At 37.4% G+C, this 144,179-nt stretch overlaps 1 protein-coding gene and 2 pseudogenes across 1 annotated transcript; 1 reads left to right on the plus strand and 2 right to left on the minus strand.

Moving 5' to 3' along the window:
• Window positions 1–6,838: 6,838 nt before the first annotated feature.
• Window positions 6,839–29,282, minus strand: LOC149839761 (cation/H(+) antiporter 20-like; annotated as a pseudogene).
• A 1,492-nt stretch (window positions 29,283–30,774) lies between these two features.
• On the minus strand, window positions 30,775–102,651 carry LOC149839762 (zinc finger C3H1 domain protein). Its single transcript, XM_090002809.1, has 11 exons — window positions 102,514–102,651; window positions 102,233–102,377; window positions 85,559–86,478; window positions 85,287–85,463; window positions 70,771–70,869; window positions 69,922–70,645; window positions 67,832–68,392; window positions 67,418–67,737; window positions 66,446–66,544; window positions 66,208–66,333; window positions 30,775–32,976 (listed from the first exon to the last, which is right to left on the minus strand). Exons 1-11 carry the CDS (start codon window positions 102,607–102,609, stop codon window positions 31,189–31,191), a joined length of 5,055 nt encoding a protein of 1,684 aa, XP_089858935.1. The 5' UTR covers window positions 102,610–102,651; the 3' UTR covers window positions 30,775–31,188.
• Window positions 102,652–141,312: 38,661 nt separating this feature from the next.
• LOC149839763 (protein SENSITIVE TO PROTON RHIZOTOXICITY 2 pseudogene) lies at window positions 141,313–142,296 on the plus strand (annotated as a pseudogene).
• Window positions 142,297–144,179: the final 1,883 nt, after the last annotated feature.

A 144,179-nucleotide genomic window follows, 5' to 3' on the forward strand; every position in this document is an offset into this window, starting at 1 on the left:
AAAGTCTAAATAAATTTGTAAATGACATGAGTACCATTAGGGGTGGCAAAACCTGACACCACCCGCCAACCTGCCTCTTAGGCGGGTTCGGGTTTGGCTTAAACTAACCTGTTTAATAAATGGGTCGACCCACCTAACCCGTTTATTAAAAGGGTTGGGTTCGTGTTAGGGGTATGCCAACCCGGCTGACCCGTTTAATAAACGGGTTAGGCGGGCGGGTCAACCCGTTTACCCGAACTCGCCCGCCAACCCGTCAACCCGTTTACCCGACCCAACTTGTTTATTAAACGGGTTGGCGGGTCGTGTCCGGTTACCCGTTTAATAAACGGGTCGGGTTCGTGTTTGCTACAGCCAACCCGTTTATTAAACGGGTCGGTCGGGCTGAGGTATGCTGACCCACCAACCCATCGGGTCGACCCGCCAACCCATCGGGTCGACCCGCCAACCCGACCCGATTGCCACCCCTACGTACCATGACACCTTTAAAAAAAGACGTCAATATTTTTGCACAATAATGTCTTTCTTCTATCTTTAAGAAGTATTAAGATGTGTGACATTTTAAAACTAAATTGTGTTACTTTGAAAACAGATAGCATTTGCTATGCTCCTGGGTAAAGAGGTTGTTTCGGTTAAATGACGCCTAAATTGCAGGCTATTGATTTTTCAACCCTCATAAGATCTGAAATATACATCAGAAAAATATAATTCAAAAGTCAGTTTCTACTAAACTTAAGATATAGATAACATCGATGTGCAAAAAAAATTAAAATAAATAAAAATATTACATTTTTCCACTAAAGGATTCCTTATCCACGGGTAGCAAACATGACCCCTTTTGAAACTACAACATATTTTCAAAAGAAATCATGCCTCTTTGAAACATTTGATGGAATAGAACTCTTTTTTATCAGTTTAATGCGTTTTATTTTTTCTTATGCGTTTTATTTTTTCTTATAATCATATGCATAGTTTTCTTTTTAAATAAGCAAGATGGGGAATAACCCCAATGAGATTCGAGCCCAAGACCTCTTGCCTCTTGGTTATGACACTGCCAGCTTCCTATGTAGCTGTTTCATGCGGCATCCGGCAGTTATACATAGTGTAGCTAAAAGGTATTTTAGACTTGAAGACTTTAAAAGCTTGCTTTAGAAACATGAAACTACATACTTTTTCATGCTTCCTAACCAGCTTGGATAGCTTTCTTTCTTTCTTTTTACTCAGAGAAACCGCCCCAGACGCAGAGACTTAGCCGTGCTCGCTCAGCCAGACGTATACTTACGGTCACTGTCTTGTCAGCGTAAAACTCCGAGGGCTTACCACTAGACCCCAAGGAGTCCCCAAGCTTCGGCTTACGCAGTAGGGTGACTCCCATGGGGTTTGAACCTAGGTTGCCCGTCAATAGGTCTAGGCCTCATCCCACTAGGCCAAACCCTTTGTGTCAGCTTGGTCAGCTTTCTTTGCCTAATGAGCTTCCTTTACTTTTTTAATGTTACAATTGTACCTTTAGGCTAAGCTTTATTGTATGGTTTACATAAATAATGAAAAGGAGTCACTAGAATATGAGAACTAGAAAAATGGGCATTTCTAACTTTTGTATCCAATCCAATCATGTGGGTGTACTGCTTGTCCTGATGAATTTGCTAGGAATCAACCATTATTGGATCATCTAATTTGGATGGAAAAATGTGTTTTTTGGATGCTTGAATATTTACCAAGATTATGAGCTACTGATTTTAAAGCCTTAAAAAATTTTGTTTATGCATCAAAATAGGATTATTCAAGAGCGGGTTCTTATAAAACCAAGTAAGATTCAAGAGAAAAGAAAAAAAAATCATAAAAATAGTGGTTCACACATTAGTTCTCATCTTTTAGGTTTTCATATTCTAGTGACTAATGAAAAGTTTTGAAAAAAATAAGAATTCACATTATATGCAGCTTCACTACATGCCCACCCATGCAGCGATCTGCACAACAACCATCCATCTTGTCATTTCTTGAAATGGGCGCATTGTCCATCTGAAGAGATGTTGAGATGGATGGCCAACAATAGTGGAGCTGCATGCTAAGCGCTGCTGCATAAAAAATGACATCTTTAAGCAAAATAAACAAGTTTTAACAGTCATGCTTCAAGTGTCCAAGCGTTTTTTAAACACTTAGCTTATCCTTTGACAATTCGTGCATAATTTCTGACACCATTTTCTCATTTTGTAAAAATGTCAAAATTTTCTCAAAAATATATAAAAAAACCCAAAATTTTTATATTTATCATGAGATTTTCCCCGTGACATTTTTTTAACACGCTAAAAAAAGGCGAGGCGAGGCAAGAAAAGGAATCAATGGGCCAACCAATTCTTCGAAGTCCAAAAGCCCCAAGAGGATCCGAATTTCCATTTCTGGATCCATTTGCTTGCCCTCAAACCACCCTCGTATTTATGGATCCATTCAACCCCATATTGCAGAAAGAGGAGTGAGAGAGAGCAGCGTCGTTTTTTTTCTCGCTTCCTCTCTCTCCGATCCCACCGACGGATCTCACCACCCACGGAAAACCCTAAAAAATCCGATCCCTCTCTTACCCTAACTTGTCCAGAAAAATCCCATTTCCCCCCCCCCCCCCCACAAATCGAAGGTTTTTCGTTCCTTTTTCCTGATTTCTTTGCTTCCCGATCTTTACCGATCGGGATCTCGTTTTTTCCTGAAATTTTGATCCAATTCGACCTCCCCCATTCTCTATTTATCCAAAAAAATGTTAGGTTTCTTTCGCTTTTTTTGATTCGTTGAGTCCTCCTTCGAGGGTGGAGATCTTGGAGAGGGTGGTGTATGCTCGCCTCCGATGATTCACTGAATCCCACGTCTGTGTTCGGGGCTTTGAATGAGCACCACGTATACAAGCACATGGGGCTCGTATTCCCGTGTATGTTGACATAACTTTGCATCGGACTCTGGTGTTGTTGCAAAGACTTAAGTACCCTTTCTTGCTATTCTTCCCATAAAGTGATGGTTTGAGAAAATGACAAAAATGCCTTTTATTCAAAAAAGAAAAAACAAACAGTTCAAAAAAAGGACAAACATGTCCTCCATCCAGAAAGTCGAGGATGATGTTGACTCTTCAAAGTCTTCTTCTTTTTCTGTTCAAAAAAAGGACAAACATGTCTTCTTCTTCTTTCTCCGTAAAACACTGTAAAACCCTCTCTCTCTTTCTAGAGAAGAAATCAAGGGAAACAAAGAGTTCTTTCTGGAGAAGGCCATGAACATCAACCCTCTCACTCTCTCTCCCTTCTCTCTCTACTTTTGTGCACATCCAACAGACGATCCTACATTGCTCCATCGTCATCTTCTTCTTCTTCCTTCTTCGTAAAACACTGTAAAACCCTCTCTCTCTCTAGAGAAGAAATCAAGGGAGGTAAAGGGTTCCTCCTGGAGAAGGCCATGAACACCAACCCTCTCACTCTCTCTCCCTTCTCTCTCTACTTATGTGCCTGATTTAGAGTTTTTGCCCTTATAGGAGGGGGGTCCGGGGGTTCATCCCAACGTGGGTAGCATCATTCAACTAAATGAGTTGTAGATCCTGATTCAGAGTTTTTACCCTTATAGGAGAGGGGTTTGGGGGCTCCTCCCAACGTGGGTAGCATCATTCAACTTGAAGAGTTGTGGAGTCTGATTCAAAGTTTTTACCCTTACAGAAAAGGGGGGTCTGAGGGCTCCTCCCAGCGTGGGTAGCATCATTCAACTTGATGAGTTGTGGAGTCTGATTCAAAGTTTTTACTCATTCATATTTTAAGGCATTAGATCTCATTTTTGAACATCCACGCATGTGCAGTTTGCTTTCATCATGTTCAGTTGCTTTATAGATTATACTTTGAATTCTGGTGTATTTTAGATCTATCAATTTGTATGTAACCAGAGCTCATTTTAATCTAAATTTTTTACTGCAACTTCATGCATATGTCTTCATGCTCTCCATCAAAAATCAAATCATTCTGAGTTTGTTTGACCTACTTTAAAAATCGAGATTCAAAACCTGTTATTTTGCACCGTCAGGATTTTAGCAGAATCAGGACCAACTTGCGGAAGTGATTTCTCCCTAACCAGAGATGATCTTTCCGATCCGTAAAAAGGTTTGTTTTCTAAATTGAATCTAGTTTGTTCATATCAAATTTCAGCGATTTCTATGGTGTTTTCATACCAGTTTCGGGTCAAAAACCATAACCCTGTCACCCTGTGTCATTTTAACAGTTCAGATTTTGATCCATATTGTTTGAATTTTATTTTTCTAATGGGAGATCATTTTTCAATTCTGTAAAACGGTTTCTCTTTGTTTATGTGTCTAGTTCATCCCTGTAAATTTTCAGATTTTTTCATGGTCAATTACTATTTTATTTTGATTAAATACCAAAACCTTGTATCCAGATTTTATAAATGTTCTGATTTTGGCCCCCATATCATGACTGTTGTAGCACTTCTTCAACAAATTGATATTTGATTAGCAATATTCTTCAGCAAATTGTTGTTATGATTTTTTTGAGTCTCTAATGAGTTTCTACTATGATTTGTAGTATTTTTGGGTCTCCAACGAGCCCTACAATGATTTATAGTATTGTCTGGTCTTTTAACTACGATTTATAGTGCTTTGGGGTCTCCAAGGAGCCCCACAACGATTTGTAGTGTTTTTCGGTCTTTTAACTATGATTTATAGTGTTTTCAGGTCTCTAACGAGACCCACAATGATTTATAGTGTTGCTCGACCTAGCTATAACGATTTGTAGTGTTTCTCGCTAAACACTACAGCGATTTGTGATACAAATCGTTATCCGAATTAGGACCAACTTGTCAGGGTCATATCTCCCTAACCAGAGATCGGATTTCAAATCCGTAAAAAATGGTGTCTTCGTTATGAAGTCTAGTTTATTCTTGTAAATTTTCAACGATTTCTATGGTCATTTGATACCCCATTTAGATCTAAAACCATACCTCTATCAGTCTGCCTTATTTGAGTGACATAGGTTTTTATTTCATTTTGTAAGAGTCATATCTCCCCAACGAAAGATCATTTTCCAAATCCGTAAAAAGGGTTTTCTTCCTCTATATGTCTAGTTTATATCTGGAAAGTTTTATAACTTTTTATGCTCATTTGATATTTCAAACCTGTTAAAAATCGAGACACATAGAGGAAGTTTCAAACTTTTTAAGTTTTATAACATTTTATAACATGTCTCGGTTTTTAACAGGTTTGAAATATCAAATGTGCATAAAAAGTTATAAAACTTTCCAGATATAAACTAAACACATAGAGAAAGGTGGACTGCCAAATTTTGTCTTTGGTCGGCATCTCCCCAAATCTTCTGCAAAAGTGTGTGATTGATCTATTATGGCTTGAAGCTATTTTTCCAAACAATTTCTCTACGCTGCTTTTGAGGATGACTCAGTCATCTACCCATAACCTAATTAATAAGATAATCCTTGTGCAGGATTTCAAGTATGTTTTTATTAAAGTATGCTTAACCGAAATGATCCTTTGTCTATCTTAGAGAGTGTAAGCGGTATGAACTCTCTGAGTCCTACTTTATGCTTTGAGGGGCAATGCCCGCATAGGGTATACATTTTCTATGTTCCACTGTAGCATATTATCTAATTAAAAACCATAGGTGCAAGCTTTATTTAGATGCATTCAGCATAGTTTGTTTGTTAGGCATCTTGGATTTGACAATTTGAATGCATTGTGAGGGCCAAGAGCAACCCCCTCTAGTAAAAGCTTCTACAACCATTGACCAAAATGAGGATCCCAAATAGTATAATCCATGAGTGTTACATGTAAGGGGTCATGTATCCATCCATGACTCAAAATTTCCTTGGCAAGCCATATGAAACGGATTGCCCAAAGTCCACAAAAAGATTATTGCTAACTGCTCGAAGTGAGAAGCAAAAATATGAGTTGTTCATTTTTTTAAGCCCTTGCAAATCCTACCTACACACTTGCAATGATCTAAAATATGTTTTTCACTAATCAAACCATGTAAATCACATTTGTAAGGTTAGGTTAGAAAAACCAAATAGTTGAAAACCATGATTTTTTGCACTAAAGACCAGCTCTTGGTCACCGAGTCTTCGTATGGGTATGCTGTTACATCTAGGCCCTAGCACTAATGACATATCAAAGATCTTTTCAAAAAGAATAGAATTCTCATAAAAGTTATTATTCTTGCAATCCAAACACGTTCAAATTATGCTAAAGAGAAATGAATCATTTCTATTCTCTTTAAAAAAAGAAACGAATACGTTATTATTCATTTAAAGAGTAGTATTCAGTTTACTCTTTTAACATGATTCCTAATATGAAGCTACCAATAAGGTGCCATCACATGCACAGAGTAAAAGATACCAATTTTCTTATACAAATGAAAGAGTAGTGATTGATTTTACACATGCCAAATACATTCTTATTAGCAACACTGAGTTAATAATATGAATGAGACCTATGTCAAATAGGTGCGGGTAAGGGTGCAGATGCAGTGATGCGAAAACTTGGGTGCAAGCGAGTATACAACAACTACGCCTTCAGCAGGCGGGTATATATGTATAATTTTTAACAGTTTTAAGTTAACACTACGTGTATGTGTATGCATTTATGTATTTATATATATATATATATAATATAGATAAAAAAAATGAACTTGATTAGGGTTAAGTGAATCTATTTTTGGATAGAAATGAACCTCAGTGTGATTGACTTCACCTGACACAAAGGAAGTTGTGTCGGGTGCTGTACCTGTTATAAGAGTCCATGTTACATAAAATGAGACTATTGCTACTGTTACAACCCCAAGTGAAATACTTTTTTTCTTTATTCAGCTATACCATCTTCAGCACTAGGAATTGCAGTGTCATACTGCTGAACAACTAACACAGAAGCTCTAATGCCAAGGCTTGATGCTGCTAGTATGTCTCCAATTGGCACCAACTCCCAACACTCCATTGCTCTGTCAGTTAATCCCAGCACTTGCAACAATGGAACCTGCTCTTTGCCAATCACTATCAGTCCATATTTTCCACTCTTTCCAATGGCAACCACACTCCCCACAATGTCCTCCACCACCCTCTCTTTATAAACCAATGACTCACTCTGTGCCCAGAGCTCATTGAGAGCTCATTGAGTACTGATTGGTCCAATTTCGCTTCTTCATGAGTGATCGTCGGACTTTTGAGCATCGGGTTGTGATCCATTAGTGTGCCACTGTGGCTTCTTTGGAAGATGATATGAATTACAGTGAGTTTGAGCCCAGGGTGCTTTGCCATCTGAGCGGCGAGCGCTAGCGCCTTGCGATCATCGAGGCCACCAAATAAGAGCATGCACACATTGTGGTCATTGCACTCAGGGGTTAGCTGGGATGCAAGACTAAGGCCACGGTCGACCACCGTGGCCTTGGTCTTGCAACTGAGCATGGAGCTTCTTGAAGAACTCTCTGGTTCACAGCTCTCCAGTCTGTGTGTATGCATAGTAATCATAAAAATGCACACACAAAGTATGTTAGAAAATTGTGGTCTATTTATTTTGAGTTTTGATCTGTTTATTTTTTATGTAAAATAGTTGTTTTAGTTGTTTTTCACAATAATCTATTGACACATCACAAAGTCACCAATACAAACCATATTAGGAATCTTGTTCTCAGGAAAATATTGGCAAGGAAAAAACTCGCAATACTACGAAAAAACTAGTATCGGTGTATAACAATTTAAATAAAACATGAACACTATAAAAAAACTCTAAAAGAGTGTTTTTATTGTGTTAATATCATCATAAAAAGATGAGATTTTCAAAATAAGTGATATTTTTTAAAGTATCATTTTTTTCGTGTAAGATCAGCCTTTGTAAATATTGGGATGGCACCTGTCACGGGCTTGGAAGCGAAGGCCCCCGCGACGTATCTTCGAGCAATCACAAACACCGAAGGCAGACCTTTTAAGTGCACAAGCAATGCACAACACACGCGCACGAGCGAAAGCAAGAGTATGTGTATGCACAAACACAAAGAGAGAGAGAGAGAAGGATGTAAAAAGCTTCTTTATAGATACTTGAAAGCAAAGTACATCAAGAGGGGAAGAGAAGGTCTGAATACACGGGGTTCTTAGGCCGTAAGGCCTTGTGGGGCACTCTAGAGTGCCAAAGAGGTATATACATCATAGCAAAAAGGTGAAAAACATGGTGGTCCGGAACATGCTCCCCCGCCTAAGTTGGCGCCGTCCTCGACGCCAATTGTTCATGGTAGCCTTCTACAAGTTGTCGATGCTGAAACATATTGCTGGCCTTTAACCAGGTAGCTTCACATTCTGGCAATCCCTTCCACTGCACTAAGTACTTTTTGACTTCCCCTAGATAATTGTTGGAATGGTTCAGGATGACATCTGGCTCTCTGCCTGGTACACTGATTGTTGAAGGAGCTCGTTGCGGGATCAGAGTACGTTGAGGCATGCTCCATTGAGGATCTCCTTCATCTTCGTGGAACAGCTTCAGGTTGCATATATGGAATACCGGATGCACTTGAAAGTTTGCTAGCAAGTCCAGCCGGTACGCCAAGTTCCCCACACGTTTGATAATTGTGAAGGGACCATCATACTTGTGAATAAGGCCTCGGTGGTGGCCCCGAAAGATAGCTGTGTGGTCAGGAAAGAGCTTGGCCAACACTTTATCTCCAACACAAAATTCTGCTGGACGACGCTTTTCATCTGTCTATTTCTTCATGCGCTTGGTTGCCTTGTTTAGATATGCCTTCACCAACTCTGTCTGATCTTGCCAGTTTCTGACAAACTGGTATGCATAAGGTGCTTTGCCACATCCTCGCACAACAAGGGAGTGTGTAGTCTGTGGCTGTTGTCCGGTTGTGACTTCAAATGGACTATGGCCGGATGACTCGCTCTTTTAAAGGTTGTATCAGAATTGAGCCGCATCAAGTAAATCAACCCAATCCCTTTGATTGGCACTGATAAAGTGCCGCAGGTATTCCTCCAGCATGCCATTTATTTTCTTTATCTGTCTGTCGATTTGGGGGTGGAAACTTGTGCTGAAATGCAAGTTTGTCCCCATTAAGCGAAACACTTCTCGCCAAAACTTGTCAGTGAAGCGTGCATCATGATCACTGACGATGCTTTCTGGAATTCCCTAATGCTTGATTACGTTTCGCACGGATAACTTTGCAATATCTGCAGCTGAGCAGGTGGCTGGGGCAGGCACGAAGAAAACATACTTCGAGAACCTATCCACAACCACATAAATTGAACTGCATCCTTGTGCTTTCGGCAAGCTCACAATGAAGTCCATGGTTATGCATTCCCACGGACGACTTGGCATAGGTAGGGGCTCCAGCAATCCACCAGGTCTCTGATTGAAGGGCTTGTCTTGTTGGCAAATCAAGCAAGTACGCACATAAGCATCTACGTCATCGCGCATCTGTGGCCAGTAGAATGCACGTTCAAACAATGCCAGGGTCCTATGTTGCCCTGGGTGACCCGCCCAAGTAGTATTGTGACACTCGTGCATCAAGCGCCTCCTCAAGGTATCTTGTCGCAGAACATATAGATGATCACCCACAGCACGAAGCAAACCATCCTCTAGCCAGAATCTCCGCGTCTTTCCTTTATTCACTAATGTGATCAATTGTTGCGCCATTGGGTCATTTTTTGAAGCTTCTCGCAGTTGTTTAAGAAGATCGCTCGTCGATTGGCTCACACTGCCCTCCCAAGCGAGCAAAGCTGCAAGTTTCGCCTTTCGACTCAAGGTGTCGGCCACAACATTGGTCCTGCCTGACTTATACTCTAGGACCATATCAAATTCTGCCAAGAAATCTTGCCAACACGCTTGCCTTGGACTCAACTTCTTCTAAGTTTGGAAGTAGCTTGTCGTAATGTTGTCGGTGCGCACAACAAACTGCGACCCCAAAAGATAGTGTCTCCAGGTGCGGAGACAATGCACAACCGCCAACATCTCGCGTTCGTGCACAGTGTATCAACGTTCAGCGTCGTTCATCTTTCGGCTTTCAAATGCGATAGGATATCCTTTTTGGAGCAACACCCCACCAATAGCAAAGTCAGACGCATCGGTTTGTACTTCAAACGATTGTCGACAGCCAGACAACTTTAGCACTGGCTCCTCGGTCAAGGCATGCTTTAACCCATCAAAAGCCTTCTGACAGGCATCAGACCATAGCCATAGTTTGTCTTTCTTCAACAGATTTGTGAGCACAACCGCAATCTGGGAGTATCCCTTTATGAAACGCCGATAATAATTTGCAAGCCTCAAGAAGGAGTGCAACTCAGGAACCTTAAAGGGTGGCTCCCATGCTTAAATAGCTTCAATCTTTTTATGGTCCATTTTGAGAGTGCATCCTCCCACAATATGCCCCAGAAAATGGACTTCCTTCTGGCCGAATAGGCACTTCTCTCGCTTGACATACAACTCGTGGTCCTTCAGAGTCTAAAACACAATCTGAAGGTGCTGAACATGCTACTCCATCGAGTCACTATACACCACTATGTCATCCAAATACACGACGACAAACTTGTCAAGGTACGGGTAGAAGATCTTATTCATTAGGGTCGAAAAGGTAGCGGGCGCGTTCGTCTAGCCAAAAGGCATGACAAGGAATTTGAACGCCCCATATCGCGTTATACAGGTAGTTTTTTGCTCATCCTCTTCTGCAACTCTGACTTTCCAGTAGTCAGATCTCAAATCCAACTTAGAGAAGACATTTGCCTTTCCAAGTTGATCAAACAAATCTGTGATCAAAGGAAGCGGGTACTTGTTCTTCACCGTCATTTTGTTCAGTGCCCTATAGTCGACGCACAACCACTTCGACCCATCATGCTTTGCTTGAACTAGCACGAGCACTCCAAAATGGAGCTTTGGAAGGTTGGATGATCCTCGCTTCGAGCATATCATCCAGTTGTTTGCGTAATTCTTGCAGCTCAGGAATTGTCATATGATAAGGAGCCATTGCGGGTGGCCATGCACCCGGTACTAATTCAATCTGATGATCTATCTCCCGCCTCGAAGGTAGATTCTTCGGCATCTCGACAGGCATAACATCACCAAACTCCTTCAATACTGGCGCTAAGGCTTCTAGGACATCTGTGACTTCTCTTGCCTCATCTGTAGCGCAGATTGTGACAAGAAAAGTCTCGTCATTGCTTTTAATGCCTCTCTTCAACTGAAGCGCAGACACCAAGCGCTCACAAGGCTTCCCTGTCATTGCAGTAACCATGCAGGGCTGACTCTCACTCTCAAAGCTAACAACGTTGAGGTGGGGCATCGGCACTGCCTTGTTGCTTCTCAAGAATTTCATCCCGAGGATGACTTTAAAATCATCCATAGGTGCGACTGATAACGCGATCCTTCCTGACCAGTTATGGATCCGCACTAGTACATCCCGAGCGACGCCATAGATGGCCTTAGCCTTTGAATTAACCGCTTTTATGCGGCTCTCTTTTTGTTCCCACTGTAATCTCAACTGTTCTGCTTCTTCATGCGATATGAAGTTGTGTGTGGCACCAGTGTCTACCAATGCCTTGGTAAGTCTTCCGTTGAGCAGAAGTTCCAAATACATCAATTCTTTGCATATTGTCAATTCCACAATGGTTGTGACCTTTACTATATTCATCATCTGCATTGCGCCAACTGTTGGCGCCTTTGCAGGTTGATCATCTTCCTCACCCTGAACAACATTCGCAACTCGGGGTGCGCGGTTATCTCCATTCCCTTGACCACGGTTTCTATTGGAACATGTATCCTGCCAATGATCCCCATGGCAGATACGACAGTCACGGCGACGATAATTGTCGCCCTAAAAGTTTTTCTAATTTTGATTATTGTTTTGGCCATCTTGTCGGCCATGATTCTGCTGGTTTTCCCGACCAGTATTTTGTCCATGGTCGTTTCTTCGGTTGTCCCTTCGATTGTTGCGATCATTTCTCTGTTGTCTGCCTTGAAATGCAGGGTCATTTCTATCAAGCTTTGCAAGTTTCTCTACAACCACAAGCGCCTCAGCTAGCGTTGTAGGGTCATGCCGAATAAGTTCTTGGTTTGCCCATCCTTGCAGCTCATTGCTAAAGTAAAACAACTGATCCTGATCATCCATTCTCTCCACTTCCAGCATTATCGAAGAGAATGCCTTGACATAGTCATGCACTGACCCTGTCTGTTTCAATGCCAACAACCTTTTTCGGGTCATTTTCTCTTGATTTTTAGGTAGAAAGTAGTCTCGCATTTTCTTCTGGAGGTCCTCCCATGAGACTATATCAACCAATCCCCGTCAAACATCACCCAAGCGACGTCTCCACCAGAGGGTTGCTTCATCCGCAAAGTACATTGTTGCGGTCCGCAGCCTATCTGTGTCATCTATCATCGCAACTTCTAAAAACTGGTCTATCTCATAGATAAAATTCTCGAGATCCTTTCAGTCCCGCGTGCCTTTATATTTTGCGGGCTAAGGTAGCCTGTAACATGGCCTATCCACGCATGTCGCAACACCGCCAGCCGGGGCAGTTCTCAACTGCCTCTCCAACTGTTCATTCTTTCGTCGAACAACATCCAATTCAGCAACCATGATGTTGAATTGACCCAACAAATCATCAAATCTAGTGGAAAAGTCCTCCACCGAGTAGTTAAGTTTAGTGGCAAGACTTTCCACCAAGTCTTCCACTCCCTCTACTGTTGTCTTGATCTCTGCATTGAGATCATTAAAAGCGACACACGTTCCATTAACCAACTTCTCCATGTTGGTCACTGACCCAGTCGGCTCTGCAACATCGCGTGAGATGGCTGACACCCGATCATCAGCCATGAAGTCCTCTTCAGCAGGAACCATACTACTTGAAGGGGTCATGGCAATCTTCTTTGGTGCCATTGTCACACCCAATGTCGACAAGGCTCTGGTACCAACTTGTCACGGTCTTGGAAGCGAAGGCTTTCGTGGCGTAACTTCAGGCAATCACAAACACCGAAGGCAGGCCTTTTAAGCGCACAAGCAACGCACAAGCAACACACACGCACGAGCGGAAGCAAGAGTACGCATATGCACAAACACAAAGAGAGAGAGAGAGAGAAGAATGCAAAAAGCTTCTTTATAGATACTTGAAAGCAAAGTACATCAAGAGGGGAAGAGAGGGTCCGAATACACGGGGTTCTTAGGCCGTAAAGCCTTATGGAGCACTCTAGAGTGCCAAAGTGGTATATACATCATAGCAAAAAAGTGAAAAACATGGCGGTCCAAAACAACACCAATGCTTAAGCATAATTCCAAAAGTTGCAGCTGGGTTAGGACGAATACGGATCCCATCATTTGAAATAGGATGGGTTCCATCATACATTTAATCTTCCATCATACATTGAACCTAGGGAAGGTAGCAAGCATCTCACGCTAGATAGAAATGGGTTTGTGAACCTGGACATGCTCCACTATAGGCAAAACCATGGCTTATGAGTAGGGATGGCAGTGGACCATGGGGAAACAGAGCCTGGCCCCGCCTCGCCCGTTTGGACCGAGAATGGAGAACATGAAACGGGGATGAAGGCGGGGATGAAGATTAAAATCAAAACCCGTGCGGGGATGGAAGCTTCCCGTCCAGTCCCCGCCTTGCCCCGCCCCATCCTCAATCCTTCTAAGGATTACAATGGACCGAGGGAAAACAGGGCCCCGCCCTGCCTCGCCCCGTTTGAACCGGGGATGGAGGTTAAAATCCAAACCCGTGCAAGGATGGAGGTCCTTATTTTGAGTCGGAAAGGGGGTGTAGACCTTGTCCCCCGCCCCGGTTCACTGCCATCCCTACCTATGAGGACACATCATACAAGTTCACAGTTTAGTTTAGCACTAAACAACTTTAATCCACTTAGCTTCTTTGTAAAGCTAAAAATGGGGTTTATATACAGATAGGCACCTAAAGTGTGGTGGATTTATGTTTAGCCACCTCGGGTTTCAAATATTTAAAGAAAATGCCTCAATTCCTCAAAATTTGCTGGATTGGACCACCTGTGTTACGTTTACTTCTGAATTACTGATCTGCCCTTAGCTGTAGCTACAAAATTGGGGAGATATAAAAGTGACATGCAATAATTCAAAGCGAGGAATCGATAAAATGGTTAAAACTGTCATTTTCGATCAAGGTGAAGGGCCATCATGAATTTGCAACCCATGTATTCGATAGGGGTGTAATTGGGTCGGGTTCCGTTCGGGGTTTGGGTCAGGTCTTGTCAGACCTCTTTTTGAATCGGGTCTAAACATTAGACCCAATCCCAACCCAATTTGATTCAGGTTTCGGTTCAGGTTTGGGCAAGACTAAAATTGAAGACCCATATGGGTTAACAGTTCAAGCGAAAAGCTGTTTGGGTCTTAAGTTGACCCATTTTTTAATCAGATCTAACAAATAGACCCAAACCTGACTCGGTTTGATTCAGGTCTGGGTTTGGATTCGGGTATGGCTGAAAATTATACACCTATATGGATTAACATGTTTGATTAAAAATGGGTTGGGTCTTAATTTGATTCGTGTTTGGGTTGGATCTAGATATTACTAATATGGGCGACTTGTAAGGGTTAATCAGTTCAGTTATAAATTAGGTCGAATATAAGCTGGTTTCTATTAGGATTTTTAACCTTTTAGAGTTGAAAAAGTTGTTACCATAAAGCAACCCTATTGGATTAACAATAGTTATATTTTATTAATGATAATTATATTTACATTTCTCATAATTAATAGGATCATTATTATATTCAGGTTAAGAATTGTCTCTGTGTAGGGTCTAAGATGAGTTCAGACTCAGGTCGAGTATGACATGGTTTTGAATACATACTGGGTTTGGGTTCGGGTCCGTTTAGGTATAAATTACATGGAACCATTAGGGTCGTGTATAAAAAACCAGGTTAGATCTAATCGGTTTTGGGTCTACATTTTTCATACCCAGAACTGACCCATTTTATAAATGGTTCTAGATTTGAGACCTGATCCAGACCCATGGGTCTATCAAAATCAGGTAGGTTTGGGTCTAATTGGTTCAGGACATCAGTCCGGTTCAGGTATACCTGACCCAGTTATGATCCTAGATTTGCATCCCTTGCAATGAGGCTGAGCTGGCCCTGGTGGGCAAGCAAGACCTGTTCACTAATGAGCTTGCAAGTGAGTGAGTCTCAGGTTATCCAAAAAAGAAGAACTATCATTTTTAAGAGAAGTATAAAAAAAAGCCCAGGCAATTGCCTGAGAAATTTCTTAAAAAGTAAGCAGCTTATCTTAAATATTTTAAACTTGAGGAAGCTAAACATAAATTTGTTAAAAATTAAGCACCTATATGTAAGATACCCTACAAATAGGGGTGTCAATGAGTCGGGTTTGACCCGGACCCCAACCCGTACCAAACCCTATAAGGTTAGGTTGGTGATAAATAAGAAGGCCCAATTACAATCCGAGTAAGATTAATATATGGAGCCAGGTATGGTTTGTGAAATTTCATACCAGATCTGGGCCCGACCCGAGTTCCGATCAAGATCCGCAAATTTTCAATATAAAAATGATAAAAAGATATTATTTTACAGGTTATAGCCTATGTTTAATTCATGTAATCATTATAAGATCTGGGTTATGGTTTCTCTTATGGTGGGTCCAATTAAACTCAGGTCTGGACTTTGGCACCATAATCTCAAATGAGGTTTGGGTCTGGTTCCACTTGAGTCCTAACCAAACTTGACCGGTTGACACCCCAACCTACCAAGAACACGGATCCCATCATTTGAAATAGGATGGGTGTAATGAAATGGTGGCCTTCCACACAAACACTTGAATCCACCACAAGGATGTCTAAAAAGACACTTCGAGTAAAACCCATAACAGGGCATAAACGAAAAACACAACAATGAAATAAAAATATCTTTTATTAATAACAAGAATGCTTAAGAAGCATTTTAGGTGATTTACATGGAAGGGGTTCACCCCTATTTATACAAAGCAGAACAAGTGGGGAGAGCCCATTTGGAGCTCTCCCAAGAAAGAGACGTTGGACCCTAGTCCAACGGCTCTTATTATAACTGTTGGACTAGAGTTCGACAACTATATCTCAGTCAAGTTTCAGGAACTTGACTAAAAAAGGGTACCTAGTTCCTATTGAACTAGATAAAACAAATATAAATAAAAGAAAAAGTAAAAATAAAAAAATAAATATATATAATAATAAATATAATAATATTATTATTTTATATAATTATATATTATATTTTAACACTCTCCCTCAAACTTAGGGTACAATGAGCGAAATTTTGTCTAATAGAAAGTAAAATCTGAGAGCAGCAAGAGGCTTGGTAAAGAAATCTGCTAATTGGTATTTTGATGTAACATATGGCAGATCAATGGTTCTATATAGATATTCCTCTTTGACGTAGTGACAGTTCATTTCAATTTGTTTGATGCATTCATGAATATTTGGTTGCTTGCAATATAGATCACACTCTTGTTGTCACAACACATACGTGAAACTTGTGTTGCTTCATCTCCCACGTCGACGAGCAAACGTCTGAGCCAAACTACTTCCATGGTCGTGGTTGCCATGGCTCAGTATTCAGCTTCTGTAGATAAGATAGCAACCTTCTATTATTTTTTGCATCTCCACAAAATTAATGATTCACCTAGAAAAATACAAAAATCAGTAGTTGAGTGACTGTTATTAGGATGACCTCCCCAATCAGCATCAGTATATGCAATTAGATCTAATGAGGAGGTAGAAGACAAGAAAAGTCTTCATGAAGGAGATGACTTAATATATCTAACAATACGCAGAACGGCTCCCATGTGGACTGTGGTAAGATCATGTTAAAACTGAATGGTTGTGTGTATAGCATGTGCTATGTCTGATCTAGTAATTGAAAGATAGAAAAGTGCTCTGATAAACTGTCTATAAGGAGTAGGATTTTCGAGAGGTTCTCCATCATCAATTTTCATCTTAACATTGACAACGTCTGGAGTATCAACTTTCTTATCATCTGTAATTTCAGACATGGAAACAATATCAAAATCAAACTTAGATTGAGACATTAAATACCCTTGAGGGGAATAAGCAATTTCAATTTCTAAGAAATATCTTAATAAACCTAAATCAGTCATTTCAAAATGAGTTTTAAGAAGTTTTTTGATATTTTAAACTCCCTGTTTATCGCCTCCGGTGATGATCATGCCATCCACATAGAGAAGAAGTATTATAATCCCTGTATCAGAACTCTTAATAAATAAAGCAGTATCGGTCAAACAAGATTGAAAACCAATATTAAGCATAACCTGACTAAACCTATCATACCAAACTTTTGGTGCTTGTTTAAGACCATAAAAAGTATTTTCTAAATGAAGAACTTTATCATTAGGAATATTAATACTAGGTGAAGCTTTCATGTACACTTCTTCAACTAATTTATCATTTAAAAAAGTATTTTTGACATCCATCTGAAATATGGGTCATTTCCTAATAGAAGCTAAGGCAATTATTGTTCTAACAGTGGTCATACGAGCAATTGGGGCACAGGTTTCTTCATAATTAATGTCGTATTCTTGGGCATAGCCTTTGGCCACTAATCGGGCTTTATATCTTTCAAAAGTTTCATCACTCTTGGTTTTAACTTTGTAAACCCATTGACACCTAGGGGTGGCAATCGGGTCGGGTTGGCGGGTCGGGTTGGCGGGTTGGCGTGTCAGCATACCTCAACCCGAACCCGACCCGTTTATTAAATGGGTCGGCTGTGGCAAACACGAACCCGACCCGTTTAATAAACGGGTAACCCGACACGACCCGCCAACCCATTTAATAAATGGGTTGGGTAGGGTAAACGGGTTTTCAGGTTCGCGGGTCAGGTTGACGGATCGGGTTGGCAGGTAGGCAGGTTGGCGGGTCGGGTTGACGGGTCGGGTTGGCGGGTTGACGAGTCAGGCAGACGGGTTGGCGGGTTGGCAGGTCGGGTTGGCGGGTTGACCCACCCGCCTAACCCGTTTATTAAACGGGTCAGCCGGGTTGGCATACCCCCAACCCAAACCCGACCTGTTTAATAAACGGGTTACACGGGTCGACCGGTTTATTAAACGGGTTGGCTTAAGCCCAACCCGAACCTGCCTAAGAGGCGGGTTGGCGGGTTGGCGAGTCGGGTTGGCGGGTCGTGTCAGAAATTGCCACCCCTATTGACACCCTATAGGTTTCTTACCTAGAGGAAGATCTTGAATAGTCCAAGTAGAAGCATTTTCAAGTGCATCTAACTCAATTCTCATGGCTTTTATTTATTCTACATGATTTTTGGCTTGAGAGTACAATGATGTTCCTCATATGAGTGTATTAATGCAATAACTTCCCTATAGGTGGGTGAAAAATATTCGTATGACATAAATTTTCTAGGAGGTCTTGAGACTCGGGACGACCTTTTGGTTAGTACTTCAGAATATTTTTTGAGTGCACATGGAAGATTTGACTCACTTCATCTTTAATATTGTAATCTAACATCCCTATGGATTTGCTCTTCATTGTCATCATTGTGTTCAACATCAATAGTACTTTGATCACTGTCAAAGTCATATTCAAGATTAGGTTTTGATGTAAGATCTATCAGAAAAGAGTATTCAATGCTTCCTTAGGTTTTTCAAAATCAAAAAAACTTTTCTTTTCTAGAAAAGAGACATTTATTGATATATATAATTTATCATTTTGAAAGTCAAAACACCTATAGCCTTTTTTATTATCAACATATCCTAAAAGGTACAGAGAATCACACAGGGGGAGAGTTTATCATTTTTGTTAGTGAAAGCAAAGCAATTGCATCCAAATACTCTCAATATAGAGTAGTCTGGGAAAATATTCACAAGTTTTTCAATAGGAGTTATATTTTTTAAAGAAAAAGATGGCATTTGATTAATTAGATAGCTAGCAGTTAGGACACTTCTGCCCAAAAAACCTTTGAAACTTGATTTGCTATTAATAATGTCCTAGTTATTTTTATAATGTGTCGATGTTTACGTTTGGCTAGTCCATTTTGTTGCGGTGTATATGGACATGACCTTTGGTGTGTAATGCCATTTAAATTGAGATAATCTTTGAATTCTTTGGACATAAATTCTCTATCTGAATCCGTGCAAAAAATAGAAATATCATTTTGAAATTTGTTTTTAACCATATTATGAAATATTTGAAAGTATGAAAAGACTTCAGATTTATGTTTAAGAAAATAAATCCAAGTATGTTTAGAAAAATTGTCGACAAAGATGACATAGTATACAATTCCTCCTTTTGAAATAATTGGTGTAGGACCCCAAACATCCGAATATAGAAGTTCAAGTGGTCTAAAAGAAATAAAGGTTCTATCATGAAATGGTAACTTTTTCATTTTACCAAGAATACAATCTTTACAAACGAAATTCTCATAATTACAAAATTTTCCTAGACTTGAAAAATATTGGATCTTGGCTATATGAAGATGACCAAGTCTTTTGTGCCATAAATCCAACTCAAATTTTTAAATATTATAATAAAAAACATTTTTAGGAAATTCCAAAAAATCCATGTAATAGAGTCCTCCTTCTCTATAGCCTTCCCCAATCAACTTGCTTGGTTGGCGATCCTGTATCCAACAACCATGAGAAGAAAAAGAGACATTACATCTATAATCAAATATTTGAGAAACAGATAAAAGATTTAAATTTAGCTTAGGAATAAATCTGACTTCTTGAATAAAAAATTTCTTAGTTTTATGGACTCTTTTAAAATTTTCTATTCCTTTTATTTCAAGAGAGGTTCCATCAGTTGTAAAAACCTTTGATGCACTTGATTTATTTTTAAAATATTTAGATAGACTATTATCATTTAAGGTCATATAAAAAGAAGCACCAGAGTCAAGAAGCCAAGGAAAGTTACTTGGATCAGAGAAAGATGAAACCACTGCTCCAGTTGAGGCTTTGGATGAGGTGGAAGCTCATTTGATAAGAGGTTGGAGAATTCCATTAATTGAGCCATAAAAACTGGTGCATCTTGATCTTTGAGTTCTGATCTAGCAGTCACAGCTCCCTTTTCTCTGAGCTCTTTTAGTTTAGGACATTGAGGTCTATAGTGCCCTGGTTCATGACAACGGTGGCAAATGACTTTTTTTCTTTCATAATCACCATTTTGTCTGTTGAAATGAGGATCCCTGTAAGAGCATACATGATTACCCGGTCTATACACAACTATAACAGAATAATCTTCGGTTTTTGAAGTATTCTTTCTAATTCTGTTTTCCTCCATAGTTAGTTCCTCTATAGTATCAATAATAGAAGGAACCTTTCCTTGATGAAGAAAAGCCGATTTAGTAAACTCGAATTCTGGTCTCAAACCATTTATAAATTGATAAAAATGTTTCATATCAAGTTGTTTTTTACGTAGCTTAATGTCTTCAGGACAATGTCATTTCGACTATTAAAGAGTCAATTCTTCCCAAAGTTCGGACAACTCATTGTAATATTCTCAAATGGTTTTATCTTTTTGAGTCATTGTCTGAACTTTGTCCATGTGCAATATCTTTAAGGGAATACATATTTTTGAGGTATTCTCAAGCCTTATCGACATGCTCGAACTTAGCAAGACTAGAGCATTTCTTAATGTCTGTGCTATTAATTAGCCATGACATAATTTTGCATGTCGTATCCTCCACTCTTTCCATTTCTTTTCATAAATTTTTAAAGTCAAAAAAAGGTGAAAAGAGGGTTGGGGCACATCTTGACCCCCCCCCCCCCACCCCCACCCTCTTGCTATTGTGTGTTTCTCCTCCTATGCTATTGCTTCACTCACTGACACAACAAAGTCCCCCTCCGGTGAGGCTCATTGACAAGCCTCTCTCTCTCTCTATCCATCTATATATATATATATATATATATATATATATATATATATATATATATATATATATATATATATATATATATATATATATATCGGGGCATAGGCCCCTTATTGAATAAGGGTAATTGATCCAGTTTACTTCTTGTTGGGATTTATGGACCCAATTGACTTAGTTTTGAGAATCAAGTGTCCCTTCAACATATTAAATGGGAAAGGTGAAATCTTTTACCAGTTATTGACCTATAGAGTTTCTGAAAGGGATGTGTGATCTTAGCCATTTCTCCCTTTCCATTAGAGAAACTTATTTATCACCCTCTTTTTTAGTGAGAGATAGTTTAAGTTTCGAATCAAAACCATCCACTATACCCCATAATCCTTTTCCCCAAATGTGGTGCTTCATAATCGAAGCCCACATTACATAATTTGTATCATTTAGCTTCATGGGTATGATGATGATTTTATCATTATCATCCATCTTTTACAAGAGTGAAATAATAGAAAGAGAGAAGAAGAGATAAGAGACAAAGCGAGTGATGAATAATACAAACTTTTGTAGCAAACATTACTTCAATAGCCTCTTTCTTCAAACAAACCTTCTTGAGCCAAGAACAAGGTGATGAAACATCTTTTGCAAGTGAGGCACGGAAAATGAGGCAGAAGCTTTTTGCGTTCTAAGATCTCCATGACTTTGATACCATATAATGAAATTGTGGCCTTCCAAACAAGCACTTAAATCCACCACAAGGATGTCTAAAAAGACCCTTCAAGTAAAACCCATAAAAGAGTATAAATGAAAAACACAACAATAAAATAAAAATATCTTTATTAATAACAAGAATGCTTAAGAAGCATTTTAGGTGATTTACATGGAAGGGATTCACCCCTATTTATGTAAAGAAGAACAAGTGAGGAGAGCCCATTTGGAGCTCTCCCAAGAAAGAGATGTTGGACTCTAGTCCAAGGGCTCTTATTATAGTTGTTGGACTAGAGTCCGACAACTATATTTCAGTCAAATTCCAACTGAAACTTGACTGAAAAAGGGTATCTAGTTCCTATTGAACTAGATACAAAAAATATAAATAAAAGAAAAAGTAAAAAAATAAAAAAACAAATATATATAATAATAAATATAATAATATTATTTTATATATTTATATGTTACATTTTAACAATGGGTTCTATCATACATTTAATCCTAACCATCCAATCAATGGCTAAATGGTTTTGCTGGATGGCTAGGATTGAATTATGATGAAACTATCATATTTCAAATGATGGGATCCGTTTCCACCTGCCAATAGTATTTAAAGAAGAAGAAGCTAAACTTGGCCTAGTGACTCCAAAACTCCATTAGGTCTGTACTGCTTGTGAAATGGAAGAATGATCAAACTTGCCCGCTTGGCTCTAGCAACTCCACATATATGCTCATGCATGGTAGACAGAGAATAGATTGCCCTCATGGCCCTCATAGAGACATGACTCAACTGCTCATAAGCTTCAAAGGCAACAACAACCCCATCGGTCTTGCGGCTTATTCTAGTTCCAAAAAGGGATGTCATTCTTTCAAGCACTCAAGACAACCATGATGGAAGAGGGCCTCTCAGAGCGCTCCTCAAGGTGCATGATGTACAACTTCATGGCGTATTGCTTGGCCCCTCTCCCCTCTGTTGCCTCTGTGATTGTGATGATTGAGGGTATGTTTTGAGAGCCATACAAACATTCTAGGACCCTTTGAATCTTTTTATGTACGGAGTTAATCTTTTGGCAGGTTTATAGAGTGTCATCCAGGGTTATCGGAAGCCCCATACTATATGGGAAAGCGCGAGTTTTAGAAATGCATTTCTGAAGCGCAAAACGTGGTGCTTCCAAAATGTTTGGAAAAGTGCCAAAAAATTGGGAAGCATGCTTCTCATTAAGAGGAAGCACTCTTCTCATTTAGGGGTTGAAGCTTGCTTTCCCTTCGCTTTCTCATATTTTTTTATTTTTTATGTTTTTTATTTATTTTCTTATTTTTTTCGCTTTTCCCTCACTTCGTAAGTTGCTTTCGATTGGCTTCCGAAATGATTCTTGGTTCGCTTCTAAGTCATCTCGCACTTTTCACTTCTTAAAAATTTGAAAATACCTCACTTCCTGCTTCCACTTTCTGAATCGCTTCTCGGCTTCCCCTTCTCTAATTGACAACTCTGGTGCCATCACGACTGGTGTTATTATAAAAGTAGTGAAGAGTGCCATCACAACTAAAATTGCAAAGGATTCGTCATTCAGGACCTGCGAATAAACACCAAGTCTCATGCTGAGAACGATAATAAATTACCAAGCCAAACTTGTGCAGTCTAAGTTGACGAGGGGTAAAGTTTGTGGTAGCAAAATTTGTTAGGTCAATGATACATGAAAACCAACTCAATTTAAAAGCAAGCTGCCAACTGCATAATAGCATGTGTTATTTTTGGAGCTACTATGCAAGATACATATTGGAAAAGCAGTTGCTGGCTGAAAATTTTTGGTTGGCAAGGAATGCTGGCTTGATCTTATAGTGCAACAATGCTGTCACCAATCGTTTTTTTCAGTTGAAAAAATTGTTTTAGTGACCCAGTTGTTTGATTTGGAAAACAAACCATGACAAGTCTACCGCCCGGTAGAAAAAGTACACCAACTTTTTTCCACCGTCTCCATCTTTTGTTAAATTCTAGAGCACCTATAGTTTTATCAACTTAAAGTGCAATATTTACCTTTCTCTCTCTGCCAATAGTCAACACTATGAGCTCTACCAACCATTCGGTATTCATCAAGAAACCCAGAGTGACTGCCTCTCTCACAGGAACCTTGTTGATCACTGCAACTACAAAGGTCCCAACTATCTTCCCAGTGCAGGCTGTGGCTATCACCAACACCAACAAGGCCCAAGACTTCCCTCCATGAATGGTAGCCACATTAGTCTTCAAACCACTAGAGGCAAAGTAAAGAGGCAGCATCAGGCCACCAACAAAGTCCTCTATCCTCTCTATCAACATCCTCGCTAGCTCTCCATCCTTGGGCACTGTCAGTCCAAACACAAATGCACCAAATATGGCATGAATTCCGATTAGGTCCGTACAAAACCCAGCAGGGAAGACGCCGGCGAGTGTGAGGCCTATGTAGATCTCTCTAACAGGCGAGTCCTTAGGAGATCTGTTTTAGATCCATTCCATTAATGGCTTCATTACAAACATCATGAGCGCCACAAAGGCCATGCTTGATAGGAGAATCCATATAGATACAACTGGTGAATTGTGGTTGCCGTGACTGCGAGCGCAAGAAGGATCCATTCAGCGACATCATTGAAGGCAGCTGCAGCCATGGCCATCTCGCCTACAGTTGTGGTTAGGAGCTTTAGCTCCGCAAGGATGCGTGCCAAGACGGGAAAGGCAGTAATGGAGAGTGCAACTCCAATGAAGATGACAAACTGTCCAAAGGCTACAGTCGGGTATACAGCACGCCGGAGCGCTTATGCAACGCTGATGCCAAGGGTGAAAGGAAGGGAAATGCCGGCAGCAAGCGCCTTCTGTCCACTCCGGTGAGGCCAGGTCGAGCTCAAAGCCTACAAGGAAGAGGAAGAAGAGGATACTTACGTTGGCAATGGTCCCAAGAGTTGGGGTGCTCCATATTGGGAATATAGTCTTGAGATATATGGTTGCGGCCCAGCGCAGAGGGTCCTAATACAATTCCTCCCTAAGAAAAAGCAAAAAAAAATCAAGCAACAAAAAGGGTCATCAGTAAACATTATTGATACACTTGGAACTTATGAAGAGCAGCCTAATTCATGAACTTTAACAACTTTGTGACCATGTTTGTGAACTGAAAGGCATTTCAAGTTTTTGGAAAATTAGAGTCAAGAACTTCCTTACATTTCAAGTGATGAGACAGCCATTTTAGGTAAGCAGGAGAAATTAACTACGAACCAGTGACCCTAAGGTGTCGTCCACATGGTCCTGAGCTTGTGGATAGGAAGGCCTCCACTTACCCCAAGTTTTTTTTATGACAAGGAACCCTCGCCCAGAACCAGGTCACTTAATGGACCTGCCTCCCTGCAAGGTAAACCCTGAGTGGAGTCACCGACACCCAAACCCTTATGGCGCCGGTCAGCTAAAGTCGCCCACACGCCCACTTACCCCAAGTTCAAGTCCCTGGGCGTGTCCTTCCACAAGGTGAAGCAGAAAGCTCCTTGACGGTTAGGAGGCACCCTTGGAGTTTTATGCCACTGGGATGACAACCATTGGAATGGCAGGCTAAGACCAGGGAAGCAAGGTCTTGATCCTAGGTGCAGTTTCATGTAATAAACGGGAGAAAAAATCATAAATACTAACCAGAATTTCTGTTATGACTTTGGGCTGGCGCATAGGTTTGAGAAGGAAAGCAAAAAATCGAGTCACACACAAGACGACTATAGTTTGGACAATGAGGAGAGGGAATGAGAAGTGGAGTGGGTTATCACCTTACCATACACCATTGGATGAAGTATGGACAGAGGTGACATCTCTCTCTCTCTCTCTCTCTCTCTCTCTCTCTCTCTCTCTCTCTCTCTCTCTCTCTCTCTCTCTCTCTCTCTCTCTGTGTGTGTGTGTGTGTGTGTGTGTGTTTCTCAGAAATAATAGGAAAAACTTTTTGCTTATAGCAGGAGATTGTGGTGGTGGTGGTGAAAGGGGAGATGTTGACATGGAAGAGCAGTTAACGGCCCTACGAAGTTTCATTCTATTCAAAATACAAAATGCTTGAGAATAGCAAATCAAACAATAACACTGGACAATTTATTGGCTATACTCAGCTGTACCGTACCCTCTGGTGAAAATGGCCTATTTTTTCACGTTCTCTTGATTTTTTGTGGATCAAATTCTATGAATATGATTTACATGGTTTATTTAGTCAAAAACATGGTTTAGGTATATTTTTTACAGCTTCAAGAATCAATGGTCTAGAATTTAAAAAAAGGAACAGGTTTTCACATCCAAACAACTTTGATCCAAATGCACTGAGTTTTTCTAGAGAGTAAGGTACTGTTTTAGAGGATATTTTCCTGACCATTTTTTTTCAAAATAATTTTTTTTATAGAATAACATTGTTGTTTATAACATGAGGTCATCTTTTATGCAGCAGCGCTTCATGCAGCTCCACAGGCAGGTTGCTGCGTGCGCATCATGCAGCGATGCTGCATAAAATGTGAAGACTTTTCAAAATGACAAGAGGTCATCATAGTTGTTCAACAAGACACGTCACTCGTGTCCATGCTGGCCAGTTGGGCCCAGCTTTTCCGATCTTTCACATGAAAGCCCATTAACACCTTTCCAATCCAACAGTTAATTCCTAGCAAATTCACCTGGGAACACATCTACATAGTTGGATTTGCAAAAAGTGTTAGAAATACCCAATTCACACAGTACTCTTATTATATATATATATATATATATATATATATATATATATATATATATATATATATATATATATATATATATATATAAAAGGCCGACTTTTCTCATTCTACCCTGTTAGGCCCCATAGTTTGAAGTGTTTTATGATAGATCTGAACCGTTAGATATGTTTATTATGCTCGATTTAGTGAGAATGATTCTTGGATCATGTTTTTTCAACAAAAAAAAATGTGATTTTATGAGGTAGAAAAAATTGATGCCTTCATAGCCATTGATTTTGGATCACAGAAAACCTTGTATACAGGTCAAATTCCGGTGATCCAAAAGCTGGGTCTCACTAAACAAAACCTATATATAGATCACATCTATTGTGTTAGATGTTAGAAAATCACAAAAAAATACTATTTTTAAGGGGCCTAACAAGGCAGGCATAGTGACAAAAGTTAAAAACTGCAAAATCTTGGTAAACAAAAAACTTGAGAGATTTTAAAAATTTTCAAATCTTGCACCTTTTTCTGCAAAATCTCAGGAATAAAAAATAAATTAAAAATAAATTAAAATTTTAAAAAATAATTTTTATAAGAAAATATAAATAAAACACATTTGAAAATAAAATTCTTGGGGGTTTTCATGATAAATATATTTTAAAAGTATAAATATTGTGATATTTGTCACAGTTTAAAAAACTCGCAAGAAATTGCAGTTTTAAACTTTTAGGCAATTTCTCGCTATATATCGGTGATATTTTTATAAAATATCGCGATATTTGTCACAGAGGGGGCAACACCAATGCATTACTCATATATATATATATCATGCACCATGCACGACCGCGATCTAATGGTCACGTGCTCAAAAGTTGGGAAAACAACACTCACATTTCGTTGAGGTGATGGCAACTCTCTCTCTCTCTCTCTCTCTCTCTCTATATATATATATATATATATATATATATATATATATATTGTTAAGGTAACTGATAAATGACCAAATTTACCAGGTCATAATCGGATAAAGTCGAAAGAGTTTTACTCTATCCTTCCTCACGATAGAGGTAAGTGCCCAACAAGATAAGGCAAGTGATGCCCTCCAAATGTAGATCTGTTACAAGGTTGTTGCAACCTTCCTCTCTAACGTAATCCAGTGTAATCTAAGTTACCAAAATGAGCTGTAACAAATTGTAATCCTTTTTCTTAGAGATTTGTATCTCACGGCTGGAAACTTCATCCAGAATCTAGACCGTAATCAACTGTAATATTCACCAGTTTTGGTATATATTAATATTCCTCACTCACGGTGGACAAGTGAAAATAGTGAGGTTTCCAATGTCTTCTTCTCTTTCATGGTATCAAACCCTAATGCTCACACGAGCTTGCTCATGGCATCCAATGTTCCTACCTTCCCATGCTCAATGGCTTCAAACATTCCAGCCAACAATTTCCTCATTATGTGTAAACTCGATCGACAAGCACCTAGATCATGGTATCAGCATTTGAGCACTCACTTAATCTCTCATGGGTTTGTCGTCTTCCAATTTCACACTTCGCTATTTGTCTTTGGAAACAGTGAGCTAATCATCTACTTTTTAATATATGTTGATGATATTATCACCGGCAGTTCTCCAGAGGCCATCAAGCAGCTTATATCTCGTCTTAGCTCTACTTTCTCTATCAAGGATCTCAAGCGCCTTAGCTTCTTTCTCGGTATTGAAGTTTTTTACTCTGACATTGGTATTCATCCATCTCAATTTCTCTACAACTTCAACCTTCTTCCCAAAGGCATCCATGGCTGAAGCTAAACCAGTGTTCCTCCAATGAACTCTAATTCCAAGCTAAGCAAAGCCAACTCCAGACTCTTTTCTGATCCCATATTGTACCTAAGCATTGTTGGCAGGCTCCGGTGCTTGTCACTTACGCATCATGACGTGACCTTTGCTGTCAATAAAGTATGCCAGAGCATATGCGTCAACCGATCGAAACACACTAGTCTGCTATTAAACCGATCCTGCGATATCTAGAAGATACCTTGCAATATGGTCTACTGCTGCAACCGTCCAGATCTCTCCGGCTTAGAGCATTCTCAGACGTTGACTGAGCCGGATGTCCTGATGATCGTAAATCCACCGATGGTTTCGTTGTTTTTCTCATAGTAGCTTTGTTCTGTTTAATGATGACTTCATCAAAGTCTGAAAACTATAGCTTCAAGCGTTTTTCAATGTGAAAAGCAAGCGCTGATTATGAGATATTTAGGGATCCCTCTCCAAATGGGGGATTTGATGAGCCTGATAAATGGGGGTGTCAATCACGGACTGCAATGATAAACTTAGGTGCGTGCATGACAAGGATGGTTTGTGTACGGTTGCGTCATGTTATGAGGTCATGGGCTTACCCTCGGTTATTTGGTTGTCAAAGAAAACCCTTTGGGTATGGGGATACCTGCAACTGAGTGTTTTCTGCAAAACAAGCGGTTCAGATTAGCAAGTAGGTGCAGTCTTTGTATGATGAGTGTGGAGAGCATGGAACACCTTTAAATTCACTTTATGCATGGTATGACCATACTCAATCAAAGTAACTATATAGAAAGACATGTTTGAGCTTACAACCAGAGTTGCCTGAAAACATCGACAGAGAGCGTAGGGTTACAGTCACAGAAGGGCATAGGGTCAGGGTGTTAGAAGCGCCCTTTCAACTTTTTGAAGTACTCCACGTTCTTTACTTGTTCACTTTTATATAGTAACTAGTAAGTGATAGTCGTCACCAAACAGGGAAAGAGTGTTGCTGTAGAGGAGTGTCGCTTGTTAGTTTCTAATAATGGTAACTTTCACCGGTGACTGATGAACCTTAAAAAGGAGTGACGCTTGCTCACGTTCAGTGGCAGACTTTCACTGATGATAAGTGAGTACCACCGATGGTTGGAAGAGTAGTGTTGTTTTCACTGTTTAACGAAGACGACCTCTCCGCTAGTGCACCACAACCGTTGTACTTGGGCGCGTGGAGGAGTGTCGCAGTCATTGTCCAGGCGTGTACCATTAAGTCTAGGTGGACTAGAAGTTCAATTGGGTATGCCGAAGTGACAATTGGGAGGCAGTATCCAGTGGAAGGATAAAATTACTACAAATGTCTACAATTTACCCCGAAATGAGCTATTGGGTAGAGGAAGAATATCTCTATATTTGGGAGAAGATCTCCGCCAGTGGGTCAACTATAGTGGAAGGAGAAGAGGCTAACAGAGGAGACCAGTTGGATGAATGGCGCAAGTGGGAATGTGACTTTCTGAGCATAAGACATTGAATGCAAGGTGAATGACCCAGCTACCCATCCACCAGTGAGTAAATCCCAGGCTTCAATCATTGGAGATCAACACTCAAAAGTGTTGAGAGGGGATTAAGGCAACCCTGATAAGCAATGTAAACCTGACGCCCAAAATCAGTATCCCGAACAGCAGATATGGACTAGAAGATCATCGGATTAAGTATAAATATATGTTTGAAGCGCTTAAGGTGCAATGGCCACCCATGAACGGCTTGATGATGGCCACCCTCAAGGACGGTCTCTTTCTGGTTTCAGTGAAAAACGAAGATCACTTTAGGGTCTTCCCACAAGCAAAGAATGGCTGTCAGGTCTAATACGGAAGCCGAGTACAAAGTCCTAGCATGTGCTGCTTCTGATTTACTTTTACTCCAGACCTTAAGAACTCGGCTTTCCTCATGAACCACCAATCCTCTGGTGCAATAATATTGGCGCACTATATTTGGCTGCCAACCCGACGCTCAAACCAAGCATATTGAAATCGACTTTCATTTTGTTTGCATATGGCACAAAGGCCACCTTCAAATTCAGCTTGTTTCATCTAAATTCAACTAGCTGATGAGCTTACCAAACCTCTCCCTTATACAAAGTTCTCTGTTATTGGTGACAAGTTCAATGTGTGGACCCACACGTTGAGCTTGTAGGGACATATTAAAGTAACTGGTAAATCTTTAGATGTATCAAGTCATAATTGGATGCCCTCCATGGTTACAAGGTTGTTGCAACCTTCCTCTCTAACGTAATCCAGTGTAATCTAAGTTGGTAAAATGAGATGTGACAAACTGTAATCCTTTTTCTTAGAGATTTGTATCTCACGGCTGGAAACTTCATCCAGAATCCAGACCGTGATCAACTGTAATATTCACCAGTTTTGGTACATATTAATATTCCTCATACTCACGGTGGACAAGTGAGAATAGTGAGGTTTCCATTGTCGTCTTATATATATATATATATATATATATATATATATATATATATATATATATATATATATATATATATATATATATATATATATATATATATATATATATATATATATATGTTAAAGAGATTGCCCTCAATGTCAGTAAACGAATGACCACTAGCTAATGCAATGTGCTTTACTGACCATATAATATGCACGCAACCACAAGAATGCAGACAATACATTCAAGACTAGATAACGAACCATACACTTGAAATCAAAAGATACAGTGAGAACTGCATTGATCTTGGTGCTGCAAAGGAAACAATAAGAAAATGTTTGTATAAATTTGTTTTCAGACACTATGTACAGACTGTATGGATGATATATGCAGTATATGTAATGAATGAGTGCCATAAATTGTGGCAGATACAAGTGGGTTTCCTAGCTAGCAGACATCATATTCACAATTACAAAACAAAACTGCCCTGCATCATACATGGAGGAAAAGAATTTGATGACGAACACCTATCTTATTGGTGTTGCACATACAGCAAAAAATTGCACATCAGAAAACTGCCCAACATGCGAGAAGTCAAAAACTATCTCCAAAAGAAATGGATATCAGCTGGCCAGCTTGATGCCTCTCTTGACTTAAGAACTGTGTGTATATGAACTGTCTGTAGTGAACAAGACAGATTAGGTAGCCAGTTCAATACCTCTTTGCTTTGCTGCCTCTACAATTGCGCTGGTACTGCCGAAGCGCTTATGCAAATTGAAATAGGACTGCCAAAGACAAGCAGAAAAAGGATATACAGACAAAGCCTGCTCATGAAACCCTTCTGAAATAACATCAATTTCTAGAAATCCTAATATTTCTGCTGTCTCTATCCATATCTTCTCCGGAGCTACTGGGAAAGCTTGGAGTATGGAGTTAACTAAAAGAGAACTTGACCAAAACAATGCAGCAGTAGAGGAGATACTATACAGATCATGAATCTGAGTGATGGACTTGCAAATAGACAAGGCCAATTTATGGTTTGCAGGCCAAAGGTCCATGAGAGATCCCACAAAATCCACAAGTGCCTTAAAATTACCATATCCATCAGGCAAAAGTGATGGGCCATACCAATACTCAAGAATGGAGTTAAGGACAGAAAAATCCAATGATACTGGACCTATTATGTTACTGATCAGCTGCCGAAGTCTTGCTTTCCTGATACAGCTTAAAAATCTTCTAGATAATGGCTCAGGGGAAGGAAATGATTCTGCAGCTACTAAGTAACCGTACAACAGGGAGAACAGTTTACCATCTGGGAAATCTCCGATCAAATCTGACACATCAGAGAGGGAGAAGGCTGCATGCTCTCTCACCAAATGCTTGAAATCCTCTGCAGAAGCAACCATTACTGCTCTATCCATGGCTGATCGAGCTTCATCTTTATCACCATGCAATAGTTTATACAAGGCAAGATTAAGCAAGCTATACAACTCATCTTTTGGGTTACTACATAAGCAGATCATTGACTGCCCAGATGAAGCTGGAACATATGGACCACACAAACCACTTTCATCATCCAGAACAGCTTTTCGGTTGCTTGGGGTATCTGAACTTTGAAGTTTCCATGCAGTTTGAATCCAGTTGGTTGACATTAATTCTTTAACGAAAGTTGCTCCATTCTTGGCCAAAGCATAACCAAAGTATTGGTTCCAGACACACTCAATACCAGGCACACCTTTTGGCCAGTTCTGTACACAATCTTCAAAAAGTGATAAATCCACATCCCCTTCACAATGCTTCTTGATGTCAACAGACATTACAAGAAGTTCAATACAGGATGAATACAGTTTCCTATATTCTTCTATCAATTTAGAAGCACATTCAACTCCTTTAAGTGCTGCCATGCACTTAATGTGATTGACAGCTAAAGCTTGTTCAGACCTGATTTGTGTCTCCCCTTCATTATCTAGTTCATTATCAAGAGCTATCTGTATTTTATCCACAGCCAAACTTATCAGTTGTAGTGCTTTATCTTTGACATCTTCCATCAACTGGATAGAAGGCCATTCTATTCCAAATGGCAGTTCTTGATCAAACTCAAAGCATCCTACTACAGCATCAGGGAGTCTGCCGTACACTAGTAAGTATATGCAAGACACCCATAAGATGCATCTATCTGATATCACCAAGCATGGCATAATCTCGAAAATTGGTACATGACTGCAATTTTCAGACTTGTCACTATAAAGTTCATCAATTCTAGAGATTGCAGTTTCTGTATACCCTGACATGCATAAAGAGTTCACATACTGCAGGAAAAGGTCCAAAATGCATCCACTAGTATATTTCCTGTCTCCTTGATCAGTGTGCACCCTATGACACAATTTTGACAGTGCAGTATCATATGCTTCCAATCTTTTGCCAATATTCATGCGACTGTTTATGAACATAAGCCAGAGCTCATAAGAACATTCATTGTGATGCACCTGGGAAAGAGTGTACAAATCGTTAAAGTAATGCCTCCAAAAATCTACATAAATGAAATTTTAATTTATGTTGAAATTGTACAGAATCAAGTTTAAACAATATGAAGTGGATAACAAGGTCTCCTCTGTAAGAATAAAAGAAGAAAAATAAAAAGATTTATGAAAGCTCTTATCCACCTGAAGTCAATTGTAAAATCTGTTAAAATGTATTTATATATGTGTGTATGTATGTATGTATTATGTACATGTATATATACTTGTTGGGATAAAGCTTGATGATGATGATGTATATGTATATATCAGAGTTACCAGTCGAGGAAGCGGGAGCGGGAAGCGGGAGCGGGAAGCGAGGCACTTTCAAAAATTTAGGAAGCGGGGAAGCGTGGGACCACTTAGAAGAAAATTCTGAACCGTCTCGGAAACGACCTAGGAAGCGAACCGGAAGCGACCTAGGAAGCGAACCGGAAGCGAGGGGGAAGCGAAAAAAATGAAAAAAATGGGGAAGCGAGGGGGAAGCGCGCTTCCCATAAAAGGGGGACGCGCTTCCCATAAAAGGGAAGCGCGCTTCCCAAAAAAGGGGGACGCTTCCCCTCACGCTTCGGAAGCGCAACGTTTCGCGCTTCCCCTTTTGCCTAGGCGCTTTCGGTAACTCTGGTATATATACTTATGTACATATTAGAGTGTACTTAGGTTAAATATGTAATTTTGTTTTTCTTATTTTTTTCTGTTTTGTACTTTATATGCCCTTTAAGGGGCATTTTTGTAATATAGCTAGGTCAGCTAGCTAGCTGTTAGAGCTGTGGCTATCTAATGGCAAGTCCTCTAGCTTCTCTTGTATATAAATGGGACAAAGTCCCTTGTATTGATAAGCATTCTTCTTAATGCTTTTTTACGTTAATAAAAATGATTATTTTTTAATATTGATTATTCTCACTTGGTGAGCTATTTGCGAGTGCTTTGTTGCGCTTGTGATCTTGCCCATAAGTGGCATCTGAAGCCTTTCTTTCTTGGATATCATTTCATTACATGGTATCAAAGCATATAGGCTCTTGATCCTTGTGGTGGATCATTGTAGTGCTCTGTGTGATTGTGCATGCCTTGATTCCCATGCCCGAAGTGCTCATGTGATCATGTCCTTGGAAAGCTCGGGTGCTTGTGGTGATCATGCTCATCTCCTTCCTCCTCCATGCTTCCTCGCTATTCTTTCCTCCAATTCTATTCTCTCATGGACATGGATGGCAAGGAAATAATCAACCTCCTCCCCTACAAACTCAACTCTTCTAATTATGTGGGGTCTAACTCTATGAAACACCACATACATGGATACGGTTTGTGGGGATTGATTGATGGTTCCAAAAAGAAACCTCAACTAATTCTCACAAAAATAGAAAATGACAATATTGTAAACCTACAAGGGGATGAAATGAACAAGGGTATTGATGAATATGAGAAAAAATGGGGCATTCAAAGGTTATGACATGGCTTATCAATAGTGTGAAAATCTCTGTATGGTCAGATCTTGCCAAATTTGATTATACTAATAAATCAAGAGACTTCCTCAAAAGAATGTTCTCCCTAAGGGATATCGCCTATGTCACACGGACTCGGCTCCAAGGTCGACGCACCTGCGTCGACACGCACCGACACAGGTGCGGCTTGGACTCGGTCAACCCGACCCTGGGTGTGGTCAATGCACCCAGGGTCATTTTGGTCCATTTTTTGGAGAAAAAAAAAATAAAAATTCTGGACTACACAACTCATCACCTGTCCCCTAATGGGCACAACTTTGACCGAGTCTGATATATATATATATAGCCGAGTCCCTGTGTCCAAAATTTTTGAAATTGCGCCACACCCGCACCCATGTGACATAGGATATCGCCCATATATGCCACCTTTAAAATAAGGTGTGGACCATGCAACAAGGAGAAATGGTCGTGAGAGAATACTAGAGTGCCTTCTTCCAGCTTTGGAACGACCTTTCCATGTTGGAGTCTAAGTAGCATTGCTCTCTTGATATTGAACTCTGACAAAATAAAATAAAGGCGGAGCAATTTTTTCAATTCATCAATAGTCTTCGATCAAAATTTGATCAAGTGAAGGCCTCACTGTTGCATAGAGGAAGCATTTCACCCATCGATGAGACATTGGAGGAGTTAACTATGAAGGATAATATGTTAAAGAATTTTTGTCAACCAAAGAGTGGAGGTGATTTTGTTCTAAACGTATATAGACCAAGCTCTTACATTAAAACATACAAACCGCCCTACTTTCACAAACAAAGTAATGAACATGAGGAGAAAAAGAAAGATCATATGTCATCATTGCAACGAACCAGGACATTAAACCCTATTGTCCCAAACTTAAAAATAAACAATAGAAGAAGATAGAAAGAGTAGCCATGGTGGGATCATCTCAACAATCCAAGATGGCCAATGACAATGGAGTTACACCTATCGAAAATGTCACTTCAACAACTTGTGAAAGCTCTTCAACCTTTACTTAAGGGATCTTATTAAACTAAGGTGGTCATTTCTTGTTCATCACATTCGGGTATGTCTCCTTGGTTGTTGGATTCTGGTGTATCTTTTGATATGATCCCAAACATAGATTTTCTCACTGAATGTGATAATGATTCAAGAGTCTCTTATGTTTCAGTCACCGATGGGACTTGTCTTAGAAATAAGAGAATAAGAGACTTTGAAAATAACCATGGTTTCTAAGTTCCTAATGTTAGATTTATTCTGAAATTAAACCTAAATTTGCTTTCCGTTTCTTAAATTACCGACCATGATTGTAAGGCCACCTTCTCATCACATGGTTGTTATGGGTAGGATCACCAATGAGTAGTAACAAAAGTTTAAAACAGCAAAATATCGGTAGTAAAAAACTATGGAGATTTTGAAAATTTTCATAAATCTTGCATTTTTTGGCAAAATCTCAACGATAAAAAATAAATTTGAAAAATAATAATAATAAATTTATAAGAAAATATAAATAAAACACATTTAGAAACAAAAATCTCGGGGGTTTCCACAATAAACAGTAATGAGATGTGCGGAAATAAGAAATGGTTCAATAATGAACCAAATAGCACATGCACGTAATATGTAAATCACATAAAACCCACAATGGAACGAGGGCCGAAAGGCAAAAGAATATGATTCAAGAAGAAATAGATGAGAGAACTCCTTACAAATGAGAGAGGGGGAGTCCCCTATTTATACAAGAGGGAAAGCATAAAGGGGGGCCATTGGTGTTAAAATACATGTAATCTATAAATATATATTTATATATATATATTGTCTAATATACCCAATGGGGTATTTTAGTCATTTCACAAGTACCCGATAAGGGTACTTGTTATTTTCCTTTTCTTTTTGTAGTTATTTTTGCACTTTATTTTTCTTTTTTATTTAATGTTTTTTATTCACATAAAGGGGCCCAACCATGGAGTCGATGGGGCCCCCAACGGTCACAATTGTGACTGTTGGGGGCTCCCAACGACTCCATGGGGAGCCCCCTATGTGGCTCTCCTTTTAAGGCCATCCCCCCTTTCTTTCTTTTGTGTATAAATAGGGGTGAACCCCTCTTGTATTTTTCACTCTTGAGAGCTCTCTCTCTTTTCAATAAGAGACATTTATATTTTTATGTTGTGTTGTCTCTTTGTGGGTTTGGGTGTTACCCCCTTTGTTTGTCCATTGGTGGATGTTGTAAGTGCTTATCGCACTCTTTGTCTTTTCGCATATCTCATTACATGGTATCAGAGCCTTGTGTATGCTCTTGATTCTTAATATAGCTAGTTAAGTAGTTATATATCGTTTTCTTTCTTTTTGTATCTCTCTTTGTTTGTCTTCTTGTGTGAGATTAAATGGAAGGAGAACAAAAGATTGATCTCTCCTTCAAGCTTAATGGTTCCAACTACATGATGTGGGCCGCCGCCATGGAGAACAACCTCAAAGGTAAAAAGCTTTGGGGATACGTTATGGGTACCATTCCGGAACCCCAACTCCAACTCACCAAGATGGATGGTGATCAAGAAAAAGCTCTTGAAGGAAATGCCCGCATAAAGGCCATTGAAGATCACCAATCTAAAGTGGAAGATTGGGAAAGTAAGCATGCGAAGATTCTTGCTTGGTTCATGAACAATGTGGAGCTCAATATTTGCGTCAACATTGTTAAATTTCGGATGGCTAATGAAACATGGTTCTTTATAAAAGGTATGTTTACTCAAAAAGACCTTGCTCGTCAATTTTTCCTCCAAGAAAAAATCCGAACTATCAAGCAAGGAGAAATGAGTGTAAGGGATTACTTTAGCACTCTTGGACCCTTATGAGATGAGCTATCTTTACTAGAACCAAAGTGGGTCTTTAGTGTGGATGTGGAACTAAGGAGAGAACAAATGGAAAAAGAACACTTTTTCCAATTTTTACATGGGCTTAGGCCCGAATATGAACAAGTTAGATCTTCCCTTCTTCATAGATCTAAGCCTCTTCCCTTGGAAGATGCCATAGCCGAAATATGTCAAGAAGAAACTCGTCTTGGCATGATTAAAGGAGGAGATGACGTGTTGACCGTATCAAAACCCGGCAACCATGTGAAAGCTTATAAGCCTCCACACTTTGGAAGGCAAAATAATTATAATGGCAACTATAGAAAAGCCATTTGCCATCATTGCCAAGAACCGGGTCATATAAGACCTAATTGCCCCAAATTGAATGAAGCACCTAAAAATAAGGTTGCCTCCGTTGAAAAAGCTACCTAAAAGGAGGAAACTATCAAAGGGAAGGAATATCTTTCTCTTGCTCAACTATCGGAAGCACTACAAACTCTACTCAAGATACCATCAACCTCGGGTGCCGCCATAGCTTCATCCTCTCCTCCAGGTATGTCCTCTTGGATCCTTGATTCTGAAGCTTCTTTTCATATGACCCCTCTTGAAAATAAGCTTTCCGACTTATGTAATAACTTTAAAAACTCCTATGTTTCAACTGTCGATGGTACATCTTTAGAAGTAAAAAGTTTTGGAACTTTAAATTTTTCCAAAAATTTCTTTGTGCCAAACGTGAGAGTGGTACCTCAGCTTAATTTAAATCTCCTCTCTGTTGCTCAAATATGTGATCATGGATGTGAAATCTCCTTCTCAACTAAGGATTGCTCTATACAGGATCTCTGGTCCGGGAAGCGGATTGGGCAAGGCCATTGGAGGGGAGATCTCTATTACATGAGCAACTTGAAACTTCACACTAACTCTTTTTGTAACCATGTCCAAGATAAAAATATTGAAATTTGGCATCAAAGACTTGGACATCCAAGCTTCTCAAAAATGTACTCATTTCCATTTGAAAATAAATTTTGTAATGAGAAACATTTTGTTTGCGAGAGTTGTATTTTTGGCAAAATGAAATCCACTCCTTTTTCAAATCGAACTTTTGTGTCCAAAAGACCTTTTGAGTTAGTCCATTCGGACGTTTGGGGTCCTTCCCCGGTCATGTCTAAAGGAGGATACTCCTATTACGTTACTTTCATTGATGACTACACTAGGTATGTGTGGATCTACTTTCTCAATTTAAAATCCGAAGTCTTTGACTTCTTCAAGAAATTTCATATGATAGTCAAAAATCAATTTTCAAGTAATATCTCTACTCTTAGATCCGATTCGGGTGGAGAATATCTATCAAATGAATTTCAAAAGTATTTAGAAATAAATGGAATTTGTCATCAAAGATCGTGTCCTAGGACTCCTCAACAAAATGGTTTAGCCGAAACAAAGCATAGACACATCATGGAAACCACTAGGACTCTCCTCATTTCCAAGGAAATTCCAAAGAGTTTTTGGGCCGAAGCCGCCTTAACCTCAACGTACTTGATAAATAGAATTATATCTTCATCCTTACAAAATACATCTCCATATGAAAAACAATTTGAAAGAACACCTGATTTCAATAGATTAAGAATTTTTTGGTGTAAATGTTTTGTCCTTACACATAAAAGAGACAAATTGTCTCTTAAAGCTATTGAATGCGTTTTCTTAGAATATGGAGAAAATCAAAAGGGTTTTAGATGTTTTGACTTGAAAAATAACAAACTCTATGTATCCAAAGATGTAACTTTTTTTGGAAAATGAAAATGGTTTTATGAAAACTAAAGATATTGATAAAAGTGAATATGCTTTCTTATTTGATCTTCCCTCCCAAGAAGATGAGACTCCTCAAGAAGAGGAAATCTCTAATGAGTCGTTGAATGACCTAGAGGATATTCCTCTTAACAATGTTGAAAATGAAAGTGATAGACCTATCCAAACCTATGTTAGGCGTGGTCAACAAGCTCAAATGAGCGCCTTAGAAAAATACTCTCAAGGGTCCAACATAGAAGAAATCTCTTTAAGAAGATCCGGCTGAATCTCTAATCCTCCTAATAGGTTTGTTTCCTATGAGTCTCTAACTCCAAGACATAGAGCGTGTCTAATTGTGTTACAGTCATTTCATGAACCTTCACATTATAATGAAGCCAAAAGCATTCCCCAATGGGTTGAAGCCATGAACTTAGAGCTTAGTGCCCTTGAAAAAGCAAAAACTTGGGAAATAACTCCATTACCCACTGGAAAGAGATCAATTGGATGTACATGGGTCTTCAAAATTAAAACTAAAAGTGATGGTTCATTAGAACGTTATAAAGACCGATTAGTAGCAAAAGGATACGCTCAAGAATACGGTATAGACTATGAAGAAACTTTCGCACCCGTAGCTAGGATGACTAGTGTTAAGACTCTTATCGCCATTGCGTCAGTTAAAAAATAGTCTATCTATCCACTAGATGTTAAGAATGCATTCCTAAATGGCGAATTAAATGAAGAGGTTTACATGGATCCTCCACCAGAAGTATGTATTGGTAAAAATAAAATTCTCAAACTTCAAAAGGCACTATATGGTTTGAAACAAGCCCCAAAGGCTTGGCATGATAGATTTAGTAACGTAATGACAAGTTTGAAATTTTGTTCATGTTATACTGACACTGCTTTGTTTGTGAAAAGTGCAGGGTCTTCAGTAGTTAATCTACTACTTTATGTTGATGATATGATCATCACTGGAAGTGATGAGCAAGGAATTAATGATATTAAGAAAGTTTTGAAAGAAAATTTTAACATGTCTGACCTTTGTTTCTTAAGATATTTTTTAGGAATTGAAGTGGCGTACTCTCCTCGAGGGTACATTCTCTCTCAGATGAAACTTGTTGCTGACATTTGTTCCAAGTCTGGTATCTCCGATGATAAGAAGACAAAAACCCCTGAAGTCGTCAATGCAAAGTTAAGATTGGAAGATGGAACACCTCTCGAGGATCCTACTCCCTACCGTCAACTTGTTGGGTCTCTAACCTACTTATCCATCACTCGGCCAGACATAGCTCATGCCGTCCACTCTGTCAATCAGTTTCAACATGCACCTACAACTGTGCACATGAGTGCAATCTTAAGAATTGTCAGATACATCAAAAACACCATAACCAAGGGAGTTTTTCTTTCCTCCTCTTCATCACTCGATTTAATTGCTTATACTGATGCCGATTGGGGAGGAAATCCCAACGACAGAGTCTCAACTACGGGTTTTTGTGTTTTCTTAGGTGACTCTATGATTTCTTGGAGATGCAAGAAGCAGCACAAAGTATCTTTGTCCTCAACGGAAGCGGAATATCGTGCTATGGCCACTACAACTATGAAACTTATATGGCTAAGAAGCCTCCTCAGTGATATGGGCATTATCATCTCTACACCTTCGAAGATGTGTTGTGACAACAAAAGCGCAAGTTATATTTGCAAGTAATCACAACTTCCATGAGCGTACTAAGCACATCGAGATAGACTGCCATTACGTACGTGATGAATACCTAAGAGGAACCATAGCACTACCTTACGTCGCATCTGAGTACCAGTTGGCGGACTTCTTCACTAAAGCCCTTGCTACTCCTCGTTTTTTGTTTCTCCTTAACAAGCTTTCGGTTATATCCCAGTAAAGCTTGAGGGAGGTTGTTAAAATACATGTAATCTATAAATATATATATTGTCTAATATACCCAATAGGGGTATTTTAGGCATTTCACAAGTACCCGATAGGGGTACTTGTTATTTTCCTTTTCTTTTTGTAGTTATTTTTGCACTTTATTTTTCTTTTTTATTTAATGTTTTTTATTCACATAAAGGGGCCCCACCATGGAGTCGATGGGGCCCCCAACGGTCACATTTGTGACCGTTGGGGGCTCCCAACGACTCCATGGGGAGCCCCCTATGTGGCTCTCCTTTTAAGGCCATAAGGCCATCCCCCCTTTCTTTCTTTTGTGTATAAATAGGGGTGAACCCCTCTTGTATTTTTCACTCTTGAGAGCTCTCTCTCTTTTCAATAAGAGACATTTATATTTTTATGTTGTGTTGTCTCTTTGTGGGTTTGGGTGTTACCCCCTTCGTTTGTCCATTGGTGAATGTTGTAAGTGCTTATCGCACTCTTTGTCTTTCCGCATATCTCATTACAATTGGGGCTCCCCTTAGTGAACGTTGGGGATCCCCAACGTCTCACTAAGTGGGGCCCCCAATGGTCCCAAAAGAAAGAAAAAGAAAAAGAGAAAAAATAAAAAGAAAAAAATAAAAAACAAAGATCCTAAAAAAATACATATGAAAAGACCAAAATACCCCTATCGGGTATTTTGGTATAAATACACAAGATAATATATATATATATATATATATATATATATATATATATATATATATATATATATATATATATTAACACCCCTCCTCAAACTTTACGAGAAAAAGGCTGAAAGTTTGCTAAGAAGAAACATAAAACAAGGAGTTAGAAGAGTTTTGGTGAAGAAGTCGGACAGTTGATATTCTGATGTAACATAAGGCAATGTAATAGTCCCTCTGAGGTATTCATCTTGAACATAAATGACAGTCCATTTCAATGTGCTTGGTGCACTCATGAAATGTATGATTGCATGCAATGTAGATCGCACTTTTGTTGTCACAACACATCTTAGAAGGAGTTTTAATGACAATCCCCATATCACAAAGAAGACTTCTAAGCCAAACAATTTTCATAGTTGTAGTCGTCATGGCACGATATTCAGCTTCTGTTGATGACAAGGATACCTTTTGCTGCTTCTTGCACCTCCATGAAATAAGCGAATCACCTAAGAAAATGCAAAAATCAGTAGTTGAGATACGATCATTGGGATTACCTCCCCAATCTGCATCATTATAAGCAGTCAAATCAAAAGATGAAGAGGGGGATAAGAAAAACCGTTTTGAGATGATATTCTCGATATATCGCACAATTCTCATGACAGCTGTCAATATGAACTGTCGTAGGGGCATGCTGAAACTGACTTACTGAATGGACTGCATCCCCGATATCTGGTCGGATAATAGATAAATAAGTGATCCAATTAATTGACGATAAGGAGTGGGATCATGAAGTAGAACACCATCTTCAAGCCATAATTTGGTATTTATAACTTCAGGAGTCTCTACTTTCTTATCATCTGAAATCCTGGACTTGCACAAATATATGCTGCCAACTTCATTTGAGATAGAATATATCCTCGTTGTGAATAGGTCATCTCAATACCTAGAAAATACCTCAAAAAAACCCAGGTCAGACATATCAAAAGTTTTATTTAACATAGATTTAATGTCGTCTACTCCCTCTTTGTCACTTCCAGTGATAATCATATCATCAACATAAAGAAGTAGAATTACAATAGAATCACATGTTTTCTTAACAAAGAGAGCAGTGTCAGTATAACATGAAACAAAACCCAAATTAATCAATATATTACTAAATTTGTCATACCAAGCCTTGGGAGCGTGTTTAAGACCATACAAAGCTTTCTTTAGTTTCAAAACCTTAACATTTAAACTCATACCAGGAGGGGGATCCATATAAACCTCTTCGCTAAGGTCTCCATTCAAAAAAACATTTTTAACATCAAGTTGATAGATATGTCATTTTTTGATAGAAGCAACCGCAATAAGAGTTCGAACACTTGTCATTCGAGAGACTAGGGCGAAAGTCTCATCATAATCTACCCCATACTCTTGAGCATATCTTTTAGCTACCAATCTAGCTTTATATCTTTCTAACGATCCATCGCTTTTTGTTTTTACCTTAAAGACCATCTACATCCTATGGGTTTCTTTCCCTGAGGAGGATCAACAACTTCCCAGGTTTGAGCTTTCATAAGAGCATTTAGTTCATGTTTCATTGCTTGATTCCAATGTGTGTATTGTTTAGCATCATTATAGTGAGATGGTTCATAAAATGAGTGAATGGCTATTAAAAAAGTTCTAAAATGTGGTGAAAAAGACTCATAAGATACAAACCTGTTTGGTGCTTTAGAAATACGATTTGACCTTCTTGGAGATGATTCTTCCAAAGACATATTTTGAGAGAATTGATCAAAAGCACATGGATGAGAGTTTTCACTTCTCCTAGTATAAACTTGAGTGTTGTTTGTCATATGTTCATTCATCCACACTTTCATGAGATTCATTTCTTTCATTGTCAAAGACTTGATCATTTTGATTTTCAATTTCATTAAGAGGCTTAATATTTTCAATTGAATCTGATTCATCTTGTCGGGGCAGTAAATCAAACAAAAATGCATAGTTAGTGTTTTCTTTTGGTTCAAGATTTGCAAAACCATCTTCTTCAAGAAAAGTAACATTTTCAGAGATATAAAGTTTATTATTTGTTAGATTAAAGCATCGATATCCTTTTTGTTTTTCACCGTATCCTAAGAAAACACATTCAATAGCTTTTGGAGAAAGTTTGTCATTTTTGTGTGTAAGTACATAACATTTACAACCAAAAACAGTTAATCTTTTAAAATCCGGAGACATATTATAAAGCTTTTCGAAAGGAGAGACATTGTTTAGAGATGACGAAGGAATTCTATTAATAAGGTATGTTGAAGTTAAAGGGAAGGCCCAAAAAGATTTTGGAATATTTTTTGAAATCAAAAGAGTTCTAGTTGTTTCCATAATGTTCCTATGTTTTCTCTCTCCAAAACCATTTTGTTGCGGTGTGTTAGGACAAGATCTTTGGTGATAAATATCATTTTGTCTTAAATAAGTTTGAAATTCGTTTGACATATACTCTCCTCCAATGATCTTAAAATAGACAAAGTACTTAGAAATTGATTTTTGATCATTGTATGAAAATCTTTAAAGGTGGAAAACACAGAAAATCCATGTGTACCTAGTGAAATCATCCACAAAGAGTACATAGTATAAGAAACCTCCTTTAGACATAACAGGAGAAGGATCCCAAACATCAGAATGGACTAATTCAAACAGTTGAGTAGAGACAAAGTTTCTTTGAGGAAAAGGAGTGGCTTTTAATTTACCAAAGATGCAATCTTTACAAGACATAACTTTTTCATTATAAGATTTTCCCAAAAAAGAAAAGAAAGACATCTTTGAAAAATTCAGATGGCCAAGTCTCTTGTGCCATACATCTATACTTTTGTCATTTACAAAACTAAAAAATGACTTGGAGGGAAGAGACAAAAAATCTATAAAGTACAGATCGCCCCTCTTATGGCTTTGCCAAATCAGCTTCCCTGACTAGAGATCCTACACGGAACAATCCTTAGGTGAGAATGAGACTTGGCATCCAAGATCGGTAATTTGAGAAACCGAAAATAAGCTTAAATTGATTTTTGGAACTACACTTACTTTTGGAAAAAAAAAATTTAAGGGTGTTTTGAATCAAGTGTTCCAATATTTTCAATTTTCAAAGAAGTCCCATCGGTCGTTGAAACATAAGATGTTATTGGGGTGGAATGCACATTAGAAAGAATGTGTTTGTGAGATGTCATGTGAAAAGAAGCATCGAAGTCTAAAATCCACATATCTGGAGGAGATGAAGAGGTTGTGATAGCGGCTCCCGAAGTAGAGAAATTTTTAAGATGTAGGAGTGCCTCCAAAATTTGATTTAGTGTGTCTTTAATGTCTCCTCCATTGTTGTTGACTTCACTTTGAACATTCTCACCAACTGCGGCCACTTTCCCTTTGAGCTTAGGATATATCGGTTTGATGTGACCCGGTTCATTACAATAGTGGCAAATAACACCCTTTCTAAAGCCATTGTTTTTAGCGAAATGAGGAGGCCTATAAGGCTTAACATTGGATCCCGGCCTAGTAACGGCCAAAATTTCATCATTTTTATGAGTCATGCCAAGACGAGTTTCCTCTTGACAAACCTCGACAAGGGCATCTTCAATAGGTAAGGCCTTGCTTCTATGAAGAAGGGATGCCCTTATTCAAATTCCAACCTAAGACCGTGGAGAAATTGAAAGAAATGTTCTTTCTCAACTTGTTCTCTTCTTAACTCAATATCTTCCGGAGCCACCCACTTAGGCTCAAGTAGAGCAAGTTCAACCCAAAGAGGGGATAGAGCACTAAAGTAATCCCGGACACTAATGTCCCCTTGTTTAGTAGACCGAATTTTTTCTTGACAAAAAAATTGTCTAGCTAAATCTTTTTTGGTATACATCCCCTTAAGAAAGAACCAAGCTTCATTCGCTCTTTTAAACTTGGCAATGTTGGCATAAATTTTTATGTCAACATTGTTCATGAACCATGCCAAAATTTTGGCGTGATTACTCTCCCAATCTTTTACCTTAGATTGATGATCATTTATTTCCTTAATGTGATCTTCTCCATCAAGAGCCTTTTCGACACCACCTTCAATCTTGATGAGCTTCAATGTTGGCTCAAGAGACATCCCCATCACGAAGCCCCATAGCTTTTTGCCGCGAAGGTAATTCTCCATGGTCGACGCCCACATCAAATAATTTGATCCATTGAGCTTGAAAGAGAGTTCAACTCTTGTGTCGTGCCCCATGATGACAAAGAGAGGTAGAAATGGAAAAAGAACAAAGAAAAGTACCTTCAAGACAAGTAATTCAACCTTGCTCTGATACCATGTAATGAGATGTGCGAAAATAAGAAATGGTTCAATAATGAACCAAACAGCACAAGCACGTAATGTGCAAATCACATAAAACCCACAATGGAACGAGGGCCGAAAGGCAAAAGAATATTATTCAAGAAGAAATAGAGGAGAGAAATCCTTACAAATGAGAGAAGGGGAGTCCCCTATTTATACAAGAGGGAAAGCATAAAGGGGGGACCATTGGGGCTCCCCTTAGTGAACGTTGGGGACCCCAACGTCTCACTAAGTGAGCCCCCAATGGTCCCAAAAGAAAGAAAAAGAAAAAAATAAAAAGGAAAAAAGAAAAAACAAAGATCCTAAAAAAATACATATGAAAAGACCAAAATACCCCTATCAAGTATTTTGGTATAAATACACAAGATATATATATATATTAACATAAACATCTGCTAAAAACGTAAATATCACGATATTTGTCACGCTTTGAAAAGCTCGTGAGAAATTTTCGTTTTAAACTTTCAAACAATTTCTCGTGATATTATCACAAGATTTTATAAATCATGTGATATTTGTCACAAAGCGGTCAGAGAGGCTGATTGGGGAAGGCTATAGAGAAGGAGTCTTCTACGTCATGGATTCTCTTTATTTACCAAAGAATGTATTTTATTGTAATGTCCAAAATCATGGTAGAATTTTGTGGCACAAATGTTTAGGACATCCTAGTGTGTCAAAGCTTCCTCATTTTCCAAAATTGGAAAAATTTTGTAATGTTGATGTTTTACATTGTACTAATTACATTCTTGGTAAAATGAAAAGTTCACCTTTTTTATTAAGAACTTTTATGTCTTCTAAACCTCTTGAATTGATACATTTGGATGTTTGTGGTCCTGCATCAATAGTATTTAAACGTGTATAAGCTTATAATGACATTTTTTTGGATGATTTTGCGAGATATACTTCTTAGGCATAAATCAGATGTATTTAACAATTTCAAAACTTTTCGTAATCTTGTAAAGAACAGGTTAAAAAACAACATTTATATCTTTCACTCGGATTTAGGAAGAGAATTTCTATCAAATGAATTTTAAAATTATTTGGACTCAAATGGAATTACTCACCAAAGATTTTTCTCACACCTCAACAAAATGGACTTGTGGAACAAAAACATAAACATATCATTGACACCACAAAGACATTACTTATTTAAAACAATGTGCCAAAAAAATTTGGGTTGAAGCCGCGTTAACCTTTGTTTATCTCATTAACAGAATGCCCTCATCTTCTCTAAAAAATATTTCACCTATTGAAAAGCCTTTTAAAATAACCCCCGATTACAATATACTTACAACCTTTGGTTGCAAAAGCTTTGTTTTGTATGAGCAAGGTGACAAACTCTCCCCAAAGCTATACCCTGTGTTTTCTTAGGTTATGCTCAAAATAAAAAAGTTATAGATGTTTGATCCCAAAATTGATAAATTATGTCTCAAGAAATCTAACTTTCAATGAAAAGGAACCTTATTATGATCTGGAAAAGCCTAAGAAAGAAACTACGTACTCTTTCCTATTTGATCTTTTGCCTAAAAATACTAATTATGATGTTTGTAATGAATATATCGATGTTGATAACTCTATTGGTGTTGATAATGTTAATGTCTCCATTGGTGAGAATGTCAACAATGAGGACGTTAATGTTGAAGAATCTCAAGATATGTGCTGACATGGTCTTGAGAAACCTCCATGTGCTTTAGAGAAATTTATGAACAACCAAACTAAGGAAGCTACCGGTGTTATTGTTAAAATGTAAAAATGTAATATATATATATATATATATATTGTATTTTTCTTTTCTTTATTTTTTTGTTTTATTATCTAGTTCAAATAGAACTAGTTTGAATAAACTAGTCAAGTCTTAACTAAGACTTGACTAGATAGAGAGTCGTCTATGAAGTCTCCTCCTCCTCGTCTCATATGTGTATAAATAGGGGTGATTCCCCTCTCTTATGTATCGATGCTTCTTAAGCATTTTGTTTATAAATAAAATATTATTTATTTTTCGAATGTTCTTCCATTTATACCTTTTCAAGGGTCATGCTTGTAGTGTCTCCAATAGACACCTGTTTGTGAGTTCTTAGTGCATTTGTGGAAGACCACAATTTCATTACATGGTGGTATTAGACTCGTGGAGACCTTAGATCTTGAAGAGCTTTTGTCTCGATTTTCGTGCCTCACTTGCAAAATGTGTTTCATCACCTTGTCCTTGGCTCAAGAAGATTTGTTTGAAGAAAGAAGAACTTGTGCTACAAAAATTTGTATTTTATCCTCTCTCTTATTCTCTTATCTACTCTTTTCTCTTTCTTTTCTCTCATCTATTCTTTTCTTACCCTTGTAAAAGATGGATGACAATGATAAGATCACCATCATACCCATAAAGATAAATGATACTAATTATGTAATGTGAGCTTCGATTATGAAGCACCACATTTGAAAAAAAAGGTTATGAGGTATAGTGGATGGTTCCGATTCGGAACCTAAACTATCTCTCACCAAAAAAGAGGGTGATAAAGAGGTTCATCTAACGAAGAGGAAAAGAGCAAGGCGTTAGCCACTTATGAAAATAAATCAAAAGAGTGGAAGATAGGGCATCCAAAAATTATGTCATGGCTAATTAATAGCGTAGACATTAAAAAATGTTCTAGTCTTGCTAAGTTCGAACATGCCAATAAGGCTTGGGAATACCTTAAAAATATATATTCCCTTAAAGATATTGTGCACGTGTGCAATTTATAAGACAAAGTTCGGATAATGATTCAAAAAGATAAAACTATTCAAGAATATTACAATGAGTTGTCCGAACTTTTGAAAGAATTGGCTCTTTTAGAGCCAAAATGCCATTGTCCCGAAGACATTGAGCTTCGTAAAAAAAACTTGATATGGAATATTTTTATCAATTTATAAACAGTTTAAGACCAGAATTTGAGTCGACTAAATCGGCTCTTCTTCATCGAGAAAAAGTTCCCTCTACTATTGATACTATAGAGAAACTAACTAACTGTGAAGGAAAACAAAATTAAAAAAAATACTCCAAAACCAGAAAGTGATTCTATTCTAGTTGTGTTTAGACCGGGTAATCATATGTGCTCTTATAGGCACCTCACTTCAATAGACAAAATAATGACTTTGACAAGAGAAAAGTCATTTGCCACCATTGTCATGAACCAGGGCACTATAGGCTTCAGTGTCCTAACTTAGAGAATTAAGAGAAAAGAGAGCGACAACTGTTGGATCGAAATCTAAAGATCAAGATACACCAGTTTCTATGGCTCAATTAATGGAGATTCTCCAACCTCTTATCAAAGAAGCTTCCTTCTCATCTGAAGCCTCAACTGGAGCAATTGTTTCATCCTTCTCCGATCCAGGTAACTTCCCTTGACTTCTTGAATTTGGTGTTTCATTTCATATGACCCCAAATGACAATAGCTTATCCGAATGTTTCAAAAATAAGTCAAGTGTGTCAAAAGTTTTTACAGATGGAACCCCCATTGAAATTGAAGGAATAGAAAATTTTGAAAAGGTCCATAAAACTAAGAATTTTTTTATTCTAGAAGTCAGATATATTCCTAAACTAAATTTAAATCTTTTATCTGTTTCTCAAATAACTGATTATGGATGTAATGTCTCCTTTCGTCTTATGGTTGTTGGGTACAAGATCGTCAGTCAGAAAAGTTTAGTGTGGAAGGCCATAGACAAGGACTCTATTACATGGATTTTTTGGAATTGTCTAAGAATGCTTTCTGATGTAATATTCAGAAAATAGAGTTGGATTTGTAGCACAAAAGACTTGGTCATCCTCGTACCGCCAAAATCCAACATTTTCCTGATCTTAAAAAATTTTGTAATTCTAAAAACTTTACTTGTAAAGATTGTATTCTTGGCAAAACAAAAAAATTACCATTTTATGATGGAACCTTTGTTTCTTCCAGACCACTTGAATTAGTACATTCGAATGTTTGGGGTCCTGCACCAATTATTTCGAAAGGTGGATTTGCATATTATGTCATTTTTCTTGATAATTTTTCTAGACATACTTGGATTTACTTCCTTAAACATAAAAGTCTTTTCGTACTTTCAAACATTTCATAACATGGTTTAAAATAAATTTCAAAATGATATATCCATTTTTTGCACAAATTTAGGGGAAAATTTATGTCCAAAGAATTCAAAAACTATCTAAGTTTACATGACAGTACGCATTAAAGGTCTTGTCCATACACACCGCAATAAAATGGACTAGACGAACATAAACATCGCTATATTATGGAAACAACTAGGACTTTATTAATAGTTAATCATGTTCTAAAGGAATTTTGGGCAGAAGCGGTCCTAACTGCTACCTATCTTATTAATCGAATGCCATATTTTTCTTTGACAAATATAACACTAATTGAAAAACTAGTAATCTTTCTCCGGATTACTCTACATTGAGAGTGTTTGGATGCAAGTGCTTTAAGAGTGATAGAACTCTTGAAAGATATAAAGTTTGATTAGTGGTCAAAGGTTATGCCCAAGAATATGGCATCAATTATGAAAAAAATTTTGCTCCAATTGCTCGTATCACCACTGTTAGGACCTTAATTGCCTTGGCTTCCATTAGGAAATGACCCATATTTCATATGGATGTCAAAATTGCATTTCTAAATGGCAAGTTAGTTGAAAAAGTGTACATGGAAGCCCTACCTGGTATTAGTATTCCCCCAAGGGTAAAATTCTTCGTTTAGAAAAAGCTCTTTATGGTCTTAAACAAGACCCAAAAGCTTGGTATGATAGGTTTAGTCAGGTTATGCTTAATATTGGTTTTCAATCCTGTTTGACTGACACTGTTTTGTTTATTAAGAGTTCTGATGCAGGGATTATAGTGCTTCTTCTCTGTGGATGACATGATTATCATCGAAGACGATAAACAGGGAGTTGAAAACATCAAAAAACTTCTTAAAACTCATTTTGAAATGACTGATTTAGGTTTATTTAGATATTTTTTAGGAATTGAAGTTGCTTATTCCCCTCGTGGGTATTTAATGTCTCAATCTAAAATTGCTTTTGATATTGTTTTCAAGTCTGGAATTACAGATGATAAGAAAGTAGACACTCCAGAAGTTGTCAACGTTAAGATAAGAATTGATGATAGAGAACCTCTTGAAGATCCTACTCCTTACAGACATCTTATCGGAGCACTTTCCTATCTTTTCATTACCAGACCAGATATAGCACATTGTAGACACAATCAGCCAGTTCCAACATGCTCCCACCATAGTTCACATGGAGTCGTTTTGCGTATTGTTAGATATATTAAGTCCTCTCTTTCACGAGGACTTTTCTTGTCTTCTACATCCTCACTAGATCTAATTGCATATATTGATGCTGATTGGGAAGGTGATCCCAATAACAGACACTCAACTACTGGCTTTTGTGTTTTTCTAGGTGAATCGTTAATCTCGTGAAGACGAAAAAAGTAGCAGAAGGTCGCTCTCTCATCCACAGAAGTTGAATACCGAGCCATGGCAACCACAACCATGAAAGTAGTTTAGCTCAAACGTCTCTTTGCCGACATGGGAGTTGAAGCAACGCAAGCTTCACGTATGTGCTGTGACAACTAGAGTGTGATCTACATTGCAAGCAACCAAACATTTCACGAATGCACCAAACATATTGAAATAAACTGTCACTACGTCAGAGAGGAATATCTACATGGAATCATTGATCTGCCATATGTTACATCGAAGTATCAATTAGCAGATTTCTTTACCAAGCCTCTCGCTGCTCTCAGATTTCACTTTCTCTTAGACAAACTTTCGCTCATTGTACCATAAGTTTGAGGGGGAGTGTTAAAATGTAAAAATGTAATATACATATATATAATAATATTATTATATTATATTATTATTATATATATTGTATTTTTCTTTTCTTTAATTTTCTGTTTTATTATCTAGTTCAAATAGAACTGGTTTAAATAAGCTAGTCAAGTCTTAGTTAAGACTTGACTAGATAGAGAGTCGTTGGACCCTAGCCCAACGACTCTATTTAGAGCCGTTGGACCTAGTCCAACGACTCTATGCAGTCTCCTCCTCTTCTCATGTGTATAAATAGGGGTGATTCCCCTTTCTTATGTATCAATTCTTTTTAAGCATTTTGTGTATGAATAAAATATTATTTATGTTTTAGTGTTCTTCCATTTATACCCTTTCTAGGGTTATGCTTGTAGTGTCTCCAAATGACACCTTTTTGTGAGTTCTTCGTGCATTTGTGGAAGACCACCATTTCATTACAGTTACACTCTATTAGGGTCACCAAACCACCTGAAATTTTATTTCTTATGAATCTTTTCACCAAAATACAAAGCCTTTTTTGCATTGATTCACTCTTACATATAACCAAACACCTACTACCAGGCTAAGGAATACCCATAATGGATAGAGGCAATAAAAATTGAATTAGATGCTTTAGAAAAGGCCAAAGGGTACTCTCAAGAATATGGGGTAGATTATGAGAAAATCTCTACACCCATAGCATGTATGACTACAATTAGGAACCTAATATCCATAACATCAATTAAAAATTGGCCTATTTACCAAATGAACGGCAAAAATGTGTTTCTAAATGCCGACTTAAATGAAGATATTTACAAGGATATTTCACCAGGATTAAGTGTTCCTAAGGGTAAGATTCTTCATTTGCATAAGGCATTATATGGTTTGAAACCAGCACCAAAAGCATGATATGATAGATTTAATGACTTAATGTTAAAGCTTGGGTTTACATCTTGTTTTACTAACACTACTTTGTTTATTAAAAACTCCAATAAAGGTAATATTATTTTGTTGTTATACGTGGATGATATGATTATCATCGGAGAAGATCAAAAGGGAATAAATGATAATAAATCAATCCTTAAGAAAAGTTTTGAAATGACCGACATGTTATTTGTGTTACTTTTTAGGCATTGAGGTTGTGTTTTACCCATGTGGATATTTGTTATCTCAAACCAAGTTCGCTACAGATATTAGTGCAAGGTCTGAGATAACTGATATTAAAGTAGCGAAAACTCCAAAGATGATAAATGTTGAGGTGAGGAATGATAATGGGAAACCATTGGAGAACCTTACTCCTTATCGACAGTTGATTGGAGCCCTTAACTACTTGTCGATCACCAGACCTAACATTGCACATGCAGTTCATACTGTAAATCAGTTTCAGCATGCACCTACTTCAGTTGAAATGGGTGTTGTGTTGCATATAAGATACATCAAGAATTCCATTAAGGAAATTTCTTATCCTCTACTTCTTTAAATTTGATTGCATATATTATTTCTGATTGGGTGGTGACCCAAATAAAAGTCGCTCAACCATAGGCTATTGTGTGTTTATAAGTGATTCCTTGATCTCATAGAAGTGCAAGAAGATATCCCTATCACCAATTGAAGGAAAATATAGTGTTATGATACTACTTTGAAACTTGTGTGATTAAGACCAGAGTTGCCAGTTGAGGAAGCGGGAGCGGGAAGCGAGGCACTTTAAAAAATGTAGGAAGCGGGGAAGCGTGGGACCACTTAGAAGAAAATTATGAACCGTCTCGGAAGCGACCTAGGAAGCGAACCGGAAGCGAGGGGGAAGCGCGCTTCCCATAAATGGGAAGTGTGTTTCCCATAAAAGGGAAATGCGCTTCCCATAAAAGGGAAGTGCGCTTCCCAAAAAAGGGGGACGCTTCCCCTCACGCTTCAGAAGCGCGACGTTTCGCGCTTCCCCTTTACCCTAGGCGCTTCCGGTAACTCTGGTTAAGACAACTATTAAAGAACATGAGAGTTCATTTGATCGAGTCACCCAAGTTGTGTTGCGACAACAAAAGTACAATCTACATCGCAAGCAATAATGCATTTCATGAAAGAACAAAGCATATACAAATGGATTGTTATTATATTCGGGAGTTCTTGAAGAAGACTTTTTCAATGTTGGCGGAGTTCTTCACCAAAGCTGTCCCTTCTCCTAGATTTCATTTTTTTAGCAAACTTTTGGTGGTGATACTGTAAGTTCGAGGAAAAATGTTAAAAATGTACTTTATTTTTATGTACTTATGTATATGTATATATACTTATGTACATATTAGATTGTATTTAGGTTAAATAGGTAATTTTGTTTTTTTATTTATTATTTTTTTATTTTTGTACTTCATATGCCCCTTAAGGGGGATTTTGGTAATATAGCTAGGTTAGCTAGTTAGTTGTTAGAGTTGCCTAACGGCTAGTCCTCTAGCCTCTCTTGTATATAAATGGGAGAAAATCACTTGTATTGATACGCATTCTTCTTAATGCTTTTTTACATTAATAAAATTTATTATTTTTTATATTTGAGTGTCAAATGGCTGCCATCATTGCCTCTTTCCTCAGCCATTTAGTCACTGAGAAACTTAATTCTTTCAATGGAAGAAACAAATTATCACTTTCTTTGCAGCCACAATCTGATGGGTCGATTCATATACCTTTGGAACTTGTTTCCCAAACAATTTCAGTGCAGCATGGAAGGGCAGAGAAGACCTTAAAGATCATGGTCAGAAACCCATAATTTATTGTGTGGCAAAAGGATGATCAGTCAGTTATAGCATTCATCATTACTACCCTCTTCCATGAGGTCCTTCTACAGATCCCATCAAGAGTTCCAGCAAAAGAGCTATGGGATACCTTACATCAGTGGTATGAGAAGATTTTTACTCGCAGAATATATCGATTGAAAGCAGAGTTAAAAAGAGGGGATTCACATGTTGCTGAATATCTCAACAAAATCAAGGTTCTAGTGGATCAGCTTGCTTCCATAGGATCCCCAATGTCGGATGAAATATATACACGAAAACAGTTAGATGACTTGGAAAGGAGTACAACATGTTTATTATTGTTTATACTAGCATTGTGCCTCATCAACCTTTTGATAGAGTGAGAACCATGATATTAGAACATGAAGTTATGTTGAACATATCATTTGGGTCCCAGAAGGAGAGGTGAATCATGAAGTCATGGTTCCAGCCCAAAATTTAAATTCTTCCAAAGGAAGAGGGTGTGATAGTGAAAGCAATTTTGGTGGACGTAGAACAGGTATTCTCTCTACACCTTCCTTTTCTAATCAAGTGAATATGATATGTCAAATGTGTGAGAAGAAGGGTCATACGTGTTCCAACTGCTATTGTTGTTATGTTCTCCTAGGAAGGGAATTCACATAAATTAGACACTCGTTGAGGGGAGAAGATGCGGAAATCTATATGTCCTGAATGAAGCTCAAAAGTTTCTTTCATCGTTAGCCAGTCATTCGTTGTTTGCGTTGTCATCAAGTCCAGGAGTTCACCAACAAGTTGATGTTCAGGATCATAGATTAGGTCATTGCAATTTGAGTTTTTTTGATCTTTATGTAATAAAAGTTTGATTTATGTCAAAAGAAGAATTTTTTCTTCTTATGTTAGTTGTTGTATTTGTAAGTCATGAACTCCCTTTTTTCAGATCATATAAAGGAGCTTCTTTTCCTTTTTGAGCTTATTTATTCTGATGTTTGGAGGCCTTCTCTCGTTATGTCCTTATCAAAATCCAAATACTATGTGATTTTTGTAGATGACTTTACTCGTTTCACTTATATATTTTCTGAAATCCAAGGACCAAGTCTTCAATGTTTTTCGTAGATTCAAAACATATGTTGAAACCCAATTTTCTTGAAAAATCTTAACCTATCTTTGATGCATCATGTCATGAAGATGCAGATAACCGATAAAGGAGTTCGGAGATATCACCAATAAAGCTATTTGAAGACTTGTATTTACAAAATTCTCTATGTGATAAAGATGGAGATTTTTCTTGAAAATACTTGAAGACTTGAATCCTTCATATTAAATATTTGTTGTATTTTCAAACTTTTGATATATCACACCATAAGTTTGAGGGGGAGTGTTAAGTTGTACATGCATATATATATATAATATTTATAATGATGTAATAGGTAATACCCTCTAGGGATATTTTTGTATTTTTGTAATAGATATTGTCCACTAGGGACAGCTTTTCGTTTTTGTTTTTCTTATTTTATTTTTTATTTTTTATTTTTTATTTTTCCTTTATTGCATTGTAGGGAATTTATGGTCATTGAGACCATAGAGTCGTTCGGAGCCCCAACGGTCACATTTATGACCATTGGGAGCTCTCAATGGCTTTAGGCCTTGGGTCCTTTTGTATATAATGGCACTACTTGTGCCCATTTTTCTTAATGCTTCTCTTAAGTGTTTATGCTCAATAAAGATGAATATTTTTTATGTTTTGTGTTTTTCTATTTAGTTCTTTGATGTCGCATATGCACTTAGTGCTTGTGTTGTTGCCTTTTGTTGGCTATTGTATTGTCCAATAGTAGACTTGTACTTGTGCACATTGTGATTGTGATCTTGTAATCCCTTAGTCTTCGGGGAATTTGACCCAAATGGGAATTCAATGTGATAACAAATTAACTCCTTTCACGATTTTGGCCCTTCAATTCTTAGGTGTAATCATCATGAACATAGCTTCTCCACTTGGTGAATCTGGCAGACCTGCCTCTGCTAGCTTTCTAGCTTGTGTAGCAGTGAATTGTGTTTTTAGGCACAAGGGTTTTATACTAAGCTACTAATGGGTCGCTGACATAAGGTTTTTTTTACTAGGCTGCTAATGGGTCATACAATAGTGAAAATCAGAAAGAACCCACAAATGATGAGGACCTCGGCATTAACTTTTTCCAAGAGTCTGGTAGATATTTTATCTTGAACATGGCAAGTAATGGGCAAGAGGTGAAAAAATGGAAAGGTTTGATACTGAAGATGGCAATTCTGACTGATCTTTTCTTTCCATTTTGGATGTTCAAGTACAAGGGAAGTGTAGTTCCAACTTCTAAGCAAACAACGAATGGAAGACAGCTTTCAAGACTCGTGATGGATTGTACGGGTGGCTGATGATGCTGTTTGGGTTATCGAATGCACCTAGCACATTTATGAGGATGATATCATTTTAGTTAGTGCTAGTGAAGACAAACACTTAGAAGATCTTCGTTGTGTGTTGGGAAATCTTTGAAGAGAGAAATGTTATGTCACAATAACAACAAATGCCTTTTTTTTTAAGAAATTCTGACTGAGCAACGTGGGAGAAATTCCCTCCATATCATCATGCGAGAGGCTATCCAGGGGGAAAAGAAAATTTTGTTGAAAGAGGTGGCATTATAATCCTCATTAATATTGAAGAAATAGTGCTAATGGACTTCATACATCTTTACATAGATGAGGTAAACAAGAAATTCAAGTTATACCTCCCAGAAAGCAAACAAATAAAAGATCATTATAAATAAATAAAAATTACGAAGACAATGTTATGTCCTCACAGCTGATATTCACTTTTTATGGTGACATAGATTTTGTAATGAAATTGTTAAATGTATTGGTTGATTATATATTTGTATTTGTTATTTTGGTTAGCATATATATATTTATATTAATATATATATATTCTTGATGTATATATACATATTGATGTATATATACATATTAATGTATATATATATGTGTGTATTTTTAAAATTCCTGATGTAAATGTAATAGGTAATGTCCTCTAGGGGCATTTTAGTCTTTTTATTTTTTGTAATGGGTCCTATCCACTAGGGGCAGTTTTTGCCTTTTTATTTTTTATTTTTTATTTTATTTTTATTTTTATTTTTTATGTATCTTTTCTAGCCATTCTTCCTCCTTTGTTGTATATATATGGGAGATCTCCCATACTTTTTTTAAGCATTTGAGAGTTAATAAAATTATATTTTTTTATTTTATGCTCAGCCCTTAGTGGCTTGTGTTGTGAACTATATTGTGTTATTGTCTATGTCACACGGACTCGGCTAAGGAGGTGCCGCACCCGAGTCGACACGCCCCGACACGGGTGCGGACTCGGGTGCGGCTTCGGACTCGGCCCGGACTCGGTCAACGCCGAGTCGGACTCGGTCAACGAGTCCAGTCCGAGTCCGTCCACATTTTGGACTCGGTCAACTTTGACCGAGTCCAAAAATGTCCCTAAAAAACTAATTTTTTATATTTTTTATTTAAAAAAATATATATAAAAAAGGCACTGTGACTGTGCAGTCTTTGCAGTGTGCACAGTTACAGACTGTGCACAGTCTGTGAGTGTGCACTGTGCACAGTCTGTGACTGTGCATAGTGCTGTGCCTGTGCACAGTCACAGTCTGTGACTGTGCACAGACACCTGTGGCATTTTAAAAATAAAATAAACTAAAATTATATATATATATATATATTTTTTTTTTTTTGCCGAGTCCCCGTGTCCAAAAATTTTAAAATTGTGCCGCACCCGTGTCGCACCCGCACCCGCACCCGCACCCATGTGACATAGGTTATTGTGCTTGCCCATAGTGGCTCTTGTAGTTTACCCATAGTGGTTCTTGTGATTGTGCTCATTATCTTGTGTTCTCATTACATGGTATCAGAGTCAATAGGCCCTTTGATCCTAGTGACCTTCGTGAAGATTCTCGTACAAGGCATACGCTTAAGGGCAGATATGCTATTTGCATGCGCCTCAAGGCGCAAAAGCCCTCGCCTTGGAGCAAGGCGCATTTTTAATAATAATGGTTGAGACCAATAAAACCCTTTTAATTTCAAAAAATGTTCCAAAACATTTTTGGGATGAAGTTTGTTTGACTGTTGTCTATAATTAATAGGCTTTCATCATCTAAGCTTCAAAATGTTTCTTCCAATGAAAAACTCTTTAAAATCTCTCTTGATCTTAGTTGTCAAAAGCGGCGCCTACGCGACCTAGGCGCAGCCCCACCGCCCAGGCGACCAGGTCTGAGCAATGGGGCTCTATATCTCTGCCTAGGCATTTTTCAAAGAGAAGTTTTTTTGAAGACATCATTTGTTTCCTTCATCAAAGAGGAGAAGAAGAAGAGAAAACATGTTATTTGTCTATTAAAGATTTTATTTATTCAATTGTTAATTTATTCTTAATTTGTTTGAGAAGGTTAAGGTTATGTAATAATTGTTTTCCAGTGTTCAAAAACATATTATTTGTCTATTGCTTATTATTGATTGATTTTATGTTGTATGCATGTTTCTTATTGTCTTTTATGCGTTTTTTTGTTTTTCATTTTGGGTACTGCCTAGGCTCCGCCTAACGCCTATGACAACAAGTGCTTGATTATCTTAGATTAAGACCTTTTGGATGTAAGTGTTTTGTTCTCACTAACAAAAATGATAAACTCTCTCTTAAGCTAAGTCACACGGACTTAGCTATAAGGTCGACGCACCCACGTTGACATGCCCCGACACGGGTGCGACTTCGGACAAGGTCAACCAAGTGTCTCTCTCGGTCAATGCACCGGGGCCGAGTCCATCTACATTTTGGACTCGGTCAACTTTGACCGAGTCTATTTTTGTCTATTTTTTAGGGGCAAAAGATGTATAAAAAGTAAAAAAAATGATCTTTATATATATATATATATATATATATATATATATATATATATATATATATATTGTGCAGTTGCACAGTCTGTCATTAGCAGACTCTGCAGCTGCACAGTCACAGTCTGTCAATAGCAGATATATTTTTTTTAAAATATATATACATATATATATATATAGTCGTGTCCCCGTGTCCAAAATTTTTGAAATTGCGCCGCACCCGTGTTGCACCCATACCCGCACCCATGTGACATAGCTCTTAAGTTATACTGTGTACATTCTTTGGATACGGGAAAACTCAAAAAGGCTTTGAATGTTTTGATTTAGAAAAGGACAACTTTATATCTCAAGGAATGCTTACTTTTTGGAGAATGAAAGTTTCTTTCAAAATGTGCCTCAGAAGAACTTTGATTATTCTTTTTTAGTTGAGATATTCCCAAAAAGTAGCAATGATTATTTATTTGAGAACGTTAATAATAAAGAGCTTCAACTCGATCTTCAAGACGGTGAAAAAATTGAATTAGAAGAACCTAATGTAATTCAAGATGTGGAAATGATAGACAACCAAGTGCTCTAAAAATTTATTTCACCTTGAAAACCCAAAAGGTAGGAGTTAGAAGATCAAATCGGACCTCTAGACCCATTGATAGATTTGTTGCCTACCACATATAATCAGACAAAAGAATATCCCGAATGGATAAAAACTATGAATGGAGAATTAGGAGCACTTGAAAAATCTAAGACCTAGAAAATATTTGACTTGCCAAGGGATAAGAAAATCATAGGTTGGAGATGGGTTTATAAGGTTAAAACTAAGAGTGATGGGACCCTAGAAAAGAACAAGGCTAGATGCCAAGGGTTATGCAGAAGAATACGTGATAGAGTGTGATGAAACATTTGCACCCGTAACTAGGATGACTTCAGTTAAGACCTTCATAATTGTTGTTGTTGTTAAAGGTTGGGCTATCTACCAAATGGATCTAAAAAATATTTTTTGAAACGAAGATTTAAAAGAAGTTTATATGGCCCCTATAATGCAATAAAGAAAAAATAAAAAATAAAATAAAATAACAAAAAAGGAAAAGTGTCACTAGTGGACAGAATCTATTACAAAAAGATGAAAATACCCCTAGAGGGCATTACCTATTACATCATTATAAATATCATATATATAAAGATATATATATATATATATGAATATATGTATATATGTAAAATATAAAACAAATATATATGTATGACAATACATACATATATATATACATGTAGAACTTAACAGTATCTAGTGACCACCACAAATGATTCATGCTAGTATAGATTGACCTATTCTGTAATATGTCAACAAATACAGTCTCAAATTATTAGCAGAAGGCTGGGAACTACAAGTATCCAATCTTGAGCTTGGAAAAAGTATTAATTAAATATTTTGGTTTAACTTTTGTTGTATACAAGCATCATACTATCCTTCTAATACATGCACACAATTATGTTGTCACTATTCCAATTTAAAGCCAAATAGGCAGCTTTGTTGTCAAAGGTGGCACCTAGGCGACCTAGGTGCAGCACCACCGCCCGGGTGATTGGGTTTGGGCGATGGGGCTCTATTTTAACGCCTAGGTGCCACCTAGGCTGGGGGCTGCCTGGGCAGTGGTCTTTTTTTAAAGTTTTTTTTTGTTACCCCTTGGTACAAAAAGGGAAAAGGCGTAACGCCTTTCCCCTTTTAGCTCTCTCCCTCTCTCGTCCTTTCATTTCCCTCTCTCTTTCTCAACTATTTAAAGCAAGAAGAAGAAGAAGAAAGCGACCAGCCAAGTAGGCGTCTCTCTCTCTTTCGGTTTTTCTCACTTGCTCTCTACCTCTCTCTCTCTTAGTTTCTCACCTCTCTCATTTCTGTCTCTTGGTTTCTCACTCTCTCTGTGTAACATCGCGTATTTTGGTACTTAGTCATTTTATGATTTTGACGAAAATTTGGCTAAGTCTGAGAGAAAAATCGTTTGAGGCTCAATTTTTAGACTAAAGTCTTTGAGTTTGGGCTTGACCCAGGTCTCATCGACAAAGTCAAGGCGAGCCAAACGAAGCGTGAGAAAGAGTTTTAATTTTGACCTTTAAATTCAAGCGAAATTCGGGTTATTTTTGAAAGAAATTCGGAATTTGGTATTCGTGTAATATATCGTTGGATGAGTATCGAAATTCTGAGCGTGACGATATCTTGTTTTCCTGATTTCGAGTTCTGATTTGCTCGAAAATCGTGTTTTTCTGAAAATTGAGCAGTTTATCGAAATGGATCCGAAGTTGGATCAGATTGGATCCAAGGACTAGGATCTGAATTTTAAGGATTTGGATTCTATGTAGGTCCTACTTAAATCTGGATTTGATCCAGCTAATTTTTGTTTTGGGTATGAGTTTGGATCTTGGATTCGTATCCGGATCTAAATCCAAGCCCAACGTTTTTCCAGCATTAAATTCAATATAAAGCCTTAATTTAGAGTTTAAAAAGGTTGAGAAGCCTTTTGGGTTAATTTGGTAATTATTGGAAGTTTTTAGATAATTTTCATTAATAATTAATACTAATTTTGAATTTTTATTTTAGGGCTGAGTAGGACTCCTTAAAATAGTCCTTATACTTAAAGAGAGTTTAAAAGTTTTTAAAAGTTAGAAAAACTACCAATTGTGGAAAAGTCAACATTTGGTAGAGTTTCAAAAAAATTAGGAAACAAAAGAGGGAGAGAGTTTCCACTTTTTGGGAACTCTTAGAGAGAGAGAGAGAGAGCTAGAGAAAAAGGGGGGGTGTCACCCCCTCTGCCACCCATTACTTAAACAAACAAAAAAAATAAGAAAGTAATAAAGAAAAAGAGAAAGAGGGAAAAGAGGAGAGAGAAAGAGAGGAAGAGGGTTCCTCTTCTCCAACAGCCCTTGTTCCACCATCATTCTTCTCTATTTTTTAATTTTTATCAAAGGTACGGGTCTCCTCTTTTGAATATAGGTGACAAATCGAATACCGGTTCGATTTTATGTAATATCTTGGAGGAAATCCATGGGAGAAACGTCTTTACAATGGATTCCTCAAAGGTGCATGGCGGATGACCCATGGATCGTTTCCCCATAGCTGATTTCCGGTTATTCTCGCATTCTTTTACATGAAAAAAATTTATACACGTGTTTTCTTGATAAAACTGAATTTCTTGGATAATACAAACAGTTTGCTAAGAAATCAGGTTTTTGATGATGGGTCGACTAATACTAATTTGGGCTTTGACGTTTCGGATGCATTGTTGAGCATGAAGCTATTGTGTATGCCTACTTAAGTATGTTCCCAGCATGTACAAGTTTTCATTTAAGTCCATGTTTTGGTATTATGTTGATGTCCTCCAAAAGAAAATAAAAGAAGGGATATATATATAAGTAATAAGTATATTGCTATTATAAGGCCTCAGCTGACCCACAGTCGGCGGAGCCCTTTTGAGCAGTCATTGCCGGCCGACCCAGTCGGCTGGGCTGCGTGACTGGCCCAGTCGAAGGGGTCGGCTGGGTGGTTTGGCTACAGGCCAGACCCAGCCGACTGGGTCGGTTGGGTCACGGTTACAAAAAAAAAGGGGGGGGGGGGGGGGGGTATCAAATAAAATTTTTATTGTGGTCGTTCAGCCCTGACAGCATACACAGGCCCGAATTTGGGGCTGTGCATGGGCTGTCAGACCCAGCCGACTCAGCCAACCCGACTGGGCAGGGGCCTGCCTGGCCCAGTCTGGCCCTTGGGCAGGACTGGGACAGGTCTGGTAGGGTTGGTCTGACCCAACCCAGCTGATCTGAGTCAGCTGGGCTTGCTGGTAACCTCAGCCGACTGTGGGTCAGCTGGGTGGGAACCATCAATGCATTGAATGAAGTCATGTAATTGACATGAATGTGAATCAAATGGAAGCATACGATAAAAATATGTAATTAACATATTTATGCACAATGAATGAAAGCATGCCATTGAATTAAGTATATGCTGTACATGAAAACTTGCAAGTGTTACTATCATGTGAACTAAATATAATCATGCTTTAATTATTCTTGGTTCATGAGCATGGTTGAAATTTTCCTATATGAACGTGCATCCAGAAGATATGTGATTTATTTCATATATGGCATGTTGTTATAGTTTTTGCTTATGGTGCATCGATGATCGTAATGAATCATCATGGGCTTGATAGGCCCCGAGCTTTGGCTTGCTCTTTCTTTAAGCATCTCAAATGCATCGCAAAAATCACATTTACTTTTATTGCATTGTTCTACGTGTTTTCATGAGAGAGAGTCCCGAGATGGTTCTCGCAAGGGTACTTGTTCTTGCATGCTGAATTGCAAAACTCAATAATTGGCTTTTAATAAAAAGATAATTAATAATAACAGTGTAATATACGTTCTGGGATCTCCCATCGAAGGAATGGAAATCTTAGAGATTCGGTTTTGAGAGACCACGAGGATACAAAAAACTTTGTGTACTTTACTAATTAACCCTGAACCCGATATTGAGGTTCTTTTTCCTGACCACGGTTTTAGAGAGAGTGTCACTTTACCTGGGGGTGGTGTGTTCGATACAATTGTTGTTTTAGTATACCAAGAAAGTGACATTATTGGATGTAGAGGTCCTTAGTGTCCTGACATTAGATGTGGAGGTCTAATGTTCCGAAGGTTATTTGGTCGAGGGATAAGTTTGGAACCCAGTAATAAAATACAACTTGTGTGCTAAGTTACCCTGAGAACCCTACTTGACCTCGAAAAATTATACCCTTTTGGTGTATCCGCGGGCAACGAAAATTAAAAAGAGAAACTTAAATTGTATGCATTTAATAAGGCATGCATATGGAAAAGAAAACTTTAAGAAAAGATAATAAAGTGTCCATGCATTGCACATAAATCATGTATATTCCTTTTATGCATTAGAACATGCATATTTACTTAATTTGTTATCTGTTGAATGTTGGTGAATGTATAATTTGTTCCTTAAAGCATGTTAAATGTCTTACTTAGATTGTGATCCCTGTTATTGATTAATGTTACTTCATGCTTAATAAATACTCCATGTTGCATGAATGCTTAATTGAATTATGTAATTATCATAATTGTATTCCTCTAGATTATTGCATGAAATCTTATTTATATTTTTTATGCTCATTTATTTCATTAGATAGATTCGTAAGCAAAATTTTTCGGATTTCTGACACCCTCTATTTATTGTTTTTCGCAGCCGCAGGAGACCAGTAAAGCGACTAGCTTCTGAGAAAGCTACGGGTGTCACGTTTTTGCTAGACAGTTCACAAAGGGACATCGTAACTCAGTCTTCTTTATTTATTTATTTAGATTTAGTGGTTACTGCCCTCTGAATTCTTCATTTATGCAATTGTCTCGAGACTTATCACTTATTATTCAATGAAGATTTGGTTTGGCATGGATGATAACTGTAAGCTCTATTGTGGTTGGTTGTTTTATCCAATTGGGAGTGGAACTGTAAAGGCTCCGTGTTTTTGGGAAGATTTCCGCAAGAGTTTAAAAAAAATCTGCATTTTCAAGGGGTATGAGTTGGGGTCGTTACACTCTGGGTGTTCTTCTTCTTCTCCCCCCCCCCCCCCCCGCATTTTCAATTGTCGTTACACTCTGCTAGCTTTTATTATAATATATATATATATATATATATATATATATATATATATATATAATTTGTTTGACTATTTTTAAGTTATATTTTCGGTTGACTGTTTCTGAGATATATTTCTGGTTGATTGTTTTTGAGTTATGTTTGTGAGTTATATTTCTGAGTTTTATATATATATATGTGTGTGTGTGCGTGTGTGTGTGTGTGTGTAATTCATATATCATATGTTTTGTGGTTTGTTTATTTTTCCTGTTCATTTCTTCTTATTTGTTTATTGCTTATTTTATGTCTATTGTTAATTTTTTTATATGCATTATTTTATTTTCAGTATATTGTTCATTCACATTGTTAGTTGTATGGTTTGTTTATTTAATATATATATATGTGTGTGTGTGTGTGTAATTCATATATGATATGTTTTGTGGTTTGTTTATTTTTCTTGTTCATTTCTTCTTATTTGTCTATTGCTTATTTTATGTCTATTGTTAATTTTTTTATATGCATGAATTTATTTTCAGTATATTGTTCAATAGCAGGTTATCAGTTGCATGGTTTGTCTATTTTTCCTGTTCATTTCTTCTTATTTGTCTATTGCTTATTTTATGTCTATTGTTAATTTTTTTGTATACATGATTTTATTTTTTGTATATTATTCATTCATATTGTTAATTGTATGGTTTGTTTGTTCAATTATTCATTTATTCTTTATTGTTTTAATCATGTTATTTAATATAATTGCTTTATAGTGATTGATTTTATGTTGTATATATGTTTGTTATTAATTTTAGCAGTTTGTTTACATATTGTGTATTTTTCATTGTGTATTTTTTAAGTTTTTTAATTGGGGTACCGACTAGTCTGCCTAGCAGTTTGTTTATTACCTAGTCTTTTTAGGGGCTCATCGCCTAGGCTCCGCCTAGTGCCTTTGACAACTAAGATAGGCAGTCTATCAAGTTATGCATTACCTTACCCTTTTGTACTGTATTGCATCCCAAGAACACCAGCTTTTGTTCCCAAAAAAGCCATAAAAGAGAGCAATAAAGCTTGAGGAGAAATGTTATCCGCTCTTTCAAGGAGGAACAAAATCTGATCTCAAATTATTCAGAAATACAACTTAACAAAAAGTGAATAAAACATACCGCATGAAGAAACATGTCATCATTTCCAATAGTCTTCTCTGACTTGTAGAAAATATGCAAATAAACAACCCACAAGGCAACTGATTTTCGATTAGCTTCAAGAGCTCGGGATAAAATTGATAAAGCCTGCAAAAGGATCCATCACAAACACAGAAAAAACAAACTCAGGAACACCAATTTTGCAGCTGTTTGGGCACATAAGAAATCGATAAACAATGAAAAAGTTGGACATGGTAACCTTTTTCCTTCCCTCCAATGTATTGTCCTTCCTGCCAAACAGATCAAGGGCAACGTCCAAGGTTTTTTCAGGATCAGCCAAACCATCAAGAACTTGTTTCTAGATAAAACAGAATAAGTCATCTAGCTATGCTCATGTGAAGATGAAAAAATAAGGTATGAAACATAGTTCAGAATTTTTAAATAAAATGTACGTTTTTGAAAAGGCAAAAAAATAAAAACATTGGAAATTATAGATGTGTACAGTTTGTCTGTTGACCAGAAGTCAAACCAATATCATAAAAATTGTCCTAGAAGTAACAGAAAATAAAAAATTACACAGTTTGGATTATCAAACCTACAGCCATCAGCCTCATGCTCCAGGACCAACCATGGAGATCAATCCTCAAGCACATTTTGAAAACATTAAAGAAAAGAGCAACATTACAAAGTTCATGAACTACGGTGAACAAATTTAGTGACACCAGAAGAACAGGACAATGTGATGCCAGGGATTAGAAAGGAAAGTGGGAAACTGCTAATGGATATATTCCTAGAAGACACTAGCTTTGTACATCAAGGCAAAAACATTTAACAATAAAGTGAGAACAGCATTAAAGACCATATATTGATTTAAAAAAAAAACTAATATATCTCCTTGCATCCTGATTCCATTACTTTAAGGAATGCTGTCACGATTCTTTTCCACCCTTAACAAGCCTATGTGATATTTGAAGCTAAATCATGATGTAGCTATGAAAATCTGTGTCAACTAACACAGTTATTTAGTTAGTCTTGTTGATAAAAGATAACTTTTCACCAAATTCAACAGAGATTCAAAAAACAGAAACTCTATTAAATTCTTATCAACAAACAGTTAATCACATAGGTTATGTACAGGGAAGTGTGTCAATGTGTAAGCATGCATGGGATGCATAAATACATGGCTGCCTGAAAAGAGTCATGAAATAAAAGGTCATCATTTCTAACAAACCATTATGTAATCTTGATCATGATTAATATACAGGGATAGCCTGTTTCTGCCGCCATCATCATCGAAGTCACCTCTGTGATGCAAGGATAGTAAGTCTGGTGGTAAAACTCTGTGAACAGAAAAAGGGATGGTGAAAGAGCTGCAGAAAGATGAATGCCAGTACTGCCAGATCTTCTGAGCCAACACATGTCTGGATGAACATTTATCAACTTTTATGAGTTCAGAACCAACTAAATATGTTGGAATTGACACGATATTAGAATGAAATCCTTGGGAAGCTGAGGTTCGCCTCTGAGTTGATATATGATTAACCTTTCTGTCTGCATTAGAAATCATTATATAGTATTAGGCAAAACAGAAATTTGTTTTCTGGATCTCCAGGAATGGCATCAGCAGTATCTATACCAGTCTTACCAGGAACACCAGGAAACACTTGATTTTTTTGTGCATAGTCTCTCGCATGCTGATAGGGGCATTGTCCATTATTACACTTCCCTCGTAAGTCGAACATACAAAATGGCCAGAAAGGATCAATGTCAAGATTGCAGCCTTGAATACCTTCAATATCAAGTTTTCCCGTTTTTTCACCTCTGATACCATTATGTGTCATGTCTATATCGAAAACATCTAGCAGTCTCTCAGAAAATTTAATGTTGAGGCCCTTTCCATGCATAACACCAGTGGCAGATTCTTGCTGAGTTTCACTATCATACAACCCATTAGTAGACTTGGACAGAAAAAGATTCTTATGCCTGAAGACAACATTCAACGCAGCAGAAGGCACAAAGCTAGCAGAGGAAAGAGGGGATCTCCCATATTCACCAAGTGAAGAGCAGCACTCTTCAGGATCATCATTACATCTAATAGTTGAAGGGTCAAAATCCTGAAGGATTGCATTGTCATCACAGTGAATTCCAATTTGGGGGTGATGCTCAATAGCATCTCCCAAAAGCCCTTTCGAGTGCTGATCAGTATCTGAAACACAGAAACTAATAAATTAAGAAACTACATCAACACGCAAAGATATCAATTAGCAGCTACATGGGCACAGACATCTTCAACTAGCATTTACAATCAAGAAGATTCTAGACAATGTATTTTGGCATCCTTTCAATCAATGTTTTATAACCCAGTGACTCAGTACTCAACTCAGCATGGGTTGACTCGTGACTCATGACGTCAACTCAGTGACTCGGCCAAGTGATGAGTCATGATAACTTTATATTTTCTAATAAAATATGTAAATATATGTATATAATATGTTTTTATATATTGTATTTTCTAATTTTTACCTATAATATGTATTATAATATACATATTATGTATATAAAGTGTATATATTATATTATTAATATATGAAAATACAGCATTTATATAAAATATATAATATGCTTATAAATATAAAAGATGCATTATATAAGCATGTTTCGGCTGAGGCATTCTATTACTCAGCCAAGTCATGCCAAAACTCGGTTGACTTAGCTGATTCAACCCATGACTCGGCCAAGATTTGTTAATTCCTGGGTCATCCACTGTTTGACATGGTGAATGGCCGAGTCACCGAGTTGACTCAACAAGTTTTTAAACATTGCTTTCCATTACTACATAAGGAAAAATAACAGACGCATCAGAATCAACGAGTTAAAAAATGACTTGGGAAGAACTAGGCAACAATCCTTTAATTGCCAGCTGGTACAATTCTAGTTTTTCGATTTCTGAGAAACCAATCATAACAAATGCCATCATGTTAGATGGGAGAATAATGAAATGTCAATTCAACTTGGACAAAAGTTTACAAAGGAAAAAAAAGCAATTGAAATTAAAAAAGTGGAGTAACTAAAAGTCAGATATATCAGTGACTCTTATCAAATCATGACTGACTGGGATCTAATGGGTTCAAAACATGTTTCCCTTCTCAGTATCGAAAAGGCTACTATACGCTCACATGCCAACCCATACACCCCACCAAACACAAGAACACAAACAAAAAATACTCGCATTTAAATGCGATCTTTATTAATTTCAAGATCAGAAGTCAAAACCAATCCACTAGCTGTAAGCTCACGAGAACCTTGCCCTACCAAAAAAATTATGAGCTTAGAGACCTTTTTATGATATACCCATCATTTGAATCTATTATATAAAAATATTACTTGGTCCACTCAGTTTTCTCAATTCAGCCTTAGGTTATACATTGTAAAAAGCAAGTATCTGAGACTTTATCAGTCCAGATGGGTTTGGCCATTTAGAGAACTTATTAGAAATAGCATCTAGACAAAAAAAAGTTTAATTGGAATATCTGTATTGCCCACCAGAAATAAGTCATGACTCAAATGCATCAAAATACTATAGTTGATTGCACTGTCATGTCTCACTATTATAAGCATAAAAGCAATATGCAGAAATAAATATTCCATTGATTAGAAACTCTTTATACCAATAATATTTCATATATTATCATCTTAAATTGCATCGAAGAAAAAAGCAGCAGCATAATCACAAACCTCTAATACATGCACTTTCTTTTTGCCCTGTATCTGGTAAGGACTGGTTGGAGAATGAAATCTCTAGCTTATTCTGAACATTCTCATCATTTCCACCATCAAAATTCTCAGAATCAGAACAAAGGCCGCTATTTGCAAATAAATGCCCCATCTGTAGCCTAGAGAACAATTTAGACCTCAAAGAGGCTTCAAGATGAGCATAATTCTGAACCGGGTCTGGAAAAGAGCCCCCCAGATTAGATCTTTGTGTTGATTCTCCATCTGCAAAAGGGCCCTCTAGATTAGATCTTTGTCTTGATTCTCCATCCACATTTGACAGCCTTACTTCAACCCTGCCCTCTTCCTCACAGCTCAATCCATATGGAGCAGCTTGACCATGAACTAGAAATGTTTGTTCATCTTCATCCATCAACTGAAAATGTTTGTCCATCTTCATGATTTTCTGCTTATGCCACCCAGAAGACCACAAGGAATGGCCCTCCATTAAAGAAGCTTGAAGCTGAGCTGATAATAATTCTCTTCTCTCATAAAGATAAGCACATCTTTCATTTGCGTCCATCAATGCCCTCTGTGCTTTACGATATGCTCTCAAAGCAAGTCTTTCTTCCATCTCACATCTGTGTCTGAGTTCTTGCGCTTCTTCCAATTCTTTATCTTGCAACTCCTCAATCTCCATCAAAGACTGGAAGTCCATACATACTTGTCCTGAATCCCCATGTTGAACCTTAAGAGTTTAAGAGGTTTGAATCGTGAAGACATGCCTTTCATGCAGCATAATGAACATATAAAGCCAACAGACAGAAAAGGATATCAAAAAGAATGGACTCGCATAGAAGGAGATGGCCTTACATCACAAGCTGTGAACTCATTCTTAGCATGACCTGCATGTCGAGTTAAGATATTCTGAGATGTATCTTGAGAAATTTCGCCACCAGATATGACTCCATTCTGCTCACGACATCTCATTAGTTTTCTGCTGGTAAATTCAGTTCACAAGAATAGAAGAAATAACATGAAGCACACGAACAACTAATAGGGCAGTGGAATGTGAGAAATCTTAGTAGATGAATTTCCAATATTTAGAGAAGCTTGTTGTTCATAATGCCATGCCTATAGTACATTGTGGGAACATAAAATGAATGTTCCATCCAACAAGATTCACCAATTCTAGAAGGTGGGGCTGATTTACAAATGTGAAACCATGAACATGTTATCTTGCCCATTATGTTCGTGTTACATAGCTTGCCCAGTTAGAAGAGTCCGTGTTACATAGCTTGCTCACTATGTTCATAATTCCAATAAAGAAATTGACTTTCTCCTGTTATATGGTAATAACATTTTGACCAAAAACCTACAACACATAGGTAAAGGTGCGGGTACATAGGGTATTTCCAAAAGAATGGGTACATGGGTAAGAATTATATATATGCCTATTTTTTTAAGAAAAAACGAATTGAACATAACAAAAATGAATGAAAACAACCATGATGAATAAATGAAATGATTTGCCATAATAGGTAATGGATCAGCTCTGGATTGGGTGAGATCCAAAATTGACCTAATCCATACCCATGAAGTACCAGTGCTGACACAACTTGACACGAGTACAACAACACCCTTGTAGAAGTACCTATGCTACATAGAAAAACCTGATTATCTTGTTGACACTGACATGATCAAGCAGCACCATTACACCAGCTTAGACAGAGACTTCGAGCTTATAGCACTTAATTCTTTATCATGGATACAATTTTTTATTTATCTTACCAATAACTGGCATGTGGAAGATGATAGGTTACAGACACTCCTAGGCAGTTCACTATAAGTTGCACTAAGATACTTCCACTATCAGCTTATCTAGATAATTTATTCTCTTATATATAGTCTTAAGTTTTAAAAGACATTCTGCAAGCCAAAGGGATGCCCATTATCACATTGCATGTTCATGGGTTTCAGAAAGCACATATAAGGATCAATTCTATGTCACCTAGGTACAAGTGCAACTACATAGGGTATGAGACTAATTTCTAAAAGTGCGGATACAGGGTTACCATATTATACATATGTATTTAACTTTTTTTAAGAAAAAGATAGTTTACATACGGAAAATATTGGCTACAATCTATAGTATGGTACTCTCTAGCTGAATCTTATAGGTGCGAGTCTTACTTGGCCAATCTGTTCCCATGAATGCATTCGGCATGGTCCATTTACTGTGAAATGCACTTTGTATTGTGTGGTTTCAATGTAAAAATATGATTTTCTTAATATTGAAAATTTGAGGCATTGTACACCATTGAATTTCTTAGCCCTTAGAAAATCTGCTTACACAACAGGATCTGACAATCTAAAACATTTTTTAATAAGCAAACCAGAAAATATGAAGGAATGAGTGGTTTCTATACGGTACACTCAAGGGTAGCCAAAATTTTCCCGTTTGTATATATATAGGGTTATTTACAGAAACACCAAGGTTCTTTTATAATTCAATTCCATTCCTAATAAATGCTATAATTCAGAATGATAGTTTTAGCCACACTTATTCAAATAAATATTTTCAATAATTACTATTTATTTAATTATAATTAAAAATCTGTTATGTAAAAGTGTACCCAATTTACTCATTAAATATCTCTCTTAACCACCGTACCCCCACACCACATCGCCCACCCCCCACCCCCATCTCTCTTTCTCAACCCAACCTTACCGCCATGCTTATGAAAATGTATTTCTTTCTCCATGACCATGTGTGCACGTATATGTGTGTGAGAGAGATAGAGAAGGTTATGGAGAAAGAAATACATTTATATAAGCATGGTGGTAAGGTAGGGCTGCCGTTTAGATGAGTGGCATCAATCACTGAAACATGGATGGTCACAAACACTTTAATAAGTTAAAGTGTTGTGTAGGTTACAGCTGTTTGTTCATCTTGAAGAAGAACATCTCGTTAAAGTGTTGTGTAGGTTACAGGTGTTCATCTTGAAGAAGAACAGTGATGAGGAGCCTTGGACAATTTTCTGCCCAAGGCTACTTGGAACTGTTCTGCTGTCCGAAGGTATAGAGAGAGATTTAATGAGTAAACAACAACAACAACTACGCCTTCATCCCAAAACAATTGGGGTCGGCGATATGAACCAAAAAAGAAAATCATTCTGGGTCTTCCACGTGAATCCTTCTCCTCCAATCATTTCTATCCAATGTCATGTCCTCAGTGAGGTTCAAAGCATTCATATCCTTTCCTATCACCTCCATCCATGTCTTCCTAGGCCTACCCCGATCTCTTTTAACTAATATATTTTCTCATTTCTCCATCCTTCTAACTGGAGCATCATTAGGCCTTCGCCGAATATGTCGAAACCACCGTAAACGATTCTCTCTCATCTTATTTTCAATGGGTGCAACGCCTACCTTCTTTCGTATCTCCTCGTTCTGAATCTTATCTTTTATTGTATTTCCACACATCCATCTCAACATACGCATCTCAGCTACACTCATTTTTTGAATATGATGTCTCTTGGCAGCCCAACATTCTGTATCATATAGTAAAGTGGGCCTAATAGTCGTCCTATAAAACTTTTCCTTCAACCGCAATGACATTCTACGATCGCACAACACTGCAGTTGCACTTTTCCATTTCATCCACCCAACCTTTATCCTATGATTTACATCTCCATCAATTTCTCCATACTTTTGAATGATAGATCTCAAATATTTGAAACAATCATGCACCGGTATTTCTTGCTCACCAAGCTTCACTACACTCCCATCACTACTTCGTTGCTTACTAAACCGACATTCCATATATTTGTTAAAAAGTGGCTTTGAATACTTTAGGTTCGATAATGAACCCATACACATGCACATGAAGTGCGAATATACACACTCAAGGGAACAACACAAGCACATCATGTGCTAATACATAAACCCATAAAAGGGGTAAATATGACTTAAAGTCATAAGTTGAATATTATTGAAGAAAAAGGAAGAAGAGGGTAAAAACCCTATACAATGGAGCATAAGCTCCTCCAAGGAGTTAAGAATACAAAGGGGCAAGCCCCTATTTATAAGCACAAAAGGGACCACCTTGGGGGCTCCCAAAGGAGACGTTGGAGAGCCCCCAACGGTCACAAAATGTGACCGTTGGGGGCTCCCAACGTCTCTATTGGGAGGCCCCCAATATGGTACAAATACGAAAATTAAAAAACAAAAAACAAAAAATTAAAGAAAATATTACAATGCATATTCCAATTAGAATATGCGTAAAATGATAAATTACAAGAATACCCTTGAGGGTATTTTAGGAAGATAAAATATATATATTTATATATATAAATAGAGATACGTATACATATATATATATACGTATCTTTATATATATATATACATTTAAGGATTATATTTCAACATATATGTGTACGAGTACACATATTTAACACCCCCCCTCAATCTTTGCGGGGAAACGAAAAGATTGAAAAAAGGGGAAGACTCCAAGAGGCTTCGGCAAGGATGCAATTGAAACTTGAAAATGCCTTCCTTCAATTGTCTTCTAATGATGAACACATTTCCCGAACCATCCAGGGGTACTTCTCTTTGTCCTATCTCCAAGATCCGGTGGAATAACAACAAAGAACAAGTAAAAAATATCTTTGCACTTTACTCAAATGGAACATTCCTAACAAGGTGCAAAATTTATGCATAATAGGATAATTACTTTAGTATGAAAAGAAAATTTAGAAAACCAAAGATCAAAAAACAAATATCATGTTAAAGAGTGAGCGGAAACGAATTGCAAGAATGCACAATGCATTCATAAGGTCCAATATTGGACAAACACAACCCCATAATGGGGAATAACAAAATGGTCCACTAAGGGACACTACAATAAGCCTACAAAGAGACATAAGCTACATATGCTTTATTGAATGAGGGCCTAAAAGGCCATAATGAGCATATGCATTACTATCATAAAATGAATTAACACTTAAAGAAATCATTAATGAAAATACTTCAAACATACTTTAGTCAAAATGAACACAAGAGTTCAAAAAGTTTTTAAAAGAACACGGATACAAATGTCCAAAGGCATGACGAATATGATCTTCAATAAGAGGGGCTTTATAAAGGTATATTTAACACGCATAATATAGTTTTTCACATCTTTAGGGAGAAGATCTATGTCAAACAAATGTCATAAATAAGAAGCATGATTTGACTAAGTATATTAAAACATTCACCCTAGATTTAAAAATGAATATCATTTGAGACAAAAGACTCATTTTGCATATCAAAAAGTCGCCGAAAAACTGTAAGCACTTAATATATAGATTAAATGCTACAATATCAATTTGATTTAAAAACATATCATGGATATAATTTACTTAAAAACACAAGTTATGAATAAAATTTTTGCAATTTTCAATAGTAGTTCATCCACTACAAGCAATTACTTCATTAGTCCTCCAAAACCCATAAATCAAGTGTATAAGCTACTAGATCAAGAATATAAATATAATGTCATTAAAGGTCAAATAACACACACAAAGGTGTGCAAAAGAACATCTTGTCTACATGTAATAATACTTAAAATGAGTGTATCAACGATAAGAACAAGAGAATACACGCCAACATGGACCAAAAGCATCTCTTGTCTACGTAAAAATACACTCAAGACCAAGTATATTCAGCTACTAGAACAAGAGTATCAAGCCAACCATGGGCTAAAAACACAATACATCTTTTGTCTACATAAAATGACACTTGAATTGAGTGAAAGAAGCCAACCATGAGCATACATCTCAGCGACTAGAACAAGGACACAAATGACAACATGGACAAAAGATCACACACCATGGTGTGAATCAACGTGTCTTGTCTATATATGATAATACTCAAGACAAATGTGTTTAGCTACTAGACCAAGAGAAACAAAGCCAACAAAGGGCTACCAACACACAAAGGTGTAATAAAATTCTTGTCTACATATGATAACACTTAGATAAGAGTTATAAAAGGAGAAGACTTTTGAGGCAATAAAACTTGTAATGACAAATATATAAATAAAACCTTAAATCAATAGAACAATATTCTTCAAAAAGAATACCCATAACAACAATGTTTTGGAATAAATGTGTGAATATACACACACCAAGAATACTTGTGCACAAAAAGCACAAAACACAAATCTGCAAATGCACTCATAAGATTCATAAACAATAAAAGGTTGGGTAATAATCCCAAAAACCTTGATTTTAATATACCTTAAAACATTTAAGGTTTCAAACATCATATATCCATCACATTTATATATAAATAAGAGCATCCATAAAATCAATGGCAAAAAACAAACGAGTGACACACTCATAATTAGAGATCATATACCAAATCATTCTAGAGTCCCAAGGTGCCCATAACTCACCTCAATCACCATCTATAATATGGCAAGTGGACAATCTAAAATGACATAACACAAGGTGCCCATAACTCACCTCAACAATCATCTCTAATACAATAATAAGGCCATAAAAAAAGGATTGATGCATCATATAACATGTGATGGATAGAAGATAAAATGCCATAAAAAGGCAATGAACTCTTAGGGAAAACATTTTCCAAATATGTGATTTTACAAAGAGGGCCGATTCAAAGGTCCAACATAATTAATCACAACAATATGTCATATAACAATAATGTTGCATATATACGAAATTATGTTCAATCATGATCATTATAAAAAAAAACGTTAATAAACACAACATGAAATATTTAAGCTATGTCATGTGTGACAAAGGAATTGGAATAATCCAAGAAACAAATCAAGCCTTTATAATTTGCAATTATACGTATACCAAGATGTAAAATGGCAATAATCTTAAATATGTAAATTTAGGACAACATGTACCAAGATATTGCGGAATGATAAAAGAAGCAATCTTACAAGTTCATTAAAAAAAACAAACACAAGCCCTAAATAAGGCAATAAAAACATCTCTTTATTGAAAAGATAGTACCATGTGAAAAATGTCTATGAATAGACAATACGCATACAAGCATGAATACTTTATAAAAGTGTACAAAGACACTCTCACAACACTTGAACAAAATACGCAAAAAGCGTAATAATATCAAACATGCAATAATGCATGTATTTCATAAAAGATGCAAATGCTTGAGACTCTCAAGCTTTAATTATGCAATTATATGCTTGATAAATGCAATTTAAGACAAAGAAGACCATATTATGGCCAATGTAGGCATCCTTAGAGATACAATCAAGAGGTTTTTGAAACCTTATGTGAAAAATACAAACAAATATGTTTATAAAGTTACATCATTAGAAGAAAAATAAAAAATAAATGAAATCTTTTATACCAAAGGATGCAATAGATACACTATGCATTCTATATAGCGTGGGAAATTCTTTTAAAAGATCTAATGGTTCAAACAACCTATTTATCACAAACAATTTTTCAAAAATCCTTTGAATAAACCAAAAACATTGAAACATGCACTAAAATCCATAAACAAGAGAGGAACTCAAAACAAATTAGACTTTATATGAGAGAAAAGAGTTTTTAAACAAAGATCATTAATCAAGAAATCATATATAATTTTTAAAAGTTAGTTCATAGGTCAATCATGAAATACTTATGTAAACATCATAAATCCCACATAATTGAAAATAATTTTAAAAAAAAAACATAAATTACTATTTATATGTGATGAGTAATCGATAAACATATAAACAAGAATTATATATTTGAATAGCAAACAAGTTTACTAAATTTAAAAGGAGATATTTTAAAAAATTTTAACATGCGAAATGTGAAAAGAAGTGATTCAACTATTATAAACACTACATATGCAAAAATTAGTTTCATAATGCATAATATGTTAAGAAAATAGATACATACCGAAAACTTAAGAAAAAGAGAAGGACAATGAATACTTCACCATTTTTTGATCAACACGCTTTCCGTTGCATCAAAGAACAACCCCATCGTAACCTTGCTCCGATACCATGTTAGAAAGTGGCTTTGAATACTTTAGGTTCGATAATGAACCCATACACATGCACATGAAGTGCGAATATACCCACTCAAGGGAACAACACAAGCACATCATGTGCTAATACATAAACCCATAAAAGGGGTAAATATGACTTAAAGTCATAAGTTGAATATTATTGAAGAAAAAGGAAGAAGAGGGCAAAAACCCTATACAATGGAGCATAAGCTCCTCCAAGGAGTTAAGAATACAAAGGGGCAAACCCCTATTTATAAGCACAAAAGGGACCACCTTGGGGGCTCCCAAAGGAGATGTTGGAGAGCCCCCAACGCTCACATTTGTGACCATTGGGGGCTCCCAACGTCTCTATTGGGAGGCCCCCAATATGGTACGAATACGAAAATTAAAAAATAAAAAACAGAAAATTAAAGGAAATATTACAATGCATATTCCAATTGGAATATGCGTAAAATGACAAATTACAAGAATACCCTTGAAGGTATTTTAGGAAGATAAAATATATATTTATATATATATATATATATAAATAGAGATACGTATACATATATATATATATGTATACGTATCTTTATATATATATATATATATATATATAAATATATATATGTACATTTAAGGATTATATTTCAACATATATGTGTACGAGTACACATATTTTAACAATATTCTGTCTTGCTCTTACTCAACTTAAAACCTCTTGCTTCCAATGTCAGTCTCCATAATTCTAACTTAGCATTAACCTCAGCTCTAGACTCATCAATCAAAACAATATCATCAGCAAACAACATACACCATGGCATATTTTCTTGAATTGATCTCATAAGCTCATCCATCACTATAGCAAATAGGAAAGGGTTTAAAGCAAATCCTTGATGTAACCCAACCGTTATAGGAAAATTGGTTGTCACCCCTCCACAAGTGCGGACATTGGTTACTACTCCTTCATACATATCTTTAATTATACTAATGTACTTGAGAGAAACACCTTTCTTCATTATTGTCCACCAGAGAACGTCCCTAGGTACTCTATCGTATGCCTTCTCCAAATCAATAAAAAACATATGCAAATCTTTGTTCCTCTCTCTATTTCTCTCAATAAGTTGTCTAAGAAGATGTATAGCTTCCATAGTTGATCTTCCAGGCATAAAACCGAATTGGTTCTCCGATATCATGACAATCTTCCTCAACCTAGACTCAATCACCCTCTCCCAAAGTTTCATAGTATGACTCATGAGTTTTATACCACGATAGTTTGTGCAATCTTGTATATCACCCTTATTCTTATATAGAGGCACCAAAGTACTCTTCCTTCACTCATTAGGCATCTTATTTGTCCGCCAAATCTTGTTAAAAAGATTTGTCAACCATTTTAAACCTTTCTCTCCCAAGCACTTCCAAGCCTCGATAGGTATACCATCTGGGCCAACTGCCCTTCTTCATTTTCTTCAAAGCCTCTACAATTTCTTTCTTTTAAATCTTGCGCATGAAGTCACGATTCATCTCATGAAAAGGAATGGAGAAGTTTCAAAGATCTTGAGCATGACTTTCATTAAATAGCTTATCAAAATAATCTTTCCATCTCTCCATAATCTCCTCATCTTTGACTAAAACCCTTTGCGTTTCATCTATGATACATCTAACCATACCCAGATCCCTCGATTTCTTATCTCTCATCTTTGCAAGCCTATAAATATCCTTATCGCCCTCTTTGGTATCCAACTTGTCATAAACCTCTTTATATACCTTATCCCTCGTGTTCCGAACTACTTTTTTAGCTTCCTTCTTTGCTATCATATACTTCTCCAAATTCTCATTATCACGACTCTTATTTAGATTTCTATAGCACTCTCTTTTAACCTTAATAGCTAATTTGACATCCTCGTTCCACCATGATGTATCATTACCTAGCGGTGCACCGCCTTTAGACTCACCCAATACCTCCTTAGCCACCTTTCTCATGCCACCCGCTATCTTATTCCACATTGATTCTGAATCATCCTCGAGACACCAATCAGCTTCCTTAACTACCTGCTCTACAAACATTTCTTGTTTAGCTCCTTTCAGTGCCCACCACTTAATTCTAGGATCTATCCTATGTCTATCCCCTTTGCGGCATTGTCTAATTCTAAGATCTAAAATTAAGACTCTATGTTGTGTAGCTACACTTTCTCCCGGTATAACCTTACAATCGATGCAGCAACTCCTATCTCTCTTTCTAAGTAGGAAAAAATCTATCTGACTCGTATTAACCCCACTTTTAAATGTTACTAGGTAAGACTCCCTCTTCCTAAACCAAGTGTTTGCTAAGATCATATCATAGGACAAACAAAAATCTAAAATCCTTTCTCCACTTTCGTTTTTTTCTCGTATACCATAGCCTCCATGGATACTCTCAAATCCATCCCTACTAATGCCTACATGCCCATTAAGGTCACCGCCGATGAAAAGCCTTTCTCCATAAGATATCCCTTGTACTACTCCATCTAAATCTTCCAAAAATTGACGCTTAATGGAATCATCTAAACCTACTTGAGGTGCATAAACACTAATAATATTAATAATATCCATACCTAATACTAATTTAATAAGTAAAATCCTATCACCCTTCCTACGGACCTCAACTACATTATCTATAAACTCACGACTCATAACAATCCCTACTCTATTCCTATTCTTATTTATTCCTGTATATCAAATCTTATATCCCCAAGGTTCTATCACTTTTGCTTTCTCACCTACCCATTTGGTCTCTTGTAGGCATAAAATATCAATCTTTCTCCTACGCATAACATCTACTAACTCTACCAACTTACCAGTTAAAGACCCTATGTTCCAAGTGGCTAACCTAATTTTATGGTCTTGGACTAACTTCTTTACCCCCACCCGTCCAACAAAGTGAGGGAACCCTTGCCTATTTGACACCACACCCGGGCGTCGGTGTGACGCGTCGCTTCCGGGCGACGACCTAGCAACCCTTGCCCATTTATCACTGCCTCCGAGCCTATAGAGTACAGCACGTCGCTCAGTAGAGAACGCCCCAACGAAATTCTCATATTGGCTCATAGAGATTTAATGAGTAAATTGGCTAAAATTTTAAATCAACATATTATTAAAAATAGTTAAAGCAATAATAATTACAGTGCGTATATATTTCGATGTGAGGAGAAAATTAGCTACGATTTGAATTATAAAAAATCCAGCTATGTTTTTCGTAATTAACCCATATACATATATAGGGTTTATCTAATATTAAACTAGTTGTACTTAACATTAGCTGCATCCAATGGATTGGAATAAACAAAATACCCTCAAAAGCAATGGTATTCTTGAAAGTATATGATCACTTTTTAGGTTAAAAGGTAACTTTCATTTTCAAATTCAAATTTGTAAAGTATATTATTTTACTTTTTGGAAAAGGTGTTTGATTTTTTGCTTCCTTGCAAATTAAAACTCACATTGCCCAAAAAAACGATTATGAATTTTCAAAAATGACATTGCTTTTATGGGTATTTTAGTCATTTCAATCAGTTGAATGTAACTAATATTAACACAACTAGCTTAATGTCATATAATATATATATATGAGAACTACCGTTTGAACCACGATTTTCATAGACTTTTTGTTCTTTTCTCTTAAATCTAAATGTACGGATGTTATCTACATGCTTAGTTTTACAAGGACCAGCTCTTGGATCATTCGGTTACGATGCACAAACAAGATTTTTTAAGGCTTTAAAATCAATGCTCATAATCTTCATAAATATTGAAGCATAAAAAATGTATTTTTTTCATTGAAAATACACGACCCAACAGTTTATTCCTAGCAAATTCACCATGCCCAATGCATCTACAAGGTTGGATTTGCAAAAAAAGTGTTGGAAATGCTCAGTTCACACGGTAGTTCTCATAATATTCATAAATATTGAATCATTTAAAAAATGCATTATTTCATCAAAAAATACACGATCCAACAGTTGATTCCTAGCAAATTCACCATGCCAAATGCATCTACATGGTTGGATTTGTAAAAAAAAAAGTGTTGGAAATGCCCAGTTCACATTGGTAGTTCTCATATTCTAGACTATATATATACTCGGGATTATATTAGGTGTTAATGAAGGTAAGGAACTATTGAGCTAGAAATCATAGATGCAAGGTGTATCGGCTCAATCTTAGCACACAGATGCGTTCAAGAGGTTTGTTTACTAAGAATTGGCCCTTGGATCATGTTTTTTCAATGTAAAAATATGATTTCTTGAGTTGCAAAATTTTGGTACATTGTGGGCCGTTGATTTTTGAAGCCATTAAAAATCTTGCTTACATGTCATAATCACATGATTCAAAACCCATTTTTTAGTAAACAAATATGGTAGATCACATCTATAAGGTCTGATCTACAAAAAAAATATGAAATAAAGGTTATTTCTACTCAATAATTCCCTACCTGCATTAGTACCAAATATTTACCCTATATGTATATATACATAGAGAGAGAGAGTAGAGTGTAGGTGCTTAATGATATGTGCTTAATGGGTTTTTCTGCTCTTTCAGTGTTTTTGTCGACAGTTCTGACCCCATAAATGTGTTGGGCATGGTCGATTTAAAGGAATCCACACTCGGATCATGTGTTTTTGATGAAAAAATTTATATTTGGAGCCTCAAAAATTTACAAAGATTTTGGACCGTTGATTTTTTGAACCTTATAAAAACCCACCCATGTGTCGGAATCGAACACTTCAAGAGCCGATCCCTATAAAACCAAATACATAGATCACATCTGTACGGTCAGAATTTAAAAAAAAACTGAAAAACCCATTAAGCACGTAACATTAAGCACCTCTCTCTCTCTCTCTCTCTCTCTCTCTCTCTCTCTCTCTCTCTCTATATATATATATATATATATATATATATATATATATAGTTTAATCTAACATTAAACTAGTTGTATTTAACATTAGACGGCTTCAACTTATTAAAATGACTAAAATATCCTTAAAAGAATGGCATTTTTTGAAATGCATGGTCACTTTTATGAATTTTATTAAAAGACAAGCTGGACTACTCTTGTCTCTAAACATAAGTGCATAACCTGACCATTAGAGAATCTAGTTCTGACTTCTGGCCTAAACCAAACCTGACGAATGTGGAAGCTATCTGGTTAGAGTTAAAATATATCAATACAAGGTACTAAAACAGATTGGTAGAGGGGGTTTTAGTTTTGCTGTTTTTGTGACATAGTTATTTATATATTTTTTATTTCAAAAGGTATGTGTTGAAGAAAATTCATCTTGCTCATCAAGTTCATTGCTATCAAAGGTCAATCACGAAGAAGTGGATTCTTCTTTTACTAAGAACATCTCTTGGCTTGTTTAAGATTTGAAGTTGATGTGTCAGTATACTAAGAAATGATGTGCTACAGAAGCTGATCTACCAAAGCACCTAGCAAGACCACTCCTTTTCTACCTGGATGAAATGGCTCAGCTCTAAGTGTGATTTTTTTGGAAAGAAGTGAGGAGGAAAGGAGAATAGAAGAGGGGCATCAGCCGTGAAAAGCAATAGAAGACATCAACCAGGTCTCCTGTTGTGTGTGGTATTAATACATATTATATAATAGGGTTCTGGCTAGTTTTTGAAAATACCCTTATTCAGATAAAATATCATAATACTGCAGTTATGACAATACAGCATGTATACAACAACAACTACGCCTTCATCCCAAAACAATTGGGGTCGGCGATATGAACCAAAAAAGAAAATCATTTTGGGTCTTCCACATGAATCCTTCTCCTCCAATCATTTCTATCCAATGCCATGTCCTCGGTGAGGTTCAAAGCATTCATATCCTTTCCTATCACCTCCATCCATGTCTTCCTAGGCCTACCCCGACCTCTTTTAACTAATATATTACAATACAGCATGTATACAAAAAAAAATATTACAAAAACTATCTTTATCATATCGTCTAACAGCCCCCCTCAGGGTCACCATGGACAGCTTGTCCTTTAAAAACGAACATTGATGCACTGATATGGTCTTGATAAAATGATTGGCACTTTGGCTTCACCAGAATTAAATTTGATCACAAGTTCTTGAGTTCTAAAGTCTTTAAGTTTCACTAGCAAAAAGAAAAGTGTTTGTTCAATTCAATGTGCTTAGCTTTGTTGTGATGAACTGCATTAACCAATATGGCTACAGAACTCTTATTATCATAAATTCATAATATAAAAATAGTCAATAATAGGCTGTCCTAACGTAGTGAGCAAATGACAAATCCATAATATCTCTGCAATTGTGGCAGCCATGGCCCAGTACTTTGTTTCAGTGTTAGACCTAGCAGTTGTCTGCTGATGCTTGCTGCTCCATAAGATTAAGTGCTAACCCAAGAAAACACAATTTCCAATTTACAATAGTAGCTTCTGTTGCAATAACACATTTATAATCTGGATCCATCAAATTGATCTTAAAGGTGTAGCTTTGATATACTTGAAACCTACTTAGATTTTTTATTTGGTGTCGCTATCCTATCAATAACTTATTTTATTAATAACTTTTACTTAGTTGCTCAGTTTATCTCACATTTTACTTATCTACAAGCCATTAGTCAATGTGCAATAGCTGCTTTTATAGAATTACAAGTTTTACAAACATATTTCCTAATAAAATTATATATGAGTTTGTGGTACGCCTAAGAATCAAGGCAATCCTAGCATTACCTGCATGACAGCCATCAACATCAATACTGGCAACTTATCAAGAGAGCATAGAAAAGCAGGTTCACATATTCAAGAAATGCAGTTTGGGTAATATTGGAAAGCACCAAATATTAAATCCCTTATGCCAAGCTTAACCCCCCAAACTCACGGTAACTCACATGCAAGTAAGCTGGAAGATAACTTATCAAATAGGTAAAAACTTGCAAAACATGTTACATTTACATATGCTTGATCAAAAAATGGATTTTGGGGCTCCAGCTAGACACCCCAGAATCACTTTTCTCATAATTTTGGGCATTTTTAGAAAAGAGCAATTCTGGAAAAAGAAACTCAATAGGGTTATTTTTAATATAATTTTATGAAAAAATCATGATAGGTGTGATGTGTTTAAGATACCAGATGTCCATGGAAAGAACATCTATCAATTCATAATTGAATCTTCTTCTTTATATTTTTCCTTAAAAAAATGATCGAAGGAAAAAGAGTAGATACCAGAAAGGGCACATGAACTCCCAAAGAATCAGAATAGCATCAAAGTACTACACAAAAAACTTACCAAACTCAAGATTATATAGAACTTAAAATTAAAAGAGAAGGTGACATGTTTTTCATGAAAGAGCAACTCACTGGATTATTAAAGTTAGAATTTTCTATCATGGATGTCATTCCAACTGCATCAGTTGATTTCATCATAGATGAACAGGAATTTCTATTTATCTGAAGGCCACAATCCAATAGTCTAGGTTTCTTAGCAGCATGAGCAATGACCTCAGAAGAGAAAGTATTGATGATTTTATGCATCTCCTGTTTGAAAAGAAAAGATATACATATCAAAGAATAAATTTTCTACTATAGTTTCATCTTTAACTTAAGCAATATGTCTCGAAATGAAATGGAACCTGTCCGTCATTGCCTCCTTGCCTTGCGTCAATTGCGGTATTTGAAATAGGAATTTTCTTGTTCTTATAAGCTATCTTACCACAATCTGTGCATGCAGCCAGCCCTGAATCTTTCAAAGCAATATTATCCTGATCATGCCTTTTATATCTCAATATAGGTTTTACAGCAGATATCAACAAGGACATTTGACCCTCAGATTGAATTACGCTGTGAGACTGATGACATTCTGCATGCTTGTTCTCTTCTGCATTAAGAATTGACCCTTTACAATCAAGCAATAGTGATCCACCATTCATGTTTTCATGGATATCAACCTTAACTACACCAGAATCCCCATTAGTTGGTATTTTTTCCTTCATTTTTGAACCAAAATTACGTTGCCTTAGTTCACTTTCTTTTGTAGCAATTCTCTGGCGTAAGCTTTCTAACTCATTATCATTTGACTTCATACCACTAGAAACATATTCTGGGCTTGCGGAAACCTTATTAGGCATGCCATGCCCTTGGGACTGAGGTGCCCACTCAGTAGAATTTCTCAATCCTTTAGGATTGGCTCCATGAACTCTCACCATAGTTGAAGTCATCATATTAGGAACTCTCTTTTGATGTGATGTAGATGTTTTCACCTGCTGCAACACCACTGCTTGTCTATTCCGATCTCGTTGGAACGAATCAATCTTATCATTCTCTTGGAGCTCATCAGAGTCACTTCCACTGTCATTGTCAGAAAATCTTATCACTAGATTATCATTATTTCTTGATGCCATAGACCTGCCATGAGATTGATGAATGGTTGATCTATACGGAATCAGATTTGATTCAGAGCGCCACTGATAACTTTGTGGCATAGATCTACTGATAGACGCCCTCTTCTGCATGTCGATTGAGCATGAAGGACCATTCATAGGAACATATTTTCCTGTGAATGCATGGACGAATCAATCCAAAACTTGACTTTCTAGTTTGGAGTTACAGCATACATGAAAACTTAAGGACATACACTTTGCAGGACTAAAACAAAAGATTGCCTTGGGCTGCTTTAATGCAACAAAAACTTGGGAAGCTGTAAGAAATGAAGGACAATGACATACAGGCTACACAGACAAGAAATTTTTCTAATGTAGAAGCAGTGAAAATAATAAGAAATATAGACACATTTACTCGCCAAAAAATAGAGCTGCATGATTGGTAGAAAGCTCAGAGACCAGCACAAGAAAAGAGAACTGCACTAAATGACATAGGTATCAATATACTTCATGATGATGAGATGTAATCCACAACAGATGCAGATGCAAATGCAAATGATAAGATAAGATGGGCCATGCAGTCATCTGGGAAAAAGTGTCTCCCAAAACTTACACCGAAATGATGCAGACACATCTTTGATCAGTTGGAGTTTGTGGAAGTTCAAGATTGATTATATATTCTTTCGAAATAATTGATCATGTTTCCCCTAGGGGTTCTCTTAGCTTGTAAGGTTACATTTCCTTCAAACAATGTACAATACTCTACAGAAGCCCTTATAACCATCAATGTCATCCAAAGTTGTCTTCCACAAGCAGATTTTAAAATCTTCCATCATAAAGTTAACTCAAAATGTGAGTATCGAGTGATAAGAGAAGTGGTTGATTCATAAAGAAAAAATGTGAACAATAACAAATCATAGAATGCCCTCAGAACATAAAGGGAAATGGAAAGTGTTATGAAAACATAATGTTAATTTGAAGAGATTGAAAGGGAACTATGAAACAAGCATGGTTGGCAAGTCTTCAAAGAGTATGAAGTTCAAGCTCAAGTACAGCCTTAGAAATCACTTTGAGGCTTTTCTTAACTGTGCTCTAATGTTTGTACCTACGCTTGTTGGTAGTGCTTTGCAGAATTCTCTTGAAGGCTATGCCACATGGATCCTTAGCATGTGTATCCCATGTTGACACGACACAATATGGATGCAGTCAACACTGAGCCATTAACTTTATCTATTATATGATCTTGATTACTTATTTTGTATTCACGTGTTCACTTTCTCTTAAAATTTGTCATTAATTGCATTACATTTCAATTCCAACTTAGTTTTATTATTTGATTGTCTTGATTAGAGTGATTTAGAATTGTTGTCATATGTGTGTTTTTTTCTAGCTAGTACTAGTGTTGCAGCCTCCATATGATGCCCGTACAAAATGCCAATCGGTTGCACCAAATTGGGCTTCTTGGGAGTCAACAAGGAGTGCATGAGCTCACGGCCAAGCTCTCGAGAAGGATCGACCTGGCACACTTGCACCGAGGGACATGTCATGGGAAGTCCAGCCTATGCAATGGCGTTCCAAGGGCCTCCCGAGTGTTGTTGCTAAAGGAGAGGAAGCCTACAACCTGCCAGGGTACTCAAACGAGTACGCTCTCACAAAAGGAGGTGTCTGGCTGCTGCAAAGCCCAACCAAGTAGGCTGAGGAACTGAGTGTAGAGGGTCAGCTAAGGGGCTCACAAAGAGACAGGCTTTGGTTGGGCATGCACAAGAGGGCCCCTTGTGGCGTGCGTGCGAGGTTGCTGTTGTGGTGTGCGCTGAAGTGTGCACACTGAAGGATGCTGAAGGGTGTGTGCACACTGAAGGATGCTGAAGGGTGTGCGCACATGGTTGAAACACGCACCGCAGGATGGTGTGTGGCAGGGACACGGGAACTGAAGCAAGGGCGCACATGGTGGTCACAAAGCATGTGCTAACGACAAGGGCGTGGCAGCAGGCTGAGATGCTTGCACCACATGGAAGGTTGTCACAGGACATCACATGTAGGGGGTCATGGCACTTGGCATCGATGCAAGGTGTGTGGCCACAGTGGTGCGCGTGATGATGCATGTGTAGGCAGGAAGAGGCGCATCCAGGGTGGGCTTCGGTGCACACGGTGATAGCCAATGACAGAGGACCTCGTGATGGTCATGCGCATGTGCAAAGGCACTCGGGAGTGTGTGGTGATAAAAGGCTGAAGGTGATAAGCTGCGGCAAGCTCTGTTGAGCAGAAAGCTGGTTTGTGGCCCCAAATTCAGTTGATTGGTCGAAAATCTCCCTGACATAGGGGGTCCAACACGGGCCTCTTTCAAACCGGAGAACGATCAAACGAGAGACTGCCGCCGAGAGGTTGTCGGCAACGTCCAGCAGAAGACGGTCGGCTCACGATTTCCTGAGCAACAGGGGCATCACCAACCAATGAAGATGTTGGGACGATCAACCCTAGGCTCAATGGGGGTTTTAGGCATATGAAGGGAATACTAGAGAGTCTCCCTCACGTAGCAATTACAACCCATGCACAGAGGTTCACCGGGGATTGCAGAAGCAAGCCGACAGTAAGGCAACTCGCTTGAGCGACCAGGAGAGGTTGGGAATGCCTGTCGGCTCGACCAACCATTTCCTAGGCGACTTAGCAGGGCTCAGATTGATAGGGGGAGATGGAAGAGGTCTAAACTATAGAATTGCAGGGAATTGCAAGAAATGGAACTCTGTTGGGTGGTGGTTACCTCTAAAACAGAGGACAGGCAATCGGTTACGCCAACCGAGTGCAGTGTGTAGCAATTAGAAGATCTGAAAGTGTTTGATACTTTTCTCCTACATCCGCACAAGCAGAGAGGTGCCTCTTAGCTTGGGGATGCCCACGAACCACTTGAGTTGAATGGTGAGTCACCTGAAATGATAGAGACTGGCCGGAGAACCACACCGGGGAGACTCTTGGTCATAACACAATGAAGAACCACGTCCAAGTGCATGCAATTGGAGCCGCCAAGGGCTCACAGAGAGAAATGAAGAAGAAGAAGAAGAAGAGAAGAGAGAAGAGAGAGAGAGAGACTAGAGCTACATGTTTTCCAAATTAAGCCTATCCACATGGCCAAGTAGCATCCTTATATAAGCATCCTACATGGACTTAGGATGAAGTACCATTCTAATTCCAAAAGCCCAAGTACCCACTACAACCATTGACTAACTAAAAGATAAAACTTAAAAAAGACAAACTATGAACCACCTAAGTTCAAAACAAGATAAACTCAAATGCCACTTAGGCAAAAACAAGACAAAAGAGAGAGACCACCTAAGCATGACTAAAGTCAAAATTTGAGGCCTCATGCTCTAAGCCAAGGCTTCAAAGGCCGAGCACACTCGGCTAGCTCATGCGGCAAAGTGTGCCTCATACTAGTGGAGTAACAACACCAGTGTCACTAGCCAATCACTGGATAATACACACGCACACACCACAACACCCCCCCCCCCCCACACACACACACACATCTTGAAAATCACCTTTTGTCTTTTCCTTGATCCTGCTTTAAGTATCCAAAAATCTAAAATGGTTTATTATTTTCTTATTCTCGTTTTCATTTCTTAAGAAGAATTTATGTTAATCACATATATTAGTTGGTGAATTTCAAGGTTACTTCCAAACACCATTGACTGGATTTCTGATATACTCGAGGAATGAATCTCATCTTTCAATTTGATGGTGATGGTTCTTGTCCATGGTGATTCCTAAATCCTGATCATCAATTCACAAAGCCTAATAGTAATAGTAATAGTAATAACAGGTTGACAATGCCCTTAGACAGTTCTTCAGGATCTTGAAGGGGTTTAGGAATTCATCATTGTCAAACTCAGCAATGAAAGGTCACCAGATTTCAGGACCACAGTTTGGGTAATGTTTCTTACCTCTGCCTTCCAATTTTTTATGTTTGGCTGTAGATTATTCTTGCTTCAGATTTTCTAAAAGTCATGTCTTTTGGCTTTCAGCAAGCCCCTAGAACCCTGTATTTGATGAATAGTGTCAACTCGTATTGATAGACGATGTCTTCATTGGAGATCAATGAGTCTACTTCAACTTTTTTTGACAGAATTCTTCAACTAAATAACATTATATCATGAATTACTCTTAGAGCGGAGTTCCGATGGTGACCATATGGCTGTTGGCCATCTTCTGCTCTTTCTTTTATCTAGTTGATCAATCTTCATAAGCTACTTCCTGGGAAGAATCTACAACTAGAATGCATCAGCTAGTGAGCATTTGGATCATGTAGCTGCAGCAGGTTGAGCTGATTAGTCACTTAAAAAAGTTCTGATATATTTGGTTCAGTATTGCCTTTCACCAGCTCTCAGTTCAATGATGCAATTCAACCACCTCAGCCTAGTGCTTGCTGCTCAATGTCATTGTTTTTACTCAAGATGCCACAATGTGGACTGCTCGACTCATAATGTTTGGTGTCTGCCTACACATATATCTGATATAAGCACTAGGATATTCCAAAGGGAGTCCTTGAGAGTGCTGCAGATTCACCCACATATTTGGCATGATCTCAAGCTTAAAAATTAAAAGCTCGAATTGAGAGATTTATTTCTCATCTCTTCTAGGCCCTTCTCTTCGCTGAAATATATCATTAATTTCTACTTCCTTCTACATGAATAACATTTGTATTTTTCTTTACTATTCTACCTCAGAAAAAGAGAGAAAAATAAATGTCTCAACTAAACCAGATCCATTTTTAATGTTTCCAGAAACTTAGCCATATTTTAAGTATTTTTGCATTTTAACTTCATGGTTAGTTCTACTGCCTCTCTTACACTAGATATCTTCCAAAACCACACAGCCATTCTACTTTCCTCAAAGTTTCAAACAGGAAGTCTACACACATTAAATCAGCCAATGTGGTTGAATTTGTTCCCTAAACTTGAGACTGTGGCAAGAACACAAACAAATTCTACAATATATAAAAGCAGAAATGAGGGTAGTCATGACACAAGGTTACTGCCTTCACAACCAAAAAAATCACAGCAATTCACAAGATACTGTAAGAAGAGGAAGCTTACAAACGAAACTTCAAAAGGAAGCTCACAAAAGATCTTTCGTAATCAACACAATGGTTCATACAACACACTCAGACCAACCAAAATATTCAAAAGAATGCACACACAAAAGAGAAAAATCTATCTCATTAAAGTGGGATTTAGCCCACACAAAAAGTGCTTTTACAATGGGGAAATAGCCCCATATTTATAGAGTGAAAAGAGAGAGCTAGAAGGGAGTCATTGAGCTCCCAACGGCTCTAACGACTCCTTTAGTACATATTGCTTTTTGACTTGGTCAAAAAGTAACATGTCTAAAAAGGTCCTAATTCTAAAAGTAAAAACCTAATTCTAACTGATATCTAACTAAACTAAAAAAGCTAACTAAAACTAAAGATATTACATATTTTAACGTGCATGTAATTTACTTGTTTGTCTCATTACAAAAGAAATGGTTACAAACCCCTATAAAAGCGGGGACCTATGTCACATGCGTGCGGGTACGGGTGCGGGTGTGGGTTGGACACGAGTGCGGCCCAATTTCAAAAATTTTGGACACGGGGACACGGCTATATATATATATATATATCCAGTGTGTGCATATATGTGGATATTGTCCTCTAAAGTTTGGCACCAGCATGAGTGTTTTTACAAACTTTGCAAATTGTACTTTTTCCCTTGCAGAAAGGGGGACCGGGGGCTCCCCCCTGGCGCGGGTCCCGCTGATGGGGGTCGGGGGGCAGCGCCCCCTGGAAATTTTTTTTTCTGAGGCTTATGTTTGAGACTCATGCTATATATATTTTTTTAAAAAGATCATTTTTTTGTTTTTTGCCCTAAAAATGGACATTTTTGGACTCGGTCAATGTTGACCGAGTCCAAAACGAGGATGGACTCGGCCTCGATTCGTTGACCGAGTCTGACTCATCGTTGACCGAGTCTGAGCCGTGTCCTAAGTCGCACCCATGTTGGGGCGTGTCGACTCAGGTGCGGCGCCTCCCTAGCAGAGTCCGTGTGACTTAGGCGGGGACCAATGTTGTGAACTGCGCGCCTCAAGGCGCAAAAAACATGTATCGCCTCAAGGCGAGGGCCTTTACTCCTTGAGGAGTGTTGTGTACCTCAAAGGTCATAAGGCGTACGCCTCATAGCGAGGCACACTTCAAGCTGAGGTGCATGCCTTAGGTTACTTTGGTTGACCCAAATTAGGGGAGGCTCGATGGTTTAGGGAATTCCCATCGTCCAGTGTTGTGAAAAGTGTTGAGGCGTAGCGAGGCGCTCCACCAAAATCTGAGGCGAGGCGTAAGCCTCGAGGCGCAAAGCGTAAGCCTCAAAAAAAATTTAATTGTACATAAATTATAGTTACTTCTTAGAATAATTAAAAACTCACTTTATAAGAGGAAACTCAACATATCACACTTTGAAAACTTTATGCAAATCAAGCTTCTTAAAAAGTGAAAAATATTGTTTTCCTAATATAAAAATGGATTCTCCTGATGTGGGAAATGTGTCTTTCATGCCAAAAGAATTGTACTTTAGTATTTTAATTGTATGTTTTTTACATTAAATTTATGCATGCAATGATTTTTTAAAGACAAGTTTTAAAATAATAAAGGCTTTAACTGCATTTTATGCATTCCTTACATTTATTTTCTATCACTACTGAATTTCCATTACTTTTCTTAAATGCTTCACACTTCACGTACATTCTTAGATTCTTGCTTCTCACTTTGCAAACAGCCTCATGCATTGACTTATTCCTATAGTAATAAAACAACGAAATGTAAGGATGTCAACGGGTCGGATCTAGGTTCGACTTAATCAGAACTGACCTAGTGGAATTCGGATTCAGGTATTAGATGTCGTCCATCTTGAGATCAACGGCATCCAGAAGTGCTCTAACGGAATACCGTGAGCACATTCTGACATGATCCCCTCTCGTCGGTGGGTCAGGATTGGGCCGTTGGGTGGCATGGACTCTAATTAAAATTGTGTCGGTTCGGTTCGGGTCGTCCCTGTGTCCCACAGTATAAGAGTGTGAAGAGGCAACTCGAACGTGCCAAAAACCTCAAATGAAAGAGGAAAAACGAGGAGCTGTGTTCCAGCTTTCCAGGCTCTCTCTCTCTCTCTCTTCTCTCTCTCTCTCTCAGATTACCAATATTCTTGCAAACAAATTAACATGAGTCTGTAAACCCCACTTTTGCTTTTTATCCGCTTCAATTTTGGCTATTCGTTCAGTGAGAGAAAGCAGTAATCTGTGCGTTGGTGCTGCTCCACTTGGGTTCTGATTGTTACAAACAATGAGAGGATGAGAAAATTAACAAGTGGGTTTTGAGATTCAACAATTCTATCACTAATAGCACATGAGATATAGCGTTGCTGAGAGACGAGAGAGGGCCTGAGTGAGAGACGAGCGAGATCTGAGAGAGCAGAGAGACAAACAGTGAATGAGGGTTTGAGGCGTGTACGCCTCACCTTGAGGCACGCCTCGCTCTGAGGCGTACGCCTCGGGGTATGTTGCGCCTCAAGGCACAAAGGCCCTCGCCTTGAGGCGAGGCGCACTTTTTGCGCCTTGAGGCGCGTTTTTAATAACACTGCCATCGTCTCTCTCTCTCTCTCTCTCTCTCTCTCTCTCTCTCTCTCTCTCTCTCTCTCTCTCTCTCTCTCTCTCTCTCTCTCTCTCTCCGCCGAAAGGAAGAAGAAGAAGGCACTCACCTAGGTACACACCTTTCTCTCTTTGTCTCTCGTTCTCTTATTCTCCATCTCTTCTTCTTTTGCTCTTCTCCTTCTATTCTTTCTTTTTATTTTTCTTCTTCCCTTCTTCTTCCCTCCTTCCTTTTCTTCTTTTGTTCTTTTTCTGTCCTCCATTTTTTTTCTTGCATTCTTATTCTCCTTTTTCCTTCTTTTGTTGTTATTCCCTTTTTTTGTTCTTCTTCTTTTCGCCTTCTTCTTCTTCCCTTCTCGTTTTTATTCTTGCTTTGTTTAGTCCTTCTAAGTTTTAACTGCAAATAGCAAAGAAAACTACATATAATGTTGATTCAAACATTAAAATCAAAGATCCAAGCTGACCTAGAACAAGAAAATAGTTGTTTGAAATCACTTGTATATCATTCCAATTTGATTTATTAATATCATTAAATTCAAATAATTAATTGAAAAAGGTTACACAATCAATTAATCATCAAATTTAAGCTATCTCAAGAACTAGCTTGATGAGATCATACAATATTGTAGCATGCATTCAAAATGATTTCATTTTACTTCAATCAGAAAATATTTTTGAAAAAAAAATCTGATAAAGTTAATATGCCAAAACCATCATGTCGTCATTCTCATGATCACAAAGTACTAAAGGTAAATTAAAGGTCACAAAGTATTTTTTCCCTTTTTAATTTAACAAGCTTTTCTCAATATTTTCCTTAAAGACAAACATTTTAATCCCTATATATCATAGTCACAAATATTGGCAATATTTTGAAAATATCGTGATATTATCGTGGTATATTCATTAAACGATATTATAGGTAAAATATCGTAATATTTTGAAAATATTTCCAATTTGATAATATCACAATCAGTGTTGTGAAAAAGTGTTAAGGCATAGCGAGGCGCTCCACCAAAAACCGAGGCGAGGCGTAAAGCGTAAGCCTCAAGAAAAGTTAAAAACTTTAAAAAAATTATAAAAAAATATCTAAAAATACAAATAAATAAAGAAATGCTTTATTGATGAAATAACAACCAATAAGAAATAGAAAATCTCAAATAAGTACTAAAAAAGATGAGATTAACATATAAAAGTAACTAAAACTGATTATATAATTGAAAAATACATGAGATTAACCAAAAAAAGTTAAAATATACTAAGAAACTTATTACATAAGTGAAAGAACTGGAAAATATATGAGATTGACCTAAAAAGTTAAAATATATGAGATTATTCTACAAAATATGAGATTAACATATAAAAGTAACTAAAACAATGATTACATAACTGGAAAATATATGAGATTAACCAATAAAAGAAAAAATATACTAAGAAACCGTTTGCATAACTGGAAAATATATGATATTAACCAACAAAAGTTAAAATATATGAGATTATTCTAAAAAATATGAGATTAACATATAAAAGTAACTAAAAATGGATTACATAACTGGAAAACATATGAGATTAACCAACAAAAGTTAAAATATACTATGAAACTGATTACATAACTGAAATAACTGAAAAATATACAAGATTAACCAACAAAAGTTAAAATATAGTAATATACTAAGAAACTTATTACATAACTGGAAAATATATGAGATTAACCTACAAAAATCTTTTTTATTATGTCTCAAAAGTCTTGTTGTAAAATATATATATATATATATATATTTTTTTTTTTTGTGCCTCAGGCTTGCGCCTTGAGACACAGAGGGTCGTGCCTCAAGGCAAGGTGTGCCTTTTGCGCCTCAAGGCGCATTTTTTATAACACTGATCACGATATTATCAACTATTGTTATTGTTTTTACCAGTGTTATTAAAAACACGCCTCAAGGCGCAAAAAGCGCGCCTCGCCTCAAGGCGAGGGCCTTCCTGCCTTAAGGCACATGTATAAAACGCAAAAGCCCCGAGGCGTGCGCCTCATACGCCTTGAGGCGCACGCCTCGAGGTGAGGCGTGCCTCAAGGTGAGGTGCGCACGCCTTGAAATTTTGGTCAAATGAGGGGTCAACGCCCTCATTTGACCAACCTCATTTGACCAAAAATTAGGGTTTAAAAAAAGGACCCCCAATCCTATATATGTTTTCATGTAGTCTCTCTCTCTAACTCTCGTATTTTTCTCACGAAGTCTATCTCTCGTCTCTCACACAGTCTCTCTCTCTCGTCTCTCACACGCAGTCTCTCTCTCGTCTCTCACACACAGTCTCTCTCTCGACCACACAAGCTTCTTCATTTAGGTAATGCTCCTTCCCCTCTTCATTTACAAAATTTCTTTTCTGTTATTTTTCTGTCATTTAGATATGAAAGAAATTTGAATATATTTTTCTTTTCTGTTATTTTTCTGTGTGAAATAGCAGTCTGAAGTTCGATTGAGTTCTACTCTCCTTTAGCGTTAAATTTTGGGCTGGTGTACAACATGAAATAGATAGAATTTATGTTGGAATTTATGTTGTACAGCATGCATTGTATATACATTTATATGTATGTGTATGTGTGTCTATGTGTGTGTGCATATGTGCATGTTTGTATTGGCAGCTACTGATTATGTTAAAAACTCGGTATAACATAATGATTATTTGTGAATGTCTGAGTTGCTAGTCTGGCTTTATTGTTGGTCATAATGTTTATTTTTAAAACTGGTAAAGAACAACATTCATGGTTGATTTTTACTATATGTTGTTTCTAAATTATTTTTGTTGTTTCCTTATCTTGCTAAGTATGCATGACACCTTATTTTCTTATAATTTTAATTGTGGCTTTAATGTTACTCATCTTCAAGCCATGGTATTTATGCCTCTTTACTCAAAGACCATTGCCTGTATTTTGCATGTCACATAGTAGAAAACAGAATTAGATTGAGTTTCAAATATGTGTATTGCAGGTCACATAGTAGAAAATAGAATTGTTGCATTAATGTTACTTTTACATGTTAATCTCATATTTTTCAGTATTTATTTGAGATTTTTTATTTCTTGTTGGTTGTTGCTTCATCAATAAAGTATTTTTTATTTATTTGTAATTTTAGATATTTTTTATAGTTTTTTTAAGTTTTCAAAAAAAATTTGAGGCTTACGCTTTATGCCTCGAGGCTTACGCCTCGCCTCAGATTTTGGTGGAGCGCCTCGCTACGCCTCAACGCTTTTCACAACACTGGTTTTTACTTATTTTCTACATCTTAAAGGTGTTTTTCTTCTATATTTTGTATTTTTTACTTATTTCTTTTAGTATATATGTATTTTATTATCTAAACATGATATTCTCTTACTTATTTGTGTTATTATATATATTTATTTATTTTTATTTTTATTTTTTTATGCCCTGAGATTTTCCCAAGAATTTTCCGAGATTTATTACCAAACCCATAATATCGTTAGAAATAGCCTCGCTGAGATATAGTCGACACCGATATTTGTGACTATGCTATATATACATTGATTTAGTAATTCATTTATTTGTTTATCTACTTCCTTATTTGTGTTTTATATGTAATTGCAATTTATTGTATGTTTTTATCTCTTTATTTATAATTCATATGTAAATTCTAATTGATTCTTTGTTTCTACAACTCTTTGAGTTTTTATAGTTTTTTCTTATGAGTTATGATAACTATATATAATTTTCATTTGCATTGTTGCAGGTAAACAATGAGAAAGGATGTAGGATGGGATCATGAAACTAAGGTTTCAAATCCCACCAAGGATAAGAAACTCACAGGACATCTAATATACAACAATTGTCAGAGAGAGACTACAGACGACATTTCAAGTTTGAAACACCATTTAGCTAGCATAAGCCATAGTGTAATTCCATGGGACAGGTTTCACCTGATGTTAAAAGGTTTTCTTAGAATTATCTAAGAGACCACAAGGAAAGAAACAAGAAGATGAACAAACTTAGAAATTGGTATGAGTGTTTACTTTGGTTCAGCATCATCAGCGGCCGATAATGTGGATGCTAGTGGACCAAGTAATATGGAAAAAAACAAGCATAGCTAGTCCCATAGACCAATTTGTACACAAAGAAGCATGACAAACCACAATTAATATTGTATTAAAAAAGAGATGAAAAAAAAACATATGTTGTGCCATTGAAATATTTTTTTTGTGTCAATGTCCTATTAATTAATCTTTGTAACAGTCCATATTTTGGTTCAATTCTAAAAGTTGCAAATTATGGACGAGAAGTTAAAACCACGTTATTATCACGAGATCAGAACGTGGATTTTAAAGGAAAGAATGACTCAAAGTTGGTAGCAACATTATGGCGGATGGTTAGACAGATGACAAAGAAAGAAATTTAATTAATTTTCTTGTTAATAGCTCATTAGAGACAATAAAGTTTATTGACATCAGTGACATGGAAAAAATTGTTGAAAATTTGTTTAAATTGTTTGAAGTTGTTAAATAAGTTCGTGAAGAGAATGTGGTCAATTCATTACAGATAATACATCAAACTATATGACAATTGGGAATATGTTAATAGCAGATAAAACATTTTTTTGGACATCATGTGCAGCACATTGCTTAGATTTGATGTTAAAAGATTTTGGGAAGATACCAATTTTTAAAGATATAATAAGGAAAAAAATCTTAAGATAGATCTATAGTCATGCATGAATATTAAATTTAATGAAAAAATTTACACAGAAGAAAGAATTTCTACATCCAACCATCACTCGGGCTTCTTTGTTTTTTTATAAAGTGTGAGATACGATATGGCAAAACGAGTGATGGTTGGTCATAGAAGTTATTTCTTCTTTGTGAACTTTCTCATCAAATTTAATATTCATGCATGACTATAGATGTATCTTAAGATTTTCTTTTTTTCCCCTATTATATCTTTAAAAATTGGTATCTTCCCAAAATCTTTTAACATCAAATCTAAGCAATGTGCCACTCATGATATCAAAAAAAAAATTATCTATTGTTAACATATTCCTAGTTGCCACATAATTTGGTGTATTATCTGTAATAAATTACACCACATTCTCCTCACAAACGTATTTAACAACTTAAACAAATTTTCAACAATTTTTTCACGTCATTGATGTCGATAAAGTTCAAAAATATTATCCCTAATAAGCTATTAACAAGAAAATTAATTAAATGTCTTCCCTTGTCATCGGTCCAACCATCTGCCATAATGTTGCAACCAACTTTGGGTCATTCTTTTTTTAACTCTTTTAATATTTTATGAGTAGAATTTATCTCATCCTTTAAAATTCATGTTCTGATCTCGTGGTAAGAACATGGTTTGAACCCATCGCTCATAATTTGCAACAACTTTTAGACAACAACTACTACGCCTTCATCCCAAAATTCAATTGGGGTCGGCGATATGAACCAAAAAAGAAAATCATTCTGGGTCTCCCACATGAATCCTTCTCCTCCAATCATTTCTATCCAATGCCATGTCCTCGGTGAGGTTCAAAGCATTCATATCCTTTCCTATCACCTCCATCCATGTCTTCCTAGGCCTACCCCGACCTCTTTTAACTAATATATTTTCCCATTTCTCCATCCTTCTAACTGGAGCATCATTAGGCCTTCGCCGAATATGTCCAAACCACCGTAAACGATTCTCTCTCATCTTATTTTCAATGGGTGCAACGCCTACCTTCTTTCGTATCTCCTCGTTCTGAATCTTATCTTTTATTGTATTTCCACACATCCATCTCAGCATACGCATCTCAGCTACACTCGTTTTTTTTATGATGTCTCTTGGCAGCCCAACATCCCAACAACTTTTAGAATTTGACCAAAATATAAATTGTTACAAAGATTAAATGATAGCACATTGGCATAAAAAAATATTTCAATGGCACAACATAAGTCTTTTTTTCATCCCTTTTGAATGCACCATTAACTGTGGTATTATCGTGCTTCTTTGTGTACAAATTGGTCCATGAGACCAACTATATTTTTTCATATTACTTGGTCCACTAGCATCCACATTATTGGTCATTGATGATGTTGAACCAAAATAAACACTCACACCAAATCTAATTATTTTGTTCCTCTTCTTGTTTCCTTTCCTTATGGTCTCTTAGATAATTCTGAAAAAAAAAACTCTTTACATCAAGTGGAACCTTGTCGCATGAAATTACAATATGGCTTGGGACAGCTAAATGATGTTTTAACCTCGAAATGTCACATGTAGTCTCGATCTGACAGTAGTTGCATGTTACGTCATATGAGTTTCTTATCCTTAGCAGGATTTGGAACTTTAGTTTCATGATCTCATCCTATATATTTTTCCATTGTTCACCTGCAACAATGCAAATAAAAATTATATATAGTTATCATAACTCATAAGAAAATAGTAAAAACTCAGAGTTGTAGAAACAAAGAATCAATTAAAATTTATATTTGAATCACAAATAAAGAGTTATAAAAACAAACAATCAATTACAATTACATATAAAACACAAATAAGGAAGTAGATAAACAAATCAATGTAAATATAGGGGTTGAAATGTTTGTCTTTAAGGAAAATATTGAGAAAAGCTTGGTAAATTAAAAAGGGGAAAATCACTTTGTGATCATGAGAATGATGACTTAATGGTTTTAGCATATTAACTTTATTAGATTTTTTTTTCAAAACATTTTATGATTAGAGTACAGATAAATAATTTTCTAAGAATTTCTTTATAAAATGAAAGCATTTTGAATGCATGCTACAATACTGCATGATCTCATCAAGAAGGTTCTTGAGATAGCTTGAATTTGGTGATTAATTGATCGTGTAACCTTTTCTAATTAATGTTAGAAATTTAATGATATTAATAAATCAAATTGAGATGATATACAAGTGATTTCAAACAACTTTTTTCTTGTTCTAGGTCAGCTTGGATCATTTATTTGATTGTTTTAATCACATTATATTTAGTTTTATTTGCTATTTGCAGTTGGAAGGACTAAATAAAGGAAGAAGAAAAAGGAGAAGGGAGGAGGAAGAAGAAGAAGAAGAACAAAAGAAGAATGGAAGAACAAAAGGGAAGAAGAAGAAGGGGGGAAGAAGAAAAAAGAGAGGAAGAAGAAGAAGAAGAGATGGAGAATGAGAGAGAGTGAGAGAAATGTGTGTACCTGGAGAGTGTGCCTTCTTCTTTTTCTTCTTATTCCTTTCGGCAGAGAGAGAGACGAGGGGAGTACCCTACACCATCAGGTCTCCCATAATTTGGGTATATACCACATGGCCTATGAGGCGCACGCCTCAGGCTAGTTGCGCTATATTAGTGTGCCTCAAGACATAAAGGCCCTCACCTTTAGGCGATGTGCGCTTTTCACAACATTGGTCCAAATATTTTTTAATGGCGCATCCCTTCTAACTAATTTCATTACTCTCTCTCTCTCTACCATTAAACTTCATAATTGATACTGGATTCAAATTTCTAGTTTCGTTACTGTTCAAAAATAAACCACTGAATTTCATATTTGATACTAGATTCAAAATTCTAGGTACATTATTCTATCATTGTATTATTCACAACTTTTTTTTGCTACCATTTTTACTTTTTTATTAGTAACCTGCTTTATTTTTAGGAAAGAAAGAATCAATCAAATTCATAATGGATACTAAATTCAAAATTCTAGTTATCTTACTTTTCAAAAAGATTCCATTAAATTTCGCAATTGATACTATATTCAAGTTACTAGGTATGTTATTACATCGTTACATTAGTTAGTACCTTTTCTTTTTTTGCTATCATTTTTATTTCTTATTAGTAATATATTTTGTTTTTAGCAAAGAAAGATAAACTACCCAAAAATTTTGAACTTAAGAACACATATGACTTTAGTTATCAATATTGTGATGTAAATTGATTTATTAATATCAACTTTCTTTTTTTAACCAGTTCATTTATTTATAGAGCCCGGACATATGGATGGGTGATGGCTTACTGAACCGTTAATGGTCCTTAGTTCATGTTAAACGCAGAATCCCAAAAAAGTGAGAAAAAGGAAAGGCATCTCAAAAACGCAAACAAGCACAATTGTATTGCACAGATAAGCACCTAAGTAAAGAAAACACTAAATGCAAACACTTACAACAACAAGATATCCAGGAGAATTCCCATCAAAAGAAAGCTAAATCCATCAAATAAACTAAACAGAACCCGGAAAAGAAAAAGGAAAAAGAGACACAGTTCATCAAATTCAGACCTCTAGACGACGAAGGACGAGGCGGCCCGATGACATTCAGGCTAGAAATGTTGCTTGCTTTAGCCTTCGGAACCGTAACCGCGACAGGCTCAACGGACACAGGGGGAGACGCAGAAGCCGGCTCCGCCGAACTCGGCGGGATTTCCTGTAAAGAAACAACCATAGGCTGAAACGATTCAGAGGAAATCCAAAAGAATTAGGGTTTAACGACAGCAGAATTTCAAAACGAACACGGGTGAAGGGAAAAAAAAAAAGAGAGGCGGAAGCGAGAAACCGAAAACCTTCTCGTCCGAAGAAGAACAAGAGACCTCTCCCTCTTCCCCCGGATCCCCGGGCTTCCTCTTGTGCCTGGAATTAGGGTTTCCAGAGGAAGCCATCGACGCGATTGCCCTAGCTCGGAGCTCTTCAATCTCCGAAGCCATCTCTCTCTCTTCTTTTTCCCTCCTTGGTATGGGGCGTTCTTGAGGGCTTAAACTAAGATCCGGACCTATATTTGGATCGGAATCGGATTTGATTAATCGGATTGGTTTTGGATTCGGATGGATTCAGATCGATACTTTATCCGATCCAAGGTGGTATCCCGAAAATATGGTGCAAATGGATCAAGTTTTGGTTGAACATCTGATATGAATCTGATTTACTTTTCTGACATAGGTCAAGTGCTACCCATGCTTTATTAAATTTCATTCAAAATTGGATTTATTGCATATAATTTGCATTTAAATTTGAATCAAACATGATCTGACCTGTACATTATACTTTGCATTCGTACTTATGGTAATGGTCAAAAATTAATATATAAGCAACTTATCGTTTGTCATTCATATTGCATATCGGCTATATACAGCTTATATAATATTAATTTATAGGCAATTATTTTTTGCTATTAAAGCAAAAATTATTTCTAGGAACTAAATTGATGCATTAGCTACAGTATTCAATTACTATTAAAAAAAATCAAATGGCATGACCTAAACACAACTATAACGTGTGAAAATTGATGAAAAAATGAAAGAGTCGTTGGATCAATCGTTGCTTAATGACTGCATTGGGATGGTATGTACTTAGGGTGCAGAAACCTATAAAATTGAGTTTGGGTGGTGATAACCACTGAAACTCGAAACAGAGCATAAACAGGGTCAATATATAAACGTTAGATTAAGACTAATTTTATAAAGATATAAACAAAATAATGAAATATAGCATTGAATCTTACCTCAGGCTATGGGTAGTCCTCCTATAATTGATGAGCATGGGTTCAAGGTAAGTTGTAAGAGACAGGGGTTTGAATACCTTAGCTAGGCTTGATGTAGGCTTACACTAGGTTCAACTGGCTGGTCCGAATGAGCTAGGGACTGGCTAGAGTGGGTTGGTATGTGAAAATTTTGTCAGAATGATGTTGCTTAGGAATGAGATTGAAAACTCTCCCTCCAGGGATTGAAGGTCATCCCCATTTATAAGTTTGAAAATAGATCCGGATATGATTTTACATATCGGAGATTCATGACAAGATTTAGGGTTGTAGTTGAGCCAATTCGAATAGAGGGCTAGGATTTGATCTAGGAGAATGGATTAGGGGATAAAATTAGGTCCTAATTAATGTCATTAACATACACTATAAGAAACATGTGGATTAGCGACGACCTAAATCTGCCACTAATCCATCGCTAAACAACTTAGTGACGGATTAGCGTCAGATTAGAGACGCATAACTTTCATCGCGAATTTTTTGACGCTAATTCGTGACGGAATACATATGTTGCCCATTCCGCCGCTAAGTAGCGACGGAATGTATCTGTCACCAGTTTCGTAGTTAAACTGCGATGGAATAACGAATGCCAACATTCATCGCAAGGTCGTCGTTACTATACGATGACTTTGGTTTTGCGACGGATTTATAGTCGTCGCTAATCCGTCGTTACATTCAACGCTAATAGTAATTAGTGACTGATATATCCGTCACTAATCTATCGCAAACAAGGAAAAAAATAAAAAATATATATTTAAAATTTTAATATCGAGAAAAAATTTCTCGTGATACAATTTATATTTCCTGTATAATTTATATTTTCTGTGAATAAAAAACAAAGTACACATCAAAATACGTATAAAAAAAAACTACTAAAACAATGAATCAATCCACTTTAAAATTCGCAAGTTCTAATTATTTACAATTCAATGTTTACATTTTTTAAACAAAAAGAAGGTAGAACAAATTCAACACATGAATCTAATCATCGCCAAGAATTTTTGCGTCCTCTTGTTCATTGTCTTGATCTGTCACTTCAGCTCCACTGCGCTGATTATCGCCAGCAACCTACACAAGAAAAGAAAGGTCACTATTGATAAACAAAATATATTGAAATAAATTATACTCTATATGTGATTTTATCATCCTCATATGTGTTCTAAAGCAGTAAAAAAAGCTGCATATGGGATTCTATCATGTTCATATGTGTTCTAAGGCAGTAAAAAAATTGTATATGTGATTCTATCATGATCATATGTGTTCTTAAGGCAGTAAAAAAAATTATATGTGATTCAATCATGCTCATATGTGCTCTAATGCAGTAAAAAAAATGTATATGTGATTCTACCATGCTCATATATGTTCTAAGGCAGTAAAAAAACTTTATATGTGATTCAATCATGCTCATATGTGTTCTAAAGCAGTAAAAAAATTATATATGTGATTCAATCATGCTTATATGTGTTTTTAAGGCAGTAAAAAAAACTTATATGTGATTCAATCATGCTCATATATGCTCTATGACAGTCAAAAAAACTGTATATGTGATTTTATCATGCTCATATGTAGTCTAAGGCAGTAAAAAAACTTTATATGTGATTTTATCATGCTCATATGTGTTCTAAGGCAGACAAAAAACTATATATGTGATTATATCATGCTCATATGTGTTCTAAGGCAGTCAAAAAAACTTTATATGTGATTCTACCATGCTCATATGTGTTCTAAGGCAGCAAAAAAACTTTATATTTGATTCTAACATACTTATATGTGTTTTAAGGCAGGCAAAAAGCTGTATATGTGATTATATCATGCTCATATGTGTTGTAACGCAGTCAAAAAAATCGTATATGTGATTCTATCATGCTCATATATGCTCTAAGGCAGTCAAAAAACTTTATATTCGATTCTATCATGCTCATATGTGTTCTAAGACAGTCAAAAAAACTCTATATATAATTCTACAATGCTCATATGTGATCTAAGGCAGTCAAAAAAACTCTATATGTGATTCTACCATGCTCATATGTGCTCTAAGGCAGTCAAACAAATATATATGTGATTCTATCATGCTCATATATGTTCTAAGGCAGACAAAAAACTATATATGTGATTCTATCGTGCTCATATGTGTTCTAAGGCAGTTAAAAAAATGTATATGTGATTCTATCATGCTCATATGTATTCTAAGGTAGACAAAAAACTGTATATGTGATTATATCATGCTCATATGTGCTCTAAAGTAGTCAAAAAAATTGTATATGTGATTCTAGCATGCTCATATGTGTTCTAAGGCAGTCAAAAAATTGTATATGTGATTTTATCATGCTCATATGTGCTCTAAGGCAGTAAAAAAAATGTGTATGTGATTCTATCATGCTCATATGTGCTCTAAGGCAGTCAAAAAAATGTATATGTGATTCTACCATGCTCATATGTGTTCTAAGGCAGTCAAAAAGCTGTATATGTGATTTTATCATGCTCATATGTGCTCTAAGGCAGTCAAAAAAATGTATATGTGATTCTACCATGCTCGTATGTGTTCTAAGGCAGTAAAAAAATTATATATATAATTCTATCATGCTCATATGTGTTCCTAAGGCAATAAAAAAAACTTATATGTGATTCAATCATGCTCATATGTGCTTTAAGGTAATAAAAAAATGTATATGTGATTCTACCATGCTCATATGCGTTATAAGACAGTAAAAAAACTTTATATGTGATTCAATCATACTCATATGTGTTCTACGGTAATAAAAAAACTGTATATGTGATTCTATCTTGCTCATATGTGTTGTTAAGGCAGTAAAAAAAACTTATATGTGATTCAATCATGCTCATATGTGCCCTAAGGCAGTCAAAAAAACTGTATATGTGATTCTATCATGCTCATATGTGCTCTAAGGCAGTCAAAAAACTTTATATGTGATTCTATCATGCTCATATGTGTTCTAAGGCAGACAAAAAGCTATATATGTGATTATCACATGCTCATATGTATTCTAAGGCAGTCAAAAAAACTCTATATGTGATTCTACCATGTTCATATGTGTTCTAAGGCAGTAAAAATTTTTTATATGTGATTCTATCATGTTCATATGCGTTCTAAGGCAGTCAAAAAACTGTATATGTGATTATATCATGCTCATATGTGCTTTAAGGCAGTAAAAAAAACGTATATGTGATTCTATCATGCTCATATATGCTCTAAGGTAGTAAAAAAACTTTATATGTGATTCTATCATGCTCATATGTGTTCTAAGGCAGTAAAAAAAACTCTGTGATTCTACCATGCTCATTTGTGCTCTAAGGCAGTAAAAAAAACTCTATATGTGATTCTACCATGCTTATATGTGCTCTAAGGCAATCAAAAAATTGTATATGTGATTCTATCATGCTCATATGTGTTCTAAGGCAGTCAAAAAACTATATATGTGATTCTAGCTTGCTCATATGTGTTATAAGGCAGACAAAAAACTATATATGTGATTTTATCATGCTCATATGTGCCCTAAAGTAGTCAAAAAAATTATATATGTGATTCTATCATGCTCATATGTGCTTTAAGGCAGTCAAAAAAATGTATATGTGATTCTACCATGCTCATATGTGTTCTAAGACAGTTAAAAAACTTTATATGTGATTCAATCTTGCTCATATGTATTTTAAAGGCAGTAAAAAAACTATTTTTGTGATTCTATCATGCTCATATGTGCTCTAAGGCTGTAAAAAAACTTTATATGTGATTCTATCATGCTCATATGTGCTCTAAGGCAGTAAAAAAATTGTATATGTGATTCTACCATGCTCATATATGCTCTAAGGTAGTCAAAAAGTTGTATATGTGATTCTACCATGCTCATATGTGTTCTAAGGTAGGCAAAAAACTGTATATGTGATTTTATCGTGCTCATTTGTGCTCTAAAGCAGTCAAAAAACTGTATATGTGATTCTACCATGCTTATATGTGCTCTAATGTAGTCAAAAAACTGTATATGTGATTTTACCATGCTCATATGTGTTCTAAGGCAGTAAAAAAGCTGTATATGTGATTCTACTTCAGTTGTTACATCACTAGGACCCATAGCAGAACCCAGTTATGTTCCTGCGACATCAAATATCAAATCCATATATGAATTATCGTGCACTACATTCACCCGTACATCAAAATTGTTTCTAAATTCTTCACCATAAAACATCTAATTCCGATAATCGCTAACAAAACCCTTCCTGTATAGGTGATGTTTAACACCATGAGGTTCTACAAATCGATTGTTCTTACAAATCTTGCAGAGACACCTAATCTGACCTGTAAGATCCATTGTACTGACATTTACCGTTGCAAATTCAATAAAACTTTCAACACCATACATATATTCATGCGATAACTCATTGTCAACTATCTTACGATACATTCATTCACGGTTTGCAGTCATTTTGTCGTATGATGTTACGAATAGTATCCTAACCAGTTAAAAGAGAATCATTACAATGCTATGATGAAGAAAATATTAAATTTATCATGCAATATATGATGTCATACAATCACAAGAATGAAGATGCATGCATTGCTAACTTAATATTTCCATGTGCAAACTATTCATAAATGATACATTCCTTTGAAGCATGCTTTCATTATACAATTTCACATGTAAGTCATAATCAAATTGAAAGTAACTACGTGCAAACATGGATACAATCACATCAAACATTGCAATACATCGAAAACATTCATATCAAAAAAATGTCAAACATGTATCTGCAACAAATACACTCCAATATCCCGCTAACTACTACCATGCCTAACATGGAATCCATACTCCAAAAATGAAAATACTTCTATTCTCATACATTAAAATCATGCCCAGCATGATCTCCAAACTCCAAAAAAGCAGTCCTAGATATCAACAACTAAGTGAGTGTGTGAACAGTAAAGTGTTGCATCCAATAAATTAAATAACATGTGATGCGCTTGCATCACTTACTCACCACGGGTATTTACCCGATTTGCATTATTTTTGCCACTTACTTAACATGGGTGGCGGGGCACAAGCGGGATCCGTTGAGAAATCTACAAAAGACACTGTGTTAAAATGAAGTCACCCTTTGCCGAAAGAAAAAAAATTAGAATAAATATCGAAGTTGGACGGGATTCCGACGAAGCGAAACACCTCCCGAGCGTCGACCACCTCTCTGTTCGGCCCAACCGCCCTCAAGTTCGGTCGGCCAGTCAGTAGGCCAGCGATGTACGACAGCAACACGAGGTCTCCAGAGGTAGTGATCGTCCTCCAGAGCTGCAGGCACGGGGTGATGCCATGGTTCTGGAACCCAGCGGTCGTCGGGCGCCACTCGGTCCGTCGCCCCCTTGCCGAAAAAAAAACATGCAGCAGGAGAAGCGACCCCCTGCCGAAAAAAAAAAACTGAGGTAGGGTCGCTCCCCACCCCCCTTGCTAGAAAAGTAGGGGGGGCGACCCCCTGCCCGAATAAAAAAATGAGGCAGGGGGGCGACCCCCTGCCGGAAAAAACAAACAAGGTAGGGGTCGCCCCCCCTACCGGAAAAAAAAAAGTGGCGCGGGGGCGACCCCCTGTCAGAATAAAAAAATGAGTCAGGGGGCGACCCCCTGTCGGAAAAAAAAAATGAGGCAGGGGGTCGCCCCCCCTGCGAGAAAAAAAAGTGGCAGGGGGGCGACCCTCTGCCAGAAAAGCAGGGGGCGACCCCTTGCCCGAATAAAACAACGAGGCAGAGGGGTTGCCTCCCTGCAGAAAAAAATAAAATATGGCAGGGGGTCACCCCCCCTGCCAAAAAAAAACAAACGAGGCAGGGGGGGCGACCCCCTGCCGAAAAAGCAGGGGGGCGATCCCCTGCCCGAATAAAACAACGAGGCAGGGGGGGCGACCCCCTGCCGAAAAAGCAGGGGGGGCGACCCCCTGCCGAAAAAGCAGGGGGGCGATCCCCTGCCCGAATAAAACAACGAGGCAGGGGGGTCGCCCCCTGTCGAAAAAAAAAATGTGGTAGGGGGTCGCCCCCCCTGTCAGAAAAAACAAACGAGGTAAGGGGGGCGACCCCCTGTCGAAAAAAATAAAAGGGGCAGGAGCCCCCCCTGCCGGAAAAAAAATAAAGAGGGATTTACCTGAGAGACGTCGGGCGGCAGACCGGGGGGCGGCGGACCGGGGAGCGACGGGCGGCAGGCCGGGGAGTGCGTCGGGTGGGTGGGAGAGACGAAACAGAAAAGAGAAAAAAGGGAGCTGATTAGGGATTTATGGGAAAATTAGTGACGGATTTGGCGACGGCCTAATTCCGTCGCAACTCCATCATAAATTTACATAACCAGTTAGCGACATAATATTTTCGTCGCTAACGGCGTCGCTACGTAGCGACGGAAAAACTTTCGTCGCCAAATCCGTCGCTAACCGTCGCGTGTGTTGTGACAAAAACCTGTCGTCGCTAAGCCGTCACTAACTAACGATGGAGGTAGCGACGAAAGTGTTTCCGTCGTTAGTTTCATAAATATTACAAATCTTAGCGACAGATTAGTTTCTCTCATTAATCCGCCACAACGTTACGACAAAAAAAATCCATCGCAAATATTCGTCGCTAATTGATAATTTTCTTATAGTGATAGACTTATCTTGGGTTGTCAAAAATGTCCAAGGTGAGCTGGGGATGCGCCAAATCTGAAGTTGCCGACATAAAAAATGTGGAATGTTTCAAAAAGTAATAACGATAAAGGGTCAGACTAATAATAATAATTGATTTGTCGTTAAGTCTTGCCGCTAAGGACAATTGATGACCTGATCCTCAAAAGCTAATTTGAAATGAGAAATAACAGCAAACAAATTTGTTGTTATGTCTTATATATAACGGCAAATGATGATGTCATAAGACACAATGATCAGGATTTTCAAAAATATTATGACACATGACATCATGACCAAAAGGGACCCACTTTGAAAGTCAATATAATGACAATTAAACTGGTAATAATGATAATTAAAAAGGTAATAATGACAATCAGTTTGTCGTTATTACTCTGAACCGAGTTTCATGATTTTTGGCTTGTTTGAAAGCTTAGAGCCTCCTCTTCAACTTTTATTTTGGTCACAAACCTCGAAGATGTGGTGGTTTTTTAGACTAAAAATCATATTGAAATGAGCTTTATGAATTTTTTGTATGACAAAAATATCTTGGTTCAAAATTGAGCGTCTACACCATTAGGAATATCTCTATTCACTCATTCATACACCATCATTGCATACATACATCATATGATTTTCATACATCATTTTGCATAAGGCATGATTTTATTCATTTATAACAAAACCTCTTTTCACTGATGCACTTTTATACCATAATTGTAAACATGCATCATTTGATTTTTATTCATGCATACATACCGTAATTATAAACATGCATCATTTATTCATGTTTACTAAACTTGCAAAACTTGTCATACTTTTTATAACTTTTTTTACACCAAAACATGTTTTAAAAATTCCACACATTTGTTTATGGTGCCATGACTTGTCCCTGTTTCAAGGACACCAATATCACCAAAGACTCATCTGTAACTTGTCCTAGACAAGTCAGAATCCAAAACATGACAGGATCTATCCATTTGATGTTGGACATTTTGGGTTTTACGGGTCCAACCCGCAGTCTGACCCGGTTTGACACCCCTTTAGTGGGTCACGTAAGTGGCTTGTTAATGGAGATAGTGGGTGGGAGTTACGTGAATGTGGAGAGACCACATTCACGTAACTGCCCAATTTCCTCCATTATATATGTGGTTTTGGGGTTACGAAAATGATGAGATTTCGTAACTTTTCCATACCAAAATACAGTTCTGCATTCAGGCTCAGTGGAACGGGTCCTGCTCACCGTCGACATTAGGCCTGGGCTCATTGTGGGCATCGACCGGCTGAGGAGAACGCCGAACTACCTACACGATAATGGCGAATCCAGGTACGCGCCCTGTCTATTTGTTTTCATAGGGATTTCGTTCATCAATGGGTTATGGGCCCACTATGCCGCGCATTCCTGCTGCGCGTGGCCGTGTAGGCATTTTCGGCGATTTGGAATCGGTGGAGTTGCCGTGGGGCGACAACCACCGATTAGCAGAAGACTGTCGCCATGGGGCGACAGTCTTCACCGGCAAATGTCACCGGAAAAAGGTGACATAATATTCCCGGTTCAGGCAAACAAAAAAAATGTAAGTTTTTATACCTATGGCCGGTTTTGCCGTCGCCGGGAGTATTGCCGGAGCCGTCACCTGAAATCCCCTGCACCATCGGGTTGCAGGGTGGTCGGCTTATGCAAGTGATGTTGCCGGGGTTGAACGTCGGATGGCCGGCATATGAGGCTTCAAAAACCCCCATTTCACTGCTTGGGGTTGCTGTAGCCGGGGCGTCTGCCGGTGATTCCAGCCGGTGCCAGCAAATAGGGCGTCGCCGTTGGGCGTCGTCAGTCGCCGGTGTGCTTTCGCCGGAAGATGTTGTCGACCGATGGCGAAAAGAGGTTTAAAACCCCATTTTTGATCTGCCCTGCTCCTTCAGCCATCAGGCTGGGTTGATTGCCGTAGGGCGATTCGCCGGCAGGGGCAGCCGTCGGTCGCCGGAGGCCTTGCTGACACCGTCGGGGCTGCCGCCGGACTGGCAGGCACTGCCGTGCACTTTAGCCATCGGATGGCAGCCACCATCGTCGCCGTGGGGCGACGTCTTCTGTCGGGGTGGATGACGCCGGACCGGCGTCACCGTGGGGTGACGCAGGTCGACGGCAGCTGCGCCGGTCGCCGTGACGGCGATGTGGGTCGCCGTGAAACCGAAAAAGGGGGAAACCGAAAACCCCCTTTTCGGTTTCCCTAAAAACTGAAACAGAAACCATCGGGTTTCTGTTTAAGTTTTTTTTTAAATTGGACCGGATCGGGTCCGGCGAGGAAACCCGATGACAGACCCGATCCAAACCCTTTTGGGTGGATCGGGGTCTGCTCTTTTCTTTTGGATCTGACCCAGACCCATAAAGGTACCGGGTCTGGGTCTGATCCGGAAAGAATCGGGTCCAATCCGGACCCATTTTGGATCGGGTCCGATCCGGACCTATTAAGAACCGGGTCGACCCCGGGTCCATAAGGGACCGGGTCGTACCCAGGGTCCGGTTAGAACCGGGTCGACCCCGGGTCCATAAGGGACCGGGTTGTACCCGGGGTCCGGTTAGGACCGGGTCATACCCGGGTCCATGTTGGACCGGGTCGAACCTGGTATTCGGTTTGAATCAGGTCGTACCCGGGTCCATGTTGGACCGGGTCGAACCCGGTATTTGGTTTGAACCGGGTCATACCCGGGTCCATGTTGGACCGGGTCGAACCCGGTATCCATTTTGGACCGGGTCGAACCCGGTATATGTTTTGGACCGGGTCCGACCCGGGCCTGTTTCGAACCGGGTCTAACCTGGGTTTTGGTTCGGGTCGGGTCAGACCCGGATCCCATTTGAAACTGGGTTGGATCCATAAAAACAGGATCCAAACACTATTGAAACTGAATCGTATCAGGAACCTGATCCGACCCCTTTCGGAACCGGTTCGGAGCCATTTTTGACCGGTTCTTTCCAGTTTTTCACCGGTTCTGGGATGCTGAGACCCTGTTTTCATAAATATAAAGAAATACAGGGATTTTGGCATACAGTTATAGGGTTTTATGAACTTTTGTTCATATTATGTATCAGTTTATATGATTCAGAACCGGTTCGGACCCTTAGATGACCGGTTCGGGGCGGTTTCAGACCGGTTCAGAGTGTTTTAAGACTGGTTCCTACATGAGGACCCTGGGTTTTACCCATATGAGCATGCTTTTGTTATTTTTCATGCTTTATAAAGTATTTATTTTGAATAATGCATGACTTATGCATGTTAATTCATATATTTAGCGTTGGTTAAGTTATGCATAATGATTTTAAGCATGAATTATGACTAAATTTATGACAAATAGTTTATGCATTTTTGCATTAAAATGTGTGCATGGGTGTGCTCCATAATACGAATAAATTTTTCGGTAAAAGATTTTGATTAACCGATTCATCAATCACCAAAGTGATTTGAGTCGTGTTAATTGAGGATTCTTTGAACCGTATTAAGATTCGTAATTATGATTGTATGTGAATTTATGAAACATCGATTCTAACCAAAGGTAGGTCGTTGTGTTCCAAATTTACACAGGGTGTGATAGTAGATATGAATTCCAACCCATGAAGCATGTTCGTACCCAAAGGTACAGTGCTAAATTGCCTCTGGATTCATGATCTACTAGTTTCACCAACTGAAGTCAATTACTTGAGAATTGAAGAGACAGAGCAATTATGAGTATTATCATTTTCACCAAAGTGAAACGATAATGGCTCAACTATGCTTGTCTCAGAAAAAGGTAAAAATAAAGGGTCTCACTTTTACCTTTTCAACACGAGTCTCGTTTGAGCAATAATAGTAACATCTTTCCGTTTTTCGTTCCTTTTATCAGGTTCCTTCCATATCGACGGTTCTAGTAGTATCCCTATCTTAGACGGATCAAATTTTTCTGATTAGAAAGAAATTGTGTTATTCACTTTAGGCTATATGGATTTAGATCTGGCCCTTAGAATTGACGAACCTCCCACTCTTACAGAGCAGAGTACAGCTGATCAGAAAGCTGCCTCTGAGAAGTGGGAGCGCTCAAACAGACTTAGCCTGTTGCTTTTGCAATCTTGGGTGGCTAAGAACATTCGAGGTGCAATTCCTCACTGTAGGACTGTGAAGGAATTTCTGGGAGCCATTGAGGCTCAATTCGTCACTTCTAATAAGGCAAGGGTCAGTACCCTTATGTCCAAATTAGTGTCTATGAAATATGCTGGTGACAGTCACATCCGACAACACATTTTGGAAATGAGGAATATTGCGACTCAACTGAATGACATGAAGTTCGCCATCTCTGACTCATTTTTAGTCCATTTGATCTTAACCTCGTTACCTACTGAGTATGGACCCTTTAAAATCTCCTACAACACACATAATGATGAGTGGTCTTTTAATGACCTCTTGAGTAAGTGTGTTGAGGAAGAGGAGAGGTTGAAGGGTGAGAGGGTGCCAAGTGCACATATGACCTCTCATAAGGATAAACAGAGGTCGAGGCCAAAGAAAAGCTCCTTCAAAAAGAAGAATCAGAAGAGAGCCACTGGGGAGAGTTCAAACTCTCAGGCGAAAGCCAAAACCCAGTTTGGTGGCCCTTCTATAAAGTGTTTCTTCTGCAAAAAGAAAGGGCATAAGAAGGTGGACTGTTTGAAGTTCAAGAAGTGGCTCAAAAATAAAGGTAATAAGTCATTCATTTCTCATGAGTGCAATTTAATTCATGTTCCATTGCATAGTTGGTGGATTGATTTTGGTGCCACGGTGCACATTGCCAACTCTTTGCAGGCATTTCTGAACAAAAGGGAACCAACGGAGCATGAAAGAAGCATCTTCTCAGGAAATAAGATGCGTTCGCATGTCAAAAGCGTTGGGACCTGCAGAATTGTGTTGGAGTCGGGATTCATGTTGGATTTGGTCGATACATTTTATGTTCCATCTTATAGTCGGAGCCTAATTTCAATTTCAAAACTTGATAAGTTTGATTTTGTATTTAAATTTGAAAAATCTGAACTTATTATTATGAAAAATTCAATGAATATAGGTTCTGCATATATGTGTGATGGTTTATATCGATTAAGAATCAAACTCCAAATTCAGGAATCTCACTCCATTGAGAACACAATGATTGGCAATAAACGTGGTCTAAAGGATGATCAATCCTATTTGCTTTGGCATCGGAGGTTAGGACATATCTCGAAAGAGTGAGTCCAAAGACTCGTAAAAGAGGGAATCCTTGGATCCCTTGATTTTACGAATATAGAGCCATGTGTTGACTGCATAAAGGCTAAGCAGTCTAACACATATAAGAAAGATGCCAAACGCAGCAATGGAAAGTTAGAAATAGTGCATACGGATGTCTGCGGCCCTTTTTCACCGTGTTATACGGGTGAAAAATATTTTGTCACATTTATAGACGATTACTCACGGTATATGTATCTCTACTTATTATCTGAAAAATCAGAAGTCTTTCAGGTTTTTAAGGACTTCAAGAAAGAAGTAGAGAAACAAACCGGTGAAGTTATTAAGGTTGTCAGGTCAGATAGAGGTGGCGAATATTATGGTCGTTTCACTGAGATGGGACAAAAGGAAGGTCCATTAGCGCGGTTTCTAAAAGAGAAAGGCATTGTACCTCAGTATACCATGCCTGATAGTGCTTATCAGAATGGTGTAGCTGAGAGGAGAAACCGTACGCTTAAAGAAATGGTTCGAGCGATGTTGAATCACTCAAACCTTCCTTTAACCTTGTGGGGTGAAGCTCTTAGGACTGCAGTGCATATTTTGAATAAGGTTCCTACGAAAGCTGTTCAAAAGACTCCTTATGAGTTATGGACAGGTAAAAAAACCTTCTTTGTCATATATGCACATATGGGGATGTTCAGCAGAAGCTAAATTGTATAACCCACATATAAAAGCTTTTGATCCTAGGACAACTAGTGGTTTCTTCATTGGTTATCCAGAAAGATCGAAAGGCTTTAGGTTTTATTGTCCATCTCATACACCACAGATAGTGGAAATAGATAAAGCAAGATTTCTTGAAAATGGTTCTGTTGGGATAGATGCATCTCAAAATATTAATTTTGAGGAAATGCAGGATTCAGGTTTCTCACCTGCTAAGGATAATGACCTGACTTTCTCTATCATTGTTCCTTCGAGTAATGTAAGAGAAAGTCCAGTCAATGAACATCAATCCCAACTAGATCCGGTTGTTGATGAGGATATACAACAACAACATGATACAGAGGTTCATTTTGACCCACCTGTAGCACCTGTATGGAGGTCCACCAGAATTAGGAAATCTGCTATCCATCCGGACTATGTGGTGTATTTACAAGAGTCAAATGATTTCATAGACATTGATGAAGATCCCTTCACATTTGCAGAAGCCATTGAAAGTGAAAGATCAACACATTGGATTAATGCCATGAAAGAAGAGCTTGATTCTATGGCAAAGAACCAAGTGTGGGATCTTGTACCTCGACCTGATGGAGTTAGACATGTTGGTTGTAAATGGGTTTATAAAACCAAAACAAACTCTAAAGGTCATGTGGAGAGGTATAAGGCTAGGCTTGTTGCAAAAGGTTTCACACAGATAGAGGGCATTGATTATAATGAGACTTTTTCTCCTGTCTCAACTAAAGATTCATTAAGAATAATCATGGCCCTCGTAGCTCATTTTGATTTAGAGCTGCATCAGATGGATGTGAAAACCGCCTTCCTAAATGGGGATCTGGATGAGGAGGTATACATGCAACAACCTCCTGGTTTCAGTATAGATGACTCAAATAACTTAGTTTGCAAATTGAATAAGTCAATTTATGGACTTAAACAGGCCTCCCGCCAGTGGTATAAGAAGTTCAATCAGGTAATTATGAACTTTGGATTCACTGAAAACATTGTTGATCAGTGTATTTACATTAAGACTAGTGGGAGTAAGTTCATAATTTTAGTTTTATATGTTGACGATATTCTTCTTGCAACTGATGATTTGAGTCTTTTATATGAAACAAAAGACTTTCTTTCCTCTCATTTCGATATGAAAGACATGGGTGAGGCCACTTATGTCATTGGAATCGAGATCCGTCGTAATAGAACTAAGGGTGTCCTTGGCCTATCTCAGAAATCCTATATCCTTAAGGTTCTTAAAAGATATAGGATGGAGAATTGTTCTCCTAGTTCGGCACCTATAGTGAAAGGGGATAAATTGAGCTTGAAGGACTGTCCTCAGGATGATATTGTGAAGGCTCAGATGGATGCTGTCCCATATGCTTCAGCAGTTGGGAGTTTACAGTACGCGCAGACCTGCACTCGACCTGATATAGCATTTGCTGTGGGAATGCTTGGTAGATATCAGTCAAATCCAGGCATTGCGCACTGGAAGGCAGCGAAGAAGGTCATGCACTATTTACAAGGAACGAAAGACTATATGTTGATCTACAGGAAAGCTGACCACCTAGAGGTCGTTGGATACTCTGATGCGGACTTGGGAGGGTGTATTGACAGTAGAAAATCCACTACTGGATACATTTTCCTTCTAGCGGGTGGTGCTGTCTCATGGAGAAGCGGAAAGCAGTCTACCACTGTTGCTCATACCATGGAGGCAGAATTTATTGCTCTATACGAGACTTCGTCACAGGCCATTTGGATAAGGAACTTCATTATGGGTCTTGGTATAGTGGACTCTATTGAGAGACCACTAAAGATCTTTTGTGATAATGAAGCAGTCGTGTCCTTTTCAAATAACAACAAGAGCTCAACATCGTGTCGACACATGGAGTTAAAATATTTTGTTGTTAAAGAAAGGACTGAGAATCATCTGGTATGTATTGATACAATTGGGACGAAGGAAATGACTGCGGATCCCCTTACTAAAGGGCTAGCACCGGGATTGTATTCCCAACATGTAAAGGGGATGGGTCTTTTTTTGATTCCTTCTGATGTATGACAATACATTAAGTAATCACATTTGTGTTTATGTTTTGATTCTCTAAGGTTTTGTGTTATTGTTGATTTTGCATAAAGAATCTCTCATATGGGTTAGAGAGAATAGCAGAATAACAATATTAAAGGACCAATAGAATAGGTGTGAGACTAACCTATTCATAAAGGTAATTTCTTTACATGCCTAAGCACTGAAGGTGAATTGTAATGTAATACAAGGAAATATGACATTTCATAAAGGAGTGTTCATATCCTTGACTCATACGATTCATCCTTGTGATAAAGGGTGGCATGTAAACCCACATAAAGAATTAAATCGAGATAACGATATACACCTCGATTTAGTACACTTTTGGTGTCAATGGGTCAAGTGGGAGAATGTTGGACATTTTGGGTTTTACGGGTCCAACCCGCAGTCTGACCCGGTTTGACACCCCTTTAGTGGGTCACGTAAGTGGCTTGTTAATGGAGATAGTGGGTGGGAGTTACGTGAATGTGGAGAGACCACATTCACGTAACTGCCCAATTTCCTCCATTATATATGTGGTTTTGGGGTTACGAAAATGATGAGATTTCGTAACTTTTCCATACCAAAATACAGTTCTGCATTCAGGCTCAGTGGAACGGGTCCTGCTCACGATCGACATTAGGCCTGGGCTCATTGTGGGCATCGACCGGCTGAGGAGAACGCCGAACTACCTACACGATAATGGCGAATCCAGGTACGCGCCCTGTCTATTTGTTTTCACAGGGATTTCGTCCAACATTTGAAACTTGATTTTCATAAAATCATTTAAAATTATTTTATGTTCAGAAAAATTCCAAATAAAATTATCTAGGACACCGTTAAGATGTCCCAGATCATACAATAATGTTTCCCTGTAAAAAAATTCAGAAACTCATTTTCAAATCCATTTTTGACAGATAGAACCAAGTGTTTTGTTTGTCCCACCATTTCTGTACCCCTAACTTATAAATCCCTAAAAAATCCAAATTTTAACGGAATAAAAAAAAATAGATCATCCCTTGTTTTGTCTCAAACACAAGGGATTTTAACCCAATTTTTGAAACCTGTAACTATTTTAAATTGAATAAGATTCCAAACGAGGTGAAATATGTCCCTGACTGGGACAGGTTTGCATATATTTCAGTACAAGATTTTATAGGATAAATATGATTGCTAAAAATTCTAAAAATTAAACCATAAATAGAGTACATACCAACAACATCCCATAAAAATCTCCATAATTAAATTTAACCAGATTCCACTTTATATGGGTCCTTCATTCACTGTCAAACTCAGATGGGAGATAACAGATGGTTTTGTTCCCTATTCAGAGTACACCTTCTTCACTGAATTTTTACAATTTTTCAGCACTCTATAATTTTTAAAATTTTAACAGAAGAGAATTGGCATACCATAGATCATGCATAAAAATCAGTAAATCCAAATTTAACACCTATCATGCTTAAATCGATTTTATAAAACCTGTTACGCATAAAAAGCCAAATTCTGCAAGTTCTGTTGGCATTTTTGAAGGTCCTTGTTCCAGAATTTATTTCTGGCCGAATCGTACGTCAATCAAGCCTAATCTTTTTATAGGGTTTAAAGCATGGACCAGGGGACCTATAACAAATTTTGTTATATATTTTTTTATATTGAACAAGTTTTCCATATACCTTTCTCATGTGAGAGTTCCTAGATTCTAGGAATCTCTCACTCTCTCTCTCTTTCTATCTATCTATCTATCTATCTATCTATCTATCTATATATATATATATATATGCAATTTGGCTTCTAATAGTGCATCTTCTTCTTAGTTTCTATCAAGCAAAAACAATAGATACTTTCAATGGGTCTTTTCTGTTGCATACGTCTAGTTTAAAAAACAAGAAAAACCGACAATGACTTCCTCCCTACGGCTGGCTTCTTGCCTTTGTTTTCCCTTGGTTTCTTCTACCCTTGAAAACCACTCTCCACACTTGCACCAACACCATGTCTATGCCCCTCACTCCATTCACCTCCTCACCAACGCCAAAAACCTGTCAGCAAGTCGGGTTTGATTCGAACCAAGGTGGGACCAGACTTGGACCAGATTTTTGGGTATGGTATTAGGTCCGAACCTAGGTCTAATCAGGTCTACTATAAGAGAAACCATACTCGAACCCAATAAGAACTATATGAACCATACCCAGACCATACCTGATAAAATAATATTTTTAATCATTTTTACATTGAAAATTTGTGGGTACTAATCGAGTCTTCTTATTTGTCACCATACCCAGACCCTATAGGGTTTGACCCGGTTCAAGTCCGGGTAAACCCAACACGTTGACACCCTTACAAAAATTGTTCAAATGTGAACCTAGTTGTGCTATCTCCTAGAAAGTGTGTGTGTGTGCATATGTGTCCTAGAGTATAGGAAGAAGAAAAGAGATAGAAATATACAAGAGAATAAGAGAAGAGAAAGTTCTAATTTTCTTTGATGTTGCGTGTGACCTGCATATATAAAGCTTAACAAAAAAGAATACAAGAGGGAAACACAAATTTTGGGAATTAAAGAAAGAACTGTAGGAAAGTCATGCAACTTCGATATTTCTTTCATTTCAAATTATCTATATGTTTGTGGCTTTATGTATTCATATGTTTGAGGCGTATGTTTGATTAGATTGAACGTTTTGTTTTGTTTCTTTTGAGGAATTTAGTTGTAGTTTTTCTGTGTAGTGCATGCATGAATAAGTCTTTTATTTGTTCATTACTTAACTGAATGTTTTATTTGTGAACTTTTATGGGGTTTTAATAAGGTGGGTTATACGGTTGGGTGTTTATGCATGTTTTTCTTAGGCAACATTTTCTTTGACTATGGATAGTGTTAACAAGAGGAAGACAGGCGTCCATGTAAGTTTACCTTCATCTAAGCTATATGGTCACATGCCACAACATTCAGAGATTTATATAATGCACAACTAGTGCCCATATTCACATGGCATAGTCCATCAGTTGTTGTTGCATGCACTCATTTTAATTTTTATTTGACATATGTAGGGATGTAAATTTTTTGGGTTCGGGTCAGATATCTGACCGAACCGAGCCCATTGAGTCGGATTTGGTAAGCAAGGCCACGTCCGAGTCAGATTCGGACTTGGACGACTCTGAGGTAGCATTCTCACATCTGAGTCTGAATCTGAATCTCAGTATATGTATAATAGGATCTAGGTTCAGTATAAGCTATATGCATCCGAGTCTGAATCCGGTTTACACCCAACAAAATTTAACCTGCGTCCGACCTCTCCAGGGTGAAAAATCAGCACAATTGACAGAACAAAATAATTAGCTCCTATCATTTTCAACCTATATATGTCACTTGGGCATGGGTGCGGCCTGTGCGGGTACCGGTAATTTAAAAAAATGTGAGTATAGAGACACAACAATATATATATATATATATATATATATATATATATATATATATATATATATATATATATATATATATATATATATATATATATATATTAAATATCACATAAATATAAAATAATTTTAAAAGAAACTGAATATAATCTAAAAATATATATTATATTTAAAATATATATTATATACTGAAAATAAAAGTTGTAAACTAAAAACAGAGCCGTGCCTGTGTTTTATGGGGCCTGAGGCAGAGGGAAAAAATGGGCCCCCTATTAATAGTAGGAGTTCGGGGGCAGCCCCTCCATTTTTTTTAAAGAATCAAAATAACAATAAAATTTGCATTCACATTAAACAAATATAATATTTCAAATATTTATATTATATTAAATAAAAATAAGGGAGCTCGGACCTTAAATATGGGCCCCTAAAATTTTTTTTGGGCCCAGGGGCCCATATTAAAAAACGAGGCGAGGTTAAACCAACCTTAGTATTGAGTACCTTGTTTTCAAACTTCAAAACCAGGAAAAACCTTTCACAAACATCTGATATTATGAGCCAGGATCAGGTGCCATCACATGGCTAACTTTGAGTGTGCCTCTGCACCCGGCTGCCCTCCATCGCTTTCGGGCCCCACAACTGAGCTAAAGATAGAGGGCATCAGGTCCAGCGGCAAACCTCAAAGTGTGTCATGTGATGGCACCTGATCCTGGCTGGATATTATCATCTAATATATGTAAGAGCTCTCTAGAAGGTTTATTGTTTTCACTGGGTTGCGTGGGAAGATAGTCCATTTTCTGTGTGAAAGTGACCTACTTTGCTGTGATCGGTGAAACAAACAATTAATTGGTGTGTCCCATGCTTTTTATAGTTTTCATATGAAAATGCAGTCGCACCCCCTCTTTCAACGAAGCAATTTCATGTGAAACACTTGTATTTCAGGTGTTTTGCACTGAATAAGTATTTTGAGGCCGGCCAGCCTTGAAAATGCAGATGGTCTCAGGTTTAGACAGAGGTCTCCCCTACCTCGAGTTCGAGGCCACATGGATGCCTCCTTTCGCAAAGCGAATTAGGAGGCTCACTGGGGGTGCCCATAAGGCGACAACCATAGGTATTTTTTGAGATAAAATAAAAAATGGCTACAATTATTAATAAAAATCTATTTCATATGGACAAATCAAACTATTTGCTGCAGTCAGGGCTGGGCTACAAAAATGGATAAAAATCTATTTCATATGGAATCAGGGCGGGGCTAGGACTGAGCTTTTAAATAATTTTTTTTTAACTGGGCCGGGAGGCAGGACTGGGCTACAGCCCAGTTCTGCCCCCCCTCTCCGCCTATGAATAAGAGAGCTTAGGAGTTTTACACTGGCGGCACGACAACTGTAGGTATGGTAGGCTGAGCCAGCGCGACCAGGTCTTTGTGCGGTTTCTTTGGGTTATAAATTAAAAAAAAAGTAGTATTTTTTTCCGGTGGTAATCACAATGTTATATTTGAAATCAATATATGACACCGCTATATACACCCATCTGTTTAAACAAATAACCTATACGTAGGGGTGTCAACGGGCCTGGTTTACCCTGACCCGAACCGAACCAAACTCGATAGGGTCCGGACCCTAACATCTGATTAATACATGGACCCGGGTATAGTTTGTGAAATTTTATACCAGACCTGGACTCGATCGAAGTTTCGATTAAGACTCATAAATTTTCAATGTAAAAAATGATAAAAAATATGGTTTTACCGGGTATGGTCTGGGTTTGGTTCATGTAATTCTTATCGGGTCCGGGTGTGTTTTTTCTTATAGTAGACCCGTTTAGACCTGGGTCTGCACCCAATACCATTCCTAAAAATCTGGTACGGCTATGCATCCTAAATCTCTGTTTGGGAGCTGGACTTGAGTGGAAGATTGGGATTCACATCCCTCACAGTCTCTACTGTTTGGAGTCTCGGGTTTGGGAGATGGAAGGAAAGATAGGAGAAAAAATGGTAAGGGGCTTAGTCCCCCATCGCCCAATTTCAACTACATCCTCGTCAGGATAAAGTTGACAAGTCCTCTCCCATCGGAGAGCAGATCAGGTCCAAGAGACCTTGGACAGAAAACTGTCAAGGTACCTTGGATGCCGTCCATCACTAAAAATGAAAGACACTGAAGACCATCAAATGCTTCTTGTTTTGAACGAATCTCTGCGGTTCATTTTTCGATGTTGTTGATCTAGAAAGTGAACGATATCCAAAAATTTTGTGGGACCCATCTAGGTGGAGACCATCTCTTTTACAACCTTTAGGTGCTGTTCATCTTGATGATGGACGGCATCCAGGGTTGCAAACCGATCAGATTCAGTATGGGGCTTTTGCAAATGTTGGCTATCTCGGATCCGATGCAATCCAACTTATCAATGTATTTTCTGATCTGAAATCGGAAACGTTTGCATCCCTAACGGCATCCAAGTACCTTGGATAGTTTTCTGTATCTGATTTCCTCCCATCCTCATTCCTATTTTACTGCCACGATCAACTCCCAAACACAGTCAAATTATCAATAAAATTTTCCAAATGGGCCAACATAGATATTATACTAAGGGTGTCAAAAGGGCCCGGTTTACCCCTACCAAACCATATAGGGTCCGGGTATGGTGATAAATAAGAAGACCCGATTAAGACCCGGGTCCATACCCGAAGGTCAGATTAATACATGGAGCCGAGTATAATTTGTAAAATTTTATACCAGACACGGGTCCAACCCGAGTTCCTATTAAGACCCACAAATTTTAAATGTAAAAATGATAAAAAATATTATTTAAGTAGGTATGACTTGAGTCATGTTCATGTAGTTCTTATCGGGTCTGGGTATGATTTCTCTTATGGTGGGTCTGATTAAACCCACGTCCGGACCCGATACCAAACCTAACCCATTGACACCCCTATATTATACTATCGGATGACATGAGTTCCCTCCCAACAATGGTCGAACAAGCATATTAAGTAAATGCCTTCATCAATAACAAAATGGTTTAGCTGAACAAAATAGCATAAATTTAATCTTAAGAAGACTGAGAATGCTCATCTTCATAGGTTTCTTTTGTGATAAAACATTGGCAACACTTGTGTGTTCTAAACCCCCTAGCTAGTTGCGACTCATAGAGGCGGGTTATATTGATCAAATTTGACCCCATAGATATGTTAAATGGAAAATGATCGTACTGTATGAATGATTTGATATGATTTTTTAAAAACTCTATAATTTTTTATATTCTCCTTATGTCCAAATTCGCATATGTCCAACATCCAACATCGTTAGGACCTTTTTACCCCTCGCAATTGTGAATACCGCTCATCGGTTAGTGCAAACTCTCACTTAAATCCACAATCACACATTTTGTTATGCATACCTCCCAAACTCGCATAAATTTATGTATGATTTTTTTTGAAACTGAAACCACGTATCATACTTTTTTACATATACGTCAATATTTCACATAAATATATTTGCAAACCTCCTCTCACAAATATCAAGATCAAATATATATGAAGGGTCAACATATTTAATATATATAGGGGCAGAGTCACATTATGGGGAGGGTGGGCATGTGTCTATACACTTTAAATCAGAGCATACATTAAAGGTGCCCTAGGTCAGAGTGGGCATTGCTCGGGCCTGACCCAAAGGCAAGGCACGATTGTGCCCCACCCCAACCCCGAGCCCTAACTCCCAACTCTCTCTCTCTATCTATCTATATATATATATATATATATATATAAAAGCCCCCGACCCTGATAGCCTGACCCCACCTCTCTCTCTCTAGTATCTCCTTCAAACTCAACTAGATTCCAGCCATTCACAGCACAACATTCGACACACCACAAGCCGAACACAAGTCCTCTCTCTCTCTCTTCTAAGTTCTTGCTCAGGCAGGTGACCTGTATTCGGCCATATGTTGTCTCACGGTCTCTCTAGCTTGGCAGATGACATGATTTCTTCTTTGTGAGCTTTCTTTTTAGGGGTAGGTTTTTTTGTGTTTTTTTTAATTACCATTTGATTTAAGTTTTTATTATGTTTTTTTTTCAATTAGCATATAAAATTATGATTGTTGATTGTTAATACTAGGATTTAGGATTTTGATTTACTTTTTCTTAAATAGTTGCATTTCAATAATTAGATTTTAGGGTTAAGTTTTTCTTTTCTTTATGAGGAGTTTAGAACTATTTTTCCTAATTTTATTTTCCTATGTTCATGTCTTATACCGTATAGGATTTTCTTCTCCTAATTTTGTATCTGTAATGCAATTGATGCAGTGCATACGCCGATGATTCGTTGCTTGTGTTTTTCATCAAGATAGATCATCTGTTAAAGATGATTGTATGATTTTTGGTGTTATTTCAAATTTATGCTGTAAATTCATATGAGCCAAACTACTATATAATCTTATCAGTTTTAAAGAAAACATTGTTACTAAATGTGGTTTGAAGGCTTCATTATCAAAAGTCATCTCTATACTTATACTTAAACAAGGGAAGATGGTTATTGCTTTGTCGGTGATCCGGTGAGTTTGGCACTATTTATTAATAGGGTAATCTCCATTTTCATTGTGTATTGGAGCAACAAAGCTGATACCATATTGTATTTCTTATTTTGTATCATTAGTATAACAGTTGGAGCTGTTTCAATGTAATATTCTATTCTCTTGGTATTGGTTAATTATATAATGGTAGATGATTTTATGGATAAAATGGAAGAATAAAAATCAATTTTTTTATTCTTTTGGTCTCAATTCTTTTCAATTAGCATAATGCACGAATTATGATTGCTGTTAGGGTTTAGGTTCTTTTATTTAGTTTTCTAATAGCATGAATACTTTTTAATTAGGGTTTACTGTTTTTGTTTTTTTTTTTAATTAGTATTATGCATGAATAATGAATGCATGATTTAGGTTAGAATATTAAGGTTTTTTTTAATTAGCATAAATATGAGTTTCTTTTTAAGATTTAGGGTATTGATTTAGACTTTTTTCAAATGACATGAATGTTCAATTAGAGTTCTATGGTTTTTTGTGCTATTTTTTTTCAACTATCATTAAACATGATTTCATTAATTAATTCTCTAAACCTATTCTTTCAAAGAGTGTTTGATTTTGGTTATCAAACCCCTAAATCTTAGATTTTTTTAGGATTTAAATGTTTCCTTTTGTTTTTTTCAAATTACATAAATATTTAATTAGGGGCGTTTTTTTTTCAATTAGCAAATATATAAATAATGTTGGATTTAAAAAAACCATTTGATCTTTTTTTGAAAACATATTGTTAGTATATTTTTTATTAATAATTTTTTTTTTACTGGATGTTTGTGGCCACTGTGGTTTAAATTTTTGGCTTCTCCCCTATATATATATATATATATATATATATATATATATATATATATATATATATATATATATATATATAGGAAAAGTGGTAGGTGCTTGAGCATTAGGTACTTAATACGCTACTTGAACATGCTGACTGTCTATTGCCTGCTTGATGGACGACCAGCGTAAAAAAAAAATTAACGTCAAAACCGAGTTTTTGAAATAGCGGGGACAAAAATCTCCAATATTGACCTTTAAAGGCAATTTTTATCGTCGTTATTGATCTTTGGCAGTGACTTTTGTTGTTGCTGTTGCTCATTTGGCGAAAAAACTCTTTTTGACGTTGTCCATCCATCAAAAGCACGATAGATATGTGTCAATTAGCTAATGTTCAAGTACCTACACGTTACTCTCTCTCTGTCTTTATATATATATATATATATATATATATATATATGTGTGTGAGAGAGAGAGAGAGAGCCGAACTATAGCCATCAACATTGCGAAAACAGGTTCAACCAACATTGAACCTGCGGGAAAATACAAGCCAAGAAGCCAAGAGAGAGAGAGATATCCTTGTTCTGCAAAGTATCTTATGTTTTTTATTGCCTGTCTTTTGGTTAGCAAGAGGGGGTAGGCTTTCATCATGCTCTACTCATCATGTTTGTTGTGCGTGCGCCTGCTGAGCACACCCATTGAATGGTTGTGGTTGACAAAAAACTCAAAGGACCTCTAATTTCTATGGGTCTCTTTGGGGTCTGTCAGCACAATCAGCCATGGGTTTCGAAGTCAAGCCATGCTTTTGTTTACCTCATCATGATCTGATTTCAAAGGCATTATGGATGTTTGCACACTTATCACGTGCATGGTTGATGTATGCACGTGCCATGTGCGCCCATAGGAACATGACTAGGGGTGTCAACGGGTCGGGTTTGGTTTGGACCCAGATGAAACCAGACCTAGTCCTGATTTTCGGGTATGATATCAAGTCTGGACCTGGGTTTAATTGTACCCACCATAAGAGAAACCATACCGGACCAATAAGAACTACATGAAACAAACCCGTGCCATGCCTGGTAAAATAATAAATTTTTTATCATTTTTACATTGAAAAAATGCGTGTCTTAATCGAAACTCGGGTCAGGCCTGGGTCTGGTATAAAATTTCACAAACTAAACCCACGTCTATGTATTAATCTGACTTTCAGGTCTGGACCCGGGTCTTAATCGGGTCTTCTTATTTATCACCATACCCGGACCCTATAAGGTTTGGTACGGGCCGGGTCTGGGTAAATCCGGACCCGTTGACACCACTAAACTTGACCAGGGTCAGCTCAGGTATTTAAAATGACTAGATGGTGGGGAACTGGGGATACTACGTGTGGGCCCCATTGTTCACAATGGCTGCTCTGGGATATAATCGGTTCAGAACGGGTCGGATGTGAGTAATACCAGATCCAATCAAATGTTGGCTAAAAAAGTTTTGGATTCAGATTCGGATGATGCAAAGTTTATACCTTATATGGTTTTCGAAATATGACCGTACTGCCCACGAAAAATGGTGCAACCAGATTCAGGTCGAGGTATCGTAATCTATGTCACAGTGGGATAATGCCATTTAGAGTGCATGTTTTGGGCAACACGGATAGGACACGTTATGACACGGTGACACAACCTTTGACACAGACACACTATTTGATATTTATAATAATACTTAAATAAAAAAATATTTTTATACATTAAAATAACAGAAATAGTTTTTGTATTTATGAAAAATCTAAAAAATCCATATCTTTGTGTCTTATTTATCAAAAAGTTTTCAAACTTCCATGCCAAACTCGAGTTGCATGATGGGGAACCACAATATATGTGATATAGGATTAGCTAGGGTTGTCAATGAATAGGATTTTATCCAATATCTGACCGAATTCGATTCTGTTTAGTTGCATTTGGTAAGCTAAAACTATGAGCTTTTCGCCATCCGAATCTGAATCAGAATTCGAATCCGTTTAAGCAACACCTGATTAGTCGAATACCGGTATATATTGGCCACATCCAATCCGAAACCGAACCGTTTGCTTCCCTACATACGTTATAGTGCCCTAAGCCAGTGGAGGTGCAAAATCGGGATCCACTGATCTCTTCTATGATCTCTAATTAAAATGTTGGCATGTTATTGGCCGTGCACATAGGATATGATTTAAGAGATCAGTGGATCCGAGTTGAGACGGGTGCTGTGAGGGTTAAAGCACCCCAAGGGAACAAGCATATATAGTGATAGTGGCAAAACTTTAAAAAGGGAAAATATTTCTTCATGAAAAAATGACTTTAAATTTTTTCTCATGTTTTATTTACAACAATCAATTAAAGAAAAACAAACATCTACTTTTTTTCACTTTTTTCAGACTCCAATTAAAGAAACAAGCTCTCATAATTTCACAAGGTTTAGACTTCAGGGTTTCCCACTCTCAATATGAAACATCAAAGCCTGAATGGATGATAGTAGTGAACTTTAAACTAAGCCAGAAGACCTGCTTTGTTACTTTGCATCAGCCCCATTTTGACTTCCTATTCGTGTTTGGATCAATGTTGTCAGTATCGGTATCGGCCATGAATAGTTTGGCCAACAATTCAGGTGTATCGGGCCGATAACGATAAGTGAATCCAAAAAAAAAAAAAATTACTTGTCAATAAGAATGTGACGTGTTAAAACCATTAAAATAATATTTAAAAATACATAATTTTAATTTTTAATTTTTATTAAAAAATAGCCGATTCAAGGGTGATGCGTATCAATTTTCTGCTGATACTATATGTATCGGACCATACAGGCCAATAGGCACCCATACTGACAACATTTGGTTTGGATTAATGGAGTTGGGTGAAATTAGAACCACATTACATTTTCCACTCACGATTGCCCCACTCATCTAGCTAGGGTGTAGCATGTGAAGTCCTTTTCCCAAAGGTTGAAGCTATGGTAGGGATGACAGTTGACCGGGGGAAAATGGGGCTCCGCCTCGTCTCGTCCTATTTGGATCAGGGATGGAGGACATGAAACCGGGATGGAGGCAGGGATGAAGGTTAAAATCAAAACCCATGTAGGAATGGAGGCGAGGATGAATTACACTTTCCCCCTCCCTGCCCCGTCCCCAATCCTTGTTAGTAAAATAACTAAAATGCCTTTAGGGATAGCAGTGGACCGGGGATAGAGGACATGAAACGGAGATGGAGGCGAAGATGAAGGTTAAAATCAAAACTCGTGCGGGGATGAAGGCGGGAAGGGAGGGGGGAATTTTGTGACCGGGCCGCCCGGGTCCACTGCCATCCCTAAGCTATAGGGTACTTTTGCTTTTGTACCAATGTACATTTAGAACAAGGAACGATCGAGTCAACTTATTGTTTCCGGTGGGCAGAAAATAGATTTTTTTTTTGTTTGGTTATTAAAAAAAAGAAAAAGGTTAGGCACTTTTGAGTTTCTAGGTATACATTGACTAATTTAGTACTGGCAAACTAACTTGATATGGCTTCTCCAAGTTGTAGCGATTATCTGATAATACGCTAGATCCTTGTCTTTGTTAATAAGCAGTACAGAGAGAACTCAGCAAACATCTACTTGCTGATTACCTGTTGAACAATCATGTTTGTTTTTTCATTATTTTTCGTACATTATTTTATTCATGATTTGTTTTTTTTTTTGTTGCACACACACACATATATATATATATATATATATATATATATAGAGAGAGAGAGAGAGAGAGAGAGAGTATGCTCTTTCTGCTATTCTTATTGGCTGCCTTTGCCTTGGTCTTTTGCTCTATTGAAGTAGAGTATAGTCTGAAACCAAAAAGGGTTGATATCTCATCACTTAGAATCTTGGATGTAATTTTTTTCATCTTAAGAGTTAATTCATAATTTTATTTTTCTTTAAAAAAAAACATGAGAGGCATGGTTAGATAATCAAGCCCGAGTAGGGTCACACAAAACACAGAAAATTGCTGCTGCATGCAGCGATATTCTGTGTAAATCACAAAACATAGAAAATTGCTTGTGTAGCAATTTTCTGTGTTCTGTGTAAATCACGAAACACAGAAAATCGCTCATGCACAGCGATTTTCTGCATTTTGTCTGTCCCGAGTATTTTGTTAAGGGGAAATGAAAACCTTTCCAATGAAAAACCATTCCAAACTTCTTCAATGAACGTTTTATTGGATTTTTGGTATTTTTTTTTCAAAATTCAGACCATTCAGATGTGATCTATATACTTGTTTGTATAGGAATCAGTTCTTGGAGCATTTGATGCTGATCCATTAATAAGTTTTTATAAGTATCAAAATCAACAACATACAATTTTCATAAAATTTTGAGGCTCCAAATACCATTTTTTCTATCCAAAATATTCATGATCCAATTATCGATTTATGATAAATCAATCATGCTGAACACATCTCTACGGTCAAAATTTTGAAAAAACACCAAAAATTTTTCATTGAGAAGGTTTTGGAGGGTTTCCATTGGAGAAGTTTTCATTCCCCTTTTGTTAAGTACTCGGGCCCGATCACTGATCTGCTCCGGAAACATGAAGCACTCTTATCTTGCCCCTTGCTCTCAAGCATATTCACTTATTCAATTCAACCTACAGCAGCACTTGAATTTCCATGAATCATGTGGCTATTTGGTTGATGTTTTTGAAAAATTTGAAGCCATACGTACACATACCTCAGCACTTGACATAAAACAAATTAATGTCTATGATATGTTTGCCATGTATATAATACTTATATAATTAATTTCCCCGGTCTACTTACAAGGGGTATTGACTTTTTGATGTTAATAATGCCTTAATTATTGATTGTTTTATATCAATAATCACAGGAGGTTTGTGTACTTATTCAATATAAGAAAATGATCACCTACCTCATGACCTATTATGTTTGAAAAACATGACCCACAGTTTTCCAAATTCTTTTTTTTTGTTGTTGTTAATTCCCGAAAGCGTAGGTAACATGTACATTTCCAGCCCAAGCAATTTTTTCTCCTTTTTTTTGGGTAAGCCAAGCCAAATACCTTCCATCACAAACCGTAATACTTTTTAATGATTTTTTGGCCGATTCAGAACAATTCACTTGAGTATCGGTACCGGTTGATCCACCTGAATCGTTCGCCAAAAGGATATAGGGTCGATACCGATACTGACAATATTGGGTAGTACACCGGCTTTTGGTTTATGGCGAAGGACACCCTTATGTGTTTCGAGCTCATGATGTTCCTTTTAGCCATGTGGGTTTCGAACTCATGATGTTTCTCTAGCTTGCTGATGTTTACAAGTCGCCCCTACCGGATGAATGGAGCCCTTTCGGGCATAAAAAAAAACAAAATCTTTTGGCAACAACTGCATAAATCTTCAAAAAAAATGGGGCATGAATTTTTTTAATTGTTATTCAATAAAGACTATTTTTTAAAATTTTAATATTTAAAAGTGTTTTGTATTTAAATATTATTAAAAATAATAAAAAGGTATTAAAATAATGGCCATACGAATCTGTGTCTACTCGAGTCACCATGGACACCTAGCTAAAATGGTTTGTCCCAATGTTGTCGTGTCGGTCTTGAATCGTATAATTCTGGTGAATCGGGGTGGTATCCCATGTGACAAGCGGAAGGCCCAGGTTTCGAATCTCTCTGCCACATGGGGCTTAAGAGATATCTAGTAGGGGTCTGTCTAACCCCAGTTTGCCTTAAAAAAAACAGTTCATGTGAATTGTTCTGAATCAGCTAAAAAATTAATAATTTAAAAATATTTTGTGTCAATCAGAATGTGACACGTGTTAAAACCATTAAAATAATATTTAAAAATAATTTTCAGTATTTTTTATATTTATTTAAAAATAACTGATTCAGGTTGGTATCATATTGATTTTTAGCCGATACAATCCATGATGATTCAAGTCTATACTGACAACATTGGGTTTGTCCCTGTGATCTACTCTAAGAGCACATTTGGAAGCGAGAAAAACGTAGGAAAAGTGATGCAAATTAAAAAAATTCTGTTCAAATTTTTTGACCCTTCTAAAAGAGAGAGAGAGAGAGAGAGAGAGAGAGAGAGAGAGAGACTTTTTCACCGAGAGAACTTTTATAAAAGTACACTTTTTGATAAAAAATATTCTTTCATAGGAAAGGGGGGGGGAGTGTTTTCTACCAAGAGAATTTATTTTTACACTCCCCACCACCCACACTATCACTACCACCTTCTTCCTCTCTTTCATTTTTTTTCACATTTTCTCATGCTACGCAAACAAGTGAAAAACTTTTTTTAAAAAACTTCTCTTATAAAAAAACTCTCGTAGACAAAACTTTCTTTTCCTATAAGAGTTTTTCTTTCTTCCAAAAGTGCCCTAAACTTTTCCCTCAAGTTTTTTTTTTAATAGCCTTTAAAGGGTAGGGCCGTCACTATTTAAAAGGATAGAAAGAAACACATGAAAATGAAAGCATTAATCAAAGGATTACAAGATAAACCTCCCAAATTTCATTCTTACTGCCAAGAAGGTACTGTCACCTGATTGGTTTCCCTAAACCTGGTGCACATTTATAAAGTGATAGGGTTCTCTTATCAGCTACGTTGAGTATTTCTGATTTATCGTTATCACTACTTTGTGTTACTAGAAAAATACTATAATTTAATGAGCCTTATTTATTCTCCTTCGAGTAGGTAATCAAGATGACCTCATGTTGCACAAAATGCTGCTCTTTAGTTTAGTTAGGGGTGTCAACGGGTCGGATGTAACCTGACATTTGACCTTAATCCCATTAGTCGGGTCTGGTATTACTTTTTGCATTCAATCCTGAACCTCAATCCAACTAAAAACTTGAACCAATTAAATATCGGGTTTTAAGTCAGATCCAGGTTTGGTTTTATCTTTTTTCATTTGAATCTGAATCCCAATCCAATTAGGTCAAACCCGATTAAGTTAGGCTCGGTAATGCCTAGATCTGACCCGTTTACATCGTACATCATAAGGCAGTTTTCCATTGATTATCTGCAAGTTTTTATTTACAATTGAAGTTGGTATATGTCTCACTTTTGAAATCCATGCTTACGTTTAGTGATTTCAAGTCTTGTTCTTTGGTTTGATTTGATGGTTTATCACTCCTATTTTGACTTTCACATTTTCAAGATTAGCATTAAAATTGTCAAAGTGTTTGTTTCCAGGGGCGTAGCTAGGATTCATGTGAGGGGGGGGGCAAAAGGGGTGTAGCAAAAAAAAATTTATTTGTGTGATAGTCGGGGGTTCGGGGGGCAGCGCCCCCGAATTTTTTTTTTTTAGATAAAATAAAAATGGCTACAATTATTAATAAAAATCTATTTCATATGGACAAATCAAACTATTTGCTGCAGTCAGGGCTGGGCTAAAAAATGGATAAAAATCTATTTCATATGGAATCAGGGCAGGGCTAGGACTGGACTTTAAAAAAAAAAAAAAATTAACTGTTTGGGGAGGCAGGACTGGGCTACAGCCCAGTCCTGCCCCCCCCCTAGCTACGCCCCTGTTTGTTTCATATATAACTTTTGGATTACTTAAGCCTAAAAAACTACTGTTTAGGTGGGGTTGGCATCAATATTATCAAGGTCGCCACTTCCATCCCATCTCAAAATTCTGCGGCACCGGTTTTGATTTTAACCTTCATTCCTACCTCCATCCCCGTTTCATGTCTTCTATCCCTGATCCAAACGTCGGGAGGCAGAGCGGGGCCCCGTTTCTCCTTGGTCCACTGCTATCATTAAAGGGTATTTTAGCATTATACTAACGGGGATTGGGGATGGGGCAGGACGGGGCGAGGCAAGGCGGGGTGGGGGAAAGCGTAAGTCCATCCCCGCCTCCATTCCGGCACGGATTTTGATTTCAACCTCCATTCTTGTTTCATGTCCTCCATCCCTGATCCAAATGGGTAGGGCGGGGTCTCTTTTCTCTTCAGTCCACTGCCATCCCTAATGTTGTCAGTATCTGTATTGGCCCTGTATCTTTTGACCAACTATTCAGCTGAATAGGCCTATACTCAAGTGAATTGTTCTGAATCAACTAAAAAACAATAGTGTCAATTAAAACAATGGGGAGGGGGTCTGACCATTGAAAAAATGCCTATTAAAACAATATATTTTATAATTGCATAATAACTTGTCGTACTTCACGTTAAATTGAGTGGGTAAGCACTTTGAAACAGACCTAACATGAGGATGTGACACCATGGTTAATTTTCCCATCTTGGTCGGCATAGCCAACCATACTCGTACAGATAAATTGTTAATAAATCCATACAACATTAGCAAAGAAAAAAGCATTAGGACTTTTCAGATCTAACTCATAAATTGTTATATAATCCATACAACATTAGCAAAGAAAAAAAACATTAGGACTTTTCAGACCTAACTCATTTCCATCCTCCACCCCCAACTATGATTAAAACATGTACTAAACAAATAAACATTGATATCTAAAACTCCATTCAATCTCCAGCCTCCAATCACAACTCAAAAATAAAGAAAAAAACAAATAACCAACAAAAAAATGAAAAAGACAAAACTTTTATAACTTGGTTTTTTTATGCAACTATGACCATAGACTTCAATCCATGAGAACAACTAAAATAGTTTGAAGAAGCTAAAGGAAGGTGAAAGAGATTGAAAATGAAAAGAAAAAGTTCTAAAAGTTGAGCTTGAGCTTTGATAGGTATCTAAAAGACATGGTAGTTTTTTTTTTATGCATAAAAGGGGAGAAAAAGAATTCCTTTCTGTTATGTTTCATGGCATGTGTAAGTTTTAAAATAACTCATGGGCTTGTTAAGACCACAATGACCTTATTTATTAATCAACAACCATTCATTAGTTTGATTTAGGTAACATCCATTTACATGAGCATTTCATTAAGGACTAGCTTGGAAACTTGTTCATAATGTTGGGATTGCTTGAACACCCACCCCAGTGGCAGGAGGCCTGAAGTGAAGGTGCTGATCCCTTCGTCCCAGGTTTGACTCGCACCGGGTGTGCGGGTGCCTTTAACTGGTGGGCTCTGTAAGGGCTTGGGTGTCGGTGACCCCACCCAGGGTTTACCTTATATGGGGCAGGCCCATCGATGAGGGTTTATTGTCATAAAAAAATGTTGGGATGACTTGACAGGTGGGTTTATCCATGATGCTAGTTATTTAAAATTGTGATCTAAAAACAAAAGCTCAAGTAGCAGTCATTTACCCTTTATAAGGCCCTAGCATAAGCCCCTTCTTCTTTATATATATATATATATATATATATATATATATATATATATATATATAGAGAGAGAGAGAGAGAGAGAGAGAGAGAGAGAGTAATGTGTATCTTCCAAGCCATTTACTTAGCAGACAGCCCCAGACCTTTTAAAAAAACATATTTGTGAAGTTTTTTGCTTAGTCCAAACCTGTAGATGTATTTATGGTTGCTTATTTACAAAAAAAAAACATGCTTTGGATCAAATCAATTTAACAAAATTTTTGTATTTGTAGTTAATCAAGTTTTTTGTTTGAAAGGCAAGCAACGTACCACTGGGTTTTGAATCCGCAATGTTCCACCATAAGGAGACGTGCACTGACAGCTCATATCAACCATGCGGAGCCCCGTTGGTAGTTAATCAAGTTTTTGGTGCAATATATACAATTGATTTTTTTATTGAGTTAAAAATAAATATAAACATAAAAAATACTTCAACTAATACATGTTTTCTACTAAATAAAGCACACATACCACATCAATAAGTTTAGATTAAACAAAAAATACATGCAAAAAAAATCAATGCCTACAATGTACCGAATTTTCAACTCTCAAAAAATCATATTTTTTTGTCAAAAGATACAATAAAAAATTAAAGGTTGATTCTTACTATTTTTAGCATGCTGAACACATCCATGGTGTTAGATTTGATCAAAACAATTTCTCCCTATGAGTTCAAACTAAGAGGTTTCTTACCAGAGTATATATATAATGAAGATATAGAACTATTGAATTATTGAATTAGATTAGTTTAAGCACATGACGGGCTGGTTATAAAAAAAAAACCCTCGGAACTCCTAACTCTTTAGGCCATATGCCTAGGCCTATCAAGATCTAGATGGTTGAAACCAGAATAAATTTCACAATTCTACTAGATTTGAGAAGTGGGAACTACTGAATGGTTTTATAATTAAATTGCTAACTTGATGAATGCTTTCTTCACCATAAAGTATGGACCTTATTTTAATAAGTTCAGAGATTAATTTATACCCCAATTGAAAAATTGCATAGATGAACTAAATGCAATATAAGAACAATAATAACAGACGAATGATAAACATTTTTTTATAGGCAAAATCACTTTTGTTTTCAGAATATATAAAAGGAACAATTACATATATATATATATATATATATATATATATATATATATATATATATAAGTGAAAAGATACTTCTATTTTCATTATCTTTTTCTATCAAGAACTAAAGTGTTCAAACTAAACAATGTCATGAGTTTGAGTGGGCATCCCTTCTCATATGTCCTAAGCGATCTGATGGAAGGTTCTACATTCAAAAAGAGCAATGAGTAAAGAGAAGGTTGAGGCCCCAAATCCTTTGTCAACTACCTTTGAGTGTTTTTTTATGAAACTGCATATGGGATCAAAGACAATAGGACCAAAATCCTATCTTTGGAAATAAAAGGTATTTAAAAAATATTTTTCTTAAAAACCAATTTCTTTTAAAACAAATGTTTTTTCGCTAGTACAAGACCAGACCGTTCCTGCCCAAATTGGGGGGGATAGTCCAACCAATGTTGAGACTTTCTAAAAAAATTGATCTTCTAAAGTCTACTTAAAGCACCTTAAGCCTAGAGTAGTGAACCCACCCCCAGGCTCAAACAAAATGGAGACAATGTATGCAAATTAGTGCAAAGTGGGCAGGAAAACAAAATCACAATAAAGTAATAACAAGAAGAGTAAAGAGAATACTTACTCGAACTTTATGAAGCCCTAGCCCTCATTAGTTGCGCTGGCAAAGTCTTCCTACTCAACGGTGAGCTGAAAATCTGACAGAGGAATCTTACTTTAACTAGGATCCTATGTGAGAAAGGGCATTCCCAGTAGGAAAAAGTACTCTACTAGCTTAGGAAAATAAAACCTATGCTAAACAAGAGTAGCAAACTTAGATTTTTCTCACAAACAATGTGAGAAAATACCAAGCGAGAAAGCGGCAAGCAGACTACCCAAGAAAGGTAGAGAATTGGACACTCTACTTTATTTTCTCAAGCTTGGTGGTCAACTAAGTGAGAAATCTAGCGTAAGAAAGCTATCCTGCCGTACCTATGGTCATCACCTTAGAGGCATAAAACTTCGAGGTTTGGACTCTTGCCCCCAAGGCCTATGCCGGCTGTTGGTTTATGCAAGGGGTGAGACCCATAAACCAATGGGGGGCTCCACTTGTCTGTTAGGAGCAGCTAGTGCACGTCACCTTGTGTTGGGACGTTGTAAGTTCGAATCCCAATAGTATCAATGCACGTCTCGTAGGCAAGGCCCAATCCCATTGTGCCAAACCCTTTGGGGCTTGCCTTAAGTAGTTTTACTTGTTATAAAAAAGAAACAAGAATGACTCCCTTTCTCACTTTCAAGTCGGTTTATCCAATGCTACATCCACATCATGGTCACAAATCTTGTTTTCAGAAAAATGTTGAGGGAAAATCTAGTGATTTTTGAAAAAAAAAAGCAAAAAATATAAATGGTACCAAAAACTAGGGAAAAAGTGCTTTTATCATGTTAATTATCAGGTTAAAACCCCTTTATTTTCAAAGTAAGCGATATTTAAAAAAAAACACATTTTGTGGGTATAATCTCTTGCGATATTTTAAAAAAGTTGGTGATATCGGTGACCATGATCGAAACTGCTCCTGGCCTCCACGCCCATTTCCCATGACATATGACAGTACAAGTGACTGATACTATGATGAGGAAGTTTTTATTATTATTGTTTTTTAATTGTATAAATTAGATGAAGACAAGGATTGATGAAGTGAAAGATACACTGGACCAGCCTGGCACTTAATAGTTCTGTTCATGTTTTGAAGTTTGCTACTCAAAGCTGCCATTGCCAGTCAGGTTAGTTTGATGGCAAAATGCCTGACCGCATCCCCAGACATGAACATTTAGGTTAGTTTGGTGTCATAATTGTCTGATGGAGTTAGTAGGTGGCACATATATATAAATATATACAATCACTAGATATAAGAAATTTTTATACATTTTTTAATTCTTTTCTCTTTAATTTAACCCTACAAATGTAATCTGCATGCTTAGTTTTATAAGAACCAGCTTTTGAATAGTCACATATTAATGTATAAATGAGATTTCTTTAAAGCTTTAGCTCATACTTTTTATAAATCTTCAAGCATTCAAAAATCATATTTTTTTTATAAAAAATACACGACCCAATGGTATAGAACCACTATATATATATATATATATATATATATATATATATATATATATATATATATATATATATATATATATAAACTTTGTTTGCTTTGCACCAACATGAACCGTTCGATCTAAGATAAACGGCTCCTGCGTAGTTTCTTTTCTTTCCCCTTTCTCCTACCACCATCGGCTTCCCTTCTTTTTCCTTTCCACCTTCACCACCGGCCTCCATGCCGCCGTCCCTTTCCTGCCGCTCCTTCTCCGCCACCTTTTCCTGCCGCCCCTTCACCAGCCTCCACCACCACCACCACCACCACCACCACCACCACCACCACCACCACCACCATTCCTCTTCGCCTTCCACCCAACACTATGCCACAGACCCCACCTCCAATACCATGCCACCGACCACTGTTATCTCCTTCCCCACCTCCCACCGCACCTTCCTCGTCTCTCTGCCAACCACCGCCCCTTCCTTCACATCTCCTCCAATCTGCAGAGGACTTTGGATTCCTTGCTAAATGATGTTTCCCCTCCCACCGCCCCTTCCAACATCGTTTCCCCCACCCCCTTTGGCCACTGCCGCCACCCCCTCGCTGATTTCCTCCCCAACTGCCTCCCGCTTTTTCCGGATCCGCCTCCCGCCTCCATGGATGGTGATCCTCCGAACGTCCGATCTTAGATCGTATGGCTCCTGTTGATGCAAACTTGCAAACACAATTTGTCGGATATATTAGCATTAGATTTTATTTTTTGAGATGGTGAAAAATCTACGGCTCACAATTCATGATAAAGAAAAATATCACAGACCATCAAATTAGGAGCGAGTCCATAAGCATTTCACTGCATGTAAGAATAATAATCAACATCACTCCATATATCATGGCCTAACCCTAAGAATGAGTCTATATATGTAGCAAAGCTTATTGATAAGAGGCTTAAACCAATTTCCTGATAAGAGGAGGCTAGTCAAAACCCGGTGAGTCCTATTGGATGAAGGCTCCTTTGGACATGGCCCCCCAAGCCTTCAACATAGGCAGTGATGACCAATGTGGTTGATGATGTGGTGCATAAATGACATGAAAATATTAGTAACACTGTTCATGCATAAATATATCAATAATAATTATATATGATGCTAGCAGAACGTAAAATTGTGACACTATGAGGCACTCAAAATAATTTCATTCAATTTCAGGATTAAAGAAGCATACAAGAATGTATGGGAGTGATGAGATATCACCCACCACCAGGTACAAAGCAACAGTCTAAAACCAAGGAAGCCAAAAAATCAGAACACAGAAAAAACAGAACAGTATAGTATAACAGATCGGAATCAGATCAGGACAAAGAATGGGCATCCCATACAACTAGGTTTTAGAACACCGATTTGTTCGTATCAATCCACCGTATGTCCTTGCCCGGCTATTTCCTAAGCACCCTGCTGCAAATTTCCCATTTCAGGTGAAGAAAAAGGTGATCCGGACTGTGTTTCAAACCCCCTGAAAATACCATCATTACGCTCAAACCAAATGAGCTTCCAAGCCGGCAACCACCAAACCCACCATACAAATCTCCACTCCTTGCCACGATGATTTAGGTGATCCTCTACCAGCACCTGTTTAGGAAAGAGTAGTTCGTCCCAGGTGATATTAAGATCTTCCCAAGCAATATGCCTCGAAGTTTTTAAGGAACAGTCCCAAAAGAGGCGCTGAAGGGTTTCCTCGTGACATAGGCACAATGCCAAAGAAGGGGATTCCGATCTGAGGGGACTATGCTGAAAGGGACATTGAAGAGGTACTCAAAAAATTATATTATATATTTTGAGACAATGGCAAATTCTTTTAATACTTAGCCTGCTTTCTTTTGTCGATGGTTTTAACTAGGCCGCACGTTCCGGGGAAGGTTTTTCGAGGGTCCAGTATTCGACTTATATGTACCACTCTTGGGAGTCATTGACACATGAGAGAGAGAGAGAGAGAGAGAGAGAGAGAGAGAGAGAGATGGAGAAGCAAGAGTTCTTCTACAACCTTTCTATTCTCCATGACAAAATTCAACAAGTTCAGGCATTGATTCAGCTCTTGCTATCACCCCAAGCACCAATACACCAACAAGGATCAATTGCTTCAAAGGTTGGGAGCATCATGCAAGAGGTGGTCTTTACAACATCATCCATGATGACCATCTGCCAGAACAATATTGGCTTGGACCCCACAAAATTTCAGGGTGTTCCAAGGCTAGCTGAAGGGTTGCCAGGGGGACTTGGTCATGCTAGAGCCCCTAACAAGAGCAGCTCTCTAGAAGGTGATGAGTGGGTCTTGATGAAGGATAGTGTCCATTTAGATGATCCCTTAAATGGGTTGATCTTAGATATCTTTAATGATCTTCCTCAAGTAAACCATGGTGGTCATACTGGCTTGAGATTCCATAGGGAGAAGATTGGAGCTCTTGAGAAACCCTCTTGTGAAATTATTGAACTGAGCCCAGCTGATCTGTTGGCTGAGTTCACCCACTACTGCCACATATGTGGCAAGGGCTTCAAAAGGGGTGCAAACCTAAGGATGCATATGAGAGCCCATGGAGATGAATACAAGACCAATGCTGCATTGGTAAGGCCTAAGACCAACACCAATGGCCTAGACAAGGATCAAGACTCACCCATGCCTAGAAAATACTCTTGCCCACATGAAGGGTGCAGGTGGAACAAGAACCATGCAAAATTCCAACCTCTGAAATCAATGATATGTGTGAAGAACCACTACAAGAGAAGCCACTGCCCTAAGGTCTATATGTGCAAGGGGTGCAATAGTAAGAAGTTTTCTGTGCTGGCTGATCTGAGAACTCATGAGAAACACTGTGGGGATCTCAGGTGGCAGTGCTCCTGTGGGACAAGCTTCTCTAGAAAGGATAAACTTCTAGGGCATGTGGCCTTGTTCAAGGATCACACTCCCTTTGTGAGGTGCTCTACATTGGGAAGGAAAGCTTGACAACAAGGTAGCAATCACCACTTAAGTGCTTAACTTGGACATATTTGCAGATTGGTTATCCTATAAATAAGTGAATCAATCAATTAAACATGAGGTCAGTTTGTAGGATACTATCAGCATATAGAAAAAAAAGTTTACATTTTCAAGAGGTATCTTTGTAAAGTAGGATTATAAATATAGGTGTGGCTATGTCAATATTATGTGGATAACCATGGAAAATAGAAAGTTGAATTTTTACATGGTGCATATATGAAACCCCTCATGTTGACTTTAATTTGTGGTGAATCAGGGGTTTGGCATGATAAATTTTTTCTTAGCAACAAGAATTTAAGCATCACCATCTTTTGCATAAAGTCAAATAAGGGATTGAATGTTTCATTTCTAATAACAGCACAAAGATTATTAGGTATTCACATGACCATGGATTATAGAGGAATTAATGAATTCTGGACCCCTTTATCTGGCATTAAATTTAACATAATACGTTCATAAATCATCAATTCTTGAAACACCACTCATTGATAATGGAACGATTGGAACTCGTTCGATCTTATGGGTTTCGTTGATGGGAGCAAGCCTGCTCCACCAAAATTTAAGGATTCTGTTGAACTCAACCCAGATTATATAGATTGGCTCAGGCGAAAGCAGACCTTGTTAAGTTGGATCCTATCATCTTTCACTGAGCAAATTCACAGTCAAATAGTTGGTCTGTTTTCATCGCTTGAAGTATGGTCTGCCATAAAGACATCGTATGCTGCACACACGAGATCCAGAGTGATGCAATTAAAATCTCAACTCCAAGATATCAAAAAGAGATCAAAATTAATATATGAATATTTTCAAAAATTAAAGTCAATAGCCCATCAATTGGATATAGCATCAAAACTGGTGAGTGAAGATGATATGATTACGCAAATATTGAAAGGTTTGCCAAATGAATATCTGGCATTCAAAACTTCGATCGAGATTAGGGCTGATCCGGTCTCGCTAAATGAGATTCATGGAATGCTGTTAATTCAAGAGGCCAGATTCACAGAATCTGAAGAAAATGGATCGGAAAATATTAGTCCTGGGACGAATATAGAAACAAGGTTAAATTCCAATCAAAATAGAAATTTTAATAATAGAGGAAGAGATGATCAAGGAGGATTCCAAGGGCGATATCGTGGTCGAGGGAGATCAAATGAAAACTTTAACAACTTCAATTGACCTCATCCCGTATGTCGAATATGCGCTAAGCATGGGCATCTCACAAAATCTTGCTATCAGTACACCAACCTTCTCCAGACTAAACCACGTTCTCCACATGCATACATGACCACTCCAGGGAATGGTCAAGGGCAGCAATTCTTCGATGATAATTAGTACCCAGATTCGGGCACAATGCACCACATCACAAATGACATCAATAACCTTTCATCTCATTAAGAATACATGGGATCAGATGGCGTCAAGATCAGAGATGGATGAGGTTTGGCTATTAATCACATTGGTTTTTTCAATTTTTCAAATCAATTGCTTATGAAAGATGTCTTACATGTCCCTAAGATGACAAAAAATTTGATATCAGTTCAAAAGCTTTCGTTGGATAATAATGTAGTTTTTGAATTCTATGCTGACTCTTGGTGTGTAAAGGATCGACATACAAGGAAGATTCTGCTGCGAGGAGCAGGTCGTGATGGACTCTATCAATTGAAGATGAATGAGTCAGGTAATTGGCTTGAGAATAAAAAATCTCTAAGCAATGAATGAGTGACTCTTGATATTTGGCGTCGTAGTGTAGGTCATCCTACTACAAAAATAGTTCAACACGTTTTAAATTCTTTTAACATTTCATATGACAATATTTATTTGAATAATGTGTGTGAAATGTTAGCAAGGGA

The sequence above is a fragment of the Nuphar pumila genome, chromosome 4 (genome assembly GCF_984573655.1).
Source record: "Nuphar pumila chromosome 4, dmNupPumi1.hap1.1, whole genome shotgun sequence".
In the NCBI taxonomy this organism is placed as follows: domain Eukaryota; kingdom Viridiplantae; phylum Streptophyta; class Magnoliopsida; order Nymphaeales; family Nymphaeaceae; genus Nuphar; species Nuphar pumila.

Coding starts and splice junctions, on each gene's coding strand:
- LOC149839762 (XM_090002809.1), bottom strand. CDS start 102,609: ATGGCTTCCTCTGGAAACCCTAATTCCAGGCACAAGAGGAAGCCCGGG. Junction 85,464..85,558: donor AAGGAGGCAATGACGGACAG/GTTCCATTTCAT, acceptor CTTTTCAAACAG/GAGATGCATAAAATCATCAA. Junction 66,545..67,417: donor ATGATCAAGATTACATAATG/GTTTGTTAGAAA, acceptor TGTTTTATCTAG/AAACAAGTTCTTGATGGTTT.